The sequence below is a fragment of the Callithrix jacchus genome, chromosome 21 (assembly GCF_049354715.1).
Source record: "Callithrix jacchus isolate 240 chromosome 21, calJac240_pri, whole genome shotgun sequence".
NCBI lineage: Eukaryota > Metazoa > Chordata > Mammalia > Primates > Cebidae > Callithrix > Callithrix jacchus.
Genome location: NC_133522.1, coordinates 48007631 through 48149904, shown reverse-complemented (window position 1 = coordinate 48149904; position 142274 = coordinate 48007631). Strand labels below are relative to the sequence as shown.

General features: G+C 51.6%; 2 protein-coding genes and 2 long non-coding RNA genes across 6 annotated transcripts; 3 read left to right on the top strand and 1 right to left on the bottom strand.

The window, feature by feature from the left end:
- The first annotated feature begins 20774 nt into the window (after positions 1-20774).
- On the top strand, positions 20775-24571 carry TFF3 (trefoil factor 3). The gene is given in 4 exon segments (XM_008986733.5): positions 20775-20879; positions 20882-21046; positions 22996-23142; positions 24358-24571. Coding segments are annotated over 4 exon segments (390 nt in total). The 5' UTR covers positions 20775-20815; the 3' UTR covers positions 24372-24571.
- An 11853-nt stretch (positions 24572-36424) lies between these two features.
- Positions 36425-118809, bottom strand: ABCG1 (ATP binding cassette subfamily G member 1). 2 transcript variants are annotated; one of them, XM_035283233.3, is made up of 15 exons: positions 118672-118809; positions 111837-112080; positions 65165-65282; positions 62855-62987; positions 59248-59298; positions 53945-54090; positions 52401-52524; positions 51277-51391; positions 49258-49442; positions 49022-49123; positions 46774-46942; positions 45809-45909; positions 44411-44569; positions 42361-42479; positions 36425-40921 (listed from the first exon to the last, which is right to left on the bottom strand). In XM_035283233.3, the coding sequence occupies exons 1-15, from the start codon at positions 118711-118713 to the stop codon at positions 40693-40695; spliced, it is 2037 nt and encodes a 678-aa protein (XP_035139124.1). In that variant the 5' UTR covers positions 118714-118809; the 3' UTR covers positions 36425-40692. The 2 variants fall into 2 exon arrangements, with proteins under 2 accessions (XP_035139124.1, XP_035139125.1); XM_035283234.3 differs by having other exon boundaries at positions 49294-49442.
- On the top strand, positions 62921-65714 carry LOC118149953 (uncharacterized). Of its 2 annotated transcripts, XR_008478356.1 has the most exons (4): positions 62921-63055; positions 63377-64084; positions 64983-65130; positions 65339-65714. It is a non-coding gene; the product is annotated as an uncharacterized LOC118149953 (long non-coding RNA). The 2 variants fall into 2 exon arrangements; XR_004737728.3 differs by having other exon boundaries at positions 62987-64084.
- LOC103789673 (uncharacterized) lies at positions 117709-126735 on the top strand. The gene is made up of 3 exons (XR_004737726.3): positions 117709-117838; positions 124628-124718; positions 124932-126735. It is a non-coding gene; the product is annotated as an uncharacterized LOC103789673 (long non-coding RNA).
- The last annotated feature ends 15539 nt before the right edge of the window (positions 126736-142274 follow it).

The window sequence follows — 142274 nt, the reverse complement described above, 5'->3', positions numbered from 1 at the left end:
TGTCAGGCAATGGCCCACTCCCGTCACCCCAGAAAATCCAAGGCCTCTGCCTTCCAGGGTGGGTAGGGCCAGTGCCACTGGCTTCCCATTGGAAGATAGGAATATGAGGAAGTGCTTCCTCAAGGGACGGATGTGGCCTTACATCAGGTCTCCGGATGCCCGCTTTGGGGAGGAGGCCGCATACGGCCTTGGGTCTCAGCTCTGTCCCTGCCTTGCTTACAACATCATGTGCTCAATGAACATTGGCCCTTGTTGGCAACGTGGGGTCTCAAAAACACTCAAGATCATCAGGTGACAGAGACGAGGTCTGGTGTTTGTGAATTTATTCTTCCCAGAGCGCTGTGTCCTCTCTCGTTTGTCCTCCCAGTACACTTAGTTTATGGGTTCCGGGGTTCCTGGCCACAGGCAGGCGGGCGGATTCCTGGAAAGGGTGTTTGGCGTGCTCTCCAGGGACCTGTGGATTACCTGTGCCTCCGGGTGGAGAGTGTGGAGGTTCTGCTCCTGGAGCTGGCGCCGGGGCCTTCTTGTGTGCCAGGTTAGGTAAAACCTAGTTTTGTGTCTTTTCAGGCAGTTTCTGGTCTGCGGACCTTTGATCTCAAGCAGAGTTGTCTGCAGGCCGCCTGGCATGAGGCTCTGGGCACAGGGACATCTTGATTATGTGGCACTTGTGTTTCCCAAGGTGTGTTTCTCAGGAACTTTCTTCTCATGCTGGCACTGCAATCCACGTCCTTCTTTAGAAATTCTCTGATGCATGAAGGCCCCATTTTCTGAGCCAGTGCCTGTATTGCCCTCTTGATCCTCGAGCATGGATTCTAAAGCAACTTCCATTGTGTTTGCCTGGGCCTGGGCTTGGGGGTCCGTGGGCCATTCTGATCTATGTCCAGTATTACCGCTCCCGTCCGATTCAGCACCACGAGTAAGCTAATCAACCACGTGATACCTCAAGATCATTCAGAGTGTGCCACCCCCTTCCTCCTCCTTTGAGGGGTCCCCCAGGGACCCTGGAGCAACAGCTGGTGACATTTGAACCCACCCCTTGAGCAAAACAAAGCTTTTTCTTTTACCCTCTTTTCCATTTTCTCCCCCATCACCACCCCTACCCTTCCTCCTATGATATCTAGCTGCTTCTTGTCTCCTCTGCTTGTTCCTGGTTCCCTTCCCCTCTGTTCCCTCTCCCTGCAAAAGCTCCCACAATCCCCACCCAGTGCAAGCAGGGACCTCACGGATAGCAGAGCAGGTGAGGCTCGGCAGGAGGGCCCAGTGGCCATCAACCTAACCAGGACAGCCACTGTGGCCCTCGAGTTGGCTGCCCGCTCTCCCTGCTCCCTGGGCTCCCCAGGTCCCTGCCTGGCTGATCCAGGTAACAGAGATGCCTTGAGGTGCAATTCTAGGAGACGGGGTTGGTCAGCCCGTTGGGGGTGGGAACAACAAGAGCTGTCACCGTGTGTGCGGGTTGATGTCCCAGGCAGGTCACCGTGGAGAGGTTTTTTAAAATCTTGCAGATTCTCAGGCTTTCTCTTTGTAAAATATGAGTAATGATTACATCCCTAACAGGATTCTGGTGAGAAATAAAAATACTGTTTGTGGCCGGGTATGGTGGCTCAGGCCTGTAATCCCAGCACTTGGGAAGCCAAAGGAGGAGGATCCCTTGAGCCCAGGAGTTTGGGACCAGCCTGGGCAACATGCTGAGACCCCATCTCTACAAAAAATACAAAAAGTAGCTGGCCATGGAGGTACACACCTTTAGTCCCAGCTACTCAGGAGGCTGAGGTGGGAGGATTGCTTGAACCCAGGGAAGTCAAGGGTGCAGTGAGTCATGATCGCGTCACTGCACTCCACTCTGTCACACTGCCTGGGAGACAGCGAGATCCTCGTTCTAATAATGTTGAAAACAGATGCTCAGAGCTGCAAAGAAAAATCAGCACTGAGACAAAGGACCTTTCAGCAATGCAATATTTACTTCCCGGGCTGCAGGAAGGGCACCCTCGCTAGCCATCTTGCCACGAGAGTACAATGAACAAAGGAAAACACACAAATCTATTTCTTACAAATTTGGGGCCATCCTCACTGCTGTGTCTGATCTCCGTTGGCTGGAGCCAGACCTCACAATCTAAACTAAACCCAGACTGGCTAACAACTTAACACTTTTCTAAGCAGGTAACAGCAATGGAGAGCTGGGACATGCCTGTGAGCACGTCCAGCACAGATATCTTGGTTAAAGTACAAGGACACGGAACGTACTACGTGCCTGTAAGCACGGCGTGTCTAACAGCTACGTAGGATAGGGCTTCACAGAGTCATTAGCACACTTACTCTTTAACAAGAAAGGAAACTTTAAAGAGGAAGTTTTCTACTTCCCACAAGTAGTAATAATAAATGTTTTCGAGCTGCCTGGTGCACACAGCAGGCTCCTGCTACGTGGAGCTCCTACCAGAGGCCGCCAGTGGCCTCGAGGTTTGTCCTGTGGTCTGCTATAAGAAAGCCTCTTCCACGTACCACGCAGGGCAACTGGCTTGGCCTCCAGAATGCGGGTAGACCTGGAGAATACACACTTTTTCTTTATATAGTCACTATACCTAGTGCTTACCCATACACAGTCATGCACGCATGACGTTTTGATCAACAGTGGACCTCAAATACGACTGTGATCCCATAGAGTAATAATGAAGCTGAAAAATCTCCATCACCTGGTGACATCAGGGCCACTGTAACGTCATAGCACAGCGTGTTACTCAGGTGTTTCTGGGAAGGCTGGAATCAACACACTTACTGCACTGCTTGTCGTATGAAAGTACAGCACAGAAAATCATGCACACCACATAATACTCCATATGATAATACACGCAGCGTGACTGGCTTATGTACGAACTATACTTTTTATTGTTATTTTGGAATGTATTCCTTCTACTTACATAAAAAAAGTTAACTGTGAACAGCCTCAGGTGGGCCCTTCAGGAGGTGTCCAGAAGCAGGCATTGGTGTCACAGGAGGTGACAGCTCCCTGCGTTTTCCTGGCCCTGAGGACCTGCCAGGGGGACAAGGTGTGGAGGCGGACGATGGTGGCACTGAGAAGCCTGACCCTGCGAAGGCCGAGGCTACTGTGTGCGTCTCAGCTTTTAACAAAAAGTCTAAAAAGCAAAAAAAAAAAAAAAATAGTAAAAAGCTTATAGAATAAGGATGTAAAGAAAGAATATTTTTATACAGCTGTACAATGCTTTTGTGTTTTGTTATTAAAAAGAGTCAAAATTTTTAAAAATTAAAAAAATTATAAAGTAAAAACTTGACAGTAAGTTAAGGTTAATTTTATTATTGAAGAAAGAAGAGTATTTTTCTAAATGTCATGTGAGTTTATAAAGTCTGTATTATGACAGCCGTGTCCTGGGCCTCCGCATTCACTCCTCGCTCCCTCCCCGACTGGCCCAGCCCTGCAGGCTCCATTCACGGTAAATGGACGTTATGACGCCTACACAGCATCCCGTTCTTTATCTTTCATGCCATATTTTGACTGTAACTTTTCTTTTTTCTTTTTCTTTTTGAGACGGAGTCTCACCCCGTCACCCAGGCTGGAGTGCAATGGTGTGATCTCGGCTCATCGCAACCTCTGCTTCCTGGGTTCAGGCAATTCTCCTGCCTCAGCCTCCTGAGTAGCTGGGATTACAGGCACGCGCCACCAGGCCCAGCTAATTTTTTGTATTTTTAGTAGAGATGGGGTTTCACCATGTTGACCAAGATGGTCTCGATCTTTTGACCTCGTGATCCACCCGCCTCAGCCTCCCAAAGTGCTGGGATTACAGGCACACGCCACCATGCCCAGCGAATTTTTGTACTTGCAGTAGAGACGGGGTTTCACCCTGTTGGTCAGGCTGGTCTCAAACTCCTGACCCTGTGATCCACCCGCCTCGGCCTCCCAAAGTGCTGGGATTACAGGCACGCCCCACCATGCCCAGCTAATTTTTGTACTTGCAGTAGAGACGGGGTTTCACCCTGTTGGTCAGGCTGGTCTCAAACTCCTGACCCTGTGATCCACCCGCCTCGGCCTCCCAAAGTGCTGGGATGACAGGTGTGCGCCCCTGTGCACGGTACACAAGTGCTTACCCCTGTGTTACAGTGGCTCCAGTGTTCAGTACAGTCACTGGCTGCACGGGTGTGCAGCCGGGCTGTGCGGCAGGTGCTGCCCTCTGGCGGTAGGTTAAGTGTACTCCATGGCGTTCACACCATGACAAAACCCCCTCACGCTATGTTTCTCATAACATATCCCTGTCGTGAAGCGCCACGTGGCTGTATGGGTACAGCACTTTAGTGCTGATTTCCAGTGGGCATCTATACAGTACCTTCTGGCATTCATGCAGTTAAGCTCTGTGAAGTCGCTGCCAGCACTGACTTAGTGGAACCCTTGCTCCTGGGGAGGCACAGGATCAGGTTCCTGAGAGCCCCTGGAAGCATTTCACCAACCAGCCATACGTAGCCGGGCTCAAGTGTGTTTCGTAGACACCTTCTGGAGCATGGAACTCTGCGGTTGCACCTCTCCCAGAAAGCCCTGGGGGTCTGCCCTGAACAGTGAAATAGGCAGGGGTGGTGCCTTCCCTCTTGCTGCATTTGGCCCGGTGGACCACGGCAAGGATGCCTGAGCCTTGCGTCCCCTGGGTGTGGAGCAGGCAGCTGTCTCTTTCTTGTGGAAGCAGGTGCACTCTGCAGCCCACGAGGCCACTGCTTCAGGGCCAGGCGTGCAGGAATACGCAACATGTGGCTTCTGGATCTACAGCCACTCTGCACAACTGGGAGGGAGCAACCCCACCTTCCTCCAGCTGGTGGAGGGGCCAGGCCACAGGGAGGTCAGCCTGGCCCACTGCGCCCTCTCAGTCACTGGAAGAGGCCCCAGGGCCTCCAGGCAGGCTGGGCCAGGGCTGGTTTCCCTGTGTAGGACCACAGCCCCCTGACAGCCTTTGTCTCCTCGGACGCCTCATCTGTCCCTCCCCGCTGACTCAGGCCTTCTCTGCAACAGACCTTTCCCCCACCTCAGCCCCCTCCGAGGTCTGTGTAGAGTAGTGGGGGCCAGGTGAGGTGGCTCACGTCTGTAACCCCAGCACTTTGGGAGGCCAAGGCGGGTGGATCACAGGGTCAGGAGTTCAAGACAAGCCTGACCAATACAGTGAAACCCCGTCTTTACTAAAAATACAAAAATTAGCTGGGTGTGGTGGTAGGTGCCCGTAATCCCAGATACTCGGGAGGGTGAGGCAGAGACTTGCTTGAACCCTGGAGGCAGAGGTTGCAGTGAGCTGAGATTGCACCACTGCACTCCAGCCTGGGCAACAGAGTGAGACTCCACCTCCAAAAAAAAAAAAAGAGTGGTGGGAGGTTTCCTGGGAGCTTCCTTGGCTTCCAGAGAAACCAAGTGGACCCAGGAGGGAGGAGTTGCCCCACTCCTTGCTGAAGAGCCCTGATGTCAGCTCCCGCCAGGCCTCCAGCAACGGGGACACGGACGTGCTGACACCATGGCGGGGCTGGCCGCCAGCTTTCCACAGGGCCCAGTGGCTGCAGCCTCTGTGTTTATTTTCCGTGATCCGAAGACTGCTCAGCACTTAATATGGCACAACTGGAAACGTGGCTCACAGGAAGGAAGGGCCGGCTGTTCAACCTTCGGAGCGCACAGGGCTCATGAATTCAGGGTGTTTCTCAGCGAAGGACCTTGCTGGTAAATGATGCTCCACAGCGCCCTCTGCTGTCCATGCAAGGGACATGGCGAAGAGCGTTCAGCTTCGGCGCTGGACAACGTGCAGCTTCCTGCAGTCCAGAGACAGACCTCGGTGCCTGTCACTCGTTGAAAACTGCCCTGTCATTTAATCAATTCGCTGTCTTCACACTAGCAATGCTGACGATGACAATGCATGTGCCTTGAGATTTTTAAAAAATTAGTTTCGCGGAGGTATAATTCACATACAATAAGACTCACCCATCGTAAATGAAACAGTTCACTGAGTTTTGGCAAATGCAAATGTATACAATTGTGTAAAAACTACCACAAGCAAGATATAGAACGTTCATCACCCCCTCCCCTCCCCAGAAAATCCCCTGGTGCCTTTTGCTGTCAATAACCTCTCCCTAGTGCCAGGAAACCAAGAATCTGCATTCTTTCACTTTAGTTCCTTTTCATCTAGAATTTCAAGTAAGTTTAATCACACGGTGCAGTCTTTGGAGTCTGTTTTCTTTCATTCAGCACACAACTTTCTTTGAGATTCATCCAGGTTGATGCACGGAAGGGAGGTTTATTCCTTTTCATTGCTTAGTAGTATTCCACAGCAGGACACGTTGCAATTTGCTTACCCATTCACCAGGTGATGAAATCTACATTATTCCCAGCTTTTACTATTTTGGATAACGTTACTATGAAAAAATACGCACAGCTGTGTGAAGGGATCTGGGTAAATGCTTGGGGAAACACCTTTTTTCTTGGATGTGTAGGTATGAGCGGATTTCTGGATAGTACCATATTATGTTTAATTTTATAAGAAGCTGGGCCAGGCACGGGGCTCACGCCTGTCATCCCAGCACTTTGGGAGGCCGAGGCAGGCAGATCACAAGGAAAGGAATTCAAGACCAGCCTGACCAACGTAGTGAAAACCCATCTCTACTAAAAATACAAAAATTAGCGGGTCGTGGTGGCACATGCTTGTAATCCCAGCTACTCAGGAGGTGGAGGCAGGAGAATCCCTTGAACCCAGGAGGTAGAGGTTGCAGTGAGCTGAGATCATGCCACTGCACCCCAGCCTGGGCAACAGAGTAACACTCTGTCTCAAAAAAAAAAAAAAATTCTGAAAAACTGTTTTCCAAAGTTTTCAACCATTTTGCCTCCCCAGCAACGACGGACGAGATCTCCAAACGCTTACAACATCCGTGGTTTACTAGCCTTTCACACTTGGGCATTTTGCTGTGTGGAGCGTGGCATCCCGTTTTCATTTTAATTTACATTTTACTAATAACTAAGGATGTTGAGCATCTTTTCATGGGCTTGTTTTTCACACATCTTCTCAGGTAAAATATCTGTCTAAATCTTTAACACGTTTTAAGTCAGGTGTTTTTTTCTTCCTAGTAATGAGTTGTGAAATTCTTTATATATTCTGCATATAAGCCTTTTATTAGTTATATCTTATACAAATATTTTCTCCTAGTCTGTGACTTACCTTTTGGTTCATTTTCTTAAGAATATTTTTCAAAGAGCAAACATTTTAATTTTGATGAAACTCAATTTTTTTTGATTCACACTTTATGTGTCCTGCCTAAACATCTTTGCCTAATTAAAGGCTACAGACAGTTTCTATTATATTCTTTTCCAGGAGTTTTATAACTTTAGCGTTTATACTTTTGTCTATGACATATTTTGAGTTAACATTTTTGTATAAACGTGTGCATTTTCCTTTGTTTTTAAGTCTCTGAAACCATTTTTGCAGCATTTGGGACCATTAGTTACTTGAAGCTTGGCTAGAATTTCCCTGTGAAATGATCTGGACAGGGAGATTTTTATGGCTTTTTTTCTGTGAACCCGGAAAGAACCAATCCTTCAACGTGGATCCCAGGCAGCCGACTGGGGCTAACAGAACAGCCAAGAGGCCACTTGCTGACAAGACACACGTGTACCCTGCACCCCGGGAACCCACACGTTTGCTTCACTCGGGGACATTCGCGGCTGTTTCTGTTCACGCCTGTATCAACCGCGGCTGGAAAGCCTCACCTGGGCCCATGGAGCTCACCAGGAGAAGGTGTCTCACATCGACCAATCAGAGCTAAACAAGCATCAGCCAATCACAGCTAGCAAGTTTGCATCCCTCATTTGCATAGCAGACCCGCGTGAGAACCTAGGGGGAACTTTCTCTTTAAAAGACAGCTCCTGACTTTTTAACGATCGCCATTCTGACTGGTGGGAGATGGTATCTCACTGTGGTTTTGATTTGCATTTCTCTAATGACCAGTAACCATGAGCTTTTTTTCATATGTTTGTTGGCTGCTTAAATGTCTCCTTTTGAGAAGTGGCTGTTCATAGCCTTTGCCCACTTTTTGATGGGGTTGTTTTTTTTTTCTTGTAAATTTGCTTTAAGTTCTTTGTAGAGTCTGGATATTAGTCCTTTGTCAGATGGATAGATTGCAAAAATTTTCTCCCATTCTGTAGGTTGCCTGTTCACTCTGATGATAGTTTCTTCTGCTGTGCAGAAGCTCTTAAGCTTCATTAGATCCCATTTGCCTATTTTGGCTTTTGTTGCCGTTGCTTTTGGTGTTTTGGTCATGAAGTCCTTGCCCATGCCTATGTCCTGAATGACAATGAGAACACATGGATACAGGGAGGGGAACATCACACACCAGGGTCTGTTCGGGGGTGGAGTGCTAGGGGAGGGATAGCATTAGGAGAAATATCTAATGTAGACATAAGACCTAACACCATAAAAACTGTAGAAGAAAACCTAGGCAAAACCATTTGGGACAAAGATAGATGATAGACTAGACAAGGAAAATGTGGCACATATATACTGTGGAATACTATGCAGCCATAAAAAACGATGAGTTTGTGTCCTTTGTAGGGACATGGATGAACCTGGAAACCATCATTCTCAGCAAACTGACACAAGAACAGAAAATCAAACACCAAATGTTCTCACTCATAGGCAGGTGTTGAACAATGAGAACACTTGGACACAAAGTGGGGGCATCACACACTGGGGTCCATTGGGGGTGCTACAGGAGGGATAGTGGGAGGGAGGGTGGAGGAGGGATAACGTGGGGAGAAATGTCAGATATAGGTGATGGGGGGATGGTGGCAAAAAGCCACCTTGCCATGAATGTACCTATGCAACAATCTTCCATGATCTGCACATGTAGTCCAGAATCTACAGTACAAAAAAAATTAGTTGCATAAAGTGATTTAGGGTAGCCTCTTACCATTTTTAAAGTTTCTTCTGTTTCAAAAGTTATTTCCTTCATTGTCAATTCTTACGTTGCATATTTGGGGATTCTTTTGATTGGGTTAGCCAGCGGTTTGCATATCTTGTTTATTTTTTAAAAAAGAACTGAGATTGAATTTGTGACTCAATTCCACCCTTTTGCTCTTCTCTACTTCATCGATTTCTTTCTCTTTGCTTTCTTTCAGTCTTTTCTCAACAAGCTGTTCTTTTCCTAGTTTTCTGAATTGGGAATTCAATTTATGGATTAATGACATGTGTTTGAAGCTACATACTTTTCTCTAATTACCATTTAAAATATTTCCCATAGATTCAGAAATGTTTTTATCATGATTTCTAAAATATTCTGTAATTCTAATTAGTAATTTGCATTTTAGCCATTTCCATGTGCGAGAATGTTGTTAATTTATTTTCTAGTTTTGTTGCACTTGATCATAGAGTGATTATAACATTTTTACTTTTCTTTTTCTGAGACAGAGTCTTGCTCTGTTACCCAGGCTGGAGTGCAGTGGCGTGATCTTGGCTCACTGCGACCTCTTCCTCCCAGGTTCAAATGATTCTCATGCCTCAGTCTTCCAAATAGCTGGGATTAAAGGTGTGCACCACCATACCTGGCTAAATTTTTTTGTGTATTTTTAGTAGAGACAGGTTTTGCCATGTTTCCCAGGCTGGTCTCGAACTCCTGGCCTCAAGTTATCATCCCACCTTGGCCTCCAAAAGTGCTGGAATTACAGGCATGAGCCACTGTACCCAGCCAATACTTTTACTTCATGGAACTTATTGCTTTCTTGTGTATAAATGTACCATTAAATTTTGTGAATATTTCATGTGCTCTTGAGAAGAAGTTGTATCAGAATTGGGAATTGAATTTTGACATATGCGTATGTATACATACACACACACAGAGTGTACATGTCCATTCGAAGATCTGCCTTATTGATTATATTCCTTAAATTCTATTTTTTTACTTATTCTGTCTTTGTTCACTTGTCTTACCCCAGAATGATGGTCTCATGACCAGTTATGGGTTCTGTCTATTTCTGCTTGCATCTCACTCTTTCTGGCTTGTAAAATAAATATCCTTTTCCTATCTCTTTCATGGTACAAAAATATTTATAACTGTTATCATTCCATTGTGAGCTGTGGCCTGCCAAGTGTCCAGCTTCATCGTGTTTAGTGGATGCTGGCCCAAATTCTACGTTGTCTGATGTTGAGGTTCCAGCCCTTGCTCACAGCTCAGAGTCCCTGAGTTACATCAGTTTCCATCACCAAGTGCTCCAAAGCTCTGTGGTTTTAGCAATATATTGATTAATTTTTCATCAGAATAGCTGTTAACTAACAGCAGAAAGGAAAAGAAATACATTTAAGAAATATAAGGGGCTGGACGTGGTGTCTCGCACCTGTAATCCTTGCACTTAGGGAGGCTATGGTGGGTGGATCACTTGAGGTCTGGAGTTTGAAACCAGCCTGGCCAACATGGGAAAATCCCGTCTCTACTAAAAATACAAAAATTAGCCCGGTGTGGAGGCTGAGGCAGAAGAATTACTTGAACACGGGAGGCAGAGGTTGTAGTGAACTGAGACTGTGCCATTGGATTCCAGCCTCAGGGACAAGGGTGAAACTCCGTCTCAAAAAGAGAAAAAAAAAAAAAAAAAACAGAAAAAGGAAATGTAAGGTGCTAATGAGGAAGGGAAATAATAAAACTGACATTAAGGCCAATTCATCTTACACTTTTCAGTAAGTAAGTTATCTGACGGATTGGCTTAAAGTCTTATAGAGCACATCAAAGTTTCTCTAGAAATTAAAAATAAGGTTAAAAAGAAAAAAAATGACCATGATCTGAATTATTGTATTTTTGATGAAACACTTATCTAAAATAGAATAGTTTCATATCAGTATCTTATGCCAGACAAGGTTACTGCGAATAACTTTTTGTAATTCCAAACAAGACAGGTAAGATGAGTTTCTTTGTCCCCGTGAAATGTGTTTACAAGTCAAAAAGGGTTGGGGGCCAGACACGGTGGCTCATGCCTGTGATCTCAGCACTGTGGGAGTCCAAGGTGGGCGAATCACTTAAGGTCGTGAGTTCGAGACCAGTGTGGCCAACATGGTGAAACCCCATCTCTACTAAAAACACAAAAATTAGCTGGCATGGAGGTGCCGTGTAATCCCAGCTACTCAGGAGGCTGAGGCAGGAGAGTCTCTTGAAACCTTGAGGTGGAGATTGCACTCCAGCCTGGGAGATAGAACGAGGCTCTATCTCAAAAAAAAGGAAGGGGAGTTGGGAAAGGCGACCCCAGGGCTTGCTTCTGCATTTCTTGTCGCTCACAATAACCCCCGAGCTTCGTATTAGTTCCGGATTTCTCTGAACTCACCTGCTTTATGGCTGTGTTCTTCTGCAAACTGTACCTTGGCACATTGAGTGTATTGAATTATGACCAAATGACTGTCATTATGGCAAGTAAACAAGGCCTGCCTCCCTTCCTGCCTTTGCTTTACCCAGAATCTATAAAAGCATGATTACCAGCAGGCATTCAGCCTCCTCTGCTGGAGGTTTTTAATCATTCAACCACCAGAGCCATGCAATTTGCTGGAAAACAGACGACTGGTCTCAGGGGTCAGCATTGCACTACAAGCCTCCAAACCTGTGGGCTTCAGGCCAGGTCAAGATAGTTTACTCTCCTCATTTCCCCATCCCACTTTCACACACACCCTACTGCAATCAATGATTTCTATCTTCCCACAGCTGGGGTAGCAGGGAGCTGAGCTGAGAGTGGGAGCCACTCCCACCCAAGCAGAGGAGGCTCAGGAGAAGAGCTGGAAGGGATGGTAAAGGCAAGGATCTGCTCCAGGAATGAACAGTCGCTCTGGGCATGAAACCCCTAGTGGGAGACAGCCCAGGAGGCTGGCTGGTGAGTGGGATCAAGTCAAACTGAACAGAATCATGAACTGACTGAGCCTGTCTACAGAGTTCACATCTCAAGAAGGTCACAACCACAATAAAATAGTCATTGTGTGTTGACCTGACTCCGCTCCCAGCCGGTGGACCTTGCTTCACCCTTCAGGTTGTTCTGCTACCACTGCCTAACCCTCACACCTACCTCGGGAGGGTGGCCAAGGAAGGCATCATTATTACCCAGCAGGAAACTATGGCTGGATGTCCAATGACACCCACGAAACTTGAATTCACTTTTCTGTCTCTAGACCCTATGGGGCATCACCTGTCAGTCTTCCTGCACCTCAGCAGAGATGAAAGTGAAGGAGATCAGAATTGCTACCCCCAACATATGTCACTTTGGAATAAGGATTGTTTTGAGATGAAGGCAATGAAGAAGGATCAAATGCAGAAAGAGTACTTTGCCCTCCCCAATCTGCTTCAGAGCAGGACACAAATTTCCCTCTGTTAAGGTGTTTCTACCTCTCTCCCCTACCAGGAGACTGAAAGTTGGCACTGAGATGGGTCTGCACAAATGATCTTTACTAAAATAGCTCGTATCTTCCATTAGTTTCCCTCAGATATTTACCTTCCCACAATTTCTCACCTCTAGAAGTCCAAATTTGTTTCCCTTCACCTTATCACTTCTTCATAATTTATTACCTTTTGTTAAAGTGGTATATAAGCCCCTAGGTCTAACCACTTCTTGGGATCTTCACTTATTTTCTATGAAGGTCTCTATGCACATAAAAATTAAAGTATCAGCATCAAATCAATTTGGTTTTCTTTTTCTCCTGTTAATCTTCCTTTTTAATAAGTTTAATTTGCAGGCCCCAGCTGAAGAACCTAAGAGGGTAGAGGAAAGTGAAGAGCCCAGGTCATGGCTACTGCGCCTTGGGTTCTTGAGCAGCTGCCATCTGGAAGCCAAGTACTCTTCTGCCCAGGGCTGTCCAGGGCATCATCCACCACTTCTACTCTGAGTCTCAGGACTGCCTGGCCTGTCCCGGGCATCATCCACCACTTCTACTCTGAGTCTCAGGACTGCCTGGCCTGTCCAGGGCATCATCCACCACTTCTACTCTGAGTCTCAGGACTGCCTGGCCTGTCCAGGGCATCATCCACCACTTCTACTCTGAGTCTCAGGACTGCCTGGCCTGTCCAGGGCATCATCCACCACTTCTACTCTGAGTCTCAGGACTGCCTGGCCTGTCCAGGGCATCATCCACCACTTCTACTCTGAGTCTCAGGACTGCCTGGCCTGTCCAGGGCATCATCCACCACTGCTACTCTGAGTCTCAGGACTGTCTGGCCTGTCCTGCTGCCCTGGAGAAAGGCATTTTCCTGTCGCGGCTCCATTGATTATCTTCTTCCTCACCTCTCAAGGACGCATTTGCATTGACTCGGTCAGATCGCCTCTGCCTGGCAGAGCCCCGTTCAGTCTCCTTTCCCTTTGAGACTGTCTCTGTTAGGAGCAGTTGTGCTAACTTTGAGGCCTAAACACCACATACTTTTTCCTCCTGGTTGACTGTATGTGTATCTGTGAATTGATTTTTGAAATGACCATATTTACTCCTCTGAATATGTTGAGCTGCTTGAGGACGTGCCACGTCACCATGATGCCGCATGGACTTCATGAAGCTGGGGGCTGAGTTAGAGTTTATGATGCCTCCATGGCTGCAGCTCTCTTATCAGTAGTGGCCGTAATCTCCTTTGTGATCTCCCACAGCCCCTGGACTGAAGGCTGCACACACCATGAATGTTAAATAAATATTGACCGGTTGTTTTTTGTTCAATAATATTTCTGTCTATAGGAACTCAACAAATCTTAACTCTTTGGTAAAACTGCTAAAGACATTGAAAAACAAGGTATCATATGAGTGCTGCGGAAGTTAATGAGTACTGTGTTCATGAGAGTTGGTATTTAGCTTCTTGCCATCTGATATGCAAAACGGGGCTATCGAGAGTCTTGAGAACATGGGCTGCCTCTGTAATGAAGAGCCACGGGGAAGCACTGGCAATGAAGGTGGGCTCTGGCCTGACAATGCTGCCATACTTTGCGATCTCACACGTTGCTTTCAGTTCCTGGATGGATTAAACAGTTAATGAGGTGAATACACTACAGCAGGGAAAAAGCATCCTTTCAAAACGGAGCTGATGGTGAGCAAGAAGAGTCAAGGGAGAGGCATCCCTGCTTCAAACCCAAGAAATGTCCACAGGGCACCTTTAGCACAAACCACTCAGACTCCTGTGGACACCAGCCCTGGAAAGGTAGCGGACTGTGAGGGGCTCCTCCTCCACACGGAGAAATCGCCCCTTTCCCTGCACAGGGCGGGAACCCCAGGGTGAGGCTCCAGAGGTCATGTGTGGTTCTGTCTGGGCCATCTCATAGTCACCCTGCGGTTCTGATAGTGCCACCTATTTTTGTTTTGATAAACAACGTGTTTCTTAAGGATGGGCCCTGCTTTCAATTTCTTTTGAATTCCCTAAAAACTACTCTCTACCCATGTGGGCTAACAGTTGCAGAGAATGTGGTGGGATTAGGCACCCGCTATTGTTGCATCTTATGAGGTGTAAGGTACTTTCGATTCTGATCATTCTATTTCTACATTCCCATGAAAAATCTAAGAGACCATTTCTTCTCCTCTAGTGGTGAGCAGCGAATAATGACCCTTCTTCTCTCTGAACAATATAATGGTCATTTCTCCCAGTTTTGGACACGGAGACACAGTCAAGCAATCCCAGCACAAGTGTGGCATATTGTCACACTCTGACATATGTGGCGGTGCACAGAGGGGGAAGGCTCATACAGCCACGTATGTCAGAGCATGATGGTATGCCACACTTGTGCTGGGATCCCCTGTGTCTGTTTCCAGAGTTGGGAGAGTGCCTGATCCTCCCTCTGTCCCAGTCCCACCATGTTCGAGCCTCAGGAAATGACTGCAGCCAAGTGGGGGGCTTGTGAAATGCCCCCTTGGCAAGTGGTCCGGGTCCCAGCTCACCAGGGACACCCCCTATCCCCACCTGTTGTCCTGGCATCATGATTCACAGTACCCCCACCAGTCTATCTGAAAAGTGTCCTGGCTTTGACACCTTATCACAGGCCCGCCTCTCTGTCGGGCTCTGCCCTGGGCATGAGCTGCCACGTGCCTTGCCCTGCACTGGGCAGAGCCCAGCCTAAGCCACACCAGGAAGTGGGAGTCCTGTAGCCCTCCCCAGCAAGTATTGTCTTAGCCTTCCTGGAGACAAGGAAATTGTAATAAGACTCCACTGGGGATGATGCTGGTGACAGGGGAGTGTGGAGAGGGTTCCAATGTGCATCTCTGGTGATTGATAATAACCAGTGACTTGTGGAGACCAGCAATGGGATGGGTGCCACGGAGGACAAAGGCCGAGGCCCGGATAGGTGTGGGGTCAAAGGCATCCAGGCGGCTGAGTGGACCCAAGGTCCTGGCTGGGGGCACTGAGAACCCAGGCAGAGCTTGTACAGCATCTTGGGCAGCCAGGCCAGGGCAGGAAAGAAGAGAGCACCATGAGACAAGCCCCTGGGATCTTTCAATGTGTCCTTCCTCTCCCCTGCCCTCACACCAGAAAGCACAGGTTAAACAGAGCCTGCCGCCAGGCGCCCCTCTTGTGTGAGTGTCCTGTCCTGGGCAGTCATAACCAGCACCACAAGCTGGGTGTTTTGAACAACAGACGTTTATTGTCTCCCAGCTCTGGAGGCCAGAAGTCCAAGGTCAGGTGTCGCAGGGCCACCTCCCGCCGAGGGCTCTGGGAAGGGTCCTGCCTGCCTCTTCTGGCTCCCGGGGGTGCCGCACCCCTGGTGTCCTTGGCTTGCAGGCACGTCATAGGCACGTCACTCTGGTCCTGCTGTGGTCGCCATCACTGCGTGGCCTCCTGCTGCATCTGCACCGCTGTATGTGTCTTCGTGTTTCTTCTCTTCTTATAATCACACCAGTCAGATTGGAGTTGGGCTCACCCTCCTGCAGCTAGCCCAGGCCGGACGGAGAGCAGACCCATCTAGAACAAGGGGTCCAGTCTTTTGGTGTCCCTGGGTCACACCAGAAGAACTGTCTTGGACCACACATCCAACACACTAATACTAGTGATAGATGATGAGCCAAAAAAAAAAAATTACAAAAAAATCTCATAACATTTTAAGAAAGGTTATGGATTTGTGCTGGGCCGCATTCAAAGCCTCCCTGGGCCGAATACGGCCGGCAGACCTCACGTCGAACAAGCTTGATCTAGACCTTATCTTAGCTTAATTACACCTGCAGAAACCTTACTTCCAAAAAAGGTTACATTCCGAGGTTCCAGGAAGGGCATGAATTTTGGGGAGGACGCCCTTCAACTCGGTGTGCTTGGAGATCACTTGGTGGCAAAGGCTTGGCTCACTGGTAAGAAGTCTGAAGGCCGCTAGCGGCTGCGGCTTCCCAGCCTGGTGGTGGGAGGACCTGGCTCCCCAGGGGTCTCCTGTGCTGTCCAGGCTGCTGAACCTGGCTGCCTGCACCAATGCTCTCAGGGACTGTCTGTGAGAGCTGCGTGCTATCAGCCTAGGTCTGGTACAAGAGGGGCTCCCAGCCATCTGCCCAGAACTGGCTCAGTGCAGGGATGCAGGCTGGAGTGCGTCGCACGGAGGGTGAGGTGACCCCGTGCCTCCACTGTCCCCTGACGCGCCTGGCGAGGGCCTTGCACCCTCCTCCCCGGCTCTGCATCCTGGTAGAGCAGGTCTGGCTGCTCGGGAAGGGCCTGTCTGGGTCCAGCAGGTGGGGCTGTGGGTGAGGAGGTTCCCCTGTCCAAGGTGGTGAGCTGCCTTATTTCTGTTCCCATCGGTCCACGCCTTTCTGGGAACTTTTCCTGTCCCTTGCACATGGGACTGATGCAATGGTCCCAAACTCATAGACCCTCTGGGTCTAGAGGCTCCGTGGCTCCTTCTCAAGACGAGTGGCTGCAGTGTAAACAAGTGCACCAGGGAAGCTGGAGCCACGACTGCCCCCACCCCGAGCCGACTGGGCCGCCCTGTGTGCCCACTTTCCTGCTCCACACTTGGAGACCGCGTCTGCGCTGCCCCGGCCCCCCGCCCCCCATTCGTCCTCAACGGACTGTGTGTCCTTGAATCGGCACTGCATTCGCCTCCCCAAAGCACCTACATTCAGGTGGTGATGACTCAGGAGGGGTGTGCAAGCCTCTCTCGGGGAGGCAGGAGGAAGTTCTGTGCAGAGGGAGGGAGGTGGCGCCGCGGCAGCTGCAGACCGAGAGACAGCTGGGCAGCAGGGTGCTCCCGGGAGGCGTCGGCCTGGGGCCACCCAGGGTGCTGACTTCTTACCTCCTTCCTCCATCGGACTTTCTGCTGCTTCAGTCACCCAGTAACAGCACCAGAAAACTGAGCAGTCAGGCAGTGACCCTGTGACCTATACGTGCCACATCCACGCTGAGTTTTCTGCAGGGCGGTGAGTTACCGGTGCCAAGAAGGCAGTGTTATGGCCCTACCTGCCCCTCTGCACTCTGGGAGGCTAAGGTGGGTGGATCACTTGAGGTTAGAAGTTCCAGACCAGCCTTGCCAACACAGTGAAACATTGGCTCTACTAAAAGTACAAACATTAGCCGGGCATGATGGCGTGCACCTGTAATCCCAGCACTTTGAGAGGCCAAGGAGGGTGGGTCACTTAAAGTCAGGAGTTTGAGACCAGCCTGGCCAAATGGCGAAACCCCGTCTCTACTAAAAATACAAAACTTAGCCAGGCATGGTAAGGGGTGCCTGTGATCCCAGCTACTCGGGAGGCTGAGGCAGGAGGATCGCTTGAGCCTGGGTGGTGTAGGTTGTAGTGAGCTGAGGGTCATCCCTCATGACCTAGTCAGATTTCATCCCACGCTGCCAACTCTAATCACACTGCACCACAATTCAGGCTCTGAGGTCGGGGTCCTGCCTAACGTTCTGGGGTTCCTGCATCTGCAGGCTGAGTGCCTAGCCTGGGACCCATGCTCAGCCTGTGCTTGTTACATGTATGTGACAATGCCAGCGTGTCTGGGAGGTGAAAGGTTGCAGCCCCGGCTTGGGGGACCAGACTGCCCTCTTCTTGGATCCATCCGGGAGCCCCTGCCCTTCCCTTGGACACCAGCACAAAGCCAGGCTGGGAGGGATTCGCAGGGCTCCCCAGACATCCCACACCACACATGGCTGAGGAGGCTCCTGCAGGCATTGGGACGCCACCCCCAAGGAGGAAGGGGAGAGGCTGCTTCAGAGCCAGTCTTGCTCACCCCCAGGTCTTAGGCTGTGCAGGGCAGCCACCTGTCTGGGTGGGGCCCGACACCCAGCCCCGCAAGACCTACAATTCTGACAATGTTCTGCTCTGTCTCTGGAACTGGAACTTCCCCAGGGGAACAGGGTGGCTGGGGAAGGCTGGGGAAATGCAGGCTCTGGAAGGAAGGGTGGGCTCTCCCGTGCCATCCTCTGTTCCTGTACAGAGCCCAGGGCTTCTGGGGAGGGGGCTCCTAGAACAGAGAGAGGGGACACACATGGGCCTACCTACCCCCCTCTCCAGAGCCCCAGCCTGAATCCCCTTCTCAGAGAAGCCTGTGTCTCCACCTGGCGGGACCCGGCTTACCGTAGCTGCTGCTCCCACCAGCCCAGGGACCAGGAATCTGCTCCTCTGGCTTGTGGCTGATCCGGCACACCTGGAAGGCAGTCAGTGTGTGTCCCAGGAGCCTGGCTGGGTTGTGCAGCACCACTTCATGCTGTCCTGTAGGGTGAGCACCCTGTGACAGGTAGGTAAACTGAGGTACAGATGGGCCGGGTTTGCCCAAGGTTGAGCAGTGCAGGAGAACTCAGACCCAGTCTCAGCCTCACCATCTTAACTCTGATATGATCCCACCCACACCCTGCGGGGGGGCTCTTCAAGGACAAGAATGTGTCACCTTTGTTATTCCTTCCCCAGCCCTAAACCCAGGGTGTGGGCAGTAGGGGCTCAGTCAACGTTCTCTGCGTTAAACGGAAGGGAACAGCAGCATGGTCCTCAGTGCTGGCCACACAGAAGAATCGCAGGCACTGGGCCTCTCCCACTCCAGGCAACGTTGAGTGAGGCAGGTGGAGACCACAGCACCTGCAGAAGCTCCTCAGGCAGGTCCTTTGCCCCCGGATTATGAGGGCCGGAGGGGCTGCAGTCTGTTCCTGGGGTGTCTGCACCCTCCTGGAACTCAGCCCCGCACTAGACCTGGCCTGGCCTCCAGGTGTGATGAACAGTGGGAAGGCAGGAAGGTCTCAGATCCCCTGGGAATTTCCCCTGCGATGATCTTTGAAAAGCAACTGAAACCTCTGAAAATCCTGTTGTGTGTTGATGAACCTGGGTCCACCCTCCCGGAAAAAGGGAGTGCTGTGAAAACAGCGCGGGCTGTCCTCTTTCCCTCTTCCCTTCACTGGCCTCAGCGGGAAGGGCGCACCAGAGGCGAGGGGCCTTCAAATCTACCCACAACAGGCTTGCGAGCATGAGGGCAGGGCCCGGAGTCACAGGGCAGGGCACATACTGGCACTCAGCACGTGCTCCACTGGGCTCCCATGGGGCACTCAGGGAAGAACAGTTCATGGGCATACCCTCGGTGGTTCAGGTCGCCCTGTGCACCCCGGGGACCCCAGCTGGAGGCGAAGTCTGAGCAGCCAGGCGCTCCCATTTCTCAGGGTGATAACGTCCACCCCGGGGATGGTCAGACAGAAGCTCCTGGAGGGGTCAGTGGGCGTCATCAAAATGCCTCCCTGGAGGAGAAACACGGAGAACACGAAATCCAGGAGCCCATTTTCCTGGAATGAGATTAATCTCTTGTCCACCACCAGCCAGTCCACTGCAGGAGCCTGGGGGCCTGGGGGGTGCTGTGGACACAAAGGGCAGAGGTCTAGGGTTCTGGGAGTGGGTTGAATGCCAGCTCTACCAGGGACACTGGAGAAACCTCTGACAGGCACCTAAAATGCTGAGTCTTAGTTTCTTTCTCTTGAAAATGGATGTAACCATCCCTGTCTCATCTGATATGCTGTTAGAAAACAATTCCCAAGAGTTTTTAAAACAGCAAGCTGGGCAAAGGTGTACAGTCAGTTTCCATCTGTGCTAAAAAATGCATCCAGGTGCCGTGGCTCACCCCTGTAATCCCAACATTTTGGGAGGCGGAGGCAGTCAGATCACTTGAGTCCAGGGGTTTGAGACCAGTCTGGCCAACATGGTGTAACCTTGTCTCTAAAAAAATTCAGACAATTAGCTGGACGTGTGTCTGCTGCTCCAGCCACTCAGGAGGCTGAGGTGGGAGTGGGAGGATCACTTGAGCCCCGCAGGGTTGGGGATCACAGTGAGCTGAGATAGCACCACTGCACTCCAGCCTGGGCAATAGAGTGAGACCTTGTTTTGTTTTGTTTTGTTTTTTAAGTGCTTAGATTCAGAGAGAAAATTTCTGGAAGGATACCTAAGAAAGTTCAAAAGAGACGCCTCTGGATAGGAGAGGCTCTTTTGCATTATTTGATTTTAAAAACCAATTGTGTGTACCATGTTTTGATTAACATATTTTCAATCAATTCATTTCATCCATTTATTAAAATGTAATTAATAATTTTGGGGGGGAAAGCAAAAAAGGAAGAAAAGGAATCTCTGTATTTCAGGAGTTGTGAGAGAGGGCCCTGACTCAGGCTGCCTGTCTCTGAGGCTGATCTGGGATGGGCAGCCTGGGGCTCCCTTGTCAAGGGACCGGGGTGTTCTGAGGGCTCCTGGCTGGGAGGCTGAGATGGACACTGCACCTGTCCTGCTGCCCCCGGCTAGGAAGGCAATTGAAACAGGTCCACTCTCCAGCAGAGGACGTAACCAGAGCTGGGATCCGCCCTCGGGCTTGCTGCCAAAACAGTGGGGCTGAACAGACCTCTCCCCTTTGGGAGAGAAGAACTGTCTGTGAGCTTGACAAAGGCATGCGGGAGAGAACAGGGGCGGCCAGAGCCAGGAGGGAGAGCCCTCCCCAGGCAAACAAGCCGCAGCACTGTGCAAACACTGGGGCATAAATGAGGCCTCCCGGACCATGAAGCGTGTCCCGAGCTGCGTCCCGGAGCCCACTGAGGTCATGATGGCCAGAGCGCTCTGCCTGCTGGGGCTGGTCCTGGCCTTGCTGTTCTCCAGCTCCACCGAGGAGTACGTGGGCTTGTGTGAGTATCGTTCCAACTGCCTGGTGGCAGGTGGGCATGAAGGGAAGGGACCTGGGATAAGGGAGGATTCTGAGTTAATTTAATAATGGCCTTCTGGCTGGGTGCAGTGGCTCACACCTGTAATCTCAGCACTTTGGGAGGCCAAGACGGGTCAGGAGTTCAAGACCAGCCTGGCCAAGGTGCTGAAACCCCATCTCTACTAAAAATGCAAAATTATCTGGGCTCGATGGCACGTGCCTCTAATCCCAGCTACTTGGGAGGCTGAGGCAGGAGAATCACCTGAACCCGGAAGGCGGAGGTTGCAGTGAGCCAAGATAGTGACACTGCCCTCCAGCCTGGGTGGCAAAGCAAGACGCTGTCCCAAAAATAAATAAATAAATAAATAAATAAATGACCAGCTGTCACATACATACTTTTTCCTGCACTAGCCCTGTGAAGTGGGTTCTTATTGTCCCCATTTCACAGAAAAGGAAACTGAGGCTCAGAGAAAATTAACAACTTATCTAAGGCAGCCCTGTCCGGTCGGTGTTACATCAGGGTTTTCGTCCAAGCTCATTCTCCATGACCCCACAGCTGTCTTGGCCGGAGACGTCCGAATTACAATACAGGTCTTTATGCACTTTTTCCACATTTACAAAGCAGAAAGCAAAGACACGGGAGAGAAGCTATGACTTCAGAACACTGACACATGCAGGGCAGTGTCCGTTCAGCCTCTGACAGCAACCCTGCACTGGGGGTGTGGCTGCCCCATTCACCCGAGTCTGAAGGAATTAGGGTGCAGCTTTTACCCCGCTGTCTTCTGAGCAGGGCCAAAGGCCGAGGGTCCCGCGTGTGCGGCCTCTTAGAGTCACCTGGAGAGCTCTAGAAGCCCCGATGCTGGGGGCACAGCAGTTACATCGGGCTCTCCAGGCCAGAGCCGGGCCTCAGCTGCTTTGTTTTGACACAATCTTGCTCTGTCACTTAGGCCAGCGTGCAGTGGCCCAATCTCGGCTCACTGCAACCTCTGCCTCCCGGGCTCAAGCAATTCCTCTGCCTCCGCTTCGAGTAGCTGGGATTACAGGCATGCGCCACTATACCCAGCTAATTTTTTGTATTTTTACTAGAGATAGAGTTTCGCTATGTTGGCCTAGCTGGTTTCAAACTCCTGGCCTCAAGTGCTACTCCTGCCTTGGCCTCCCAAAGTTCTGGGACTACAGCTGTAAGTTACTGCACCTGGCCAATGTCACTCATTTTTAGAGCCCTGCAGCTGATTCCAGTGAGAGCAAAGTTTGGACACCACTGTGCTAGGAAAACAAATTTCGGACTGGGAGCAATAGAAGGGAAGTTAAGAGACTGCACACGATTTCCATTTTCCTGAGGAAATACCCAGTTCATTAAGGAAAGGTAGAAAATTTCTGCTGCATACACAGATGTAGAGGCTTGCCTGAAAAATGAAAATGCTGGGGGCTGAAAGATGTCCAGGGAGGGTGGGACAGACTCAACAATTCGGATTGCGGAGATGCAGAAATGAATGAAAAGTGGGTGGCATGCGTTGCCGTGATCTCCGTGAAGTGGGTGCCTCCCGTTATGCTTTTCATTTAAGACAAAGGGGCAAGTTTTTGTTGGTCAAACAATGAAGGGGAACTTTGTGTCCGGGTTCAAGGGGCCCTGGATTCCCCAGGGGTTCTTGCCAGCTGGAGGGGACCCAGGTCTGTGTGTGACTTCCTGAGACGGTGAAAAGAGCACGCCAAGGAGAGAGACGCTCAGAATGGCAGAGTCCCCGTTCAGCATTGAACAGACTGGTTCTCTTTAAACATTCACAGGGAAAGCCCATCTTTCCAGGGCCAGGGTTTCAGCAGCGGGTGAACCCAGGAGGGGGGAGTGGGAGGATGCAAAGTTGCAAAGTAAAGCAAACCCCCCACCGCAGCCCACTGAGGGCTCCGCAGCTGACAGGGCTTTGTCTGGGACAGCTGCAAACCAGTGCGCCGTGCCTGCCAAGGACAGGGTGGACTGCGGCTATCCCCAGATCACCCCGGAGCAATGCAACAGCCGGGGCTGCTGCTTCGACGCCAGCATCTTCGAAGTGCCTTGGTGCTTCAAGCCCCTGCAGGAAACAGGTAAGCCCGAGGGGCAGCATCGTGGTGTGGGCCTGGCCCCACAAGGCAGAGGGTCTCAGGGCCGCCCTGTCCTTTCTGTGCTGGAGGTGGAGGTGGGAGGTCCCTGGGAAGCCACACGCCCACACCAAATCCTCTCAGCAGAGGCTTCAAGCCCAGGGCAGCCGTGGCCAGGGGCTGAACTCTTTTGTCCCCTTGGGGTAAAACATGAAAACAATTGTTTCAAAAAGGTGTTCAAAGCTACGGCATGATATAGAGGAAACCAATTTCACAACCATTCTTGAGAGAAGTAGAAACGCACAGGTGTGCAAAGCTGGGCCGACTTTCAGGCTGCTTTTCCAGACCAACCACGCAGAGTCTTGTATTTGAGGCAGGCCCTCCACAGATGGCACATGGTGCCAGCCTTGGGCGTCAGGCCTTGGTGCCCCACCCCACTTCCCCACTCTACCCCGCCACAAGGGGCATCTCCTCCCCCTCTCTCTCTGCCATGGTGGAGGGCAGACACAGGGCAACCACGGTGGGGGTTCCCTCCCCGGGGCGGAGGGCCTGCGTGCTGTGCGGGTAACAGATGGCCCTGCACCCGAGTTTGCCGCCCTGGCTCCACCAGGCTCAGCTGCCCCACATTGTGGGTGGGGTGATCGGCTATAAGCCATCTGCTGTGTCCAAGTGCCAGCTCAGCTCCCACAAAGGGTGCACCTGTTTCAGGTGCCTTCCTGGAACCAGCGTCCAGAGGGGCCTCTCTTGCCCTTTGTCCCAGGGTGAAAATGAGGGAGGCTGAATCCTGCTGATCCAGGCTCCCTGATCAATGATAGGCCCCTGCCCTGCCTGGAGCCTCCCTCCACCCTCCCCAGCAAGTCCAGGGCGGGGGTGGGGGTCCAGAGAAGGGCAGGAGAGAGAAGGGTCTATTGACTATCCACTGCTGGTCCTATTCCTTCGGCTCCTCGTCCTGGGACTACACCCTCCCCTCCCAGCACCAGCCACAGCCCTGCCAAGGCAGGGCCTTGTTATCTGCCTGACCCCAGGGTCCCTCATTTAGCAACCCGAGGTGGGATTTGTGGCATTCCCCCACGTGGTGGGGACTCAACAGTTCCCCAGTGACTTGGGGGAGGAGGCAGGACTAGGCGCTGACCTTGGATCCTGCCTTGACCTTGGGAAACTGGGCAGCGTGGGTGGAGCATGTCCAGGCCTGCTCACCACAGGCCTTTGCTCTGTTTGCAGAATGCACGTTCTGAGACACCTGCAGCTGCTCCTGGCCAGGGGATGTGAAGCTCCGAGGCCCTGCGCACGGCCCGGATTGCTGCCGGGCTGCTCATCTCTGCTTTTCTTTCCCTTTGCTCCCAACAAGCACTTCTGCTGAGAGCTCACGTCTGGGCCTGACGTCTTAATGAATAAAGATCCCATGCGCCGCACGAGGACGGTGCTTCATGCCTGAGCCTTTCCACGGTTGTGCTTTATTTCTGCTGCGTCGTGGAAGAGGGTGGGAGGGGTTCGGGGAGGGTCTGCCCAGGCCTCAAGGGCAGGAAGAGACTCCCTAAGGAGCAGCAGCGCGTGGAAGGATGTTGTGGACCCCAGAGGAGCACCCACGTCACAGGAAAGCCCGCGAGCATCGTCAGCGCCGCTTCCGCTAGAAAGCAGAAAAAACTCATTTCAAATAGAGGTTTTCAAGAATCACCCATGTCTTTCTTGGTGAAGACATCCAGCCGATAGAAGAACCGTCTTCCAAAGTGGCCCTTTATTTCGTAACCGCTCCACACTCGTGCTGTTCCCGGGCTCCTGTTTCTTTGCACAGTCAATGTCACTATGAACAAACTGGCACTTTTTGTGTTTGTTTCCTAATTAAGTTTAAACATCGGTGACACATTGGGTGGCCTTCTTTTAAAAAATGGATTAAAAAAAAATGCCGAGCACAGAGGCTCAGGCCTATAATCCCAGCACTTTGGGAGGCCGAGGCGGGTGAATCACGAGGTCAAGAGATCAACATGGTGAAACCCCGTCTCTACTAAAAATACAAAAATGAGCTGGGCATGGTGGTGCGTGCCTGTAATCCCAGCTCCTCGAGAGACTGAGGCAGGAGAATTGCTTAAACCCAGGAGGCAGAGGTTGCAGTGAGCTGAGATTGCGCCATTGCACTCCAGCCTGGGTAACAAGAGTGAAACTCCGTCTCAAAAAAAAAAAAAAAAAAATGGATGCAGCTATAGGAATGAATGAACTGGTGTCACCAGGGATTCCATCTCACGTCCTCATGAAGCCTCTCCCCCTCTGGAGCTGGGTGTGGGTCTCTCCCTCCCGCACGTTCCGGGACACAGCAGCTCTCCACTCCCCTCCAGACAGTTCTGGATGCACAAAGGCCAGTGAATGCTGCCTGGCCGGGCCTCCTGTGCTTCTCCCACCGCCCGATGGTCTCAGGGCCAGATCCACAACTCCCCTGCAGTGCAGTCACGACGGTGGGTCCTTGTTCCGAGCTATTTCTCCCCATTCGAAAAGAGACAACTGCTCCTTTAAAACAGCAACCTTTGTTTTTGAGCTTGAACTGGGGGCCTGGTCCCCTAGAACTCACCACATTCCTAGACGTGAGGTAGTATTGCCCTTGCCTTATGGAAATAAGATATGGAAAGAGACTTTTTTGAAGTTGCTTGTCCAAAAGCCCCTACTGAGAGGGGCAATGTCAACATGCCCTGGTCTCTGAATCTGAAGCCCAGGGTGTCCCTTCTAATGCCCTGAAGCATCGGCTGCCAGGAATGGAAGTGAAACTTCCAGGACTGTCCCAGACCTCAGCCTACTCCAGATGTGGTTCCCTGTTCCTGGGCTCTGCTGCTCTGGTCTGCACATCCTCCTAGGTGGGACTCTGCCTCCGCTTCCCTCACAGACCCTGCCCAGCCTTTGAGGGTTGGAGGGATGGCAAGGTTGGCCCCAGGCCCTGGCCTCAGCCTCAGGCCACCCCTCTGCAGACTGGATGACCAGCTCTGTTTCCCTCCTACCCTGCCGGTGCCCTCTCCCCCGGGGGTCCGGCTCTGCTGCCTCCTTGCCTGGGACCTCATTCATGGGCACCGTCCACCTGCATTTCCAAAGAATTCCTTGCTCCGACCCACCCCACCCTTCCCAGCATTGCCTTCTGCTGTCACTGCAGACACCTCCCACACTGCGGTCCCCCAGCCCAGACTCCTTCCCGCTGTGCCCATGAGATGGAGCACAGAACCTGAGCCAGGTGGAACCCCTCCTTCACCCACCACAGAGCTGTTGTCTGTCTCCAGCCCGAGCCTGTGCCTTCCTCAGACAGGACAATGCTTCATGCACATTCCAGAAGCTTCACCATTGACTCCTGCTGCCCCGGGTGGGGTGGATCGAGGTGGTGGGCCTGGGGATCCCCAGGCAGGGTCGGAGGGCTCTCAGAACTCCGGGTGGGGTTTATGCTATGAGAAAGAGTGCAGCGCCACTGACGGCACCCGCCTGGGGGCTGTGACATTCTCATAAGAGATCCCAGACACCAACGTGGGACCAAGACCCAAAGCAGCCCACCCACCCACCAGCCTGAGGAACTTGGTCCAACCCACAAAGTGACCAAACATCGCCCTCTGCTGGCTGCTGGAGTCATAGCAGCTCGCAAGCGATCACAGCTGTGCCATGGTACTACTACTAGATACAAATTAAGACACCCTCACCCCTGTAATTCCAGGACTTGGGGAGGCTGCGGAGGGTGGGTCACGTGAGGTCAGGAGTTCAAGACCAGCCTGGCCAACATGGTGAAACCCCGTCTCTACTAGGGCATGGTGGTGGGTGCATGTAATCCCAGCTACTCAGGAGGCTGAGGCAGGAGAATTGCTGGAACCCGGGACATGGAGGCTGCAGTGAGCTGAGATCACACCATTGCACTCCAGCCTGGGTGACAGAGTGAGACTCATCTCAGAAAAAAAAAAAAAAAATTCCCAACTCTAGAATTACCCTGGGCTCCCCGTTGGTGAGGAGGATCTGGGCCCCAGGACATGTGATCTAAGCCAAGGGTTCCCCGTGGAGGCTTCTGCCATGGGGATGTGTGAGAATCGGTGGGTGCATTTATGAATCATGTGAACGGGGGCATTGAGCCAGACACGGCAGGACTCTGTGATGTCCCCAGGCGTCCTGAACAGACCACTGCCTCCACACGACGGACGTGCTAGCGTCCTGCTGGACACTCATGGTGGCTGCAAACCTATTCGTGATGATTGAAGCCCAGAGACTACTTCCGTGTTACATCTTAACACCGTTGTTTTGGTGGCGATTTTTTGTTTCAAATGGCTTGAACATACCTAAATTTTCCAGGAGTGCAGGGCGTGTAAATCAAGAAAACCTGCCTTTGCTTGGCTTGCAGTTTTAGCCAAGTGGTTCATTTCAAACATGTCAATGCCTGGGGCTGCCTGCGTTCGTGGAGGCCCATCCAGGGGGATTCAAGCCCTGGCTCCTTCCCCCGTCCTCCGGTGTAGACATGAAGAGCATGGCACATGGAGCAGTGTTGTATTGAACATTACTCTCCCCTACATTTCTCATGTTTTCATAGGGCCTCGTGCGTATTTAATTTCCAGCACTGGGCGTCAGTTGACAAGAGCTGTCCAGAGCCCAAGTGGCCTCTATGCCACCCACTGGGTTTCCCACCTCCTGGTCTGGGCACATCTGAAACTGGCATCCATCAGTGGCTCAGGGTGAATTCAAATAATGAATTGTGACCCATAGGACCCAGGAACTATTTTTATGTCAATTACCTTCATCACTGACTTGGAAATGGTCCATGTTTCCAGAACCTTCCGGAATGAACACTCTGATTGCCAGAAGCCAGAATGTGGCTGGGCTTCCTTGGGGCTGGCGTGGGCTGCTGGAGGAAAGCAGTGGGGAAAACACTAGGCGTCTTCCTGCACTGCGGTCATAATGCCTCATGATGGCTTTCCCAGGCATGCGTGTGCCTTCCCCCTCCTCTCGAGTTGGTGGCGAAAGGTGTGGCCGCGGCATTTCTCATTTTCCTCGGCGCGTCCAGGGTCAGCTGGAAAGCTCTATATTGTTCCACAATACGTTGGATATTCACTTGTATTCGTCACTGTATTCCGAGGATTCCTGAATTTGCAATGGTGAGGATTTTTGCTTCAAGCTCAGACACCCATGAGGGCTTCCATACGTCACAGACATACTGGGGAAGCCCTTAGGGAGGAAGAACAGGCTGAAAAGTTGCAGGCCTTGCAGTGAGTCTGATGCCTCTGAACCAAGTGGCGGAAGGACTGAGGAGGAAGAGCCTCCAGCAGGCCGATGGGGAGTCCCCAAAGCAGAGCACCCCTCAAGGGATCCTGTGTCTGGTGGGAATGCCCTGGTTGGGGGCAGCCCTGGAGAAGTTGACCTGGCGTGGATGCCTTGGTGGACACTGAGGGGGAGCCCGGGGCTGTTGGTGACGTAGGTCCCTGAAGCAGGTCACCTCTGAGGGACGGCTGAGTGGTAGGTGCAACTCAGGCAGCCAAGAAGCCGCCCTGTTCACTAGGTGTTTGCACTGAGGCCCTGCAAGTCCCTGGGCTGTGACACCGCTGTGGAGGCTGGAAATTCTCCCCTCAGTCCTCATTCTTGGGAGTTCAAGAGGCACTGTCATGCATTAGAAAGAGTTAAGAGACCCCCAGGGCTTCAAAGTTTCTATCAGCAAAATGGGACAATTGCAGTGACTGCATCGGAGGCTGCAGATGGCTGCGGGAGCAGGTGCAGGCTGAAGAAACTCACTCCCTGTGAGGCCAGAGCCGCGCCGCTGGGTGACCTGGGTTCCCCAGTGCATTTGGAGCCCACACTCCCTCTCTTCCTCAGGTTTTACTTTGTTCTCAAAACAGAAGTGTGTTTTCGCTGAAAGAAGCCAATCACAAAAAGCCGCGTATTGTGTGATTCCATTTATATGAAATGTGGGCCATAGGGAAACCCACGGAGACAGAAAGTGTTTCAGTGGCTGTAGGGGAGCTGGGGATGGGGAGTGGCTGCTCATGGGTGAGCGGTTTCCTTTTGGGGTGCTGTGCGATACTAGATGCTAAAAGCAACCACGTCGTACACTTCACTAAAAACAAAACTGACACCCAGTGAGATACGCACTTTTCAAAGTGAATTCTATGGCATGGGACTACCATCTCCATTACACACACATCTGTCCGTGTGCTGATGCTTCTGTTGAGTTGCCCATTTAGACGAGGCCTGACTTTCTGCCCTGAGAATTGCGAGTTGATTTCCAAGGGTATGCGAGCACCACGGTGTGACTGGCACATCTGGTCTTCGATGCCATGGTCCTGCCAGGTGGCTGCCAGGCGGCCTTGTCCCCTTCCAGGTGTCTCCTGGGCTCAAGGGTTTCCAGACAACACTCGGCACAGGATTCATTCGCTGCTTCTCTCTGTGCAGCTGTCTGTGCCCTGTTGGCCCGGGCGTGGCAGCCTTTCCCTGGGGTTTTATAGGGCGCAGCCGACTTCCTCTGCTCCTCCATGCCATGGACCTGTCTCCCTGGCCTCACCAACCAGAGGAATTGTCTCAGTCCTGGGGTGTGGCGAGATCCCATTTCCTCCTGACACCTGCTCTTAACTGTGCCAACCTGGCTCTTTACAGATGGGGACAATGGGAAAAATGAGGTCCCAGAGCTCCTAAGGTCACAGAGCTTATAGGTTGCCCAGCTGTGGTTCCTACTTGACCATCCAGCCCCCTGGCTGTGGTTTCATTAATATCTGCAGAGCAGCAGGAGGCAGAGATCAACAGTGGCTCACACGGGGAAAGGGCAGAGAAGGGCAATGAAATAGTGGGGCAGGGCCTGGGGGATCTGCTGATTCTTCAGGAAGAGTGCCCTGCCACAGGCTACCCGCATCTGACATCACCATCTGTCCGTAGGATGAGGTTGTTAGCAAGGGACACCTACTTCGATGGTATCTTCCCAATAGCCACGGGGTGGTGTCAGGAAGCCGGGCTCCCTCATGCGGTGGTGCAGCCAATTTGGCAACAGCGCTGTGGACTCCTTGTCCAAGTGGCTGCAGCTTTGGGAGAGCTCATGGCACCTGTCGTCCCCAAGAGTCACCTCTTTCAGGTATAACCCGGAGGCCTGAGGGCTGGAGGCAGAATGTCTGTGCTGAGTGGGACGGCCTGGGCACTGTAAGAGTTGGGGGCGCTCCGTGGGATTGCAAGCCCCAAGATTTTTACATGTTGGATATCCTTCTGCTTGGGTTCCCAGAAAGGCTTCTACAGCTTGAATGGTGGGTCGTAAGGATGTGAGTAGAAGGATGTTTTCCGAATTTTCAGATTTGTGAAGGCAGGGCCTTTTGCAGAAACAATCTCAGGGTCCATTGGAGAACCCTGGCTGCACAGATTCTGGAGTGCTCTGGGTGTGGGGTGCTGCTCACTGTATGGGAGGGATCTAGAGTGTACTGACGAGGGGGTACCATGCGCTTCATGGATTCTGGAGGGCTCTGACGAGGGGGTGCTGTGTGGATCCTAGAGCGCTCCGGATGTGGGGTGCTGCTCTCTGCATGGACTCTGGAGCACTCCAACAAGAGGATGCCCCACGGCCAATAAGCAGGCATGGGGAGCACTGTGCTCCTGGTCTGCAGGCCTGCAGCGATTCTGAGCCAGGGAAGGAGAGCCACATGGAGTGTGGGCAGTGCCTAGCCCTTTCCCAGTGGTTGAGGGGATGGGTCAACAAACTTGTTATCTGGTTGTCAACTTGGTGACCTCATGGGGTGGGTGGGGGAGAGGTTTGGGCTTGGTGGATGGGTTTGGGGCATGGGATGTCATCTAAGGATGGGGAACCAGGGCAGGAGGGAGGGGAGTGCGGGAGACCGTGAGTACAGAGGCAGCTGTTGTCTCCATTGGATCACAGTGCCTGGGGGAGGGCCGAGTCTGCATGCCAGGTCACCAGTTGTGCTATCCCATTCCTACCCACACATGCATACCTTCCTCCTTGCCTCCAAGTAGGGCCCAGTAGGACCATATCCCAGGTGATGGTCCCAGATGACACTTGGGCTTAGGCCCCAGCGCTGACTCACAGGGGCCCCTGACAGCATAAGGACCTCAAGGCCAATCCCTGGAGATGTTGGCACATCATCTCACCCCTCAGCCAAGTGTCTGGGAGAAGTTTCCACTGGTCATGAGGGTCAGACCTGCCATACCACTTCCTACACAAAGCAATTCTCCTCCTGTGTGGTCTCAATTCCTAAATGCCTCTTGCTGAGGAAGAGGCGCCACAGAGTGGCCAGGAGCCCTGGCTCCCTGGCTAGATGACCAGGGTCTCACTTCTGCGTGAGACGCCATTGACCAGCCCTGCCACCCACCAGCTCTGCCACCCACCAGCTATGTGGCCTTGGCAAGCTGTGTAATCTCTCTGAGTCTCGTCTTTTTTAATCTGAAAAATGGAGCGAGTTGTGGCCCTCCAGCTCTGATGATGATGATCACGTGGGATTGCACAGGAAAAGGTGGGGATGCCACACAGTGTTCCATGGGGTCTGGAGCTGCAGGCATCCTTACTGTCACTCTAGTTTGTCTTCCTCCCAGAGTCCATCATGACACGGAAGAGGGAACTGCTCCATCCGGAGCAAGGGTAGCGGGGGAAAGTGCTAGACGCTCTACCCGACCTGACTCCCCCAGCAGGTCTGAGAGCTGGGGCTGTTGAAAGCAAAAGGGAAAGAGAAGCAGAAATCTGAAAATAACGATGCTTTATTTGATTGATGTCACATCATCATAAATGGCATCTAATTTCAGAAAACCAAGTTCAAGTCTGCAAAAAACGCATCAACAAATCTAAGGAGATGGGTCTGCAGACGTAGACGTGGGCTCCGTGGTCTGCAAGGTGGACTCAGGATAGGTCTGCAGACGTAGACGTGGGCTCTGTGGTCTGCAAGGTGGAGTCAGGATAGGTCTGCAGAAGTAGACGTGGGCTCCGTGGTCTGCAAGGTGGACTCAGGATAGGTCTGCAGACGTAGATGTGGGCTCCGTGGTCTGCAAGGTGGACTCAGGATAGGTCTGCAGAAATAGACATGGGCTCCGTGTCTGTGGTCTGTAAGGTGGAGTCAGGATAGGTCTGCAGAAATAGACAGGGGCTCCGTGGTCTGTAAGGTGGAGTCAGGATAGGTCTGCAGAAATAGACATGGGCTCCGTGGTCTGTAAGGTGGAGTCAGGATAGGTCTGTAGAAATAGACATGGGCTCCGTGGTCTGCAAGGTGGACTCAGGATAGGTCTGCAGAAATAGACGCGGGCTCCGTGTCTGTGGTCTGTAAGGTGGAGTCAGGATAGGTCTGCAGAAATAGACAGGGGCTCCGTGGTCTGTAAGGTGGAGTCAGGATAGGTCTGCAGAAATAGACATGGGCTCCGTGGTCTGTAAGGTGGAGTCAGGATAGGTCTGTAGAAATAGACATGGGCTCCGTGGTCCGCAAGGTGGACTCAGGATAGGTCTGCAGAAATAGACGCGGGCTCCATGGTCCACAAGGTGGAGTCAGGATAGGTCTGCAGAAATAGACATGGGCTCCGTGGTCTGTAAGGTGGAGTCAGGATAGGTCTGTAGAAATAGACATGGGCTCCGTGGTCTGCAAGGTGGACTCAGGATAGGTCTGCAGAAATAGACGCGGGCTCCATGGTCCGCAAGGTGGAGTCAGGATAGGTCTGCAGAAATAGACATGGGCTCCGTGGTCCGTAAGGTGAAGTCAGGATAGGTCTGCAGAAATAGACGCGGGCTCCGTGGTCCGTAAGGTGGAGTCAGGATAGGTCTGCAGAAATAGACGCGGGCTCCGTGGTCCGTAAGGTGGAGTCAGGATAGGTCTGCAGAAATAGATGCGGGCTCCGTGGTCTGTAAGGTGGAGTCAGGATAGGTCTGCAGAAATAGATGCGGGCTCCGTGGTCTGTAAGGTGGAGTCAGGATAGGTCTGCAGAAATAGATGCGGGCTCCGTGGTCTGTAAGGTGGAGTCAGGATAGGTCTGCAGAAATAGATGCGGGCTCCGTGGTCTGTAAGGTGGAGTCAGGAAGCTCACGTCCTAGGGTCTGTTCAGGTTCAACGTTCCAGCAGCGTGAAACAACCAAGGAAACAGGCACCCCGAAGAGCTGACGTTATTTTTGAATATATATATATGTATATACATGTACACATGTAAATATGCTGCATTCACCTGTAACAGTGCGAACCTCTCACAGCGTGCAAAGCAACAGTGCTTCCTAGAGTCAGGTAACTAAATCGGCGTAAAGTTACCCACACAGCGTTATAAAAACAGGTAATGTCATTACATAGCAGATATACAGATATATGTGCGTGTTTCCACGCTCATTAGAGTTACTTGCATTGACTTTTGCTTTGGAAGAAATAACAAAGGAAATTTTTTAGATAGTTCTACATGAAATAAAAGGCAACAATTCGAGACAGATTCAACTAGGAACAGGTTTTGCCTCAATATGTCTACAGAGGAAAAAATACAAATCTATAAAAACAAAGGCAAAGGGGTCAGCTACACATATGAACTTATTAAACAAACACGTTAGACTGAAAAACGGATCCCCATTCACACCGTCTGGGAGAGGATAAGGCTGTAAAGATCGAAAGCCCCATGTCTGTGGGTGTGGGCGGTCGGTTTTATTAGCAATTTGAACGACAGGATGTTTTGCTACTATTTTTAGTCGGCCAAGGACCGAATAGTGAGACATTGACTATTAAGCTTGGGAAGCTGGTAGGTCGTGGAAAAGAGACCCCCCAAGATGTACAAAGACAGATACATAAAAATGCAAAGGTGCAAAAATGAAATTGCTGCCATGGTTATGATCATATTTTCAGACAAAGCAGATTGTGGTTCCATTCAGATCAGGCGGCGTCCAGGGATCGGCAGGAGTCCATGAACCCAGGGCTATCAGCCCCAAACCCACGTACTGCATGACTTCCTAACCGGCCCCTCCGAGGCCGAGTTTCAGCCAGCGGGAGGGGGCACGCTAGGGCCCCCTAAGATGGGAGATTGTTTTGGTGACTTCCCCAGAAACGGACACGTCTGTTGGTCTTCGGCTACAGCACACTCCCATTTGGCAAACTGTTTTCCTAGACAGGTGCAATGAGCAGTGAGGAGCCAACTCCCAGTGCCGGCTCTCAGGGCTAAGAATCCTCCTTCAAGGGACACTTGTCTGGGAGACATAGAGGACTGGCCCCCACACAGGCCACTAGCGAGGCACGCCAGCCAGGCCTCAGCATCTCTCCCTGCTCACCTGCCCTCATGGTGATGAGCCACATGGGCCAGAGGTAACAGCAGGTGGTTTACACATTTCCAGAGATCTGATCTCGTAACTCAGGGACCAGAAAATAAAAAGCATTTCTTACTGTGTGCGTATCAGGCAGGGCCATGTTGAAAGTCATGTGCAAAGTTTAGGCCACAGACGCCCCAAGTGATCAGCCAGATTCTCTTGTGTTTGCTCAGTGCAGACTCCCAGGGGATGGTGCTGCTCTATTGAGAGAAAACAGCTCAATGTGATAATGCTGAGTTGAGCGTAGGCGTGTGGCTTGGGCTCATGCCTTTCTGGAGATCTCGGGGCTGGAACACTGTGCCCCAAACCACGAACCCCAGTGAAACAAACACATATGTGCCCGTGGCTGTGTCCTCAACTGGGCCGGGAAAGGCAAGTGCCCCCGGGGATGGTTTTCTGGAAAAGGGGAGTGATGTGGGCAAGCTTAGCCCACAGATGAAGAAGAGCCCCTCAGAGCTGCCTCTGCCCGCACTGTCCGGCATGCCCTCAAAACGCAGAGTCCTCACCCAGCCGGCACCCCCCACCTGTGTTTGCAACAAATCAAGGTGCTTTTGGGCTTCTGTTCCTTTCTCGTCAGCTCTACAAAGGCCATTCTCCGTGGAAAAGGCCCCAAATGGTACCTCTATACACAGCAACCCCTTGCCAGGCTGGAATACAGTAGGCAGTGGCAGGGACTGTTTTCTCCTTTTGATGCCGGGGAGACTATTTCTGAGAACAGGGAAGCCTCAGGGTCCTAAGCCCAGCCTCTGCCGACATGTGTGTGGTTCGCATCAACCCCAGGCAAAGCAGGGCCTCTGGGTGAGCCTCAGACACACCGGGCAGCCACATGTCTGTGTGAGGGTGATTCCAGGTTGGCCTGTTCAGAGATAAGAAACTGGGCTGGGCTAAACCTTCTGTTTCCTCAAATCTGGAAAACGGAAACGGGCAGGATGTAGGATGGTTACTGGGCACTTTAGGCCAGCGCGGCAGAAGGATGGGAAGGACGTGCCTGAGTGCTCGTCACCACATTTCCTTCCTGCCCAGGACGCACAGACTTTCAGGACAGCCTGAACTGAGCTTGTAAGTGAAAATTGGGCTGCCATGGGGTGCAGGGTCTCCTACTTCTCCCCTGCTCTGGTCCCAGGGATGTTCCCAGAAAAGGTCAGCCCCTCATGTGAACATCAGAAACCCCTGCCTTTGCAGGGGATGATTCTCCTGGAAGAATGTCCCTGATGGGACAGGCCAAGCACAGTGGCCCGGAAGGACCATTACCTTAATGTTAGCTGGACCCAGCCTGGCCAGGCAGAGGTTTCAGAGGGGAAGCAAGGTGGGGGTCAGGAAGTCATGTGCACGGCTGGAGGAGTGAAGGGGCCACTGCGTGTCGATTCTGTGACCTCACCCAGCCCGGCTCTCTGCTCAGCATCCCAGAGGTGGGAGGGAAGCTGGACTTGAAAGCCCGGCTCTAAGCCATTGCTGTCCCAGGAAGTCCTCGCTTCTGGTCACTGCCTGGCCAGAGCCTGGGGAGCTATGGGCTAATGCAGCACCTAACACCGAGCTCCTTCTACGCCCTGCTCACCTCAACTTTGGAACCAAAACCTCAAGAGGGGCTGCTTTCCCCACTAGCCACTGCCTCTACAGAGCTGAGCCTGGGAAATGGGTTTCTAGCAAGGCAGAGAAAGGAAGAAGCGACGTCACCTGGCCTCAGCTACCAACCCAGAGCCCAGGTTGAGGGAGCAAGGGTGGGGGGAACCAAAGGTAAGGTGTGGCCCAGTGCCCCTGCTGGCCCTGCCGTGAGCCTCCTCCAGGCACGTTTTAAGGTCATGGCCAACATCACATGGCAGGAGGATATGGTGAGGATTCTGGGAGAACAGGAAACAAAACTTTAAGACAATTCAGCATAAAACATGAATGTTACTGAGAAACAGCTCATCTACAGCCAGGTCCTAGACCAGAACATGAGTGACAAATCTGTGCTCTTCCTGGGGGGTCAACAAATGTGCTCCAGACACAGCCTAAAAATCCATGCACTCAGGAAAATGCAAGCCAGTCCCTTGAAGCATCTGACACTGAACACAGATAAAAAGTTTATACAAAATATTTTATTAGCAGTCTTCATTCCTTAGAAGCATCTAACTTTAGACTTATACACTCTGCTCCTCCCCACCTGCCCAGTTGGGTTTCTCTAACTTCTGTTGCATTCTAATTCGGCTGGCATTTGACTACACTTTTCCCATCTGCACAGACCTGGAATGAGAGAGGTTTTTCTTTTTCTTCTTGCAATAAGGACTGATTGAGGATTCGGAGGCTGGTATTCTATGGAGATGAAGGAAACATGATAGAATAATACTATCAGACACATGCCTGGAGCCACGTCTGCATACCTGCATGTACGTGTGTGTGCATGTGTGTGCACACATGCTTGCATGTAGGTAGATGCATACACACCACACACACACACGCACACACACTCCTCTGAAGCCCAAGCTAGTCCACAGGACTATTACACTAGGAAGCAAGAAGCAGGCGAGGACAGAGGACAGCCCCTCTCTCCAGAGAGGTGCCTGTCTCGGGCACTCTGATGCAAGGCCAATGACAGGTGTTAGGCTTGGGCTGCCCTCTCATCTCAGCCACCTATTTGTAGACACAATGAATCACTGAACAAACAGCCACTAAGCTAGTATTGCACTTTCTGCCTTACAAAGTATCTCAGGTACATTCATACGCCATGAACAGGAGGCAGTAACAAAACAGTGACTTTGGGGTCCCACCAGGCTGTAATTCCCACTGTGCTCCTTCCTGACTCTGGGGCCCTGGGGACGTCACGAAGCCTTTCCCCACCTCAGCGTTCCACGTCTGCACCATGAGCAGGTCTAAGCCAAGTGGCCACACGGTTCCCTCCCACCACAACAGAGGGCAAGCCCACGTTGGAGTCCCCACCCCGCAACCTCCAGGACCTGGGACAGCACCAGGCGAGAGGGGTGGGTCAGTAAGGGTTTGAGGAGTGGGCAGGAGACAGAGGGGTTCTGAGGGCACCCAGCCCAGCGCCTGGACAGCCATTGGAAAGGTGCTCAGTGCACCAGGCCTCATGCCTTCCCTTCTTGCTCAAACAAGCAAGCCTGGTTTCTGCCCCATGGGTGTGGTCTGTCCCTGATTGTCAGGCTGGGAGAATGACTGTTTGTAGGTTTCTACGATGAGTTTTCACCTCAAATCTCCATGTCCCATTTCCTGGTCCTGGAGGCACCTCCCCCAGGTGATGTAATCCAACTCTAGCATCGACTGGGTAAAACTTGGCAGTTACTCCCCTTCCTGGGGACAGCTTCCCACTTCACCCACGCGGGGACTTTCGGCAAATTCAATCTCCAGTTGATGTTCAGCCAGAGAAGAGAGGCACAAAATACTCTGGATGGGGACAAAGGCGAAAGGCCCCAGCAGTTTCACTCCAACACCCATGTTCACCTGTACTAACCACAGGGGTGGCTGCGGATCTTTGTCCAAAGTTTAATCCTTCCCTCCAATTGAAGAAACTCAATCAGAGATGAAAACAGTATCTGGGTCACTGCATTCAGAAATGACCGAAACAAATTAGATTTGGGGAGTTGGCCTGGGTTTAAGCTCCAACGTGTGAAAGACAGCACATCACCGTGTGCCTCTTAACCACGGCCAGTTAGGGAAGTAAATCAGTGAGTAGCCTGCTGTTATCTTAGGTCCCTGGAGTAAGGCATTTTACCAAACTACCTTAACACAAAAGCAGAGGGGAAATATCTGGAAAGCCAAACATAGCATCTGAGCCAATGCTGCCAAGGTATGAGGAAAATGCCCAGTCAGGGACCCCTGCTGAACCTGGAAGAGGGATGCCGGCTGCGCTTGAGACGGACACACCCTCTCGTTTCCTGGCTGTGGGTTTTCTTCCAGTCTACAGGAGATGGCTGAGCAAAGGCATCCTGGGACACTGACTGCAGAATCCTTACCTACTCCAGTTGAGGTGAGCAAGGCGCAGAAGGAGCTCGTTAGGTGCTCCCCGGGCTCCAGCCAGGCAGCTCCATTCCTTCAAAAAGTAACCCCCCGTGATCTCACATATCCATTCCCTTCCTGCAGCCTAACAGTGCTCATGGTTCCCAAGGTCTTCCCCCTTGGAAGTACCCCGATCAAACTCCTATGAAAGTAATTCCGTCAGAGGGCTCAGGTGCTCTTGGAAAGCAGATTTTAAATCTAGAAGCATCTCACTCTTTCCTGCTGAAATTGATGAGGCACAGCAAGTGGCCTCAGCAAAGGAGACCAAGCTGCTTCTGGAGCAGGGCTGTGGGCCGTGCACAGTTCCTGACAGACACACCCCTATTAGGGCCATGAACCCACAACACAAATCCACAACGGGAAAGGCTCACCCGGAGGGTATGGGCACTTTCCACACTGACCTCAGTCGATGTGGTTCTCAGCCATGAGCAAGGACTTTCGGCCTTTTCTGATTCTGTATTTCACCAGGCTGTTCCTATGTAGGTCTTCCCTATGAACAACATCTTACAAGATCTATTTTGAAATTAAATGAGGACTTTTCATAAAGGCTAAGTTGGACTCTGGTTATAAACTAAATCTGGAAGGCAATGCCATATTTGTATAGAACAAGCACACTTAAAATTACACTTTAATATCTACCTCAATTGTGTTTACTAAAAAAGATCTAGGAGTAAATAAGGAATCTCTAAGAATTTACATACTAAGTCCATGTGTAAATAACATTCAGACCCCTTTCGTTCTTTCAAAGCGGGGAATGAGCTTCAAGGACGTCACCGAGGAATCCCACCACCTTTGGGCTGGCAATGGCCTTGAGTACGATGTAGCACAACTGTTTACAGATGAGGAAATGTGGCTCAGAGAGGTTCACTGATTTGCCCACAAAAACAGTCTTTCAGTTGGAAGTCCTGATTCAATAATGATCTTCTGGAAGGAGAAAACAATGCGCTTTCTGAAAGATGGATGTCTTTGGCTGGAATGGCCTTCTCTGCGTGAGGTCAAACGGCCTCCAAGAGCTGACAAGTGCACAGGCAGCCTCGTTATCGATTCAAAGCCACCTGAGCTCCAGGTAGGCACTGTGCCTGCCCGAGCAGGATCCCACTTATGCAACTCAGTCACAGGAAAGAACAGTTTCCAATGTGCAAAGTTTACACAAGCTGAACACTGAGGTGGTGATGTGGCTGTGAGGTCACAAAAGCCAGAGATGAAATCCCCCACCACTCCAAATGCATTGTATGATGCTGAAGTCTGCTAACCTCGCCCTAAGCCCTTGGATTCTGACGCCATCTGGTTGCCCTCCTCCCCTCTTGCGCACTTGGCCCATCAGTCACTGCCGGCTGCTCCTGCAGAGCCAACCCTCAAAGGTCGCACCTGAAATCTCCCTAAGCCCCGTTCTTCCAGGTTCAGCGGAGGTAGTTGATGTGATATAGGAGGAAAGGAAAACTGTTGTTTTTTTTTTTTTAAATCAACCAAGGCAAAATTAAGGTACTCAGAAAGCTAGGAAGAAACAAACAATATATTTTGCTTGAAATGAGAAGCACGTGGAAAATAAAAGACTTTGAAAGAGTCGGCCAATGTCTTCCTACAACTTTTTATACAGCTTTTAAAAAATTCTGCATGGCTCAGTGTAGATGGCGTCCACATCTCCCCTCCACCTGGAACCTGTATGCAATCCTTCACAAGTGCTGTCTGTGTATGAGACCAGCTAGGTGATTCCGTTAAACCCGTTTCCTCTCTAAACAGAATACGCAATTTTCCCTGAATCATTCTTCAACAAGGACTAAAAAGGTACAATTTCTTAAAGTGAATTCACTGTATCAACTTTTGGCTTCCAAAAATGACTTCTCATTGGAAAAGAGACACCTTAGAAAGATGAAACTATGAAAAACAACAGTCATAACATGGAATCGCTCCGTGCTTGGACCCTCTGCCCCGAGGCCTCTGACTGCACAGTCATCAGCTGAGAGGGTGCTTGTGGTTCCCCACCCAGGACCCAGGGTCCTGGTGCCAAGGAGGAACAGGGCTGACCGAGGAAGTCTTTCGTCACCAGCTGTGTTGCAGTTTTAAATTCTGCCCCGTTGTGGAATTTAAAATCCTGTACGTAAGAGAAAAAAACACCAACCTTCCTACATCTTCCTAGTTAAAGCTAGAAAGGGGAGTGGAGAGAAGACCCAACCGAGCTGGGCGGAGCCGCTGAAAACCCACAAACCCAACGCGGTTCTAGGGGTTGGATCAGAAGAGTCTCTGCATTGTTGGTCGGGCACAGGCTTGCCTCCTCGATTCTGGACGTGCCCTTGGCCACAGTGTCTAATCTTCCTCTTTACTGGCATTTGGGTGTTTTACCTCTCTGCCCGGATCTTGTACCTGAGCACAAAATAGGCAATGAGGCGCAGTGAGAAGAAGAAAATCCCGAGCACAATGAAGTCCAGGTACAGCTTGGCATTCTCCACGTCCAGCTCCCTCAGGATGGCCTCCGACTTCTGGAAGTGGCACGTCTCGTCGATGTCACAGTGCAGATCTTCTCGGTCTAAGCCATATATGGAGAGGATGACACCTTCAAACCCATACCTAGGAGAAAAGGTCGGGCATGAGGGAGGACGCTCTCCCAGCCAGCCACACCATTGGCTGAAGGTCAAGGTTGTTCACCCTCCCTGCGCTTCCCAGCCCGCCTTTCCCTCCTTCCCAAAGAGCCAGCTTCCCCAGAATACTTCCTCCCCTCCCACCACCTTCTTAAGATAAACACACAACAGCTCTACTATGGTTTTTCTTCCAATTTTGTTTTCTCCAGGGGCCCCAGCAAAAAACCAAGTAGAATGAACAGGAGACATTCATTCACTGGTGAAATGCACTGAAAAATCTTTTGTCTACTTCCGAGGTTACATACTTTCTAATGGTCAGCTAGAACCTTGGGCAGGCCAACTTGCAAGGACTTGAGAGCATTTCTATGAAACATTCCTGCCCCTCTCTCCCTGTTCCAGCCTGCCCTGTCAGAACAAAAGCACTACTTTGGAGAAGAAAGACGTTGGTTTCTGATTTCCTGGTGTTGGAGCACACGCAGGTTGTTGAAACTCTGTACAAGTGCTTCGTTTTGATTCTGTTTTCCTCAACAATATACCTGGGTCTGAACTGCCATTCTAGAAAAGAAGAGCTCGTTCCCAACTTTGGATCTTTGTGTCATGTGGAACTTCTGCAGCTCGGAAGATGGGTGCTGCCCATGGTGGGGACAGTGTGCCAACACCCGGCTCTGCAGAGGGCATGAAACCCTGTAGCCAAGGACCCGAGGCACTGGGCATTCTCATTCAAAGATACTAGAATGTTTAGGATGTTTAAAAATTGCTTTTTTTTTTTTTAGATGAAATCACCTCTGTTGCCCAGGCTGGAGTGCAGTGGCACCATCTCAGCTCACTGAAACCTCCACCTCCTGGGTTCAAGGGATCCTCCTACCTCAGCCTCCTGAGTAGCTGGAATTAGTCATGGGCCACCATGCTCAGCTAATTGTTTTGTGTTTTTAGTGGAGACGAGGTTTCGCCATATTGGCCAGGCCGGTCTGGAACTCCTGACCTCAAGTGATCTGCCCACCTTGGCCTCCCAAAGTGCTGGGATTATAGGCGTGAGCCACCGCACCCAGCCCCCACCAGGTTTCCTATAAAGGTTTTACAGTCAGCACGTGTTAGGAGCACTGTTCACTTCGGAGAGGAAGAATGTCCTAAACCATGGAAGCATTTCCACTGAAGGCTGCTCTCCAAACGTCTGGAACATGAGGGCCTGCCATGGCTCTCAGGGTGTGAAGCGCTGGTTTCCGTGGCCTCCTTGATTAGTGTGTGTGTCTGTTGGTGAGGGTGGGAGCAGGTGGAACTAAGAGGAAGATGGAAGGCATGGATCCTCAGATGTGTGATTCATACTTGGCCAGATGTCCAGAGGGGCTTTTGTGAGCTCCTCGCACCATTGGAGACAGTTCTTCCCCATCACCCTTGGTCCCCATGCCACACGTGCCCTGCGCCCACTACCTGACATAGGAGATGTAGGACATCCACTGCAGGTATGTGGGGATGGTGTCGAAGCTCACGAAGAACCCTGAGAACAGGAGCACCGGGATGGCCGTCACCGGGCCCACGAAGGTGGCCACCTGGAGTTGGGGGACACAGGACAGCTGTAGCAGAACCCACAGGCTGGCCTCCTGCAGACGGGGGCTTGCCCACCCCAGCTTCCCCCAGGCAGGGCCAGGGCACCTTCTGGGCACGGTAATGAGGGTGCTGTATGGGGCAGAGGGTGCAGCATCCCTGAGGGGTGGGGTCACCATCTCTGAGGTCCCCCAGCTGCCCTGCTGTGACACAGGAGCCCCAGAGCCTCCTGCAGCCCAGGGTGAGCCGGGACCTGGTGGATGTCCCTAGGGCCAGAGAGATGGGGGCACACCCTCCTCAAGGGGCTGCCATCTGCTCCTCCACAGCTGTCTGTGGGGGGCTAAGGACCATGCCTGGCCCATGGCAGGTGTGTGGCAGGCATCCCCGAAGTCGGGGCCCAGTGGAAGGACTATAGCCTCTGCACGTGGGATGGGCGCCTACCTGTCAGCACCACCGGGAGAGTGGCCCAGAGATGAAACCAACAGCTGCGACTCAGGGTTCAGAGTGAGCACAGGTCCAGCCAGGGGCTGTGAGGGTGTGGGGGATAGGAGGGTGTGTGTGTGTGTGTGTGTGTAGTGTGTGTGGTGTGTATGGTTTCTGTAACGTGTGGTATGTGATGTGTTGTGTATGTAGTTTGCGTATAGTATGCAACGTTTGTAGTGTATAGAATATGCATGTGCAGTGAGTGGTGTGTATGTAGAGCATGTAGTGTGTACTGTGTGTGTGCATGTGCAGTGTCTGGAGTGTGGTATGTGGTCCGTATTATGTGTTGTGTTTAAGTAGTATTTGTGTGTGGTGTGTGTATGTAGTGTATAGTGTGGTGTGTCTACAGTGTGTGTGTGGTATGTAATGTGTGGTTTGTAGTGTGGTTTGTGTGTAGTGTGTATGTGTGTGCAGTGTGTGGGGTATGGTATGTGGTATGTACTGTGTGCGCATGTAGCATTTGTGTGTGTGTAGTGTGTTGTGTGTAGTGTATACAGTACAGTGTGTGTGTACAGTGTGGTGTCTGTAGTGTATGGTGTATGTCGTGTGTAGGTGGTGTGTCTGCAGTGTGTGGTGTGTAGTGTGGGCAGTGTGTCTGCAGTGTGTGGTATGGTATGTGTGTAGTGTAGGGTGTGTGTGTGTACTGTGGTGTGTGTACTGTAGTGTGTAGGTGGTGTGTCTGCAGTGTGTGGTGTGTAGTGTGGTGTGTGTTTAGTGTGTGTGTGCATGTGCTGTATGCAGCTGTGCAGACAGGGGCATCCCAACCCTGCTCGGATCAGTGACCCCCATGGAGCCTGAGCGCCTTGGGCAGGAGGCCTGTGAGTGGCTAAGCAGGTGCTCCGGGGCTGGCTTTGGGGCATGTGAGTTGCCGTGGCTGGTGTGCGCCTGGCACCTTCCTGCAGTGTCATCTTTGGTCCCATGGCAGCCTTGTGAGATGGCTATCCTCACCCAGGGTGAGGGCACTGGGGCCCTAGGGGCCAGAAATCCAGCTCATGGTGGCCTGGAGGTAACCAGGAATAAACTGCACCCCGCTGGGAGCCTCAGGTGTTCCCAATCCACCCAGGAGTGCTGCTTTTGTCTGGAAGGACAGGCTCAGCCAGAGCGCCCTGAAGCCACAGAGGTGGAAAACCTGCAGGTGCATGTGGGTGGCAGGTCGGGGGACAGGGTGGGCAGTGGGAGAAGGAAGGGGCAGGGGGAGAGGCCAAGGAGACCCTGCAGAGGCAGCGATGCAGCTGTTGAGAGCTTGTGGCAGGCGGTCAGCACAGGTGAGAGCACCTGCTGCGCGCACCGCGGAAGCCCCCGGATCCTGACCACCCGACAATGCGGGCCCTTCCCACGGGACTGACCCCATCTAGGAGGTCAGGGCGGAGGTAGGGGAGGTGTGGCAGGGCCCCCTAGCTCAGGCCAAGGTGGCGCAGGGAAGCCCAGCCCTCAGCGTCCCCCGGGCTGGCACCTGCAGGGACGTGGAAGCAGCTCCGATCAGCAGGCCCAGGGACTGCGCCACCAGGGAAGTCATGGTGCCCAGCGCGGCAAACAGCACGAAGCGCACGGCGTCGGACGGCTGCGAGGTCATCCAGTACACGATGCTGCAGTAGGCCACCGGGAACATGATCTGGAAGCAAGGACCCGTCAGCCGCCCGCTCCGCCGCTTCCCACGCCCACGGGCCAACACCGCAGCTCCCGGGCAGCCAATCCTCCCGCAGCTCCTGCCAGGGCTCGGGAAGTCCGGTCCTTCCCCCCTGATCCCGCCAGGGCTCCGGAAGTCCGGTCCTTCCCTGGAGCTCCACTGGAGCTCCGGAAGTCAGGCTCTTCCCCCAGCTCCCGCCAGAGCTCCGGAAGTCAGCCTCTTCCCCCCAGCTCCCGCCAGAGCTCCGGAAGTCAGCCTCTTCCCCCCAGCTCCCGCCAGAGCTCCGGAAGTCAGCCTCTTTCCCCCCAGCTCCCGCCAGAGCTCCGGAAGTCAGCCTCTTCCCCCCTGATCCCGCCAGAGCTCCGGAAGTCAGGCTCTTCCCCCCCAGCTCCCGCCAGAGCTCCGGAAGTCAGCCTCTTCCCCCCAGCTCCCGCCAGAGCTCCGGAAGTCAGGCTCTTCCCCCAGCTCCTGCCAGAGCTCCAGAAGTCAGGTCCTTCCCCACAGCTCCCGCCAGAGCTCCGGAAGTCAGGCTCTTCCCCCAGCTCCCGCCAGAGCTCCGGAAGTCAGCCTCTTCCCCCCAGCTCCCGCCAGAGCTCCGGAAGTCAGCCTCTTCCCCCCAGCTCCCGCCAGAGCTCCGGAAGTCAAGCCTCTTCCCTCCAGCTCCCGCCAGAGCTCCAGAAGTCAGGTCCTTCCCCCCAGCTCCCGCCAGAGCTCCGGAAGTCAGGCTCTTCCCCTAGCTCCCACCAGAGCTCCAGAAGTCAGGCTCTTCCCCCAGCTCCTGCCAGAGCTCCGAAAGTCAGGTCCTTTCCCGCAGCTCCACTGGAGCTCCGGAAGTCAGGCTCTTCCCCCTCAGCTCCCGCCAGAGCTCCGGAAGTCAAGATCTTCCCCCCAGCTCCCGCCAGAGCTCCGGAAGTCAGGCTCTTCCCCCCAGCTCCCGCCAGAGCTCCGGAAGTCCGGTCCTTCCCCCCAGCTCCCGCCAGAGCTCCGGAAGTCAAGATCTTCCCCCCAGCTCCCACCAGAGCTCCGGAAGTCCGGTCCTTCCCCCCTGCTCCCGCCAGAGCTCCGGAAGTCAGGCTCTTCCCCCCAGCTCCCGCCAGAGCTCCGGAAGTCGGGTCCTTCCCCACGCTACCCTGCATCCTCGGCAGGCTCTCCTACTCGATATAAAGAGTGTGCAGGAGAACTCCTGCCGCCGTTTCCAATTCCAGCCCCCCTGGGCTAACACACCTGAAAGGGCACGTCCGCCATGGTCTTGGCTAGGTAATAGGCCTTCAGGCTGTACCAGTAGTTCAGGTGTTCCCGAAGAAAGACTCCCATCTCCAGAGGAACTAGGAGATAGAAAAGCGAAAAAGAAGGGTCAGCGGCCAGGCGCGGCGAGCCTGTTCAACATCCCAACAGGCGATCTTGAGCCGGGCAGCTCCTAACCCAGTTCTGGCCGCAGCGCCGAGAGACTGAACAAACAGGGCACATGTTTTACTATCCTGGAAAACTCGCCACCTGTGCGTATAACCTGAAGAATCATCAAGTGGAGAATCAGTGGGGAGCAGGTCTGTGAATACAAAGCGCCATCTTAGTGATGAATGTGAGGATTCACGCCTGGCCTGACTCTTCCTGAGTCTGCCTCTTCTGAAACTGCATCAGTGTGGTCCCTTCCCGTGAGCAAGGCTGCAAGCTGCTCTTAGAAATCAGGGGCAGCTCGGGGAGGAGGTACCTAGGCAGGAGCTGTTTATGCTCAAGTCCTGGAGAAGCAGCAGCTGTGTTTGCTCTCAGCCCAGAGTGATCAAGGGCAACCTCCTTGTGAACAAACTGGAGTTGTGTGGAGATCCATCTAGGAGAGCTCATCTGCTCCCGAAGAGGGCTGTGCAGAGCTGTCGTAACAACTGGACTAGGTAATACTTAAGCAGTAGAGTTGGGGGTTCCTGATTAGCGAACCTTTGAGAAATCTCCCTCCCATCAGCCTTCTACCCTGCTTAAAACTCTTCCACTAGGGATTCATTCCTTTGGCTTAAATACTGTATTTTCTTATCTAACAGCGAATACAATACAACTTGCATCTGCCAACACAGAAGATGATATTTTAAAAAAAAGAAAACATCGTGTTAAGAAAACTCATCTGTTACTCAAGGCAAGACCTCAGGCCCCCATGGGTGGGTAGGAATTGAAAATAAGGAAGTCTGCAGTCCGTCACTCACAAGTCAGGACGGTGGGCATGAGGGCCGCGAACATGAGGAACAGCATGGAGAAGAAGAGGAAGCCCGAGTTACTCAAGACCTTCTTGGCTTCGTTCCCGATCCCCAAGTACAGCAGGCCAATGAGGAGGCCGATCCCGATGTGCGAGGTGATGCGCAGGTGCGTCAGAACCTGGGGACAGAGCCGCGTCTTACCCGGTGCATGCACAGCAGCCCTCAGCTCCGAGGGTAACCCGGCTGTGGCTTTGGAAGCGTGTGACCCTGAACTCTGGACAGTGGGTCTCAGGCTTCATCATCCCCTCTCCACCAGAAAAACAAGCCAAACCCTAAGACAACTCACATTCATGCACATGCTCACACACATTAATACACGCATGTTCACACACATACGCACACATGTGGGGCTTTTGTTGTGTTAAAACAGACACAACTACTATTGTTTGTTAAAGATTCAAAATGGAGAACAGGTCTACCCTGAGAAAAGAGGAAAGGTAAAAGCAATGGAGAGGGAAAAGTGTCTGTATCAGAGGCTCCAAGTGCTCTGCTATGGGCTGCAGTGAACCCCTCTGTCTTTCAAATTAGGTCCCAGAAGCCTCGCCAGTCGTTCAGCCCCTCCTAAGCAGGTGGCCAGATAGTCCACTTCCCTGGTGGACATTATGGTTCCCACGTATTCACCACCTCCTTCCCTATAAGGAATTGCCACCTCCCAACCCAATCCTCATGATTCACAGTGCTTTCCTGAAGGAGAAATGGACTTGCCCAGTGCCCTGGTTTCAGGCTTGGCCATGTGACTGGTTTAGGCCAATGGCGTGTGAGTACACATGATGATCTGCCACCTCCAATTGGAAGTCTCAAGGACTGTCATTTGCTTTCTCTCTTGCACTTTTCCTTTGGCCTGTTCCAGAGAGGCATGCCCAGATAGGAGCTGTCCCCAGGTGAGAAGACTTATGGGACAGAGACACAACACAACCCACTGTTGCCACCCCTCACATAAGCAGGACACAAATATTGATTGGGGGGACACGGACATTTTGGGAGTGTTTGTTACTGCAGCAGTATAGTCAACACTGACTATTGCAAATGGAAGAAAAGTAATTTGAAAGTTTAGTGATATGGCTCGGGTCTGTGTCCCCACACAAATCTCACATTAAATTGTAATCCCCAGTGTTGGAATTGAGACCTGACTGGATCATGGGGCAGACGGACTTCTCCTTCAGTCCTGTGCTTGTGACAGTGAGTGAGTGAGTGCGACATTTGGATTTTTTTTTTTTTTTGAGGCAGAGTTTTGCTCTTATTACCCAGGCTGGAGTGCAATGGCACAATCTCAGCTCACTGCAACCTCCGCCTCCTGGGTTCAAGCAAATCTCCTGCCTCAGCCTCCCAAGTAGCTGGGATTACAGGCACGCACCACCATGCCCAGCTAATTTTTGTGTTTTTTAGTAGAGACGGGGTTTCACCATATTGACCAAGATGGTCTCAATCTCTTGACCTCATGATCCACCTGCCCTGGCCTCCCAAAGTGCTGGGATTACAGGCGTGAGCCACCGTGCCCAGCCCAAGAGATCTGGATATTTGTGTGTAGTACTCCATCCACCTTCTTCTGCTCTGCCATGTAAGATCTGCCTACCTCCCCTTCACCTTCCACCATGATTGAAAGTTTCCTGAGGCCTCCCCAGCCATGCTTCCTATGTAGCCTGTAGAACAATGAGCTGATTCAACCTCTTTTCTTTATAAATTCCCCAGGCTCAGGCATTTCCCTCCCTCCCTTCCTTCCTTCCCTCCTTCCTTCCTTCCTTCCTTCCTTCCTTATTGCTTCCTTCTTTCTTTCTTTCTTTTCTTTTCTTTCTTTTTTTGAAACAGGAGTCTTGCTCTGTTGCCCAGGTTGGAGTGCAATGGTGAGATCTAGGCTCACTGCAACCTCCACCCCCTGGGTTCAAGGACTTCTCCTGCCTCAGCCTTCCTAGTAGCTGGGATTATAGGTGTGCGCTACCATACCCCCTAATTATTATATTTTTAGGAGAGATGGGGTTTTGCCATGTTGGCTAGGCTGGTCTCAAACTCCTGACCTCAGGTGATCCACCCACCTTGGCCTCCCAAAGTGTTGGCATTAGAGGCATAAGCCACCACGCCCAGCCTCGGGAATTTCTTTATAGCAGCGTGAGAATAAATGAACACATTCCATCAGGGCGAGTCCATGAGAAAATGACCCACGGCCTCCCTAGCCATGGGAGAAGATGTGAGGCAGCCTTACCGAGTCCCTCATGATGCTGAGGAAGGTCCTCTTGAAGAGGATACAGAACTGCGTCAGGCAGCTGGCAGAGAAGCTGTGGCAGCCTTCCATGGACGAGGAGTCCTGTGGACACATCCAAGAGGGGACTGGTGAAAACCAGCCTGGAGCCACGGCTCCTTCTCACTCGGAAAGAGCTATCACGCAGCGATATACAGCGCCACATGCAGCCTCCCCAGGGGCTTCGGGATTTGCATTACCTTTCTCAACCCCTTCAATCGTTTTGTCTGCTTTACCTCTTCAGAGGGCCGGTGCCAAAGAAAAGGGTTCACCTCGGCATCACCCCCAAGGTCTCTCTTATGGTCAGAGTCACACATGCCCTCCCGAACTGCTCTCACCAGGCGACCGTTCTGATCACCATACTCGCCAGATGCAACCTCCATAACTGTAGGAGACACAGAAGTGGGGTCAGCCCAGGCTCCAGGAAAGATGCCCCAATCACACAAATGTGAAAGTCGTTTCTCAAGTGGGAATGTTTCAAAGTGATTCCATAGGTGCTGCATGGCGGTGCTGACGGCATGGCGTCAGAATCACTTATCAACCAGCATTCGGCTCTCAAACTCCCAGCCAGGCCGTTCATCACGTCAGGAGACTGGAAACACACACATAGTGCTGTCGGGTGCATGTACTGATGGCTCATCCAGTGGTACTTAAATTCCTGCTCTGTGCCAGCCTCCGAGGTAGAGCTGGGGAGGGGAGCAGGAAGCCGGAGGCAGGACTCCTCCCTGAGGAGCCTGTGGTTTGGCAGGGTGTGATGAGAGCTGCAGCAGTTCTACAAGACCGCAGAGAAGGACATGCCCACTGCCACACATGTGGCTGGTGCCCTGGGGACCTCGACCTACACCTCTTAGAGCCAAGTGAGTACCTCCTGCACTGGCCCTCCCAACTCTGCACCTGCTCCTGCTGTCCCTGCCGCATCCCAATCTTCACCTCATCCCCCTGCCTGCCGACTCGCTCCCCCAAGGCCTCCTCCCACCTCGATGTCCTCTGCAGCCTGCGGCTCCTTCCATACTCCCATGGCAAGTGGTCTCATCCCTCTGCCTGCCTGTTTCCTCCCAAGCCCTCTGCCCTCTCCTGCCTCTGTGATGCCTTGCCCCCAACTCCAGTAATATCCTTGCTAAGGCCCAAAGCTCCCAATGCCCTTGCTTTTTCTGTACTTCCCTCTGGCAGAGCCAGCTACCTGCTTCCTCCCAGCTGGTATGGGGCCACCACACCTCCTAGATCAAGCCACAAACCAGAACCCATTGGCTCCACCAGAAAGTTATTCTCTAGGGCTCCAAACAAGCGCACAGCACTGCCAGGCAACGTTTCCACGCATCCAGGCCCCTGTGGTCACCCGCACCGCTACAGTGGGCCACACTTCCCTCACTCCACCACCCACTCTCTGGTCAGAGGACACTGAGGAAGTGGAAGCCCCAGAAGGGAACATCCTCATCTCTCCAGGACCTCTCCGCACCCCCATGTGCCATGTCTTTCCTCTCCTTCCTGCCCACCCTTCCCTCCAGGTTCTCACTTCCATGCAGACTTCAGACCTCACCTCCCCTGCTGCAGTCAGTAGCATCCATTACTGACCTGTTACTGATCTGTTACCCTCCCTTGTGAGTGAGCGTGAAACCAGAATCGCAGCCTCCCGGGGCTCCCGTCTCCCCTCAAACCACACTCCGTGCACCCTGTGCCCTCTCTCCTCGCCATCACAGCCTACCCCTTGTGAGCGAGAGGTACTTCTGGTGAACAGTCTCATGGAACACAATTTGGGAAATAACATAGAAAATAGAGTCCTGGGAATTATATAAATCAAATATTTTAAAGAAAAATGACAGATTAAGGCTGATGGCTGGAAGGTGGAGGAGGAGAGAAGTCCACCTGGACCATCATCATGAAACCTTATTCGGGAAAGTGTCTCTGCAGAGGTACTTAGGATCTGGAGATGAATGATCCTGGACTTAGGGCCTAAATCCAAAGACTGCTGTCGTCCGGAGAGGAGGCGATCAGTACACAGAGACAGGAGGGGGCGGAGACGGGCTGGCCAGATGCTTTTACCTAGTGTCTCCAGGAAAGGAAACTTATTTTGTTCTTTAAAAATTTTATCACTGGGTGACACTTGAGCCATTTGTGGCATATTCAAGTGATTTCCGAGTTGGGGGCGTCGGCTAAAAGTGAAACCCACAGAGGAGGAAAATCCCCTTCCCGTCCCCGACTCTGCTTAGGGCTCCGCTTACCAAAATCTGCTGGGTTGTGGTAGGTTGGACAGTTCAGACCCAAATCCCTCAAATATGGCACAAGATTGGAGACTTTTCCCCGGTACACACATTGTCCTTGACTCAGGACGTAAAGCTGGAAAAAAGTAAGAAGAGAAAGGGGTCAAGCCTTGCCCTCCTAGGAAAGCACCAGGAGCTCCCAATCAGTCAATCTATCAATCAGCCAATCAGTCAGCCCAACAACCAGCTGCTTCCTCTCCTGAGCGCTTGCTATTATCCCCCAAGGGCCCTGTTAAAATTTGAAGGGAAAGCCGTGATAAGTCACGGGAGACAGAATACCGCGTGGCCAGGAATGACGTTATTATATTGCTTGCTTTTTCTTTTTCATGCTAACCACGTGCTCAGAAAAAATTTTGGAGCTACACACGTTTTGTCCCTTTGTGACTGCTTTTGTTCAGACCAATATCAAAACATGATTTTTTTTTTTTTTTTGATGCAGGGTCTTGCTCTGTTGACCAGGCTGGGGTGTAGCGGCACGATCTTGGCTCAGTGCAACTTCTTCCTCCCGGGCTCAGGTGATCCTCCCACCTCAGCCTCCCAAGTAGCTGGGACTATAGGAGTACCCACACCTGGATACTTTTTGCACTTTTTTTTCTTTTGTAGAGACAGGGTTTCGCCACATTTCTCAGACTGTTCTTCAACTCCTGAGCTCAAGTGATCCACCCACCTTGACCTCCCAAAGTGCTGTGATTACAGGGAAGAGCCACTGTGCCTGGCCAAACCCTAAGATTTATAAACCACATGATATTGTGCAAATGCTGTAACCTGTCAATCATTCTGGAAAACAACTGTCACCCCACCCCCATTTTAACAGGGGAGGTGATGAAGCCTTACAATGCTGGTGACACCCAGAATCCCACGACCCACCACCGGGGCCAAGAGAGGACTCTGCTCAGCCCCTTCAGCTCCCCAGCCCCCTTCCCTGCCTGTGGGTCCAGAAGTCTCACAAAACCTAGCACCTAAACACTCTCAAAAATGAAGACACCCTACAAGGTAACAGAAGGCTGTTGGTGCCCAGGGTTCAGGGTCACCAGGCCAACCTGAGTGCAGTGGTAATCTGGCGGGGAGGCCCGGGGCCCACGTACCTGGTCAAACAGCTCGAAGAGCTTGGCACTGGGCTGGTGGATGGTGCAGATGATGGACCGCCCCCCCTGAGCCAGGCCTTTCATCAGTGAGACCACCTGGAAGCAGGAGGCGCTGTCCAGGCCGCTGCAAGTCAAGGGGGCACTGTGAGATGCCCGTGGGCGGCAGGAACAAACCACTGGCCATATCCCAGGGGCCCAGGGAGTCCCTATCCCAGAGGGCTTGGCATCAGGGGCCCGGAGCTGCAGCTACCCTCTCCCAGACTGCTTTTCTGTTTGGCTGCTCAGGGGGGAGCACACAGTGGGGCTTATCATGCTGCATTTTATTCCTGGCAAGAACAGAGGAGCCCCAGGGAGCCTTGCTGCCAGAGTCCAGGACAGAGGTGGGGGGTCCCCACTCATCTGGGCAGGAGGGGACTTCACCACTGTCCAGGCAGGCAGCTGGGCCTCCAGTGGTCTAGTGATCTGCAGTCACCACCCCCACTTCTCATCTTCCCCCTAGGGGGCTGGCGATGGGGTGTCACCCCATAGAAGGGGGCCTTGGTGCAGCCCAAGTGGGCTTTACTCTGGCAGGTGTTTCACTGTCCAGCAAGGTCCTGGGGACCTCTTGTCTCTTCTCCCTTCCTGGCCCCTCAGACCTATTCCTGTTCCCATCCCCTCAACTCTGAAGTGACAGGTCAGGGGAGACAAGTATGTGCTGGGAAGTCCCCCGGTGCCCACACATTCCTGCAAGATGCTACTTAAGGCTTCATTGTGGCCTCTCTTTTCCTGAACTGTCTTATAGACTGGGACTGTGCAGGCCCAAGAGAAACAAACACATGACCCCTCCCCGCAGAAGGCTGCTGACACACTGCTGTCAGATCTAGCTGGACTTTGGAGAGGTGAGTGCTTGGCAGAAGTGAGACCACATAAAGTCTGGCTGAAGTCATTTCAGGAGCAGCCTGGTTCCCATCCTGGGACAACTGAATAGGACACGCGCCGGAGTCAGGTGAGCTCGACCCATGGCCAGGGGCACCAGAGCCAAGACTCCAGAGCAGCGACTTCCCAAGGGAGCCCCAAACATAAAGGGCATCACCCAGGAAAGGGATCAGGGCACCCGTAGCTATAGAGGGCTGGTGAGCACCCGAGGGAGGGTTCTGTCCTGCGGGCATCTCTGAGCCTCTGATGTGGTAAAGTGTGAGGCGTTTCCAGAACACATCTGAAGACAGAACACATCTGTCCCATGACGCTGGCCTTCGGAGTGACTGAGCCATGGGGAACTTGCATCATGGAAGAGACAAGCATCATGAAAGGGAGATGGTTTCCCCCAAAACCATATCTCCAGGCTCAACACATGCCTTGCCGGCCTCAGCAGAGGGACGTCTCTGAGCAGAGGCGGGAAGGGGTATAAGTCAGCCCCTCTGCCCAGCAGTCCCAGATGGAAGGAGGAGCCACTGGGCGAGCAGAGCTCACCTCACCCCTCTGAGGCTGCATCAGGATGTCAGGGTCACCTGAACAAAGGGGCTTCTTCCTGCTCCTGGACACCAGCCCAGACGCTCCTGACTTACCTGGTGGGCTCATCGAAGAACATGACTGGTGGGTTGTTCACCAGCTCCAGTGCGATGGCCAGGCGCTTTCGCTGGCCACCCGACAGGCTCCCCGTTCGCGTGTTGGCGCAAGACAGCAGGCCCAGTGCTGTCAGTATCTCCTTGACCTGGGGGCGGCAGAACCAGAGACATTGGATTATTTGAGCTGCCAGCCAAAGCTCACCACCTCCCATGGCCCACGAGGGAGACCTGCTGGCTGCCCTCAGCCTGCTGGACACACTGTGCCTGGTCCACATGGAGGTTGCCCAAGTCGAGCCCTCCCCAGGCTGCCTGGTGCCAAGTGGGGCAGGTGCCATTTCCACATCAGCAGTCCTGATGAGGGACAGAGGTTGCCCAGAGGCTGTGCAGCAGTGCTGGGGTCAGACCTGAGGGCTTTCGTCCTCATCAGCCATATGGCCTCTGGCAGGTGCTCAGGGCACCTTCCTCACTGCTAAGCCTAGCCCAGTGCCCTGTACAGAGAAGGTGTTCAGTAAACAGTTGAACTGATGGATGAATGGACACATGAGAGGATGCACAATTTCTGGTGGTTTCTGCCCAGATTGAAGGGGAGGGTCACTGTGACCGTTACTTGAAAAAGTGAATGCAGAGAGCGCAGAGCAGCACGGAACCCTCGAAGGCTCTTCCCAGAGCTCTTGTCATTGCTGAGGTGGGCGTTAAGGGCAGGGACACAGTCATAAGCACCAGGGCTCTCAGGAAGGGGGACAGCGTCACTTTTGTTCTTGTAAATAGGTTTGACTTGAAAGCAAGGTCTCCAAGGTGCCAGGAAGGCAATGGAACAGATCTGCAGTGCCCCTCAAAGCAGTTATGACCCATGGTAGCCACCCCTCGGCCCAGGCTCCAGGAAGCAGGCTGCACGCTAAGATACAAGCAGGGCACTGTGCACGGAGCCCTCCCTGTGTGCTCCGGATTATTGATCCTGTACTGACTCAGGGAACACAGAGGTCAGCAGATTTCTGTGTCGGCTTGGTACTGCTTTCGCCCCCGAGTCTTCTCAGAAGCAGGCCTGGGTCAGCCACTGCCATCCTTGCCTCCCTACCCTGGGGGCAGCCGGCCTGGGCCTCCCTCCAGCATTCACCCAGCTAGCCTCCCCACCCCGGTGGGGCAAAGCCAGCGGACCCTGGTCCAGCGGCTCCTCTAGGGAGATGAAGTCATCGGAGGGAGCAGGAACACACAAGGAAGAAAATTTCCACTCTGGGCTTTTGAATTATTTATGCACGGTCAGTACAAAGTGCAGCTTTGGTGACAGAAGGAAGCGGGGCACGGCTGCTGGACCGGCCAGGGCAGGTGGCAGTGCAGGGTCAGCTGACCTGGGCTCCAGCCCTGTCCTGAGCTCTTGCTGATGCTCTTGCCCCAGCTCTGGTGCCTCCACTGGACTACTGGCTCTGAGGGCCACCAAACCAGAAACAGCTTCCAGGAGGCTGTCTGGAAAGGCTGGCAGGTGGGGGGCATGCAAGGTGGGCAGGGCCCTCTTCTGCTGGTGTCCCAGGATGAGGCCTCGGGGTCTTCTGGAACCACTGGCCACAGCTGGGGCTTCCAGGCTTACCGTGGGGCCCCACACATGCGCCACATCTTCTTCTCTCCCTCCCCTCTGACAGAGGGGATGCTGGAAACGGAGGCCTCTGTGGATGCCTTTCCCTCTGCACCCTTGCCCATGAGCTGGGCCCACCCCACTTTCTCCAGAGTCCTCTCAGGAGGGACGCCACCCAGGTGGGTCTATTTTAAAGACTAGTCAGAAAGAACAAACAATGATCTCAGTTGTTTATACATTTTCCCTAAACAAGAAACTTGCAAGCCTGGTGTAGCTCCAGCCCCCTGGGGCCTCCCAGCAGGTGCTCCAGGGAAGGTCTCAGCAGCCCATGCTGCCCCTGGGGGCCTCACTCTTGAGGAAGTGGCCTTGCTGGAGGGCTCTGGGGAACTGAGGCTGCTTTGCTGGGAATCAAGAAAGGCCGTGCACAACTCATTCCACCGACTACTAGAACGTTCCATTCCATTGTGTTTCCATGAGACAGAGAGAGAACCTGGACCCAGGTGCACCTCAGGGGTTAGAGGGAAGTGAGTGAAGCCGTGACATGGCTGCGTGTCCTCCTGACGGCTGAGGAACAGAAGTGCGGGTCCCAGCTGCGTCTGCTAGTGAGAACATGTGGTGGACGCAGTGTGGCCCCTCCGTCCTGTGTGGAGGGCTCTCTGCACTGTTCAATCCAGCCTCAGAGGAATCAGGACGGTGCCAGGGGCTCACTCCTCGGGGGTGATTCAGCCACATGAGCTGATATTTTTGCCCTTGTAAACCCAGCAGAAAGCAGCTGGAGGCTGTCTTCGGGGCTGTCTTAGGCAGGGCCCAGGTGCCATGAGGACACACACCCTTGGGTGCCGCCTGCCCTCAGGCCCCACGTAGCTGCTCCCAGGAGGCGCTTCCATTCCCTGCCGAGGTGCTGGCTTGTTCTGGGTCTTCTCGCTCCGGCAGGTGAAGGGCCTGGCTTGCTGTGGCCTCGGCACAGAGCCTGCTGAGGAGCACTCACTGTGCACCCAGGGAGAGTCTTTCCCGAGCTCTTCCAGAAAAGGCTGGTGGCTGTCACCTCGAGCTGCAGGGAATTGATCCCACAGTCCCTCCATAGGGATCACATGGGCTCCATCGACCTCAGAGACCTTAAAGAAACATCCAGTTCAGGCTGGCACTGGCCTGAAAAGCAAGTGGGGCCTGGCTTCCTGTCCCCATGTTATAGGGCAAAGCTCGGCTCGTGCATGGCAGGCAGTAGCCCAAGGCCACCAGTGGGTTCCAGGAGGGGTCCCCTGTGTGCTTAGCTCCACCTCACTCCAGGACCTCTCCGTGTTAGCAGGGCTCTCCACCCTCTGCCTCCACACCTGCTCCCCCCGAATCCGGTGATCCCCAAGACCCTCTCCCTCATCTGCTCTGTCCTCAGACCTTTGGTTTGGATCAGAGAGACAGAATTCCCTCTCTCCAGTGCCTCATGCTCCAGAGCGCTCGGCCCCTCTTCCACAACGACCATCAGTGGCTGATTCCACCATCTCTCCTTGGAGCCCCCACAGCTGCCCCTCAGCTTGCAGGCCAGCGTCTGGAGGGGTCTTTGGGACCTTGAAGGAGGGCAAAGAGATTGGACTGTGCTTCCGACACCCCTTGAAAGCAGGGAGGTTGGGGGATGGGAAGGAGGGCCCTGAGAGGTGGTCCCAGGGGCACTGTGGTCCTCTGGGCTTCAAAAGGAGCAGCTTCTTGAGTCTCCGGGTGGAAAAGCCTCTGCTCTGTGGGGGCCCTGCACACTCTTGCCAATCTCTCCTCTTGTCCTGCAGCTGATGGCAAGGAGGACCCAGGGGTGGGAGGCGGCAAAGCTGACCTCAGACAGGGAGAGTGGAGGTCACCCTGGCTCAAGCCCGGGGCCCCCGTTCTGTTGATTTCTGTGCATCTCCCACGGGAGACTTTGCCGAGACTCAGCTCTGACAGCTGGCTTTCTGTGTGTTCTTCCGTGTGCCTTCGGTGTGGAGAATGAAGGCTGTGATTTAGCGCCCCACACCAGGCACTTCCACAACAGAAATTCCTGTCTCAATTCCGGAGGCCACAGTCTGGGGTGGAGGGCAGCAGGGCTGGTTCCTAAGGCCCCTCTCCTGGGCTGGCAGATGCCGCCTCCTCCTGTGTCCTCATGGGATCATCCCTTGGGCTGTGTCTGGGTCCTCTTCTCCTCTCACAGGGACACAGTCAGACTGGACTGGGCCCCCCATATGAATCCACTTTAACTTCATCACCTCTATTAAGACCCTATCTTCAAATACAGCCAATTCTGGGTTTCGGGGCATAGGCTGTAACATACCATCTTTTTTGGGGTACTCAGGCCATAACACTCATCTTCCATAACTTGGTATCATCAACACTCTTGGGCTTGGAGGTGATGTGTGTGTGTGTGTGTGTGTTGAGGGGGGCGCAGATGTCTATGTTACGTTGTTTAGAAAACCCTGTCCAGAGAGGGTTCTCGCCTTTCAACCTAGACAATAAAGTCACAAGGCTGGGTCTTCTGTCCTCATGAAGGGCCAGAAACACATGATTTCCACGTTTTCTCTCTTTTGGGTTCCGTTAATCCATTTTCTTTTCAATCTCAGAATACAAGAATTCCACACAAAACATTTTCTGTAGCAATGAAGCATTATTTTACTTCTCTCAGACACTGGGCTCTTTCTACCTACACTGGGCATTTGAGCCCCGGACCGCGATGACATGGGCTGAGTCCTGAGTTTCAAAGGGTGCAGTTGCCGGGCAGAGGCGGGGAGAAGGAGTGTTAAGGTGCCGGGCAGAGGCAGGGAGAGGGAGCATTAAGGTTGTCCGACTCTTTCCTCCATAGCAGAGTGGTTCACATTTACTTAATATTAGCGGTTACGCACCACAGCAGAGGGGGAAATGATGAAAACAGAATTGCTGGGTGTTTCTCTATCCCATCAATCACTCCATTTTAAACCAGGACACAAGGGGCCAGGTCGAGCCATTGGCACTAACCCAGCAAACCTCACTCTCAGTGGCTGGACTGCGGTCATGTAAGGGTGTTAGGAGAGAAAGATAATGTTACAGAAGAGGGGTTCCCCAGACCCCATCTCATGCTGAAAATCCCACCAGCACTCGCCAGAGTGGAAAGGACAGTGGGCTTCCCAGGGAGGGTGTGTGAGCCCAGGCTGGTGGGCTCCTTCCTGTGTGGCTTTCTGCTGCTCCCCCTGGCTCTACCCACCTGCACCTGTCCCTGCTTCTGAATTTGTGAAGAAAAAAAAAAATTGGCTATGGGGATTAGAAAGTCTTCATCATCCTGAAAATGTCTTTATTTTCTTTTTTAAAAGGCTGGTTAATAACACGTAAGAACTAAAGTTCTTCTTGCAAGTGCGGGTGGGTGGAGGGTGGTTATTTTTAAATGAATGACTAACCATCTTCATTGTTTTTGTCTTATAAAACATTGAATACAGATCATATTAAACACTGAAAGGTGCAGCACTCGTGGTCTAACCCTGAAGCTGGCATCTTCTGGCCCCATGAGTGCCAAGGCTGCCGCCCCTCACGTTACATTGTGACTCCTACATCTGAGAATCAAATCCATGATGTGTGCACCAGATCCATCTCTCCTGGCGTCTGGCTGCAGCAGGCCACAGCACTCCCTGAAATGTCACCTGTCCCACACACGGAAGGCAAGGCAAAAACAAATCAACAAACAAAAGCCAGTGCCAGAAACCCGGCAGGCACGCTTTCCGCATGCCCTCCATGTACTTTCCGGACCACTTACCATCTCCCTTCTGCCTTCATCCTTCTCCTGAAGCTTCAGATGTGCCGACACCTGCGGGGGACAAGGACAGCAGTGTAGAAGCAGAACAGATGGCCATCAGCAGGGTGAGCTTCATGGCCGCACTGCAGACTGTGGTGCAGCTAGCCACAGTGCCACTGGCCACGGTGCAGCTAGCCACAGTGCTGCTAACCATGATGCTACTACCCATGGTACAGCTAGACACGGTGCCACTAGCCATAGTGCAGCTGGACACAGTGCCGGTAGCCACAGTGCAGCGAGACACGGTGCCACTAGCCATGGTGCAGCTGGACACAGTGCCGCTAGCCTGCTAGCCACGATGCCGCCAGCCACAGTGCAGCTAGACACGGTGCCACTAGCCATGGTGCAGCTGGACACAGTGCAGCTGGATACAGTGCCACTAGCCCACTAGCCACGATGCCACTAGCCACAGTGCTGCTGTCCATGATGCCACTAGCCACGGTGCAGCTAGCCACAGTGCAGCCCACTGATCGCCATGGAAAACCCAAGGAGTTCTTGGCTTCCCATGCCCCCTGCTTTAATAGTGGTAGGGTGGCAGGAGAGCAGTCCGTGTGTGATGCTTCCAGCTATCTCAGTGGGATTCTCTGCTGTACCCAGGAGAGAAGTCAGATATGGGCAATTTAGAGGTAGGGGCTTGGCGATCCACCTGGGCAGAACCAGCGGTCTGAGTTAGGCGTTCCATAAACCATATGTTAAACTGCTGAGGTTTGAACTTATCCACAGGGAGAGTCTTTATGCCGCAGGAATTTACAAGGGCGACACGCAAGGATGCCGCATTTTTTTGTGTTTTTTGAGATCGCGTTTGCTAGCACAGCGCTGGCTCCTGGCCCTGCCTGGGAAAACCCAGAGCAGAGATCACCATGCCCAGGATCGGCCTGGCTTCCACCCTCCTGCCTACAGTGGCTTTGGGCAAACACGCAGCCTCCGTCTCCTCACCAGCATAACAGTGAGGTTAAGCTCTGTCCACCTCATTAGCTAGAGAAGTTGCTGTGAGGACCAGAGGAGAGAGTGGGGTGCAGGGGGGAGTGGCAAAGAGGTCCTAGGTCCCAGAGTTGGACAGAGTCAGACGCATGCTCCTGGGCAGAGCCAGCTGCCTGCATGCAACACTGCCTATCATTTCTCAGTCTGCCTGGCAGCTGTGAGGGTGAAGGGCACAAAAATGCACAACTGGGTCTGATGTGGGATCAGAACTCCCCAACAGGTGGCCGGTATCTCCTGCGTGTGGGAAAGGACCTTGAATGATAACCCACACCATCGTCGCAGACTATTTCTCGAAGGCCTCGTGAAATTCTCAGAATCAAAATCGAATTGAATTTGATTCTGAAAATAGATTATTTCACAGCAGGTCCAGTGGCGAGGTTGGAGAGGACAGAGAAGACAGCAGGGGTCACTAGTCACATCTGCGGAGAAAGCAGCCACTGGGTCTCGAGCACGTGGCCTTGGGGTTCACTCAAGAACTCACTGAGAAGCCAAACTCACACTACCAAAGAGGCAGGAGCAATTCGGGAATCAGCAGGGTGTGTGTGAAGCTCGAGTTTACGGCATACACAGAACAGTGACCAGCAGGTAAAGAGAACTTCACGGCTGCTTTGCACCTTATGTTTGCCCCCTCCTCAGAGGTCCTCGTGCCCCATCTGAACGTCCATTTGGAGGCCAGATCAACAGTCAGGGTACCATGGGGCACACAGCGCCTAGGTAGGCTCGGCCCAGGGAATGGCATCCGCTTACCCACAGAACATGCAGGACCAGGGGACATGAGTGGGAATAGCCCTGCAGGTTCCTCTCTTTCTGTTTCCCCACAAAGAAGGTTAGATAGCAGATCACGTGTTTGCAAATGTAACCTGCTTCTCTTTGCTGAGCTAAGAACCCCTTGGCATTGCCCTTCACATGACACGCTAGGCAGCTGCCACTCTCGGTCACCACAGGGAGGGAGCTTTGCCCAACCCCAGTCAGAAAGGCCAGGTAGGATCTCTCCAGGCAGAAAACCAAGGTGAACCCTCATCTATGACCAAAGCACAGAGCAGACCGAACTGAGGGTGTCCCCTAGGGTGCCAGGAGAGACGTGAAGCCTGGAGACTCTTTTTTTGCAGCGAATAAAGAGGAAGCAGAAAAATAAACAGCCCTCCACACAAAGCCAGCCATGACTGGCAACCGGAGCTGCATGCTGATTTTCAGTCTCCTCTTGATGGGAGGATTCTCATGGCCACCTCTGAGTTGAGCCTTTAAAAAGTAAACAAAAAATGGCCCCCGCTGGGCACAGTGGCTCACACCTGCAATCTCAGCACTTTGGGAAGTCGATGCAGGCAGATCATGAGATCAAGAGTTCAAGACCAGCCTAGTCAACACAGTGAAACTCGTCTCTACTAAAAATACAAAAATTAGCAGGGCACGAAGGTGGGCACCTGTAGTCCCAGCTACTTGGGAGGCCGAAGCAGAAGAATTGCTTGAACCTAGGAGGCAGAGGTAGCAGTGAGCCAACATTGTGCCACTGCATTCCAACCAGGGTGACAGAGTGAGACTCTGTCTTAAAAAAAAAAGGCCCTGGAAGCCCAGAGGCATGGCACTGGGCTGGGTCATGGTCTGCCCAAGGAACACAACCAGCTGTTTCAGAAAGCCAGGCATAGGACACCTCCTGGACCCTTCTGTGGCCCCAAGAGGGGGAGGTATTTTTAAACCTCCCCAAATGCTGGACTTGTCCACAGGGAAGGTAAGTGAAGACACTATGGGAAGGCTTACTAGGAGTGAAAAGAAACAGTCACCAAGTTGAATGGATTAGGCACCAACTGTATACCAGAATTCCACCCCCCCCTCCCTGCATCTTCCCTTTCAGTGTTTACACCGACCCTGTGCGGTCCTGCAGATGAGGACACTGAGGCTGTAAGGGGGAAGCAGGTGCGTGGCAAGGAGGTCGAGCTGCCAGTCACAGGCGCACCTTTGGAGGAGACAGCTCTGGCCACACATGGCCATCGGCAGCCGGGCGGCCCTGGGCTCCTTGCGTTACTGGGGGAAGCTCCATTTCTCATCCACTTTCTTGGGATGACCTATCTGGTGTGTGTAGAGCTATGTGCTTGGGGCCAGGGATCCAGGAGATGCTCGGCCATTGCTGGTTTCATTTTCCCACCTGGCAGGCAGCTGACTCAGAGGAATAGACCCTTGGGGTTGACTAAGACACCAGGTGAGTGGGTGCTTGGGCCAAAGACACAGAATGACTCAAGGATGGCTGATGGGAAGGAGAATCCCAAGCATTGGCCTGCAGGGGAAATGGGATGTCCGCTGCCCTGGTTGGATCACCCAAGTCAGCTGGGTTACTAACCTTCTCAGAAGCTTGACCCCAACCCTGCCAAACAAGGCCCATTAAACTCAAGGTCTTGGGGGTTTGGGGATGAAGCTGCTGTCCCAACAGCAAGCCTGGAGTTAGAACTCTGCTAGAGGGAGGTGCTGACTGCGCGCAGGCTGCCTGGCAGAGCCTTCCGGTCTCTCGCAGCTGGGCTCGTGGCCAGTACTGTGTGGTGTGGGAGCTGGGGGGCAGCGGGGTGGCAGGGGTGGGCGGGGCAGCATGGGAGCTCACCATCATAGCCTCCTGCACGGTGAGGTGCGGCAGCAGCATGTCGTCCTGCATGATGTAGCAGGACACCTTCCGGAAGCAGCGCAGATCCCGGGGCAGCCCATTGATGAGGACGGCTCCCTTCATGCCCGTTTCCCTGTAGAGCCAAGGACAAGGGAAGCCATCAGCTGCTGGCTCCTGCTGCTCCTGCGCCTCCTGGCCCAGGTGAGGGGAGCCAGAGAGCGGGCTCACCTCCCAGCTGAACCACGGGCCACAGGGACCCCAAGGGGCAGAAAGAGACTGGACCTAGCTAGCACTGCTGCCATTGGGAGGAAGAAATTCCACAGAGAAAGTGCCTGGGGGGAAGAGGAAGGCGCACACAGGCCTCCATGGGAAGGTGTATCTATACTCAGGGTGACAGCAGCTCTGTCTTGACCTCCCAAAGACACGCAGGCATAGTCCTATACGCAGTCACAAGGTGGGGATGTACAGCCCCTGGATTTGTGGGGGTTTGTAAGACTGGCTTCTCAATAATTCTGTGTGTAGCTCAGGCTGCGCCCGCTGCCCGAAGACCAGACTTCTGCAGATGTCAGGCCTGGGAAGGAGCACCAGCAGAGAGGGGCTTGGAGCCTGGGGCCAGAACCCGCTTAGCCGAGTGAATGGCCCTTCTCCAGCAGGGAGAACTCTCTCTGGTGAGCAGGCTGAGTCCCCAGGTGCTCCTGTGAGGCAGGCACGGCCTCACCAGGCACAGTCATTCACCGGCTGGTTCATCTGCTCACTGCAGACCTACTGTGCACCTCTGCCCCTTGCCATTCCTCCGGGTGCATGAGTGCCGCCCAGGAGCTGGTGTGTGACACAGGTAGTCTATGCTCTATGCCTCTAAGATCCAGTTTCTCTAGCCCTACCTCCTAGATGTGATAGAGAATCAAACTGAGGAGCCTCTATGGAGACTAATGAAAGCATGCCTAGTTTCCAACTCCACTCAGCTTGTCACTATGACTGGGGGCCTGTGGCCACGTCCCTTCACTCCTCCAGGCACCGGCAGGGATCAGCTGGCTTCCCCTGGATCCCCAGGCCTGAAGGCCCCTCCTGAGTTGCCTCTGAAGCTCCAGGATGCCAAGCACCCATCAGGCTGCCAGGAGCTGTGGGCGCATTGATGAGCTCAGAAGCAGCCGCCCTGAAGGATACCCAGTCCCCTCTGGCCCTGCATCCCTCTGGGAACTCAACTTTAGCCTTCAGATGTGACTCTCGCAGGTAGAGAATTGCCATAAGTGAGATGTTTTTCAAATCCTAATTTCTGGCATTAAGGTTGAATTCAGAAACTCTAAGGAAAAGGTGGTATTTACCATTTTTTCAGTAAATGAAATTATTATTATTTGCTGAAGTTAGTAAATAAAACCCAGCAGACATGAAAATAACCGACTTTAACAGAGCATTTTAAAAACGCTTCTGAAGATTCTAATCCAAGTTTTCTAATCATTCCCAAACGGATGACACTGGGCACAATGGTCACCAAACTTCTTTGTTTTTTGTTGTTGGTGGTGGTGGTTTGTTTTTAGATGGAGTTTCACTCTTGTAGCCCAGGCTGGAGTGCACTGGCACAATCTCGGCTCACTGCAGCCTCTGCCTCCTGGGTTCAAGCGATTCTTCTGCCTCAGCCTTCCGAGTAGCTGGGATTACAGGCACCTGCCACCATGTCCAGCTAATTTTTTCTGTATTTTTAGTAGAGATGGGGTTTCACCATATTGGTCAGGCTGGTCTCAAACCCCTGACCTCAGGTGATCCGCCTGCCTCAGCCTCCCAAAGTGCTGGGATTACAGGAGTGAGCCACTGCGCCCAGCCCAAACTTCTAGACAACTCTGACCATCACAAGCCCCAGCCAAACAGTTTTCATTCTCTTCTGAAAATGCCCTGTCTCTCTTCGGCTTGCATTCACTCCTGTTCTCTCCGAGTTCTCCAGCCACCCCTCTCCCTGACCTTGACCTTCCTACCTCTTCCTGTCCGTGTGGCCGGGCTGAACCGAGTGGCTGCTGTGGCCACTCTGCCCAGGGACCCCTCTCTGAGCATGGCTCTCCGCTCAGCACATGGCCCTTCGCGAGTGCAGCCTCTCAGTGTCATTCTCTCTCCTGGACCCGGTTTCCTTCCGTTCCAGAGCTTCCTGACCCAAAACGCACCCTGTGCTCCGCTGGAGCCTGTGTGTACAGAGCTTTAAGAAGCTACCACTGTAGACCACAGCCTGCTCCAGGTGATGGGGCTGATGGAAGGAGCCCCACCATTTCCATTGCTGGCCCGACACCCAGGTGAGAACTTTGCGCCCCGGGCAGGGATGCTCACCTGTATCCGGCCAGGATGTTCATCAGCGTGGATTTCCCTGCCCCGGAAGGACCCATAATGGCCACCAGCTCACCACTGTTGAACTTGCCAGAAATTCCTTTCAGAAGGGTCTTGTATCCTGCAAGAAGCAGATCACATGCATGTTCATTTCATTTTGTTTGATCTCCGATGCAGTAAATATGCAAATGTTGAAGCACACGTGACTGAGGCCGAAGTAGCCTTCGACGTCCCGGAGCAGAAAAGGCTGCATTCCAGGGAAGAACGTACACTTCGTGTCTTTTTAACTCCCTGGTCTACGTCTTCAATTGCACTTCACGGGTTATAGTAATGATAATCATTGCCAGCATGTGTGTAATGCTTTAGGCTTACAAAGCACCTCCCCACTCATTGTCTAGTGTATGAGGAATCCAGCATTCCCATCTCAGAGTGAGGAAGCGATGGCCAGTGGGCCGGGGTGACCTGCCCAGGTTCTCAGCCCAGAGCTGCCCCGTTACCAGTTTGCTCCCACACCGATATGGTACGTGTGTCTGTATTAATTAATAATTCACTTATTGCATCTACAAATTATTTATGCTTTATATATTTATATAAGTATACATTATGTATATATGATTTATTTATAATCAACATATAATTAAATAATCAATATATTATTAATCTCAATTAATAATTAAGAAAGTTTGTCATTTTGCAGCCACACCAAATTGCTTTGGAATTTCTGCCAAGTCTCCATCTGAGAGCTTTATAAACGGGGAGAAGCTACACATCCCAAGCAAAGCCACATTAATGTTTTCTCAAATAGACTGTTTAAATGTGCTGTAAATAATGAAACAGAAGCAGCTGGGTGCATAGATAATGCATCCCAACCCAGCACTTCTTAGTGCAGTATCAGATCAGAATGCACCCTTACATAATCAAGAATCGTGTGAATGCAATTTTGGCTCCCACACATTTCAAAATACCTAAAGAGACAGGGACCCATGGGGTCCTTGGCCCAGTCCCTTGTTTTCTCCCAGTCACCAACGGGGCACCCAAACCTGTGTGTTTGTGAGAGTCTGGCCCAGGGGAGTTTGCTCCCTGCTGTCTTCCTGTCTTTCATAGATAGGACACCGGAAAATGCCAACCTGTCACCAGGCGCCACCTTAATTTGGATGTGGAGTCCCTAAGGCCTTGTTTAGGGGAGCGAGAGAGCTGCAGAACCAGCCAGGAAGCTTGCTGTGCTGGCACTGAGAATCATTACAGAGAGGGCGGCTGTCGCCCCAGGGAGGGCCAGGAGAGCCATCCCGGCGGGGGAAAAGCACAGGAAGAAAGGGCCGGGGCCGGAGAGCAGCTCAGAACTGCAGATGAACCAGCTGGTACCACAGGGCTGTGGATGACATTGTTTACAAACACGCAGCACTTGAGACCTGAACAAGTGAGCAGGGCCGGAGGAGGGCCGGGGGCCCCAAGAACAGCTCTTCTGCTGAGCCACGGGTGACCCTTGGTGGACAGGCAGATGGAAGAGCTGGGACCACAGAGACCCTTCCTCCACAGGAGCAAGCTCCCCAGCCACAGAGTGCTGCAGCACTTTGGGGACCCGGGCCCCTGATATCACCAAGAAAGCACTACATGCTGGGTACCTGCTAATGAGTGTCTCTCGTCTATTCAGGGCAGAAGTGGAGCTGCTCCCCAGCAGACCTCCCTCAGGCTGTGTCCTCTCAGTTATGAGCCTCCTGAAGGCGCCCGGTCATGGTGCTCACCGGCAGCCATCCACTGCCCGTGGTCATGACACCCACGAGGGCACTTCATGCCTTGGGCTCTGAGAAGCCTCTCTCCCTCTATCCCTCTGCCCACCTCTCCTGCTGGGCACAGCCTCTGGGCTCTCACCTTTGACAGTGCCTGGGGCTGACCCCCAGTGCTGGGGTCCACTGGTGGGGTCCAGACCACCACCCTGGCTGGAGGAAGCCTACACAGGCTGTGATGACCCCCAGGACCCCAGGAACAGGACAGGGCGGGGAGGCTGGGAGCATTCAGCCCTCTCATGGGAAAGGTAGGACAGGTGGTCTCAGGTTGGCCTTGCTGTTGAGAGCCACCAAACTGGAATTGCGAGAATATGCACCAGACAAAGAGGGCATGCGACTGGGCTGCAGGGTCCCCTCCACCGGGCCTCATGGGTCCAGCCATGGACACAGGACCCAGTTTGAGGCTGTACTACTCTAACATTACAAACCTGGTTTCCTTTCTTTTTTCTTTTTTTTAAAAAGACATGCATTTGGGATTTAAGGATCTTCAAAGTGGCTCTGGAAACAAAGTCCAGTAGACATTAGTCTGCCCTGCTATGGGACAGCTGGGTGCGACAGCGACCTTGTGCAGGCCTAAAAGTGAGTCCCGGGCTGAGGGGAGCAGGAAGCACAGTCAGAGCCTTCCCGTCATTGTTGGGTTTCCTGAGTACCCAGGGTGCACGCATGCACACACACACACAAACACAAACACACACACACAGACGCACACACACAGATGCACATACACAAACACACACACACCCCTCTGCATTTATGTAAGGAAATCATTCTCCTGCACAGCCCTGCACTTGCTTCCCCTTACAGAAATAGAAAAGGAAGATGGGACCATCCCACCCCCTCGCCCGCCCTACTTTCCTGCCCCTGAGTTCTGTGCAGCCTGCTTGCTGGCATCCTGGACATGCACCAGCCTCCCTGTCCTTGTGGGCTCTCGTTTTCCCGCCCCTGAGTTCTGTGCAGCCTGCTTGCTGGCACCCTGGACATGTGCCCACCTCCCTGTCCTTGTGGACTCTCGTTCACAGGGGGCACTGTCTTACACTGTTTTTCTGGCTGGGATCGTGAGCGCCCAGGATAACAAGCACAGAAACTGCCAGAGCCAGGGCCACTGAAGCCCTATCAGCCCCGTGCAGGGTGCCCAGTTTCAACATTTGAAACAGCCAGATGCTAGCCCAGACCAGAGCTTAGACAGGACCCAGACCAGACCAGACAGAACTCAGATCAGACCCAGAGAGAATCCAGACAGAACCCAGACCAGGCATATATGGAACTCAGACCAGATTCGGACCAGACCCAGACCAGGCCTAGACGGAACCCAGACTAAGCCCACACAGAACTCAGACCAGGCCCACACAGAACCCAAACCAGAACAACAAATCCCAGAAAGAACCCAGACCAGACCCAGACAGAACCCAGATTAGACCCAGACGGAACCCGGCCAGCCTCTGTGAGCCTGGGTGGGAGGAGGGGTCGGCTGCCCACTGATGTTTAACCAGTGCCTGTGTCCCGGTCTTCCCTGCGCTAACCCCAACGTCTTATCAATTGCTATGCTGTTTCTGAGCAGTGCCTGCTAAGAAGAAATCATGCAACTGAATCTCTTTTTTAGGGACATAAATTCATAGTCAATTAATCGAAGCAAAAAAGCCATAAGTTCAACCAGAACCAGCTGGGAAATGGAAAGAAATGGGAGGCGAGGGCCATGGAGAGCCAGAGGAGAGAATGGGGTCTGACAGGACCCGGCACCAGACACCTGCTTGGCAACTGATTCCCTCAGTGACACCGGCAGGCTACGTTTCTTCTTGGGTCCTGATGTCAACATTTGTAAAAACAGGGAACAGGAGAAGATGATTTCTAGTGTCCTCGACCCTAGAAAGGAAGAAAGTGCTCTATGAGCCTGTGAAATTCCTCTCTCCCTAACACAAAATGTGGGAGCTTAGCGAAGGGCACAACCAGCCTTGTGCCCAGGGCCATGGCTATCCCCAGAGGACAGCGATGGAAGGATGACAGAAGAGTGATCCCAATGGGTGGGGATGGACTGTCCTGAAGCCGCACACCTACATAACCAGAGAGGAACACAGGGGACATTCCAAAGAGAGCCCACAGAGTCTACTCTGGCCCTTTTACGGTTCATTTTCTAAGATGGTGCATACTTGGGAGAGACGGGGCAAGAGCGTGGTGGTCCTTCAGGGCTACTGACTATAAAAGAAGCAGTGGCAGCACCTTGATCCCAAACCCTTCCCATCAGACTCACCTTGGCTGAATTTCATGCTGCAATTCACAACAAATGCACTGTCACAGCAAAACCAACAGCGACCCCGCTGATGGAGGCGGAAAGATGGTGTGACGCTGTCCCGCTTGGGAATAAGGCCTTAACGAGTGAGCACCACCAAGCTGGCTCTGGTCCCGAGGAGCTGGCCAAAGGGCCCAAGCGCTGAGCCCCCGAAGCCCCTCACATAGAGACTCCAGAAGAAGGTGGCTCCGAGGAGCCCACTCAGACCTGACTAGTCAAGGGGAGTGGTGTGGGCCCAGACTGACCGGGGAGCCTAGCACCCTGACACCCACTGCCTGCCACCACGGGCAAATCCATGTGAGCCCATGGCCTCAGGGCCAGAGATGGAGTCCTGGTGTTGTCAAGGCTTCCCAAGACCCAACCCTCCCCGTGCACGTGCCCCCAGGCAAGACCCTGAGAGAGCTCCCCAGAGCACACCAACCAGCACCCCAAACAGCACTCCTCTGTCCCACCTCTCCAGGTTCTCCCCCTCCCCATGTGGCCATCTCTCCCCCACCTCCTTCCCTCTCTCCTCTGTCTCCTTCTCTCCTCTCTCCCTCTCCTCCCTCCCTCCCTTTCTCTCTCTTTCTCTCTACCTTCTCTCTCGCGCTCTTCCCCTTTTCTTTGCCAGTGTCCTCTGAGAAGTAGGAACATCACCTTTCCATCTGTAAACATTTCGCCCTGGTCCAGTGCAGATACTCAGGTGCTGCTGAATGGATGGATGGATGGATGGACGGATGGATGGATAGATGGATGGATGAATGAATGGATAAGCAGATGAGTGGATGGATGGATGAGTGGATGGATGGATGGATGGATGAACAGATGAATGGATGGATGAATGAATGGATAGGCAGATGAGTGGATGGATGGATGAGTGGATGAATGGATGGACAGATAAACAGGTGAATGGATGGATGAATAGATGAATGAATGGATGGATAAATTGATGGATGGATGAATGGATGGATGGATGGACAGATGAGTGGATGGATGGATACATGGATGGACAGATGAATGGATGGATGAATGAATGGATAGGCAGATGAGTGGATGGATGGATGAGTGGATGGATGGATGGATGGATGGATGAACAGATGAATGGATGGATGAATGAATGGATAGGCAGATGAGTGGATGGATGAATGAGTGGATGAATGGATGGACAGATGAACAGGTGAATGGATGGATGAATAGATGAATGAATGGATGGATAAATTGATGGATGGATGAATGGATGGATGGATGGACAGATGAATGGATGGATGGATGGATGGACAGATGAATGGATGGATGGATGAGTAGATGAATGGATGGATAGATGAACAGATGAATGGATAGATGAATAGATGAATGAATGGATGGATAAGTTGATGGATGGATGGATTGATGGATGGATGGACAGACAGATGGGTAGATGGACAGATGTTTAAAAAGCATTCAGATGAAGCATTTAGTAATGTTTAAAATTAAGTGAATACTGAAGAGTTTCCTGAGTTATGCCCTCCCTCAGAATGAGCCACATTAGAGATGCAGAGACAGCCCCTGCAGATGTCCTGAATTCCAGTGATCACAAGCATAAGGAGACAAGGTTGGAACGAGGCTGCTCTTCCTAAAGGCCAGCCGGCCATCCCCAAGCCAGACACCCCAGATGAGCCGGGCATCTGACAGCCAGCACATGATGCACATCTTCTTCTGCTTCTGGCTCTGTCACTGCCCCAGAGGCCCTGAGAATGTCAGCTGCACGAGGACATGAGCAAGACCAGCTTCTTGACCATCATGCCCCACGATCCTGGAACAGAGCCTACGCGACAGTTACTGGAGGGAAATGTTTGTGGCGCTCATGAGACAGGAAGGGCTCTTGGCACAAGTGAACCCAGAGCAGCACCCCGTCTAAGGCAATGCTGTGGCCTTGTCATCTCTTCCCATGCCTCCCTCTTACCTGGACAGACCCCTTTGGGACCAGAGCCATCAGGGAATGCCTAGAAGCCACTGCAGGCCCAGAGCCTGGCCCCTTCCAAAGGTCTAACGGCAGAATGGCCTTACTCCAGGCATTTTTACAGGGTCGCTGGCTCCCTCTGGCTTGTGTTACATGAGCACAAATCCCTCCCCAAGCGGACGTGACAGAAGCTGCCGGGAAACCCGGAGACAACGGCAATGGAAAGGCACCTGTGGTATTCACTTCCGAGTAATTACGTTTTGCTGTAAATGTTGCTGAAGTGTAGAAAACGCAGAAAAGTGCATAGCCCATAAATGCACAGCTTCCTACGCTTTTCCAGACGGAACACACTGGGGTCCCAGCCCCAGATCAAAACCCGGACGTGGCCCACTCCTAGGAGTCCCTCACGCCTCTTCCTGTCACTTCAGGGATAACCACTGTTACATCTACAGTAAACCCCCAAAGGTGCTGATTTTCTAACAGAGAAATACAACGTTTCCAAAACAAACAATAAAAAAGCCAGTTTCCTCCCTTGGAAATCAAGGCAACATCACTTTGCCTGTGGAAAAATCAAGGGACCTTTCTTAGATGGGAGATTGTGCCCCAGTGATCCCATGAGTCCTGTCTGCTGCTGTGGCCGGCTACACCACTTGCCAGACAGTCCCTGAGAAAAGGTGATTTGGGCCTAGAAGGAATTTCCAGAAACCGTCAAGAAGCAGAAGGCACTGAATGCTTACATTTCCTATGTCAGCTCACGGGCCTTCACCAAGAGAATCAATACCTGTCAACACCTACGAAGAGTCAGGGGACATGGGAGCATCGTTTGGGGTGGGAGCAGTTTTCCTCGCTCTGTAGAAATGTGCCCTTGAAGAAGAAGCTCAGGCAGGCCAGCCCAGGCCCGGGCAAAGGCCATGAGCCACAGAACGGGCCTCACCAGGCTGGCACCCACTGGGGTGGGCATGGCGCCAGCCTGCTCCTGTCACCGTTTCTGCCTCCCAGCCAGTGAGTGCTGCGTCCTTCTCCACCTTTTGTAGACAACATACAAGGGCTTGGAGAGGGTTAATGACCTGCCCAAGGCTACATAGCAGGTCAGCAGAAGATCCAAGATTCCAACCCCTTCTGCCAAACCTGGAGGTGGCTCTTACACCCGGGGCCATGAGTGCCTCTGCCAGGCCCTACAGAGGGGTTCCGGGAGGGGTTCCTCCCTCCCTCCTCCAAGCGGGCACAGACCTGAATCAATATGGTCAGCTCAATCCAGAATTGTGCATTTAGTCTGATATCTCATGAAATATTGAACAGAGGATGAGAAGGCATTTCAGGCCTCTCCGCTCATAAAGAAGAATCCCCGTGGGTCACCTAAGGCTGAGAATACCACCCAGGTGTGGGCAGGGCAGCTCACAGCACTGACGCAGTGAGACTCTCTGAAAGCTATGGCCGTAAGAATTCCTGTGTCCATTCCAAGAGATCTTCACTTTTGCAATTGACCTTTATCTTTCCATTTATTTTTCATTCCACAAAACATCCTCAGAAGAAAGAAGAATTCTTGCCAGGGTGTGGGAAAGTCTCCCGTCCTTTAGGGAGGACTCAAGCCTGTTTACAGTAAGAACTCCCGAAGCCTCTGCTAGGAAGCACACGTCCCCAGGCAAATGCACACTCCCTAACGCTCCCTGTGAGGAAATCCTCTCCTGCCCCCTGCCCTGCAGCCAAGGGATCTGGTCCTGGTTACCTGCAGAAAATCACAAGCGACTGGCTCACTCAGGTTTCATCGAACCAGTTGAGGTTTGGAAAGGGGCTGGCTGCTTCTCGAGAGATCCTGGGGAAGATCAGTCACTGGGTTTTGTTTCCCAGCAGCACCAACAAAGGTGTGTTGTCCACCTGTGCTGGGCGGGGCTGGGGCCAGGTGAAGCGGGCACCCACAGAGAATCAGGGCCCTGATTTGTGCTCGTCCAAATGTCAAATGCCACTCTGATAGCTCGGTGTTCTGACCTCTCCAGGAGTTAAGTGCGCCATGAACATAACTGTGGATAAGCAGCAGGACAGGAGGCCATCCCGTGTCCGTGGAGCTCCACGAGCAGAGGTCGTGGTGGGTTTTGCTGTCCTTGTATTGTTCGCTCACCTGCTAGCTTCCCGAGGGGGCCGGGCCAGACAGGACAGGCAATGCGTCTCCTCACAAGTGGGCAGTCCTGATATACAGAGGAATGCTCGGGGTTTCAGTGGAGGGACGGGGCGGGGAGCTGGCCCAGCTTCCCCCAGGTGTCTGTGGATTCTTCGACCAGGCCAGGGAGTCTTCGATGAAGTTTCCTATCCTACCTGTCTGTATTCTCAGCCGGAGTCATTCTCTCACATGGAATAAGACCCTGTGCAGACAGTACCGTTCTCACTGGGTCTCCCTTCACCCCACATCCAGGCGGTCAGCTTTCCAACCAGAAACATCAAAACATAGTCACCCTGGCCTGAGCACAGCAGGGTATCTGAAATCCCCTCACAAATGCCTCTGTTTAGTAAACATGCAGCCAGCGGGACTCCGGAGCTGCCCAGGGGTGGGGGTGCCTTACTCTCCCTCCAACAGTCCCCCACTTCTGCCCCCATACTGGAAAAAGAGAGAGGGAAGAAAATGGGAAAAATGGGAGAGAGGGAGGCGCACAGCTGTGGGGCTGTGGGGAAAAGCGGGCAGCTTCTGGGGGACGGGGGAGGGTTTGCTTTCTGGGTCCTTGTTCAGTTTCTGGGATGCCTCTGTTTTCTTTCCTTCCTACTGAGGGATATTTTCCTCTCCTTGGCTCCTTGGCAGGCGCTGGATGGGGCTGAGTTCAGGGACTGAGAAGGGAAGGAAGACATCCATCCTCCATCCTGTTCCAGCATCACCTCTAATGCCACTAGTTGGTGTGCGGTTTGGTGGAGGGTCACTGGGGAGCTTGGGCCCTCCCATGCGTCTCCTCTCCTCCTTAACCAACATGGTTTTGGATACTCTGGTGAGCGCTTTTGAAAATCTTTTCAACTACAATAAACCCAAATCAAATCCTGCAAAAGGAAGCAGAGGAGGAAGAAGACTCTGCCACTCTCGGGCGTCCTGGCTCATGTTTCACAGATGATGCGCCCCTGGCAGGGACAGCAGCGCCATGGGTCTCAGCATCTCAGGCCCCTAGAGAGGGGCCGTGGCCCCAGTCCGGCCACCATCCAGCTCTGGGGTATATACTGGGTCCTAGAAATGCTGGGTGCCCAATGCCACCTGCAGGGTTAAGTGAGCATCGACTGAATGGTTTTAGAAGCAACACACCTTCCTCTGTGGGGTCGTCAGGCAAACCCCAACCATGGGCCCTTCCTGCCCCCCGAGCCACTGACAAGACTGTGCCACTGATAGAGACCACCCCCAGGCGATGGGGCCCTCACTGCACTTTCACTGACCGCGTGTAGGATGCTGCGCTGCCCTGAAGCCAGCAGGGAAGGGGAAGGCCAAGGTAACACCACGGTCCAACCCACAGCTGCTGAGCTTCTGGGCACTCAAGCCGGCCCTTCCTTCTCCCGCAGCGCCCTATCCCACTGGCCTCTCTCACCCCTGCTCTCTTCCTTCCTTCCATCCTAAGGGGGGAGGCAATGCGCTAATGAGAAGACACATTGGTCGACTCTGCCTCTTCCTAAACTGTGACCTGTGGCAAGTGGCAAATCTGTGAGCTGCCTGGCCTCGGGTCAACACCCATCGCCGAGTAACCGCATGGATTAAGTGCGTGTGCAAGTGCCCAGTGGTTTGCAAATACGTGGCTCTAGCAATCCTGCCAGTTTCTATCAAAGAAGTGGCACTTAGGAAACAAGGTCATGGCCAGCTCCTCAAAAGCAATGCCACTTGATTTGCCTCCACAGTCTGAGGGCCCACGTGACACTCCGGCCAGGGAGCTCAGTCAATGCACCTTGAGTGGACAGCTGAATGGGGGCTGATGACAAGGCTTGAGCCCTCTAGGCCAGACGTTAGCACCCTTTTCCCCTAATGAGCTGAATCACAAATATTTGAGGTTTTGCAGGACACACAGTCTGTCACAACCAGTAAGTGAGCTCTCCAGTTTAGCGGAAGCTAAAGCAGCCACCTGTATGTGCGGCTCTGTGGCCACTGAAACGAAACCACTTACAAACTCAGGCAGAGCACGGGTCTGCTCTCCAGGCTGTGCCTTGCTGACTCTGCTCCAGAACTTTGGAGTTGTGCCCAGCACCAGCGACACCTGGGAACACAATGTCATCTTTCTCACACCAAGTCCTGTCTCCCAGGCAGGGACATTTGCAAGGTGGAAATCCAGCTAAGGCTGGGGATGCACCCTGTGTTCTTGGGGGAAGACAGGGTATGAGAACAGGATAATGGAGGCAGCTCTGAGAGAAAAGCAAGCTTGGATCACCACCAGGAACAAGGGAAAGGGTTGACTATGCCCTCGAAGAGCTCTGAATTCTGTGGTTCTCCAGAATTTGGGAGTGAATGACTCAAACTCCCCTCTCATGAGAAGGGTGATTTGTCAGCTGATAAGGAAATCTCTGGAGCGCTCTCTCCTGGGTGCTGCTAGGCACCCACTGTGCCTTCCTAATTAGGGATCAAAGCTGCTGCTAGGGACACCACCCAGAGCTGCAGCCTTCAGAGTCATCTGCAGGAGGCAGCCCTCATCCTGAGTCTTAGAGCAGCTGCCAGCAGGTGCCCTGATCCCCTGACAGCCAGAAGAAGGCTGACCTTGCTTGTTCTCTAGTAGATTGCTCTAGAAGAGGATTAATGGAGGGAGGGATGGGGAGGCTGACAGAGTGGATGGAGATATGGGTGTTTCCAAAACTCAACTGAGTACACTGGGAACATGTTCAAGGCAACCCCCAAATGCAAATCCCAGGGTGAGTTTCAGGAGTGCAGCATTGGAGACTCGGGGTGTGGTGAACTCTGGATGGAGAGAGGGATGCATTGAGTGATGGAGGGAGGGATGGAAGAAGATATGAAAGGAGGGATGGGGGGATGTGGAGGAAGGGATGGAGGGAGAGATGGAAAGGATGGAGGGAGGGATGGAGGGAGAGATGGGAAGAAGGATGAAGGGAGGGATGGAGGGAGAGATGGAAAGGATGGAGGGAGGGATGGAGGGAGAGATGGAAAGAAGGATGGAGGGAGGGATGAATGGAGAGATGGAAAGAAGGATGGAGGGAGGGATGGAAGGAGAGATGGAGAGAAGGATGGAGGGAGGGATGGAGGCAGAGATGGAAAGAAGGATGGAGAAAGGGATGGAAGGAGAGATGGAGAGAAGGATGGAGGGAGGGATGGAGAGAGAGATGGAAGGAATATGAAGGAAGACAGAGGAAGATATGAAGGGAGGAAGGAGAGAATAATAGATGGAGAGACAGAATGAGGAATGGATGGTAGGATGGATGGAGTGGATGAAGGGAAGGGTGGAGGGATGGGTAGAGGGAAGGATTAATGGAAGGAAAGATGGAGGGATAGGTGGTAGGATGGATGGAGTGGATGAAGGGAAGGGTTGAGGGATGGGTGGAGGGAAGGATTAATGGAGGGATGGATGTAGAGATGGGTGGAAGGATGGACGGAGTGGATGAAGGGAAGGGTGGAGGGAAGGATTAATGGAAGGAAAGATGGAGAGATGGGTGGAAGGATGGATGGAGGGGATGAAGGGAAGGGTGGAGGGATGGATGGAGAGGCTGATAGAGTGGATGAAGAGATGGGTGGGAGGATGAATGGAATGGATGAAGGGAGGGGTGGAGGAATGGGTGGAGGGAAGGAATAATGGAGGGATAGATGGAGTGATGGGTGGAAGGATGGATGGAGTGGATGAAGGGAAGGGTGGAGGAATGGGTGGAGGGAAGGAATAATGGAGGGATAGATGGAGTGATGGGTGGAAGGATGGATGGAGGGGATGAAGGGAAGGGTGGAGGGATGGATGGAGAGGCTGATAGAGTGGATGAAGAGATGGGTGGGAGGATGGATGGAATGGATGAAGGGAGGGGTGGAGGAATGGGTGGAGGGAAGGATTAATGGAGGGATAGATGGAGAGATGGGTGGAAGGATGAATGGAGGGGATGAAGGGATGAGTGGAGGAATGGGTGGAGGAACTCACGGTCTACCTCACTGCGTTGGGCCAAAGCAGGCCCTCTCCAAGTCCCTGGAACCTGTGTGTGAAAGGAACTTAGCAGATGGAATTAAGTTAAGAATCTTGAGATGGGGAGATGGTCCTGGACTATCCAGCAGGTCTGATATAATCACAGAGATCTTCGTAAGGGAAAGAGGGAGGGAGGAGGGCCAGAGGTGGTAGTTAAGAGACATGGCAATGGAAGCAGACGTCAGAGACAGATGGAGAGAGATCTGAAGACGGTGCACTGCTGGCTTTGAAGGCAGAGGAGGTCACGAGCTAGGAATGCGAGCAGCCTCTAAGCAGCTGGAAAAGTCAAGGAAACAGATTCTTCCTTGAAGCCTCCAGAAGGAACACAGCCCGTCTAATGCCTTGATTTTAGACTTCCAACCTCCAGAATTGTGTCGACCTAAACAACAAGCAGAGGCTAAGGGAAAATCATATTCATTTGCTATTAAGCGTTGCAGTAGGAATACAGTGAGCATATTCAGAGAAAGGAAGAAAGATGAGGGGCGCTAAAGGAAAAGTCAGGAGGAAATGATAGAATTCTTTCAGATCTCTGGCCTTGGCTGTAAGGGTTGATAACAAGAATGCTGTCCGTCCAAGTTTGGACAAGCAGTTGCCGGGCAGATGTCCCTGCAGAGGGGTGTGTGCGTGTGTGTGTGTGTGGACGCTTGTGATAGGCTTTGGGCAAGGTTGTGGTTTTTGCGGACTCTTTTGTGATAGTTCTTGTTATCAGGCATACATGTGTGAGAATCCTCCCTTCTTGGCCTTCCCAGTCTTGTTTGTCGAGATTTTGACAGAAGTGACTCCATTTTGATTCTGACGACTTTCACATAAGATAACAAATTTGTGTTGTGTTAACTCACCAAGTTTGTAGTCATTTGTTAAAGCAGCAACAAGAAATTGACACTCACCCTCAGCCTGCCCACACCTGCTCATGCCTGCCCGGCCTCCCGGCGACTCTCTGGAGGACCTACTTCCCTTGAAAGATAACTTCCCTTCCTCCTATGCAGACATCAGATAAAAATCACAGCCAGCAAACCTATGCGCGTAGGCAGATGGATGGAATATCCCATTACTCTGAGAAGGATGCCGTGTGCTGTTCTAGAAGAGATGGGGCTGCCATTCTGCAGTGCCAGGAGTTTTCAATCCAGCGTCTTTTTCAACTTCCACGGTAGCACAATGGACACAAGGCCTGATTAGAACAGGCCCCAGTGTAGACTTTTCATTCGGTGGCTAAAGGGGCAGATTAAGCAGATCTACGCTCAGAACTGTAAGAAGTCAAATGATTGGCCTTGGAGTTTCTGTGGGAGCCTCGGGAAGGAGCAGGATGGTAGAAGGAGCCCAGGGCTGCCTGGGGCAGTGGGCGGGGAGGGAGTTCCAAGGCGGCCCAAGTCCTCTGTCCATCCTTGCTCATGACTAGACAGTGGCCACAATGGGCTGTCTACCCATCTCAACCTCAGTTTCCCCATCATAAAACAAGTCACCTCTCCAAAGCTTTTTCTGGAACTAGACTCTATTAGGCATGAGTCACAGGTGGCTGGAATTTCTCTCAACAACCAAACGGTAGCTGAAGTTAGTGCTTGAGATCCTACTGAAATGTCTAAGGCAAGCGTGTCCAACCCACGGCCCACAGGCCTCGTGCAGCCCAGGATGGCTCTGAATGTGGCCGAACACAAATCTGTAAACTTCCTTAAAACATTCTAAGATTTTTTTGCAAATTTATTTTAGCTAACCAGCTATCATTAGTGTCAGTGTACTTTCTGTTCGACCCAAGACAATTCTTCTTATTTCAATGTGGCCCAGAGAAAATGAAAGATTGGACCCTCCTGGTCTAAGGGGTCATGCACAGGGGGCAGAGATGGGGAATTAATTCCCTGGCCACGCTCCTTGTGTGGGGAGATGGTTATTTTATTGAGATGAGACTGAAGTTTACTACCATGCAGAGCATGGTGCAGAATTTCCCCTCAACTTGAAGCATGTTCTTTCATTTCAAGTAGACGATTTTCAGTTGGTTCCCAACCATAACCAGTAAGAAGAGACATAGGTGCCCCCAAGCAAATTATAAAGCGCCAGGTAACAAACACAGACCATTGACTGTTTTTAAATGAATGCACGTTTTAAATTTTTTAATGATGAAATTTTGCACAGAATGTTCACAGATTTCTTGAGCCAGGTGAGACTCCACCAAAGCCAGCTGCATTGTCCCCAGTCCCATGAACATCAATGACCAAAGCCAGCTGCATTGTCCCCAGTCCCACGAACATCAGTGACCAAAGCCAGCTGCATAGTCCCCAGTCCCACGAACATCAGTGACCAAAGCCAGCTGCATTGTCCCCAGTCCCACGAACATCAGTGACCAAAGCCAGCTGCATTGTCCCCAGTCCCACGAACATCAGCGACCAACCCAGAACTATGTTTTCTTGACAGTTCATTTTCTTTGCTGCAAGGTAGAAATGCTGCCAGACATTCCTGTCCTCCTGATGAGGGTCAGTGCAAATATCATGGGATGTGAAATTTACAGCAATCAGAAGATGGATCTGGTTAGCACAGAGATATGGAAACCAGGAACGGGCCTGGTGCTATGGCTCACACTTGTAATGCCAGCACTTTGGGAGGCTGAAGCTGGTGGACCACCTGAGATCAGGAGTTCAAGACCATTCCGGCCAATGTGGAGAAACCTGGTCTCTACTAAAAATACAAAGATTAGCCAGGTTTGGTGGCATGCATCTGTCATCCCAGCTACTGGAAAGGCTGAGGCAGGAGAATCGCTTGAACCTGGGAGTGGGGCATTGCAGTGAGCCGAGATTCTGCCACTGCACTCCAGCCTGGGGGCCAAGAGTGAGACTCTGTCTCAAAAAAAAACAGGAGCAGCCCATCAATGGAGTGAAGAGAGGGAAGGTGGAGGTGGAGGAGGAGGTGAAGAGAAGGCATCTGCATTCTGGAGGGGATGCCTCAGTGGTTCCAGGGAGAACAAGTCATGTCTATGTTTACCTTGCCACCAGGCATGTGATTATTTTCTGTGCATGCCAGTGCTGACTGGCTGAAATCAGGTACTGCAGGGAGCCCGGGACATGCTCCATCTTCTCGAAGCCTCACTCTGTTCCTGCCTCACGGTGCAGGGAGACCTCCTGGGACTGTGTTTGCATTTCAGGGGCCAGCTTAAGCACATTTTCAAGTATGATGTTCTTCTTTGCCACACTTTTCAATACGTTCTGATTTCTGGAATATTTCATCCCCTGTGGAAGGCGGTAAGCATCGTGGGAATGTGGCAAAAGTGAGGAGGTGGGCTGCAGTCTGGACCTCTCAGCTCGGTCCTTCCCCAGGGTCACTGCCACACCCTACACAGCCGTCTCAGCAGCATGCTTCAGGACAAGAATGCTTCAGGTGGAGGGGGTGTCCCCAGCATGTCCACTCCCACTGCCAAATGAGCTCCAAGTACACGTCCCACTAAGGCTGTTTGTACTCACCAGTCCTGTATCTCTATTACAGCACCAGGCAACTGGAAGAGTGACTCAGACCAGATGCTGCGGAGGCTGCGGGTGCCACAGATACTCTACACAGCCTCCAGCCCAGCGGGGTTCTCAAAAAGTTGTCTGCACATTGCTTGACCAAAATCTCCTAGGGAGCTTTGATGGAACTGACCTGGGGCATCACTCAGGTGACTCCAGTGGACCCTGAACTTTCCAAATCCCGGCTCTGGAGTTCTGCCTCTAATTAGCTGTGGGACCTCGGGCGAGTTCTTTGAGTTTTTAAAATTTGTTTTCTTCGTCTGGTAATGGGCATGAAATGAGTACTGAACCTTAACGGTGTCTGTGAAGATGGAACAAGAGAATGTGTTTGAAATGCCTCATACTGAGCCCAGCATGGAGAAAGTGTTGCCGGAATTGCAGGTAGAAACGAAACATCACAACGGAAGGCATCCTGGACGATGCGGGCAATGTGAGAATGCTGGCAAGAGGTCTCTTTTCGTTTCAGAGATGACAGCTGTGTGGACGTACCCGTGTGAATTAAGAATCCTGACTGGTCCTGGCGCCTGGCAGGGCACGAGCTCCCACCATGAAGACTAGACTTAAGGTCTAACATTGCAGACCTGGTTCCTTAAGCTCGTGGGTGTTTCTGAAGAGCCAGAGCCTGTTCCTGGAATGCTCCCAGATCCCTGAATGCAAAGAAGATGTCGGTCTCTGGGAGGAGCAGATAGGGCTGCCTGGTTAGAACCGTGTCCCCAGCAGCCCGAGAGCTGACCTGTGCCTGTTATAACTGTGAGAACTGCTGTCTCTTCATGGGTTGGTGTCCCAAAGAATGCAGACGGGATATTTATGGTGACATTATTTCTCATCACCCGGGGCATGCAGGTGACCTGGGGCCACACCCATCTGTAGCCAGTACACCCAGCCAGGGTGTGGAACCCTCACGGCCTCTGGATACTCTGGTGGGAAGGTGTGACTAGGGGCCAGGTGCAGACACCACGGTCTGGCCAAGAGGTGGGTGGTACAGACAGACCAGCCTTTCCTGACCATGCCCCAGAGCCCCATCAGAGAGGGCCCACCCTCAGCAGACTGGACAGCAGCTGGAAGACCGCTCCCCAGCAGGAGGGCAGACAGGTACGTGTCCTGCCTGTTACGCTGCTGGCGTCTTTCCTGTTTGGGAAACCACTGAGGGGCCCTTTCAGGGTTAAGCCCTGTGCCTGTGTAGTTAATCTGCCTGAATGATTGCATCGCAGCAGCCCTAAGAGAGAGGTGTATCCCACCCAGGTTTCACGGGACAGGGAGAGGCTTGGGAAGGCCATGGGGCTCACCCAGAGTGCCTCGGAAAGAAGGTGTGCACACCTGGATCCAAGCCAAGGCACCCGACTCCCAGGGACTCCCACCAATGGCTGCTACTGCTCTAGGGCCCCTGGCTCCAGCTGGTTCACCTTGGGGACACAAAGAGATGGGCTAGAAAACATAGTGCACATTTGTCCAATAACAAAAGTTCCCAAAGACGACACTACCAACCACAGCCCCATTCTCTGCAGAACTCATCAGTTAAGAAGGTGACGGTTCAGGGTGCTCAGGGTGCTGCTCCCCAGAAGCCTGAGAGGCCGAAGCAGGAGAACTGATCAGATGTTCATTGAACGTAGGGTCACACCCTCCCTAAACAGACGAGGGGCTTGAGCATGGATTAAAGGGAAAGTCAACACAAATAAAACCAGCAGAAGCAATGAGGGTGACCTCTGAGAGCTGCTCTATGATTTCCGTGAAAACATCCCAGCCCCAAGAGGGGAAGAGAAAAGCTCACAGTGGAAATTCTACCCAGCATTTCAGCCTCCTGGTGCACTCCTGCCTATTACAACTGAAGGGGCCCTCAGACAATATGTCTGCTCTGTACACTCAGTGTGCACACACACACCACGATAAACACCCACAGCATGCACACACTGTGTGCACACAGGCACATGCACACACACACACAGACATGTGTGCACTCACACACCCCATGTGCTCAGACACACATCACATACACTCACATGCACCCATACACACACATGCTCATCACGTATGCACAATCACGTGTGCACAGACAAACCATGTCCACACTATCACATACGGGCACAGACACAGCATGTACACACATCCCGTGTGCACACACATGCCCCCTGCATACCGCGCCCCCACAGGCTGACTACCTTATCAGATCACTAGCAATGGGGGCCCTGTCCCAGCTCAGGTACTGAAATATAACTGGAAATCATTTACATCTGCCTGTCAGGCATGAAGCATTTTCCATTCCTGCAGTATTTTTATACTTCTAAAAGCAGAACTGGTCTTTCTCCAGGCTTCCAAACCTGGCTGGAACAATTAAGAAAAAAAAAATCCTTCCCATTATTTAAATTATGCCAACAGCACCAATAAGGTTGCCAAACGATCTCTAAGTCTCACATCAACCTCAATCTGAAAACTACACAGCAGGACCCAGTTTCTCCCTCCAAAGCCGTGATTTTTCTCTGGATGCCAACATTGACAGGATGAGCCCAGCTGCGCTGTGCTCCCTCCCCTCCCCCTCGCTCCTCATTCATCTCAGCCCAGAGCTGAAAGGGGCTGCTGGTCAGAACAGGCTGTCTCCTTCTCCCAGACCCTTCTTCCTCCCTCCCCAAGAGCAAGCTCAAGGGAAAGGATAGAAATCCATATTCCATGACACCCAGTGATATTTCCTATCAGCCCTGCCTGTTTCTTCCCCCAATGCCCAAGGGCCTTCTCATCACCCGCCTCCATTTTCATTATGTTGGCAAAGCCACGCGCCAATCCATCCTCTTTCTTCTTGCTTTTTGTACCTTCTAAAATAGGAAGGGGGTTTGTGCCAACAAGAACAGGAAGAAGGTCTGGGAAGCTGGGCTTAATAAGATCAAACGGGTCTGAAAACACACGTGAGGGTTCTAAGTCACAGGGAGCAAGAACTGCTCCGAAGATGAAGACAGTATCATTTACCACCTCGTGTCCGAAGATCAGGCCGCCCCTCCCTAACACCCTGCAGTGAGTGCCGGGCAGGAGGTCACTCTGGCGCCAGAAGAACAGCTGATTTAATTTGTCAGACTATGAAAACCTGCTGCTGGGTTTCAAACAGATGCGTGCTCTGAGGACAGCTGGACGACAGGCAGAGCTGCAAGCATCGGTGTGGACTCAGTGGCTTTAACGTGGTCACCTGACCACAGCCAAGGACCATTGTCTTCATCCTTTCTTCCTCAGAGCCTCCCCATGAAGCGCCATCCTGGTTCGGGGGTCTCCCTCATGCCAGCATTCCCTGTCTGTCCTTCTGTCCATTTCTCCATCCCTCCGCTGCCCCCAATCCCTTTCCTTCACCAGCCTCCTCATCTCGAGTCTCAACTCTGCCCCTAACTTTAAGCAACAGCAGCTGTGTCCTTCCTGCCTGCTCGGATCGGATATTTTGAACTGTGCTACGCACAGGCCAGCATCCCACAAGGGAAGGGGAGTAGTTACATCAATAAATACGGTGCAAAGTAGTGCTCAGTCTCCCTCAGACACCCCAGGGAGGCACATAAGACTCCCTCTCTTCCTTCTAACCCCAACAGTAACAGCTGGCAGGTCCAATGACCTCTCTCAAAGCCCAGTTACCATGCAGACAAGGGGCGTAGTGGCATGGTGAAGCCAGGGGTCCCTCAGTGGAGTCCTTCATATGCAGTTTCCCTTTGAGTTCCCTGGGAACCAAAGTGTCACGGGGGTCACACCAGGCCTTTCAAGCCCCCCTCTCTCTCCGAGGGGCTGCTTGCCTGGAGGGCCAATGGCATCATGATGGCCACTGCTGGGTGGCTGTGGCCAAATGAAGGTGTTTTCCTCTACCAAGACTCAAAGGGGCTCTTGACAGAGGACTCAGGAGAGAAACAGAACCCACGTGATGGAATGCACATTCTTCTTTATCTTGCTGAATTGTACCAAGTGGGGTCCCCGCTTCCCCCCAGCCCACATGATGGTTGGGGAGATCCTCCCCCACACCGGTGCCAGCTCATCTCTGGTCTGGTGCTCTAAGCTGCTCTTGGCATCTGCCTTAGCTGAAGCTGTTGCTGAGCTGTTTTTTATGTTCCTGCCCTTTACCCCAGCTCTGCCAACTGGCATCTCCAGCTGAAAGGACCCTCCCTTGATGCAGGGCCAGGCAGGTGCAATCCCTGGGAACAGCCTTTGTCCCACCAGCTGATCCAAGGCCAACATCTGGATCTTAGTCACCTCACCCACTGCATCCTGAAGCCCCAAACTGGTACATCCCTGCATGCTAATGTGGCATCCAGGCATGCCGGGGCTGAGAAGGTGGGCCACTCCTGCCAGGTGCTCTGCAGAACACACAGGCGGCAGCTCTGGCATGAAACGTCTTGCCCCTCAGTCCTCAAGCAGCAGCTTCCCCAGGCACCAGAACCTCACTCACCCCAACACCACCTGGCCTGGGACGACATCAGGGAGGAGGGCTTTGCAAACAAGGGTTACAATCCAAGTGGGGAACCCTCAAAATGCCAAACCCAAGAGGGGGTTGCTTGGGAAGTAGCAGGGAAGGCCAGGCCATGGGAGGGTGACCCCACCTGCAGTCACCAGACTGGGAAGGAGCCCCTTGTCCTTCCACGCACCTGTTCTGTGATGAAAGGCTTCTTTGGGACACATCTCCAATCTGAATGACATCACAGTCACCTCCACTGAAGAAAAATCATAGTCTAATGCCAGCCAGAAGCCAGAGACCCTCCAAAGCAGCCACGGCTGAGACTCAAACAGGACAACAAAAGAATTGTCCCTGACCTGCCCCAGCTGCCTGGCGGCCCTGGCTTGTGTTTCTTCTCACCCTCGGGCAGCCCAGCCCCGCGCGCTGGCTCGCACTTGGCCCATCCACACACGGACATTGAGGAGCTGGGTTCTGCTTAATGAAAGCCATGATCCGTGCTCTAATATATCAAATTACTGCCCTCACAAACAAATTCAAACTCTGAAATAAAAAGCAAAAACAAGCAGAAATCCAGCACGCTCACAATGGCAGGTGCAGGGGGATTTGGAATGCTTCCAGAAGCAGGAGTTGGCTGACAACCACCGGGTCTTATCGCCCTCCCTGAACGTTTACATTAATGAGATTTCTGAGGAGAACGGCAGCCAACGGCTCCTTCTCGTCCAGGCGACGGCACAGAGCTGGAGATGCTCTCATTAAACTCTTGCCCCCATGCATGGGCACATCCAAGGGGCATTGCGGGGACAGCTTCCGAAGCAGTGGTTCCGTTTCCACAGCTGGGATTTCCAGCAACTCATTGGCATGGCCAGGGTGGCTGCCAAGCGGAGGGCTGCCTCTGAACCCGGCTTCCTGAGATTCCCTGATCTTTCCAGAGTAGACAGACACCGAGAGGATGTCGTGTGCAAGCCTTGGGCCTTGGCTCTGCACTTGTCTTGTAAAACACAGCAGGCACTTTGGGCCCGCGAATGACTTGGGAGGCCCTCCCATGCCCAGGGCCAGTGCTGGTGTGGCCTGCCTGGGAACAGCAGGGGCTCCAGTGGGATTCCAAGGGTCTCCCAGCTCTCTCTGGCTAGGCCCCCACTGTCTCCCTCCAGGACTGACTCTATGCCTAGGCCTGGGGTTCAAGGCCTTCTTTCTGTAACTGGGCCCTTCCAGACCCGTCTTCCATTTCCTCCACCTTGCCTCTACTTCCCCTACTCCAGGCTGGCCTGGTCAGGGTCTCCAAATACATGTTGGCCGCTGCCGTTCATCCCACTGAGAATCACCACCCTGTCCTCATCCCAACCTCGTCCTGTCCACTCATCAAGCCAGTTCTGTGGCCTCAAGAAGCAAGTGAACTTCACAGGGTGGCTGGTCACAGCTCAAATCCCACATCGAGCCCTTACTCATCTTTGGACTTAAGGCAACTTAGTGTATCTCGCTGAGCCGCTGCTATCTCATCCGTAAGTTGGGGTAACAATATGTACCTCCCTCCACCTGGCGCTGCTGGGGAGACAAAATGAGATTAGGACTGTGACGCGTTTTCCACCTGGTTGGGCCTCCATGAATACAGGTCCTCCCTTTCCCAGCCAAACCTAAAGCACATCTTCTTCCGAGCACCAGGGCCATTCACATCTATTTCAATTTGCAGACTCATCATTTTACCATCAGGAAAGGCAGAACAGTAGGGCCTAGAGCTAAACGAGTCAGTCACGGACTGTGGGCCTCTGTTATCCAGAGGAGATAGTGACAGCCCGAGTCCTCACAGGGCTACGGTGTCTGCTGGGCACTGGGCTGCCCCTGTCAGGCAAGTTGGAGTCTGCTGGGCACTGGGCTGCCCCTCCTAGCAAGTTGGTGTCTGCTGGGTGCTGGGCTGCCCCTCCTAGCAAGTTGGTGTCTGCTGGGTGCTGGGCTGTCCCTCCTGGCAAGTTGGTGTCTGCTGGGTGCTGGGCTGCCCGTGTTCGTTTCTGCTATTGCCCTTGTGTTGTGATCCCAGCTGTTTCTGCCAGCAATGCCACTTATCGCTGCTGTTGCTTCCCTTCGCCTGGTGCGTCTCTCCTAAGCGATCTGTACCCTCCACATATCCCTTGTTGGGTTCCTGACCCAGCCCCCAAGCCAGCAGCACAGCGTGCCAGGGAGGAAAGGCATAATTGCAAGACAGACAAAGGAAGTTTGTGTTATATCCTGATCAGTGAAAATGAGACTCAGAAGTGGCCCACATGGGGAGTACCGTGGAAGAGACCCTGACCTCACTCAGGCAAGTCCTGTCCATCGGCACTCACTGTATGTGTGACCCAAAGAACTAACCTCTCAATGACCACAAGTGGCCACCAGAGGAGGCCTGCAGGGAAGTTCTTGGGCAGCCCCTGACTCATTCGCTGGGAGCCCCCAGCCCCATTTTCAGCTGGAGTGTGCTCCTCCATGTTTGGGCGCCACTGCATGCGGCTGCCTATCCCTGGGACCCTGGAGTCCTGCTCCATGCAGGATGCCCCCAGCACCCAGGGGAAACCAAAGACCACTGAGGCACCTGTCTGTGAAGGGGACATGAACTGGGTTGGATCTGGCTTCTATTCTATAATGCCTTCAAAATAAGACTGGAAGCACTGAAGTCCCCACCGTGCTGGGTCCACTCTGCTTGTCCCCGGGAACATAGCTTCGACTGGGTGTGTGTCACCCCAGGAGAAGGTCAGCACGCCCAACTAGAAACCCTCCGTTCCTCTCCCAGTCTTCATCTCTCCTCCTGTCCCCGTGTCCTCAGTGGTTTAGACTCAGAATCCTTAACCCTCTCCCTGCCCCCATATGTGTTCACACATGACTCAAGACAAACAACACACGGGGACCTTCCTTCCCCAGTGAGGACTCTTCATCTCCCTCTCACTTTTTTTTTTTTTTTTTGAAATGGAGTCTCGCTCTGTCCCCCAGGCTGGAGTGCAGTGGTGCAATCTTGGCTCACTGCAACCTCCACCTCCCAGGTTCAAGCAATTCTCCTGCCTCAGTCTCCCAAGTAGCTGGGCTACAGGGGCACACCACCACGCCCAGTTAATTTTTTAATTTTTAGTAGAGATGGGGCTTCACCATGTTGGCCAGGCTGGTCTCAAACTCCTGACCTCATGATCTGCCCGCCTCGGCCTCCCAAAGTGCTGGATTACAGGTGTGAGCCTCTGCGCCCGGCCTCCCTCTCACTGCTTTACAGCTCCACACCTTCCTTTTCTTCTTTGATTTCACACTGCCTTACTTTTACAAAATGGTGATGCTGACGATGACTGCCTGATGCTTATACAGATCTCCTATGCCTCAGGCACGGTTCCGAGCTTTCCCGCACATTCACTCACTCCATTCTCACCGTGTAACTCACTCACTTCCCACCAGAACCCTGCGAGGTCTGTATTTCAATACGCCGATTTATAAAATCTGTAAGATGAGAAAACTGAGGCCCCAGAGACCTGAAATAACCTTCCCCAAGAACCACAGCCAGTAAGCAGAAGCGAAACTGAGCAGACACAGAACCTAAACTGAGCGGTCTGGCTCCAGAGTCCACAGACAACATGACACTCACTCTCTGTGCAGATGACTTGTGAGATCCGAGGAAGAAAAAGAAGTGAACCTGTATGTGCCACCAGCCAGCCCGGGGCCACCTCAGCCATGCTCCCCAGGCCACGCCCCTCCCTGACCCCAGTCCCCCACCTTCACCAGATGTCGCCACTCTCCTGAATGGCATTACCCCCTTGTTTTTCTTTATCTTGTGCCACATTCATATTCATCCTTGAACAATTTCGATGACTCTGGAATGCTTGGAAGTTTGGACACAGCAAAAAATGTTTGGAAAAACCAAAGTTGACTGCCTCGTGGGGCCACAGAACTGTGCGTATTCGAGGAATTGCTTCTTCTCACTCCATGGTGTTTTGTCCCTGAGATCTGTTCTTGTGGATGCCTGTAGCTGTGCTCCACGTCTCTTCTGGGCTCTGTAACATTTCACTGTGGGACCCCTCACAGTTTGTTTATTCATTCTTCTTCTTCCTTTGCTTTTTCTTTTGGAGACAGGGTCTTGCTCTGTCACCCAGGCCAGAGTGCTGTGGTGCAGTCATGGCTCACTGCAACCTCAGTCTCCCTAGTCCAAAAACATCTCCCCTCAGCCTCCAGAGTAGCTGGAACTATAGGTGTGCACCACCACACCCATCTGGGTTTTTTTTTTTTTTTTTATGTTTTTTATTTTGTAGAGGCGGGCTTTCACTATGTTGCCCAGGCTGGTCTTGAACTCCTGGGCTCAAACAATTCACCCACCTTGGCCTCCCAAAGTTCTGGGATTTGGGGCATGAACCACCACATCTGCCCAGCTTATTCACTCTTCTTTCAATGAGCATTTGGGTCTTATCCAGTCTTCTTGTTGTTATAAACAGTGCTGCTGAGAGCACTGCATTCAGGTCAAAATGAAAATGCTGGACCACAGAGGGCACATCTTCAACTCGGCTTCATGAAGCTAAATGACATCTCCAGTAGCTGCCCCTGCACCCGCCACAGGTGGTGTCTCACAGTTTTCCTTGCTCCGCCTCCTCTCTGTGCTTCCTACCACTTTTCTTTTTCAAAATGTTGCTCTCTCATGCCTTTCTCTGCTTCCTTTACTTTTGTATAATATTAGTGGCCTCGGGCAGCCATGCGAAAATACCACACAATGTGCTGTTCCCAGTTCTGGGGCAGAGCACTTCCTCCGGAGGCTCCAGGGGAGGGTCCTCCTTGCCTCTCCCAGCTCTTGCTGGCCCCAGACGTCTGCCAGCTGTGGCTGCGCACTCCAATGGCTGCCTCCAGCTTCATGGGCTGTCTTCTCCAGGCATCTCTGTCTCTCCTCCCCTGCATCTCTGTCTCTCCTCCCCTGCGTCTCTGTCTCTCCTCCCCTGCGTCTCTGTCTCTCCTCCCCTGCGTCTCTGTCTCTCCTCCCCTGTGTCTCTGTCTCTCCTCCCCTGTGTCTCTGTCTCTCCTTCCCTGCGTCTCTGTCTCTCCTCCCCTGCGTCTCTGTCTCTCCTTCCCTGTGTCTCTGTCTCTCCTCCCCTGCATCTCTGTGGCTTTTTCTCCTCCCCTGCGTCTCTGTCTCTCCTTCTCTGTGTCTCTGTCTCTCCTCCCCTGCATCTCTGTGGCTTTTTCTCCTCGCCTGCATCTCTGTCTCTCCTCCCCTGCATCTCTGTGTCTCTCCTCCCCTGCGTCTCTCTCCTCCCCTGCGTCTCTGTCTCTCCCCTCCTGCGTCTCTGTCTCTCCCCTCCTGCGCCTCTGTCTCTCCCCTCCTGCGCCTCTGTCTCTCCCCTCCTGCGTCTCTGTCTCTCCCCTCCTGCATCTCTGTCTCTCCTCCCCTGCGTCTCCGTCTCTCCTCCCCTGTGCCTCTGTGGCTTTTTCTCCTCCCCTGCGTCTCTGTCTCTTCCCTCCTGCGTCTCTGTCTCTCCTCCCCTGCGTCTCCGTCTCTCCTCCCCTGTGTCTCTGTGGCTTTTTCTCCTCCCCTGCGTCTCTGTCTCTCCTCCCCTGCGTCTCTGTCTCTTCCCTCCTGCGTCTCTGTCTCTCCTCCCCTGCGTCTCCGTCTCTCCTCCCCTGTGTCTCTGTGGCTTTTTCTCCCCCCCCTTCTCTTGTAAGAACATGTCCTTGGATTTTGGCCCCATCTGGAGTTCCTTAACTTAATGACATCTATCTGCAAACACCCATGTTCCCAATAAGGTCACATTTACAGCTGACAGGGACACCTACGTACCATTTTGGAGGGTCGCCATCAACCCACTACATCGCAGTCACCATTCTAGCCCAAGATCTTCACCCAAATGCTTCCAGAAAGTCCATTTCCAACATTGCCCATCACCATACTCTCCTGTTACCAAAATTCTAAACACCACATCCACTCAGGTCTCTACCGGCCACCTTTGTGCCCCGGCTCGGCCCCTCCTGTGGCCTTTCCCAAAGCCCGTGATTCCTCCAAAGATCTCAGCTCTCCTCCACTTCCGATAACCCTTCTCCAGGCATTGTTCACTGTCTTAGAGAATCCCTGCTCAATAGCAAGGGCTCCCTGTGTCCCTGTCAATTATAAACACTTGAGGGACAGGCTTTCTTTACTTTTTCCTGCCCAAAACTGAGCAAAAATACTTTGCTTAGAACAGATAATAAAAGTTTGTTGAATGAAGAAAGGATGCTTTTCCCCACAATGAAAGTAGAAAAAGAATCTCAACTATTTTCACCCTGAAAATTATTCAGTTGGAGAAAGACACAAACCCACCGAGAAACAGGAGGAGGACAAGCCAGACATTGCTCCTGGGGGATGTATAATAGTTCACATAATCTCACCTTACACAGTCACATCTGACTTAAGTAAAACAAACTTGCTTTAGAACAGTTTTTAAATCATAGTCAAATTGTAAGTCCTGTGGCATCATTTTAATTGGAGGATTTTTTGCTGTTTGCTTTTTTTTTTTTTTTGAGACGGAGTCTTGCTCTGTCGCCCAGACTGGAGTGCAAAGCCACCATCTTGGCTCACATGTTAAAGCCATTCTCCTGCCTCAGCCTCTCGAGGAGCTGGGACTACAGGTATGCGTCACCACACCTGGCTAATTTTTGTGTTTTTAATAGAGGTGGGGTTTCACCATGTTGGCCAGGCTGGTCTCAAACTCCTGACTGCAGGTGATCCGCCTACCTCCGACTCCCAAAGTGCTGGAGCCACCTCACCAGGCCTCTTTTTTTTTTTTTTTTTTTTTGCCTTTTAAAAACTTATCCCCATCTGGTTACCTGAGACTTTTTAATGAATGATGGAATCAAACCTTCTTGCTCAGAACAAAATAAACACAGGCATATAAGATTCAAATTTAGATGTGACAGAACCAGAATTTAATCTCAAAAACTGGTTTATTTTAAACCAAACATCTTAGCCTGGGCCTTGGGTTTCTAATCTATCAAATGAGGAGAATGGACTAGATGAATCTTAAAGGTCTTTTTCTAACTTAAAAAAAAAGTGCTCTCATTAAAATATAACCATACATGTATGCCTTTATGTACAGAAGCATAAATCCATACACATTCATACATCTGCACATACGCCATTGTATGTTGAAGTTACATTTGTTTCTTTCTGAAAGGTAAAATCATAAAGAAACTGGTGAGGAAAAGCTGGAACTGAGAATCTCTTTCTCTCGGCCATCTGAGTAAAGCGGCACTATTCATTACTTTTGCACAGGGACTGAGATTATTTTATGAAAATATTTATTAACAGGTAAATTATTAGAACAGCTTTACGGTTTTGCCAGTTTCTTAAAGAGGTGACAGAGATCTCCGTCGTCATTCCTTTCCAAAGCTACCCTGTACCCGGTGACAACTATCATTTCTCTTGAGAAATGACTGTTTATCTACAGCCTCTATAAAAATTGGTGCATTTACTCTTTGAAGTGTGTGGATGGTGAATTCAGTCACTGCCATTCTGCGAATCCAAAGGCTGGCATCTGTAGCTTAAAGGAGTACCCAGATGTCAGTGCGGATGGGTGAAGAAGGGACCTCCCTCCCCATTCTCATCAGCTGGCTCTTGCCACCTGCCCAGAGCCACCACTCCCTCCCTCGCCATGTCCCCCACCTGCCCCCACCTCTCTAGGATGCTCCTGGGGCTGCTGTTCTTGATGGAGTGCCAGGCCATTCCGAGGGAGAAGGGACCGGCCATGGGGTCTTGTGCTGCCAAGTCAGCACTTTCCGCTGCCTGGTGCCCGGTCCCCTCCTCACTGGAGTTGCACCAAGAGGCTTAGATGTGCAGACGATTTTCAGAAAGGGTGAATCTCAGGAACAGATAAGGAACTACTGCCCCAACTCTCCTGGTGTCATCTCGGCTGTGAGCTGCCCTCTCTTCTTTGTCTCCAATGTGGCTCCCCTTTGCAGATTCAGCCTCTGGGCCATCCCTGCCTCCCTCACACACATGGGAACCAGCTCGGTCTCATCTCTCCTGTGCTCTCTGTCCTGCTTCTTTCTGTCATGGTTGGCCAGGGAGGCCATCTCATCTGAGCCAGATTGCAGGATGTGTGGCCGCACCCACCCTCCAAGAATGCTTCACTGAGGTTAAGACATGGTTTTTGGGGTTCAGTTGGGCTTAAGATGCTGTTTTTAAGTTTCATAATCCTTGTACCTGGGCTGAATGCCTAAAGCTAATTGGAGAAGAATGCAATTTTCTGGTTCCATAATAATCTTTGTAAGCACCACGGCCACCCAGTAGATTCCTTATAATCAGACCTATATGCGAGCCAGTGGAGAGGCTCAACTCTCCAAGTAAATCCTGTTCTCTTTGGACGTCTGTGGCTTTTCAGACATCCTCGGATTCAGAAGTTTATACCACCCTATCCACTCCCTGGTACAAAGCATGGGGTGTCTAGATTCACTGGCGGAGCCACCCCCCGCCCCCCCAATGCAGCCCCAGGGAACACAAGGTCTGGCAAACACCACTCTTGACTCCACACGCTCCACTCTCACTGCAGCCCTGAGCTTGTGAAGTGCGTGGGGGCAGAGCTGGGAAAGGACTGGGGAAGGAGGTCCTCCCTGGGGGTCACTCTCAGCAGGTGGTGGATTCCCACACGGAGTTCTCACTCATGGTTTCCACTCACCCACCTCCATGGATGGCTCCAGCTAAGTCAGCAGCCCTCTCTGAAGCTCAAGTTCCATCAGCAGCTGGGGATTTCATCTGCTTGTACTTCTTTCATTTGTGAGTGTGCTTCCCCCACAGCGAAGGCCACTTTCAGCTCTAACTGGGTGTTTCCCAAGCTTTTTGTGGCTGGGAAATGGATGTCATGTAAACAGCCCCGTCCCTGAGTAGCAGTGGCAAGAAGGCTTCACACCACCCAGCTCATTCTCAGACCACCACGGCCATGTCGCTGTTCCAGGTATAATTTTTAAAATTCATGAATTGTGATCCTTGCAACTCAAAGTCTGCCATCATCTTAGATGAGGAAAAGTTCAATTTCTTCACCCAGAAAAAAAGCCTGGGGATTGCAAAGTAAGACAAGACCGTAAATTCAACTTCAGGAAATCAGTGCAGAAGAGAAGAAGCTTTTGAGGTCTTTTACTTTCATCAGTTTATTGGCAAGGCAACGGCTGTGCTAACCGTGCAGTCATCTGGTCCCTTGAGCTGGCACAGAGGACTGTGGAAATGCCCAACCTTCTTCTGCTAGGACCGAGTGCTACTAAATACTGAATGGCTCAGGCAGGCTCTCGCTAGACCCTTGCACTGGGAGGGGACAAGGGAAGTTCAGGGTCTGGATGCCCCTTTCAACCCCCTGTGAGCCCCCATGTCCACTCCTAGGATGCCCTGTGCACCCCCAGCGAACCTCACATTCCAGCCTCTGCAAATAATTTTGTCACTTACAGTGGTGTTTGAAGAAGAGAGCAATTTAAAACAAAACTTGTTTTGAGCCAAAGGTAAAGAGGGTTCACAGAAGAGGAAAGAAAATGACCAGGTTAGACAGAACCGCGCTTCTCTCCGCTTCTCTCCACCACCACTGTCCTCAGGAATCCTGCAATAGACGTGCCTCCACTCTCACGCCATCCTCTGCTTCGGCCCCTCAGCAACTACCGTCTTTCCCGATTTAACAGAGGAACTGCCTGGCAATACCTCAGATGACGCCGGAGATCATGACAGTCTCACCGCGGAGATCATGACAGTCTCACCGCGGAGATCATGACAGTCTCACCGCGGAGATCATGACAGTCTCACCGCGGAGATCATGACAGTCTCACCGCGGAGATCATGACAGTCTCACCGCGGAGATCATGACAGTCTCACCGCGGAGATCATGACAGTCTCACCGCGGAGATCATGACAGTCTCACCGCGGAGATCATGACAGTCTCACCGCGGAGATCATGACAGTCTCACCGCGGAGATCATGACAGTCTCACCGCGGAGATCATGACAGTCTCACCGCGGAGATCATGACAGTCTCACCGCGGAGATCATGACAGTCTCACCGCGGAGATCATGACAGTCTCACCGCGGAGATCATGACAGTCTCACCGCGGAGATCATGACAGTCTTACTGCGGAGATCATGACAGTCTTACTGCGGAGATCATGACAGTCTTACTGCGGATTGAACAGGTTTCACAAATAAGCAGAAAGAAACCTAATCATCCTTATCCCCCCCAGGCGATAGTGCAAACCAGCACACACAGACACACACACACTGTATCAAAACACAGTTCTGTGCATCAGATTAAGATAAAAACAAAATCTACACCCTCTTAAATAATAATATAAATTGCTGAGTCCAGGTGATTCTGCCCTGCTCCCTGGCATACAGCAGTGCACTGCCCCCGAGGAGGTACCCTGGAGGACATAAGCTTTTACTCCCATCCCTGCAGAGGGAAGGGGCCAACAGGCTCCCCAAATTCACAGTGCAATTTGTGAGGCACCACCTGGCCCTGCTGTCCCCCAAGGCAGCCATCTGCATCTCTGTCTGACCATCCAGGTTCACAAGGAAAGCTGACGTTGAAGCCCTGGTTGCTGGGAGACGCAGAGGTTGCCTACCTTGGGAGAGCAGCCCCTAGCTCCTGCCTCCAGTGCAAACGTGGGTGACACCACCTCCGGTTCCAGCTTTTCCAAGGCCCAGGGTGGCTTTTACGTGGCCATCAACTCCTCTTTACTCTAACTCAGCAGTTCTCCAAGTGGGATCCCCGGACCAGCAGTAGCAGCATTGCCCCTTACTTATGAGACATGGAACCCTGCCCGCCCCACAGCTGCTCACTCAGACTCCCCAGGTGCGGCCCAGCCACCTGCATTTTCTCAGCCTCCCAAAGTGCTGAGATTACTGCCCTGTGGAATTTTGAACTCCCCACAGAAACACACTCTGATGCATCTTCCCCTTTCGGTTTAGGGGAAGCTCATGGATGTCATGGGGAAAAGCATCTCCTGTGCACTTGGTTTTTATGATAAACGGATTCTGAAAGCTGGTGGCCCAGCCACGGTCATCACCATCAGAATCCTAAGAGGCAGTCACGTCTGAAAGTGGCCAGTGCTCTCACTATGTGCTTGTGAAAGTCAGCAGGATAAGATTCCCAGAGACCAACTATCAGGCCAGAGTGCCCATTCTGGACTTCAAGCCTCCTGAATTCCTTCAGAGGGTCTGCCCATGCCCTGAATTCCCTCCTAACTGCCCACCTGTGCCCTCAGTCCCCTGGGTGGTGGGGGAACACACACTTGGTGGGTGTGAGCGAGTGTGGCCTATGCTGGTCACGCCATTTACTCTCCCAGAAGATGGACGGGGGGCTTATCTGGTCCAGGCCATGAGACCCGGCTGGTAGCCTCTGCCATTAAACAACCTCCCAAGCTCATCAGACTTTTCAACGATGTGGCTTCATTCTCATTAAAAACAACTTTTTGGCTGGGCACGGTGACTCACGCCTATAATCCCAGCACTTTGGGAGGCTGAGGCAGGCAGATCACCTGAGGTCAGGAGTTTGAGACCAGCCTAGCCAACATGGCAAAACCCCGTCTCTACTAAAACCACCAAAATTAGCTAAGTGTGGTTGGCACCTGTAGTCCCAGCTCTGCGGGAGGCTGAGGCAGGAGAATCACTTGAACCCAGGAGGAGGAGGTTGCAGTGAGCTGAGAACACACCACTGCACTCCAGCCTGGGTGACAAAGCAAGACTCCATCTCAAAAAACAAACAAACAGGTTTTTAAGGCATAAGTGCGAAGGCAGTAAACATTTTAATGTTTCAGGTTCACTGAAAATGACCATGGCCTTAGGCAGTCACTGGCTGTTTCATATGATCTTGAAGAGCAGACAGGAGAAGCTAGGGGTCAGTTGGGCTAGGCTTGGCCCTGGGGTCCACCTGTTGGCAGCAGGAACTTGAACTCGTCGCCCATCTTTCTCCAGGCCACAGTTTCCTTACTGATAACATGGAAGCAGGGCCTCCTGTGGCCATTGGAGACCCAGCGTGGCAGGCACCATGGCCTGGTATAACACTGTGTGACCTGGAGGCTGCAGCTGCCCTCATTCTGCCACCTGCCCTCCTCTCCTGCCACCTGCCCTCCTCTCCTGCCTGTCCCAAGATGAGCATGCACAGCGTTCTCCAGTGCCCTGCAGAAGGCACCATGGGCTCCCACAGCTGCAGCCCAGGGGATGAAATGACGTCATGCTCCCTTACTGGGGCTCAGTTTGAGTGGCGATATACTGGAAGCCTGATGATCAGTCATCAGACACCCAAAAATGACCGAAGAAGAACACTCTGAAGCTTAGGCCCTGTGCCCAGCTCGCCGATTCTGAAGAGGCCACGTAACAAAGGCTCATCACTCGAGTGGCGTGAACATCTACCACATAGAGTTGAACAGCAGCCATCGTATTAGCCAGGGCCAGGCCCTGGAAGGCCTTCTGCCCCAACTGGAAGCCAGCTCTAGGAGCATGGGTCACCCAAAGACACACAAAGGCAAGCTGTAGCCCAGCTGGGGGAACAGTGTGGGACTCTGGAGGAAGTTGACTGGGTCACCTCTTGGGTTTGCTGCTTACAGCCCTATGACCTCGGACAAGCTCCTTGTACCTCCCCTTCCCCAGCCCCTCTCAAAGGGCAGCAATGAGGCTCACGGGAGCACACAGGTGTGTGGTTCTGAGCACACCGCCTGGCGCCTAGGAAACGCTAAGTCAACATTGGCCACTGACGATGTCCCAGCTCTTTCCCTTTCATTTCTAAAGCCTAAGGTATGAAGCCACACTTATGTTTAGAATGAGAACTAAAAGGCTGTAATCCACCTTGGTGATTCTAAGCTATTATGATTTTCTTACATCACATATCAGAATGGTGGCCATGGTTTATTAAGTGCTGCATGCTGGTCACAGTGCTTCATAAGCATCGAGCTATTTGATCTAATAAGTTGGGTATTTTTTTAATTAATATTTCCTTTTTATAGGAGGGGTAACTAAGTCATCTGGTTGCCCCGCTAGTAAGTGGTGGAGCCGGTTCCGAACCCACCCAGACTCTCTTCCCGTGCAGCCCACGTTCCTAAGCTCTATCCCACAATGCCTCCTCCTTGCCTGACGGCATCTTGCTACAAAGCGCCACACCTGGAATCATTTTATTAAAAGAAATAGAGAGAGAGAAAATTTTAATTAAGCTCCACATATCGTTCAATTCATCTTAACCTCCTTCTTGTTACGTATTAATTTAGAATTACCGCAAAGGAGAGTAAGTGCATTTTCAGTAAAGCTACAACCTTAAAGGATTTACATTAAATATTTGCAAATCCAAGAACAACATTCACGCCCTGCTGATGGGTTTGAGACGGTGGCTCCCACCAACTCCAACCCCAGCGCTGCTGTCACCTCTCTCTGCCACGAGCTGCCAGCCAGACCTGTGGGCACCACATCCTCAACTTTCAGTCATGACCATCTAGCCACAAGACTGAAACACACAGGAGCTGATAACATGTCACATCCTCCCAAGATAACCTGCATCAACCTCGCCCGTGAGCCAAATTCTGAAGCATAACTTTGCTTGCCGAGCCTTGTTTCAATGGTGGAAATTTCCATCCCGTAACTCACAAATGTGGACGCTGAAATATAAATAGTTCAAAGATGCAAAGCTTGCCATCCAGCGATCTGAAAGTACTTGAGAGATCTCTCAGAAACAAGACTGTTACCTGTCCTGTACACGCAAGTCTCAAGATAGAGGCATTTAACGTGTCTGAAATTAGTCCTAATACGAGCCACGAGTAAGAAACCAGGGGGAAGTCTCATGGGCTTGACACAGCAAGGGAAGATCAAAACATACAAACCGTAGGAAAATCATCTCAGAGGACAACTCCATGGAGCATGCAGCCCGTCTTGGGGAAAGCTAAGAGCTCAGGGCATTGAGTTTCAAAATCCCCATTTTGTGTAAGAGAGGGCATTCTCTGCTGCCTGGGCAAAGGCCCCGACTGCTTCTGGCCGCAGCATCTTCCTCCCTCAAAGAGAATGGGGAGAAAACCTGCCCGCAGGGTTGCTAGGAAGACAGCATCAGTTACTGCTCACAGATTGATGAATACCGAGCTAATACTATTATTATTAGAAGGAGGAATATTTGCTTCATGAAACCAAGAACACAAAAATCAATGTTTAGCAAAATTTGACCTGTAACATTAAAATGCCTTGAGCACTATTGTATGCCAGCCCCCACTGTAGTGATGACCTCTGCTATTCCTCACTCTGACCCTCTGAGTTTGGCACTCGGCTCAGCCCTGCTCTGCAGATGAAAAAACTGAGGCCCAGAGTCAGTTTAAGAAGAGATGGAGCTGGCATTCAAGGGCAGGCTGCTTGACCTGGAATCCAGGCTGTTACCATCCCTACCATCCCCCACCCCCCACCCCGACCCATCCACCTTGCTGTAAGTGAGGCCAAAGAAACAGTCCTCAGAAACTACCTGCAGGAAGCTTAGCCAGAGGTGGCTCATGGGTTTGACACAGCAGGGCAAGATCGAAACAGCCCAGTATCTCAAGCCTCTTGTTTTCCTCTCTACTTCTCCTATACCAAGCTATCTTTTCAGGTAAAAGTATATGCTCCTTTACTGTGATTTAGCTTTTTGTGATTCCATTCATTCATTTGCTCTGAGCCAGGTGCTGACTGCGCAGCTGGGGTGCAGGGGTCACTTTGGAAGCTCGGAGAGAAGCACAAAATCCCATGCTGAGCGCCACATCCCATGATCGCAGGGGAAGAGGAGGACGAAGGTAACCAGGAAAGACTCGGGCAAATGAGGGAAGGCTTCCCCTAGCCTGGGAGATGAGGTGGGTTCTTGGCAGAGGGTGTGGCCCAAAGAAAACACAAATGCTAGAATGACACGCAGTTCAGCCTGGCTAGCCCGTGGGGAGTGGCTGCAGAGAAGCAAGGCTGGGAGAGGAAAAGGGCTCCAAGAGCTCTTTTGGCCAGGCTAAGCTCTTTGGGGAAACTCATATTCCAGAGACGTAGCCAACTCGGAGATTGCAGTATAGGTCTCAAGTAGCACAGAATGTCCCTTGGAAGAGAAAAGGTGACAAGATGGTGCTACCCACCTTCCTCTCTAAACCAGATGAAATTCAGAGAAAGGCTGCTGGGTTTGGGCCAGGGCACATGGCACATTTATGACAGCTGAAGGGGAGGAGGCCTAGAAGCACAAGGCTGGGTGGCCTCCTGCTCACACCATTCAGGATGCAGCTATTTTCTGGACAAACTCATTTGCAGGTCTTCAGAAACAGGAAACCCGCAGCTTCTGCTGTCACTCTCAATGTGAGCTCTGATAAATACAAAACTTAGTGAAAAGGCCCTTCCCTTTCCTACCAGACTCGTATACAGACTACCCTCTCGTGCTAGCAACACACGTCCTTACTGTTTTCAGTACGGTAACACCACAGTTGTCATGAATGTCTCCTTCCTTCTTGTAGCAAAGCTTTTCATCCACCGCCACCTCTGGCTTCCTGTGCCCGCCCCCCCACACACACTGGCTTAGTGGGTTTACACTTGGAAACTGTCATTTCTATGTGGGCTTACAGAAATGCCAGCTCCACAGTCACAAAATCAAATAAGCAAGCAGGTAATGAAAACCCAAGACTGTGAGGAAAAGCAAGCCCTTGGGTCTCCGCATTCGGTCAGGAGCCCAAGAGGTTGAGCGAAGCGTCTGAAAGTGTTTAACATTTCACAACACACCTAAATTACGCCCAAAGGAACTAGTCCCACTGGGTGTCTAGAGAAGGCCCTGGTCACCAGAGAGCAAAGCGTGTCACCTCCGACTCCACAGACGCGGCCCCAGGCCTTCCAGATTCTCAGAGTACAGCTGGTGGAAATGATGTTTATCACATCTGTGGGTTCGCACACACAACTGTAATCGATGCCCTGGAAAACACTCCTGAAGGTTCAGCTGTCATCTGTCCTTGCCGCCAACCTGCACAGGGTGGAAGTGACTCGGCAGCTGCCGGGAAGTGTGACCTTGCAGCATGATCTCCAGATTCCCGCGGGCTCAGCGGAGCGAACGCTGCAGATTCCCAAGGGCAATTCCAAGGTTCCAAACCCCACCCTGGCCATTTTTCAGCGCTGACCACGGAGAAGCCTCAGACCTGCTTGACCGAACCCCAGGAGGCCCTGCCTCCCTTACAGCTTCACCACACGCGGTCAACTAAAAACAAAACCAGGACGTTTTATAAGGAATCAAAAATCGACTGTCTCCTAGGAAAACTGTGCCAACTGAAGTAAAGACCTGTAAACCAAAAAAAAAAAAAAAAAAAAAAAAAAAAATTCAGAGGCCCCCTGCAACCATGAAGATGAACTCCCTCATGGCCAGAGCACTCTAAAATGTAGCCTGAAAGACTAATTCAGGCCATGACCGGAAGTGGGGGTCCGTGGGGCATGCCTTATCCTATCCGCTAGCAGTAAGGGCAACATAGACCTTAAGTCTGATAGGAAGCATTTACAGTCTGTTCTCTCTCAAACTTGCTACCTGGAGACCTCATTGGCATGATACAACCTAGGTCTCCACTGCCCCTTACCCTAACCCTGACATCCCTTTCTATCTATAATAACTCAACCAATTAGAAAAAAATTTAAATTTACCTATAACCTGGAAGTCCCCCTTTGGGCTGTCCTGCCTTTCTGGACGGAACTGATGTACATCTTAAAGTATGGATCACTGTCTCATGTCTCCCTAAAAGTATGAAACCAAGCTGTCCCCGCCCCTTTGGGCACGTGTTATCAGGATCTCCCGAGGCTGTGTCACGGACCATGGTCACTCAGGATAAATCCCTTTAAATGTTTTAGTTTGACTCTTTTCGTGGACAGACTTGTCCGATTTAAATATGGGTCTGGAAAATTCCCGCAGTCCCCGAAGCTCCTGAAGCCCAGAGCCCACACACCCGCGGGCGTGCCACACCAGCACTGGCACGCCATGTCCAATCCCGGGGTCTCCCATTCACTGCTCAAGCCTAAAGGGAGCACAGGCCGCCCCGGGGGAGCAACACCACCACCCTCGGGTCCACGCTGGCGACTCTTCCTACTGCCAGGGCTCTCAGGCTTCCTGGCCTGGTGTTCCTGGACCTGGGGAGGAGAGCACCGGCACGTGCGGGGCGCTGGGATTTGCACGGCCCGGGTGATCCCCTCTGCATAGGGCGGCACCTGTCCTAGGGAGGCGGCGACCCCAGCTCGCGGCTGCAGCTGCCTCCTCCCGGTCGGCAACAGCGCCTGGCGCCGGCAGCCAATCGCGCTGCTCCCCGCTGCAGCTCAGCGGTGGAGGTTACTAGCGAGCGTTGACCGGGAGTAACCCCGGCGCGAAGGCGGCGGCGGCGGACAGGCGAGCACTGCGCACGCGCGGCGGTGCGCACCTGCCCCGCCCACACCTGCGCGCGCGCGAAGGGGTCCGGGTAGCGCTGTTTCCTCTAGGGCGTTCAGCGTGGGCAAGGGCGCGAACGTCACCCTGCGTCCAGGGGCCTGCAGAGTCAGCGCCTGGACCAGCCAGAGAAAGGAGGGGCTTTTACTCCGTATGGAGAGCCCGCGTTAGAGCTGACACTCGGTGGGCAGAACCCGGGCTTCCCGGAGCCTGCACATCACCACCCGCCAGGATGAATCCCGCCCTGGGAGGGAACGTCTGGGTGGAGGCCAGGTGGCCTGATAACTCCAGGGTCAGGGCCGGCAGAGGTGCCCAGCGCAGCCCGCAGCCAGGTATGGGGAGCTCCGGACAAAGGACAGAGGCCAAAGATGCCCCCATACCTGCACCCATGAAGAATTCCCCGGAATGCGTTCCTCAGAGGAGAGGGCTTTTGTCAGCAGGGTTTGGGGGTTATGTCTTGGGTAAGGAAAACTCAACAAAGGCCATTTTACCTGGGTTTGAGCGATTACAAAGAGATGAGTTCTCAGTGGCCCTTATAGAGGCAGGGATTTGGGACTCCAGGTGTTCAGTTCAGTCCTGGACCTGCCTCTACCTGCCAGGGGTCCCGGGCAGACCTTCTTCCTCCTTCCACCCTCCTTGCCACCTGGAGAAGATGGCCACACTGATGTGTGTCCCCATGCTGCTCCCCTAAGGCTTAATGAGGCAAAGTGCCAACTAAAGCAAACAGCATTTGCTCAGTAAACACGTTATTTTTAATTTTTTTTTTTAAATCCACTTCTCCCAAAACAGTGGGAGGAGAGAAATAACAACTGAGAAATCCCATAAAACTCCTGCCAAAAGGTTTACTTTCAAGATAGGCAATTGAGATATAAGAGAGAGGGACTTTTTTGGTTGGAAGGCACCAAGTTGCCTTATAACAGTAAAAGGAACAGAAAGAACGTGACTCAGGTTCTGCCCTTCAAGTGAGTTCCACCCGTATCAGTTTACGGACAGCAAGAAGCTTCCTGCAGGGGCGCCAGCCCACTGCCCTGCCCCCTACGGCTGCCGCTATGATGCTCACCTCCCAAGCGGGACTCTGACCTCATTTCCTGCTAGGGCCGTGCGCTTCTTATTTCCTCCTCTCAAGGCAGGCCTGGATCGTAACGCATTTGGTTATTGTTCTGTACTTGGCTGGGCTTTTCCCCTTGATTTGTGAGCTCATTTCAAGACCAAGATTACTTGGTCTGCAGAGTTTCAAAAAGCCGAACCTGGATCCACAAATGAACATTGCCCAAATACAGATTTCAGCTCAACAGACAGAAGCATTTTCTAAGAACCAGAGTTGTGCAAACATAGCCTGACTGCCTGGGAGGTGTCAGTTCCTGGTTGCTGAAAGTACTCAGACAGAAGCTGGCTGTCCCTTGTCAGGAATGGTGCAAGAAGGCTCCCTCCACGGGGCAGGAGGGCAGGCTACTGCAACACCATGACTCCTCTTGGCTCCAAGATTTGGACTGTAAATATAGGTCTCGGCTGGATGTAATCGTAGCCCTGAAGTCGCCCTGGCATGTCTTACTTTTGACACCAAATGCCATTTACCCCACAGAGCATGGAGGTGACAAACAGCACACATCTGTCAAAGTGGGACGTGAAACTCTTGGCTGCAGGTCAGACTGGATCCCTGGAGGCCCACCCACCACCACCCATGACTGAAAACCCATCTTGATGTCTTCTCTCACAGCATGAGCAAAAACAGTCAGCACTGGGTACATTTTATTTGAGAGCAAGCTTTCCTATGCAGGTGCTGGAACTTCGTCAACATGATTTTGATGGAGAATGTACCTCCATAACAAATTCCTAGTTTTATAATTTAGTCCTTCAATATATTTAATCTGACCCACATGGTTTTCTTTGTTCATAAGCTAATCTGTTGATTCTAGAACTGAACTCCCCGAAAGAGCAGGTGTATTGTTACTCAACATTTTTTCCTGCCAATTTATAAACAAAAGAAACGGTGTCATGTTCATCAAAATATCACCTTTGGTTATTTCTTGGACTAGTGGATTAGGTTCTGGTTTATAGGGAGGGCCTGCATTTGAGAATGTGAACGTGTCAAGATACAAGCCTATTTGAGGAGGTAGAGGAAAGCAGGGGCGCACCCACCACACAGGTGAAAATGACCGTGGTAAGAACGTCCTCCAACAGTTAAACAGTGACACCAACCCCCATGGAGCAAAGCACAGTCCTACAGAGTCGAACTGAAGGGGACAGATGGTTCGAGAACAGGAGTACTCTCTGGGAAAATGACAAAGTATTAACACGTCCAAATAAAAAACCTGCCAGTCTGAGGGTGGCAAAGAAAAAGAAGACCCCAAGGCCAATGTTGGCAGAGCCGTCTGAGCCTTGTCCCGGGAGGCTGCTGCAGCTAACGCCGCCATGCCTAGGAGTCATGTACCCAGATCCCAGGTCCCTGCTGGTGAGGGTTTGGCTTCCCATGCAACATGCTCACAGGAATGTGCTGGCTGGAGGGGGGCATCTAGAGCCCTTGCATGCAAAGGCTGTCCAAGAACGTAACAAGCCCCTTTGGTCTTGCACATAGCTGCTAAACAATCATCTCACATGAACTTGCTGCGAGAGTCTGTCCATTCTCAACATTTTTTTAAAGTCTCTTTGGTGCCCTATGAGGCAGAGGAGTCAGAACTGTACCAGAAGGCCTCATCAAAGAAGTGCTGCCCCTCCGGGCCTGAGTGGCCGCCCACCCACCTGCTCCTGGGGGCCACTGAGAACCTAGGAACTGACCCCAGCTGGGAAGAGAAGGGTTCTCCAGTTCTCTGAATTCCTCAAGGCAGACTCGGGCCTTCAGCTCCTCTTTGTAAATGTCCCAGCCTCAAGCATGCCATCCCTGCAAGTGGCCTGGGGCCACCACACTGCACCAGGAATCAGCTATAGCCTCCAACAAAGGCAAAGGACTAAAAGAAATGTCCTGTGGGTCCACAAGAAAGCCAACCTTAGCATAATAGCCTCGAAGAAGCACAAAAGTCATTCATTCATGCTAGGGGACAACCAGTACCCCTTCAGCCTGAGCACCTGGCCCTCTGAAAGCCCGTAGCGACAGAGTCTCCACACTCTGCCTTTAACTGGGCTGCCTCCCCTCCCTGTTCTAGCAGGTTGGATCAAGTCACCAGCACTTGGTTGGAATCCAGTCTTCCCTTAATGGAATTCCTGAAAGGATTTACTGATGGTGCCTTCCACGCACTTTAGCTGGCCTGTCATTACAGGCCTTGTGAAATGGCTATAGAAATTAAGAGAAAGCAACCCTAAATTTGAGAAAGGTGTCTAAAATATTTGTATAGCTTAGAAGCAAACCAATACAGATAATCTGACTTGGTGCTGCCCAGAATGTTTAACCTCTTCCTGGTTTTTGGCACGGATGAGGCTGGAGGGTTGGCTTTCAGGCAGGAGGCGATGTTGCATTCCATCAGAGCGTCACCGTGTGGAGGCCACAGCCTGACTGTACATTGGAGAGAAAATGCTCTAAAGCCCCAGATAGGACATTTGTTCTCAACATTTGTTCTTTACCTCCAGGTAATCTTGGGGGGTGAGTCTAATTTCTGAGAATTGCTTCAGCTGTTGGAGAGGAAGCACGTCACTCACATCAGCCTCCTTCCTGGTGAGGAAACAGGAGCCAGAGCCTCTCCAGAGGGACAGGAAATCCGTGTAAATGACCAACGGCCGCTGACATCCAAGCAGGCCGATTAACAGGAAAATACATTAGCTTACAGCCAAGGCCACCCCAAACCATTTCATAACACAGGGCTAGGAGCAGCTGTGCCTTGGTGGTCCAGTCTTGTGCCCACGTCAGGGCTGAGCACTTGCTAAGCTCCTTTTCGGCTTGAAATCCCACAGACCTGGTTCTGAGTCCTCCCTACTCCCATGACCCTGGTCGCACCTCTGAACCTTACGTCACAGTTTTCCACATGGAGAGTGCACAGATCCCTCCTGAACTGGGCCCATGAGCCAGTGGATTGAAGAATGGCTCTCAGTCAGTCAACCACGCATGGAAACCCCCAGGATCTCCTAAGGGATGGGCAGTGGATGAGAACCCAAGCATTCCATGTGTTCACTGTGGTCAATCACATCCTACTAAAATGAGACCCTTGTGTAAATGTGCTCTGAAAGCAGCTTACAATAAAATCTGCTCATCCCCATCATCTTTACCTAAGAAAAATTTTAGGGTGGGTGCGATGGCTCATGTCTGTAATCCCAGCCCTTTGGGAGGCCGAGGCAGGAGGATTACAAAGTCAGGAGTTTGAGACCGGCCTGGCCAACATAGCGAAACCCTGTCTCTACTAAAAATACAAAAATTAGCTGGGCATGATGTTGGGTGCCTGTAATCCCAGCTACTTGGGAGGCTGAGGTAGGAGAATCGCTTGAACCTGGGAGGCAGAGGTTGCAGTGAGCCGAGACCATGCCATATCACTGCAGCCTGGGCTACAGAGTGATACTCTGTCACCAAAAAAAAAAAAATTATTCTGTGAGTTTACTCTTAACCACTCTCCTAAATGTTCTCATCACAGTGTCTACCCTGCAGGAAGCAAAGGCCCTTTCTAAAGAGTCACACCTAACGGTGAGAAGGAGCAACTAAACCAAGCCACTCTGATCCGTCCCCAACATGGTTTGCGTGACGGCACCAAAGCTGATATTGTTCCGAGCCACTTGTCCCATCAGCACAAGCTACGTGAATGAATTCCTTGAGGGACAGTCATTACTGTATCCGAAGCCGAGGAAGTTATCCTTGAGGTGCACTTCTCTCTCCTGAGAATAGTTCCTCTCACAATTATGTTCTCTGCTAGAAATCTATTATATGATGTAGTTTTTCCCCCAAAGACATCATTAATCATATGGTGAAAATGTAACTACAATTGAAAATACAAGATGTTTTGTTAAACGCCATATTCAATGGTTAGTAATCGTCAAGGTCAAAACTTTTAAAGAATCAGTGCCTGGCATCTCCTTCTTAAAAATACCACCATTGTTTCCCACATCACCTTCCTTCAAGGACTGTAAAGTCCTCTTTAAAATCATTACATAGGAGTTCATAAAGTTATTCTGGTCTCAATGCCCAGCTTTGCTATGGCACTCTATGTTGAGTTCGTATCACAGCACCATGTTTTGGGAGAAACTGTGTGAGAAAGAGTCTTTCCTGCAATCAGCTAGAGTGTTCCGGCGTCTTTGTAACGGGAAGGAACTCGGACTGCCGGTCAGAACAGCTGGGGCCCAGCCCAGGTTCTGCCTTTGAGCAAATCATCTCTGTGCTTGAGCTCCTGTTTCCTTTGCCCCACTGTGAAGCACGGGGCCTGGCAAGTTCAAACTCCTTCACCTCTTACCTTCGGACGTCCAGCCTCAGTGTGATCATTACAATTCACTCAATGCATCAAACTGAATTTTTTAAAGTTGGAAACAATGGACTTGATACAGACAGCAAAATGAATACACTGAGAGCAGTCAGAGAAGTAGCCCCTGCCCCAACGTCACACAGAGATGATGCCAAAGACAAACTCTGTCACCGTGAGAGGCGAGAAATACAGGGTGTGGCTGGGCTCTGGCTTCTCAGCCTGACCTAATCACGACTGGGGACTGAGCCTACCACCAGCAATCGGAGGGGCAAAAACAGGAGAGGAGGGAAACCCATGCATGGGAGGGGCAAAAGAGGCCAACTTGGAGGAGCAGCAGACACAGAGGTGGACCAGGAGGGTGGCGACCTGTGTGGGCCAGGTCCAGTGGGGGGCAGCTTCTCCTGCAGCCCCAATGCATGATCCACATTTAGCGTGCCCTTTTATTGATTGTCCTGGCTTTTAGTTGGGGAACCCAAGTTTGCAGCCAACTGGACGCAGCACCCAAGAGCAGGCTGGTGATGGGAGAACAGTGGGCACAGAGAGGGCTTTGGCATCAAGCTCTCTTCGGCAGGAAAAACTCTTCAGCAGCAGCAACCAAACCACCAACAGCAGGGAACCCTGTGGGCACCAGAGCCTCCAGGAAGAGCTCTGCTTCCCTTCTGGCTGTGTGGACCCAGCGCCCCATAAGGCCCTGCGCTAGGCAAGGCATGGCCGCTGTGTTGGAGTGCACAGAGCTAGAAATTGCTGCCTTCATCCTAGGCCTATGCCTCTAGAGCCCAGGAGCATGGGCAAGTCCCTTAATCACTTTTGCCTCCATTTCCTTTCTAGTCTGTGTGCTGGAATGATAAACTATCTAGACTGAATTGCAGGCACCAGGAACAAAGGAGAGGATGGGGTGCGCAGGGGAGGAGGAGCAGGGAGAGGGAAGACAGACGCAGGTGCTGCTATCGCTAGGAGGGCAGTGAGGAGGAAGCCAGACAGCAAAACTACCCTTGGCCCCGGTAGAAACAAGCAGCTGGAACACACCAGACACATCCTGTCTGTCAACCTCTCTGGCTCCACCCATTTCTGACTCATGGGCAGGTCCCTGGGGGCCCATTTTGGGCTCCTCCCCTGCCTGGGCCCACAAGGTTACTGTAGGGCAAGTCTTTATCTGGTGGCCACCCACCCAGGCTTCTAAGAAAGGACAGTTTGGGCTCCTCCCCAGCTAAGAGCCATTACTTGCTGGCTAACTGTGACGATTCATGTGATCGGTTTAAACACTTAGAGAATATAAGGGTGACAAGTCACATACTGGGTGGTGTGGTTTGGCTCTGTGTCCCCACCCAAATCTCATCTTGAATTATAATCCCCACATGTCAAGGGAGGGAGTGGGTGGCAGGTGACTGGATCATGGGGGCGGTTTCCCCACGCTGTTCTCATGATAGTGAGGGAGTTCTCATGAGACCTAATGGTCTAAAAATGTGTGGGTTCTCTCTCTCTCTCTGTCTCTGTCTCCTCTCTGTCTCTGTCTCTCTGTCTCTCTGTTTCTCTGTCTCTCTTTGTCTCTCTGTCTCTGTCTCTCTCTGTCTCTCTGTCTCTGTCTCTCTGTCTCTCTGTCTGTCTCTCTCTGTCTCTGTCTCTCTCTCTGTGTCTGTCTCTCTCTGTCTCTCTCTCCTCTCTCTCTCTCTCTCTCTCTCTCTCTGTCTTTCTCTGTCTGTCTCTCTCTGTTTGTCTCTCTCTCCTGCCACCATGTAAGATGTGCCTGGCTTCCCCTTCCCCTTCCTCCATGATTGTAAGTTTCCTGAGGCCTCCCCGCCATGCTTCCTGCCCAGCCATGCAGAACTGTCAGTCAATTAAACCTCTTTTCTTTAAAAAGTACCCAGTCTCGCTGGGCACGGTGGCTCACGCCTGTAATTCCAGCACTTTGGGAGGCCGAGGCGGGTGGATCACAAGGTCAAGAGATCCAGACCATCCTGGTTAACATGGTGACACCCCGTCTCTACTAAATACAAAAAATTAGCTGGGCATGGTGGCGCGTGCCTGTAATCCCAGCTACTCCGGAGGCTGAGGCAGGAGAATTGCCTGAACCCAGGAGGCGGAGGTTGCAGTGAGCTGAGATCGTGCCATTGCACTCCAGCCTGGGTAACAAGAGCGAAACTCCGTCTCAAAAAAAAAAACTAAATAAATAAATAAAGTACCCAGTCTCAGGTGGTTGTTTATAGCAGTGTGAAAACAGATTAGTACACTGGGTAGGGGAATGATACTCTTCACTTGCAAACACTGGCTACACCTGTGTGCCAGGCTTATGCCAACACATTTCAAACCCAGATGCCACCAGTTTTCAGATGCCTACATTTCTGCCTTACAACCCATCTTAATTTTACAAGACACCCTCCCCAGCATTTTCCACTATCATAACATGTCCAAGGCAACATATAACAGACTGAAGTCGCTCCATGTTGCTCAGGGCTTTGCCAGTTTGCCTTTATAGACAAATGAGGCCACAAAACATGGCACGGTGGCCTGGTTTCTTGATACATTTGTCTGTGAAATCTTTCTGTAAGTTGAGAAGGAGACGGCTATAACCCTATGCTGAAATGTCAATAGGATCAAAGGAGCCCACATCTGAGCCCTTCACAGAGCTGCTTTCTTAACAAAACAGGCTGCTGTGCTCTGAAAATGCAGGTGTCGCATCACAGTGCTGTACCGTTGTCTGCTGGGAAGGTAAAGAATCTGTTTCTGGTTGTGCAAACACAAACATACAGTTTTCCAGCCCCCAGCTGGTCCACCAACAGGGACCGCTCTGTCGAGGCTCTGAAATTGTGATTACAACGAAGACCGGACTGCCCATGCCAAGGGCCTCAAAGACTTAGCTTCAAGAAGGTAGAAAAACAAAATATAACAGGGAAAAGAAGAAAGACAACTGAAAATTTAAAACATGAGTCTTGGTTTCACTTTGAAGAGTCAAAGTGAAAGAAGATTTGAATCCAGTTTTAAGTTCAAAGCCCTAAAAAAATTAGAATATTCCAAGGGTACCTGAGTCATTTGTATTATTCCAAAGTCCTCATGGATTTTCAAGTTGCTTTCCCTGATTCGCAGAAACTAGGGACCACAGTTTATTGACAAAGTCTGACATGTCCTCTCCCTATCAGCTTCCCCCACCCACCTGTCTGAACCACTTAGGAGCAGACGAGGAGTACATGGAGCAGAAGGAGACGAAGGATAAATTCCACAAGAAGAAACAGATCGGGTTGGAAACAAAACACACCAACCCAGGGTGGCATTAACCCTACAAACATCCAAACTCTAGAGCCAGAAAAGTTGCTGAGAAAACTCAAACCACTGCTCATCAATTCCCTGTAACACGCAATCAGCTGGTGGCAAACTCCTGCATTTGGTGGCGTTTCAGAGACCTCCTGAGCTCCATGCTCTCTGTTTTTTCTACTTTAATTGATACACCTCATTTTACAACAGTTTAATTTTCTTTCTAGCCCACCGTGACCACCCACAAAAGAATCCTTTCAAGATGGGTCTCTGAAGAGGTCAGTATAGGTCACTGGCCACTTTTTAAAAGTTTTTAACGCTCGGGAGGGGGCATCTGTCTCCCATTTTGCTCTGGGTGGTTGGAAAACAGTTCCAACTTGAAAGATGGACATGAATTAAAGCCACAAAAGAGGACTCTCTGAGCACGTGCCAGGAACAAGCACACTTGAACACCGGTCAGTCTTTGTGAAATTCTCCATAGTGACGTCGTTGAATTTCAGAGCGACTGTGAACTCTGAGATCACCAAATCCAACCTCTTCATTTTATAGGTGAGGTAAACTCAGGCAGAAAGCAACGGAATAAACTGACCGCAGCAGGACGGTGCTGGGACGAGAAGCTCAGCCTCCCAACCTCCAAACCCTGATTCTGCCCCAACAATCTGTTGCCTCCTTCAGAGGCTCCACCCAGCTTGATACACAAAGCAGCCACCCTCCCTACCTTTCTTCCTCCACCAGGGTCCTTCAGGAACCGAGTAGGAAAGGTCCCTGAATTCAATGTTCACAGCCGCCCTCCGAGGCAAGGAGGAGAAGCGCTGGGCTTCTGTGAGGTTGTTGTCCACCTTCTTCAGATGCCCATTCAGCAGGTCCGTCTCGGCGGCCTCCATGCTGCCGGACACCACCTCGTCCACCGAGACACACACCGACTTGGGCTCCGTCATCTCTGCAGAGTAACTGCTGGCATTCTAGAAAAACCAAAGGAAGCATCGAGACATGTTATAACCTGCATCAAGAGAAAGAACATGGAGAGATTCGCCATCAGGCTCGGGGTCACTGGTTATTAATAGCAACACTTCTTTCACTGCAAGAGTGCCTTTGGCCCCGGGAGAAACGTGCCTACCTAGAGGAATTTATCATCTCTGTCACACTTCTATGAAAAAATGCTGCTGGGCACGGTAGCTCACGACCGTAATCCCAGCACTTCGGGAGGCCGAGGCGGCGGGTGAATCACCTGAGCTCAGGTGGAGAAACACAGTCTCTACCAAAAAAAAAAAAAATCAGCTGGATGTAGTGGCGCGTGCCTGTAGTCCCAGGTACTCGGGAGGCTGAGGCAGGAGAATTGCTTGAACCCAGCAGGCAGAGGTTGCGGTGAGCCGAGACTGCACCACTTCACTCTAGCCTGGGTGACGGAGTGAGACTCCATCTCAAAAAAAACCACTTAACGGAGTGTTACGCTACAATCTTACTCTGGAATCATAAAATCTAATCACAAAACTATAATAAATGAATCATCACTTGCCTCAAAGAACAATACACTGGCCACCACAAGCGATGGTCTGTTCACGGTCCCCTCACTTTAAACACCTCAATAAAGGCACACCAGGTGCCTAAGAAATAAATAACCGAAGTTTTATTTGCACAGAGCTGTTTTGTGCCTGTCTTGTGCACTCTCATAAAAGAAGATCTCAGAAGTGATGACGTCACTGAGGAGCTGAGTTTTGTGGGTGTTGGACTTTGTGTCTTGCATTTAAAATTTCCAAATCACTTACAACTCTACTCTCTTGCTACATCTCCATAATAGCACTGTAGAGTTGAAATGGTTAATATTTTTTAATCTGTGAAACAAACAAGGAAACTGAGACACAGACAATTTAAGGAACCTGTTCGGATTCCCACAATCGAGTGAGTAGCAGAAGTGATCCCAGAATTTGAGTCATCAAAAAACAGGTAGGTGTTCATCTCACTGCATCAGGAGGGTGCCCAATCTTTTGCAGCCAGCATTGGCTTTTAAAGCTGCCACTGGGAGTCAAATGAGCTGTAACCAATTGCCAAGAACCCAGAAGTATCTATGCAAAGAAAGGAATATCCTTTTTTAATGGCCTGGCAACCGTGAGCAAATCAATACGCTTCAGGTACCTCCAAAACACAGAAGAAGCCTTGGGGAGCAAATTGCTGTGATTTTTCTCACTGCCTTCCAAATCGAGAGAGAACATTCCACAGTGCCAAAAGCACACACACCCCTCCCAGGCATCTCCTACCTCTGAGGACCTTCACAAAATCAAAACTTAGCTTCTGAGCTAGAATGTTGTGCGCACAAAACTGCAGGTGCTGAGTGAAACTCTGACAAAGCTGAGCTTGGTCTGCTGGCATGCAGGATACCTTGGACACCAGCATATGTGGGTTCCCGCATTCCAGAGCAGAGCTGGGAGGGTCTGTGCATGTCTGACAAGGGGACTCCTCACTCTTAGGGCTCTGGAGCAATGACAAGATGCAGACCCTGAGGGAGTGACCCTGAAGCCTCCTCCCAGCTGGTCCTGTTGCCCCTTCGGCAGGGCCTCTTGAAGGAGCTGTTGCCCCATACCCTTCAGCCTGCCCTCTGGGGCCCCATCCTGCTGCCCCGTGCCCCTCAGCCTGCCCCCTGGGGCCCCATCCTGCTGCCCCGTGCCCCTCAGCCTGCCCTCTGGGGCCCCATGCTGCTGCCCCATGCCCTTCAGCCTGCCTTCTGGGGCCCTATCCTGCTGCCCCAGGTGTTTAGAGCTCACTTGGGTTCCAAATGAGCCCCAAAAGCACCAAATCTGGGCTTTGGAGGGGGGTGTCAAGAAAGCTGAGGAACAACGTGCCCTCCAGGCCTGGTCCCAGTGTCCATTTCTGTTCTCACCTCGCCACACAAGTGAAGACACAGCACGTGCTGGGTCCTACCCATCCTGCTGGCAGACTCGGGCTCTATCATGGGACCCCCGATGGCTGTGTATGCAGCTGGGGGCAAGGCATCGGGGGATTGAGCAACTCCTCCCCCATCATGGGCCCCCTCTACCTCCACCCCAGGAGCCCAGCTGCCACGTACCATCCGCACCCTCTCTCCAGGCACCCACTGCAGGTATGGGGCCCCTGCTGAAGGCCAGGGACCGGCGCTTCTTTCTTGTGGCTGAAGCCCACACTAATACGGGGTGAACAACCCCCACACCACCCCTACGTTATCATGAGGGCCCGACCTTCTCTGCTAGACTCTCTATCTGCTCACTCACTCACTCTCACTCATTCATTGGACAAACTGAGCACCAGATAAGGCCCTGGGGTCAGCAGTCAGCCCCACAGACAGGGGCCCTGACCTAGCAAGCTCAAGTTCAAGATCTGGCCCCAGGCAAGAAAACAGGCAACTAATTACACTAGGCCAAGGCAGGAGCCCGGCAGAAAGCCTCTGGATTGCTGAGAGGCTCCGCTGCGCTTCTGTGATGCCTTGGTTTTATCTTCTTCTGGGCAGTCGCCTTGAGGACCCTCGGTCAGTGCATTTTCCCTGTATGTGCCTGTGATTGGCTTCTTTCATTTTGAGGAAGACCAACTAATCACAATAGGTCAAGGCAAAAGCCAGGCTGAGAGAGAATGTGGGTAACTCAGAAGGGATTTCTAATGCAACTCAGACCCTGAGACGGGGAGACGCAGGACGAAGTCTTTCTGCAGAAATAGAATCTTAGCTAAGTTTAACAAGGTGAGAGGGAGGGGTGCTGGCTCCTGGTGGCCTCTGCTAGGGGACAGCATATACAAAGTCCCAGCAGCATGAGAGAGTGGGGTATTCAGAGACCTGTGAGAAACAGGGGCTGGAGTGTGGATTTGGGCAGGAGGTCAGGGGGCTTTAGAGTAAGATGAGAGCAGAGGGGCAAATAATGTGCCTGTGGGGAAGGGCTTGCCGACTTGAGTAAGGGTTTTGCATTTTATCTGGAGCTCTTTGGGGAGTCCTGAAGGAATGACAGGATCAGAACTGCAGAAGTGTCTCCTGCTGTGAACCAGGTGGGGTGTTGCTGGCCTGGATCCGCTGAGCGTGGTGGGGCTGAAGGCAAGGGGACAGGCCAGGAGGACAAAGCTCGGTGGCTAAACTGATTTGGGAGTAAGAAAAAGATAAGCCAGAGTCAAGTACTTGTCATTTCAAGTATTAATTAATGATGGCTTGTGCATGCTAGGTAAGTGATTAGAAACAATAGTGGCTATGGACCCAGCAGTTACCAGGTGCCTATTAAACTCTAGCCTGTATAGATAGATCATGCCTCTTATTGCCTCCACAACTCTAACAGGCACAGGGGCGCTGGGGGGCAGGACAACCATCTCCAGTTCAGAGGAGGCATAGAAAGCACAGAGACATTGTCGGGTTTGCCCAAGACCCACGATCAGGGTGTGGCCAGGCCGGACCCTGCTATGAGAGGCTTCCAAGTCTGAGGCCACAAGCCTCTGTAGCAGCCCTTGATTGTTGCTTAGCCTTCCGTGGGTGAGTTGTGGGTGTTTCGGTGTCTTCCCAGCCCTTGTCCATTATAGGAAAATCCACACGGAAGAAATCATGCAGCCCCAGCCCAAATAAACCAACACCAAAGCAATGCATACAGTTGACCACCTTTCCTCCATGATGTCCAACAGCCTCACCCAATTAATAAAATCATGGAAACTGTGTGATGCGAGGCAGTGGCCTGTCAGTCCAAAATAGACCAGCTCTCTGGAAACACATCCTCGGATGAGAGCTGCCGGCAATGTAGGTTACAGCGAGCTTCTCCTTAGCCTCCTGAGCTCATTAAAATTAAAGCAAATGCCTCTTCTCTCATTTTCCCCGTTCACTCTTCTGTTTCCCTATCCTACTGAAGCATTGTCTTCCACCTTCCCCCACCCCCGCACAGGGCCACATAGGATTCGTGCGGCACAATCCACTGTAAGTCATAGTAAGTTCATTCATAGATGTGGAATGCCAGAGAGACCCTGTTTGGATCATTCCTGGCTGCTGTTCATGGGAATATTTTCCTGGGCTCTGAGCAGAGTGGCCTGTGATTGCAATTTGAATCCTGGGCAGATAGAGATGCCTATTTAGCTGGGGAGGGTCTCTAACCGTCAGTAAGCCACCCCCAGGGCATGGTGAGCTGCATTCACTCCATTTCCACCAGGGACACAGAAACTTTTTCTCCCAGCCTCATGAGGCAGTCAGGAACAGGAAGAGGAGCCGGTCAGCAGCACACAGCATGCAGCTCTCTATCGTCTCTCTTTGGTTCACTGCTGCCAGCCTGGGTACCCACCTAAGCATCCTAAGCACATAAGAGGAAGATGCACTGACCAAGAGTCCTCAAGGCGACTGTCCAGAGGAGAATAAACAAGGAATCTCACCCTGAGCTGAGCCAGAGCCTGTTCTGTGCTGGAGGGGTTCCTCGGAATCCCAGAACAGCTCCAAACACTACCCTCTCACTGGAAACACTTGCCACCCCTTGTGTGCCCCCTGACCCTACCATGTTCAGTCCTAGGCACCTCCTTTGACACAACTCGGAGGGCCCACACCAGGATGGACCCCAGAGCAGGAGGGGAAGGAAAAGCAAAGCTTCAGAAGCTGCGTATCTCTGAAGAGCTGTTTATGACTTGAACATAATTTATTTTATTTTAAATTTATTTGTCTTTTAAACCTACAGCCTCCAGAATGCCCAGGTGGTCTCTCATTCAAGGACCAGCTGGGGCTTAACTCTGCTCAGCTTCTAAGATCGGACTAGTGCTTTCAGGGTGGGACAGCTGTGCATGGTTAGAAATGTTGAAACTTTTTTAAAGTACCAAGTTTTCAGGGAGGAAAAATGAGCCCTGCCACTAGAGTTTACACATAACAAAACAGTTGAGCTCTGGGGGCTGTATCAAATCATAATATACCATTAAAAAAAACGTGGTATTAAAAATCTGTATCTGAAAATATCGGATTCTTTATTTTTCCATATGTACAAGCCACCTTTGCAGCTCTAAGAGGATTTCAAGAATCACCTAGCAACTAATACAAGATCTGTAACTTTTTCTACCTACAACTAACATCAGTAATCTTAATTTTCCATTGCCAGCCTCACTTAGGAATCCGAATAGACGAACATGTGCAAAAGGCAGCATTTCCAACGGTGGCCCAAAGAGTCAACCAGAGAAAAGCAAGTGTCACCGGGAGGGAAATGGCTTTTCCGTTTTGTTCACTGCCTCTTCTATGGAGAAGCCACCAGGGAAGGCAGGGCAGCCCAGAGAGCGGAGGCAGCCTGCGGGTCTCCCGCCCCGGCTCTCCCCTCCTCCACCCACCGCCTGGCCGGGTCTGCGGCCCCATTCTATCCTCTACACAAAATCATTATATAATGAGCTGGCGAGGCTCCGTATGTTCTACAGTAACCTGTTTGGAAGCATAGGATGCAGTTGTCACCGCGGAGCATGCGCAGAAACCTGGCTACGTTTTTTTTTCTCTCTCTCTCTCTCGAGCTCAAGGCAAGAGGTAACTGTCGGTCAGATCCTGCTGAGCCCTGCTGACTCCAAACACAGGATGCTAAAAATGAAATAAGGGGAGGGGCGGGGCGAGCCCCGCGGCGTGCCGTGCACTGTGGGCTTGCAGCCTCGGGGAAGGGACTATCCGGGTAGTAACTACACAGATACACGGCGTGGAATACGGAAGACTTTCCGTTTGTTGTTTAGCTGCCTCTGCGATGTTGGAGTGCTGGGCGTGGGCATGAAGGGCCCTAGGATAAGGTGAGGTGGGTGGCTGGGGGCCCGATGGTTGGTTCGTTGTTTATTCCTAATGCCAGAAAACCAGCAACGGGAGACTCCTGAACACCCCTGGGAACAGCACTTGCAGTCACCGTGTCCAGCAGTGAACTCGCCGGCACCCCGACATCCCTCTCCGGAGCCGGGGGGGAAGTGAGATGCGCGTCCTTGTGGCCACCGCGTCTCTCTCTCCGGCGCGCACGGAAAGGCGGCCGGCAGGAATCCGGGCTCGCCCCTCTCGGTGTCCCCCGGCCTTCGCCGCCCCGTCCCCGAGTGCAGGCGGGAGAGGCGTCCTCGGGAGTGCAGGCGCGGGCTCCGGCTCTCCGGGGGCAGCTCCCTCTTTTGTTCCCCTAGACCTTGCCTGGCGTTCCTGGGGATGGCGCGAGAACTCCCCGCTCCCCAAGCCCACAGCCGCGCGCGCGGGTCTCCCCCTCTGCCCTCCGGCCCAAGCTGCGCCCCCTCCCCAGTCTCCAGTGCGCTCTGGGCCCCTAGGGCCGCACGCCCCCCGCCCGGAGCCCATCGGTTCAAGGCCATTGATCCACTTGTAGGGCTGCTCGCTGCCCCTCGCCCCACTCCCGGCCCCACCACCTTGTCCGCGTTCCCGGCCAGTGCGAGGGGCATCCCGAGGCTCCAGGTGGCCCGGGCGGAGAGGCGGGAGAAGCGATTGGAGCCGGGCGCCTCGATGGGGTGCCCTGGGTCAGCGCCCAGAGGACGCGCTCCAGGGAAGGGTGTCAGGTCGAGCGTGCGGGGCTTTGTGTGTTTCCTGCTCTCCTTGAAAATAAAACCGAGCCCGGCTGGCGAAGGATGCGTTCACTCACCATGGCGGTGCCGACCGAGAAAGCGGCCATCAGACAGGCCATGCCCCGGGGGCGGCGGCGGGGACGGGGCTTGGGCTGCGGGGCCGAGGCTGCGCTGGCTCCCGGCTCGGCCGTTGCGCTGGGTGCGGGCTGCGCTCCGGCTCAGGCGGGGATCCGGCTCCGGCTCTGGCTCCGGCTCCGGCGCTCCCGGCCCCGCCCCGCGCGCGCAATTGGCCGGCACCGAGGGGGCGGGCGGGCCGGCAGGTGCGCGTGCTCTTGTTTTGCTCCTGCGGGGGGCGGCGGACCAGGCGCCCTGAAGCGCGGGTTCCGGGAGCCGCCCGGGCTGAGGCCTTGCAGGCGCCGTGGGAGCCCCCTGCCACCCCGGAACCCCTGGGTCTCGAACTCACGGGGGCTGGACCAGCACAGCCCGCGTGAGGCTGCGGGGACACCCGACAGGCATCGGGGTTCCCAGACTGGGAAATCCACTGCCTCCAAGCCTACAAGCGACTGTGTGATGGGGCCAGAGAGGGGGCGTCCAGGGAGGAAGGGTGAGGGGCAGGGGGCTTCTTCTTGCTGCTGCTGCTTCCCCGCAGTCCCCGTTGCTGGACAGCTCTCAGCCAGGTAGAAGCTTGAGGAGTAAAGAAGATCTCACCACTCCAACACCCGCAACAGCACTGGTGTGGGGCGACCCCCGGCAGTGAGGCAACGTGTGCACTCACACGCGTGACATTGCTGTGTGTCAGCCATGCTAAGTGCTGAGTTACAGAGCGGTGCTGAGGGAAGATGCCCAGGCCTCTGCCCTGTGCTCACCCCCAAACAAAAAAGAAAAGCCTCATTTTCTGCAGAGGTGTTTCCAGAGCACGGTTCAAAACCTGGCCATAGGTGTGTTCATGGAACTGCGGCCCCAGGCTGGAATATCAGATGGTCCAGCATCTCTAAAGCCCTTATTATATATAAGTGGGGCCATTTCCTGGTGTCCATGGTGACAAGTCATTCTTTACTCTGTCTCGGGCCCTAATGCTTTTGTGCAGTTGTTTGCACGTTGGGACGAAAAACAGGAATGCATTTCATTTCCAGCACACCTGGGTCCCCAGCTTCCAACCACACCTCAGGGGAGCAGGCCTCTGTCTTTCTCCTCACCTAGAAAGGAGGCATGGCTTTTTACGTCAGGCAGGTGGACCTCACACCCACCGGTCAGATGACCATAACCAAATTCTCCCCCTCGAATCAGAGAGAAAGGAGACATGGTTATGAGTTTAAGGGGGAGAAGGCCCTGCCTTTGTCTGAATGGTGTTGTCTTAAGAGTCGATTCGTTACCTCGATTTTATACTTGGCTGAGATGAAGGAATCTGACTGCTATGTTTGCCAGGTGCTACTGCCTGGGTGCCAGGCCACGGAGGCTGCATGGTGCCTTAAACATAAACCGCAGAGGGGGGCCAGCAAAGCCTGACCTCCCTGTGTATGTTGGGAAGGGAATTCAGATCCACAAACCTGGGGAGCATCTGTGCTGAAATGCAGAAGGAAGATGCCTCACGGCTGGATGTGGGGACTGGTCCAGCCGTGGACCAGTGGGTCCCTGGGACCCACCTTGCTCCAGGAACAGACAGGGCCTAGAGCAGGAGAGGAGGCACGGACACAGCCAGGGAGGAACTGTCCACACGGCCAGGGCAAGTGAGAGACGTCTGGGTGCCTGCAGCGATGTGTACCTACTTTCTGTCCAATGTCCATCCTCCTCACTTCCAGGAATGCGCCCAGGATTTCCTTCTAGACATCCCCCCTCCTCCACCTGCCCCCAGTTCTCGGCCCCAAGACTTATGCGGGATTGATTGAGCTTCAGCTCCAGAATAGGCAATAGGCCAATGGGCTTCAGTGGGTTGATGGCCCCCATCCAGCCTGGCCGCAGTGGCTGGTCAGGAACCAGAGGTGAGAGCAGTGCTTGCTGGGCTGGTGGGAATGACCAGGGGGACGGTGTGTGGAGCGTGAGGATCAAGTCAGAGAGGGAAGATGCCATGCCAGATCCTTGTTGGCTTTGGCTGCTGGATTTTCTGTTGCAGGACAAGTGAAAGGGTCCTCACTTACCCATCTGTACAGTGGGGTCAAAAGCTCCACCGCGTGGGAAATAAGGCCTGGCAAATAAGTGCTTTCCACCAAGCCTGGCACTGAGCAGGCTTCCCACTCTAGTCCCTGTGTTACCCTCCAGCGCCCGAGCAGGGAAGAAGCCAACCAATGGCAGCATAGCACAGATCCCTGCTGTTCCTCTCAAGGCTCTTGGCTGTAAGGAACAGAAACTCCAACTGGTTGAAGCTAAGTACAGAAAGGTTCCCGCACCTGTTTCAGGCCGCCGGAACCAAGGACCTGTATCACTCTGTCCTCAGCCCTGGTCTCTTGCTCTCTCCACGGCCCCGCTGAACATGAAGGGGAGAAAGGGGCACCCTGGGGACTTGGCCTCTGGCATGAGGATCATGTACTTGGTGCTTGTGAGGGTGCCTGCAGGGGAGTCACGTGTCCAGGTGGCCCATTGCCCTTGGTGAGTTTCTGCAACCAGCTGGGCCGTGAGGGTGAGACTGGCTTGGTGGCTGGAATTGCCGCATCTTCTGCAGGACCCCGACAATAGGTCTCTGAATCCCTGGTTCGCCTGAAGGTCTCTCCATGTCCCCACTGGGGCCGAGGCCAGCCTGCGTACAGCCTGCCAGTGTGCACACCCCCCTGTCCTGCCTGCTGTGTCTTCAGCCACTCTGTGCTTCACTGTGTAGCCAGGACATCTTGGTCACTTGACGTCTCCGTTTCAGGAAGGAAAGCAAAAAACAAAGAAGGCTGTCTCTCTGCCCCTTTGCCCAGCTCCTCCCTGCACCATGCCCACCACTGTCTGATGGCAATATGAAGTATGACATATTGCAATATGAAGTATAAAAGAAATCATGGGATTTCTTTCCCCAGAGCCTGGAAACCGGGTAAGAGAAAGGGGAGGAGGATGCAGAGAGGTGTTTGTTTGCTTGCCTGCTTTTCACAACCCAAATCTCTGACTCTGAGATAAAAATTCCCAGCCAGTTGAGAACAGAAGAGGCTGCCTCAAGTATCAGTAGGAAAGAGGCTTATGGCTGTCCTGGCTGACAGGGTTGCGAGGGAGGGAGACACAAGGATGAACACCACACCAGTGGCATCCCAGGCGCAGGACGACACAGCAGGTGCTCACTATCGGGAGGCATCCCTGTAGGGAACTTGCCCTGGGCTGACCCTTCTGGCCAGCCTGGCCCCTGCTCTGTTGGCTTCTCTGACCAAGGGAGGGAGAGAGCGTATGTGTGTCTTAGTTCATTCTGGCTGTTGTAACAAATTATCTTAGACAGGGAAATCTGTAATCTACAGAAATGTATTGTTCACAGTCCTGGAAGCTGAAAGATCCAAGGTCAAACGAACTCCAGCACCTCTGATGTCAGGTGAGGGCCTGTTCCTCATAGATGATGCCTCTGTGTCCTCACATGATGGAAGAGGAAGAAATGGTCCCCACAACCCGTCTTATGAGAGCTCCATCCTATTCATGAGGCAAAGCCTTCATGACCTAATCACCTCCCAAAGGCCAAACCTCTTAGTACTTTCAGAGTATTACTCATACTGGGCATTAGGTCCCAACAAACAAATTTAGGGGGAACCCCAACATTCAGACCATAGCATTCCTCCCCCAGCCCTCTAAAATTCACATTCTCCTCACATGCCAGATGTGTTCATTCCATCTCGGTAGTGCCCCAAATCTTAAATCATTCCCAGCACCAAATCAAGAGTCAAAAGTCAAGAGTCCCACCTGCACATCATTAAAATCAGATGTGAATGGGACTCAAGGTACACATCCTCTTGGGGCAAATTCCTTCAGCTCTGAACTTGTGAAGTCGAACAAGTTATGTGCTTCCAAAATGCAAGGATGGGGCACACACAGGACAGACATTTCCATCCCGAAAGAGAAAAACAGGAAAGAAGAAAGGGGTAACAGGTCTCAAGTCAGCCCAGAACCCAACGGGGCAAAAAGTATTATACTTCTTTGACTCACGTTTCCACCTTCCTGACACTCTAAGGAGGGGCTTGGGCCCATAAGGGTCCGGGTGGCACCTACCTCATGGATTTGCTGGGCACAGCCCACACTGCAGCTCTCATGGGCTGGAGTCCCCCGCCTGTGGCTCTCTCAGGCTGGAGGTGCACGGCAGTGGCTCTGCTTGTCTGAGATCTTCAGGTGACCCTGCCCCCACAGCTCCAATGGGCATTGTCCTGGTGAGGAGGGTGGTCTCTGCAGTGGCCTTGCCCCTGTGGCAGTTCTCTGCCTGGGCCCTAAAGCTCTCCAAAGCTTCCTCTAAAATCCAGATGGATTAGCCATGCCTGCACAGCTCCTGCCCTCTGCACACCCATGGAGATGGCCCTGCACAGATGCCGAAGGATTGACCATGCCCTCTGAGGGGACACATGCAGCCCGCACCACAGCTGGGGCAACTGATGAGCACAGCACCAGAATGTGGGAGCTGAGGCTTGAGGCAGTGCTGGACAGCAGTGCTGAGGTCCTGCAGGCACCCAAGGCCCCCCTACAGGCATCGTTCTGTCCCCCAGAACTCGGTCGGCACTCTGGGCCGAGGGGAGGGCAGCACTAATAACCTTGGAAGTGCCCTCAGGATGATGCCCTCGTGTCTTCATGCACAGCACCTGGCTTCTGCCCGTCCATGCTAATCTCTGCCGGAAACACTAGTCTGGCTACACCGTCAATCTCCCAAACATGCTTTTTTCTTCTTTACAGTTTGTCCAGGCTGAGGATATGCTAAGTCTATAAGGTCTGCTTCCCTCTGAGTATAAACTCTGTCTTTGATCTCTTGCCTTCTCACATGTTACTCTGAGCAGCGGAGAGAAGTTATGCAGTGTCCTCAACACATGGTTTAGAGTGTTTCTTTCACCAAATATTCGAGTTCATCCCTTGCCACTCTGACTTTCACAGAACACGAGGACACAAACAATTCAGCCAAGTCCTTTGCCATCTGTCACAAGGATGGCCTTTCCTCCCATTTCCAGTAACATGTTCCTCATTTCTGTCTGACACCTCAACAGAGTGGCCTTTACCATCCATATTTCCATCAGCATTCTGATCATGGCCACTTACAAAATCTCGGAGGCTCTGTCTCCTTTTCCTCTGAGGCCTTACCAGGACCACTCTTTATGTCCATTCCTGGCAGTCCAGGCTTTCTTAGCCTGCTCCTCTAAACGCTTCCAGCCTCTGCCCATCACCCAGTTCCAGAGCCACTTCCATACTTGCAGCTGTTTGTTTCTGCAGTGCTCTGCTTCTTGGTGCCGATTTCTGTCTCAGTCCACTTGGACTCCTATAACAAAATATCTTAGACTGGGTAACTTACAAACAACAGAAATTTATTGTTCACAGTTCTAGGGGCTGGGAAGTCCAAACTCAAGGCACCAGAAAATTCAGTGTCTGGAGGCCTGTTTCTCATAGAGGTGCCTTCTGTGCCCTCCATGGCAGAAAGGAAAGGGGCTCCCTTCTGCCTGTTTCAAACCATTTAATGAGGGCATTAATCCCATTCATCATGGCCTAATCACCTCCCACTCTTTATGCTGTCACGATGGGTGTTAGGTTCTAACATGAGTTTGGGGAGGGTACCGACATTTGGATCACAGCAGGGAGAAAGGAAGGAAGGAAGGAAATAAGAGAGGTAGAGACGGGGAAAGAAAGGAAAGAGGAAAGGGGAAGCCAAGTGGACAAGGGGGGGAGAACAGGTGCAGAGGAAAGCCGTGCCTTAGCCCTTGGAGGGGAAGTCTGGGAAAGGGGGTCAGACGCAGAGACCACGTCATCACGGAGGGCAGCGGGATGAGGCTGGTTGGATACACCATATAGGAACTCTGTGTGTTGGTTCATTTTAAAGAAATGGGAATGCTTCATCTCCACTGTTTGTGTCCTATTGTGCTGGCCCTCTTGACTTCAATGGTGTTCTGTCTCCAGTATCCAGATGCACCCTTTTGATTCCCGTGGTGAGCCAGCCCTGTTCCAGAGAGGACCCCTTCTTCCCCAAACACACACAGCCTGCCGGGAGGTCAGTGCAAAGGAGGGGCCATGGGATCAGGGAAGCCAAAGAGGAGAGGGAGGTGCAGGGTAGAGGGAGGGGGACAGCAGAGGCCTGGTGGCCACTATGGCAGGCAGATGATGAGGGAGGGTTTCAGAGGAGACACCACAAGTGGGTACTTCATAGATTAAGTTAGGACAAGATGAGTATTACAGACAGACTCTCTTTGTTTTCTCCCATTAGCATGGAACCAAGAGGGGCTGGGAAAGATCCGGGAAACCATTGCTTCAAGCAAAAAAAGAGTCAATACCATCTGGCCACAGGATGACCTTCAAAGTTGAAAATCAGGGCAGTCTCAAGACAGACACCGGAAAACGACGGGAGACCTCCTTCTCACAAATAATTCTAAGCTTCCCATCACTCCCAAAACAGTTCCCTGCTAGGAAGTAACTGGAGCCACTGTGCACCCCATCTTTCTTCCAAGGAACCTTCCGCCCCTGACTCCCTGTAGTCAACTGTAGAAGACAACCCCCACCCAGAGCCAGCCAGAACATCCCATCCCTCTGGCCACTACTGATGTTCTGGAAAAGACACACAAACCCAGGGGGACCATCAGAGTTCTCGCAGGGAACTGTGAGACCTGGACCGTAAGAGGCAGAGCTTTCTTTCCCTGTTCTGCTGGTGTTGACAAGTTCTAAGGAGAGTGTTTGTCTGGCTAGGAAGATGGAGGCAGTGACAAAGCACTTTCATTGCTGGAACCCCTCCATCCTGCACTCCTAAGTTCATGCCCATTATCCATCCTTGGCCCTTCCCAAGTGGCTGGGTAACCACTTTTAACCTTTAAACAAGCTCGTTCTTCTCAGTGCCCCGTGACCTCACCCGTTAGGTGGGCTGATGATCAATCCTGGTCACCTCGTGAGATGGTTTCAAGGATTCGAGGGAGGGGTCAGCACTTGAAACTATGCCTGGCACATAGTGTGCATCTTATAAATGCTGGCGCTCATTATTATTACTCTCTGTTATGGAATCCTCTGCTCTACCTTCTGACCTTGAACTAGTGTGAATTAGATTTCAGTCACTTGCAGCTAAATAGTTTTGATTAGAATCATCAGTTTGACAAGGAAGCTAAAAGTCAGAGGCCCAAAGCCAGTTTATGAGAAAATCCTTACAAGTAGTTTCTAGATTGACCCTCTAACCCTTAGCGTCTTCCTCACCCAGTGCATGCATTATCTCCCCAAAGAGATGATAAATGATAAATCCCAGATCTCACTGATGTTTCTTTGCTCAGATGGAACCTAGCTGGACTGGGTGCTTAATAAAAACCATGAGTTAGTTATGTTTGGACAACCTCGAGAGCCTTAGAAAAGACTGCAATGTGCATAACTGCATTTTGCCTCAGAACGCCCTGTCGCATAGGAGAGCAGGTACCATCAATGGACCCTCATGGGTTTTACACTTTCACACCAGGTGTCGGGCAGCCCACATTTTGTTATTTCTATCAGTCAGATCTGTGCCTGGTCCTTCAGAGGCAGCTCCTCCTAACCATGCCCAGGTCAGGCCTAGATCAACTCTCTATGGCTCCAAAGGCCACAGCTCAAGTCTTCAGTGGACTCAGCGCCCTGATCACCTGAGCAGAAGCCCTCTTGCCTCCCTGAGACCTCTGAGCTCTCCTGGTGCCTGCAGACTCCACAGCTCCCCTCTTCAGGCTCTGTGACATTTCTCCTGACCCTCCTGCCTCCCTCCCCTAGGGCCCCAGCTCTGCATTCCTCCCCTCCAGGAGGGCTTGCTGACTGAAGTCACCTTGTGGAGCCTAAGCTTTCTAAAGCAAAAGTTTGATTAGAGAGATTATCTTCCTCGTGCCTGGAAACTTCTGCCTAAGGCCCTGCAACTCCCTAAAGGATTTAGGAGAAAAACAACTCATTTTAAAAAGAAAAAAAGAAAAAACAGACATGACTCCTTTTTAAAGGGAGGGAAACTTTCTAGAGCAGGGAAAATTCATGTCAGAAATTATCTCAGTAAATTATCCTGCCACATGAAAATAAGAAAATGGAGATTCCATGAGATTTGTAACCTGCTTAGGGCCAGAAAGCCCAGACAAAGACCCAGGTCTCCCGGCACCTGGATAAGTGTCTTTTTCACGTTTTCACTTCTGTCAAGTATCTACTGGGTGAAGAGGGCAAACCTATTTCAAACGGGCAAATTTCTACAGGGAGACCAATTTCAATCTGTTGAAGGTCATAGGACAGGCTTGTGGGAAGATGGAATAGACATGCTTTTCCCTACTCCTTCCTCTGAGCACAATTAAAAACCTAGGATATTATACAAAACAAACAAAAGGAGACCCTAGAAGATGGGGAAAGGAAGGCAAAGCATCCAAGGATCTTGGGGATCCAAGCAGCCACACTGTGGTGAGGTCCCCGGGATTTTGTTTTGCATCTTATATCCCAGACTTTGAGTTGAAGAAGCTGAGATCCTGGAAATGCCAATGAGCACAGATAAAAAAAAAAAAAGTTCCAACAAAAGCCTGCTCTCTCCAGCCAAAAGAACAGGAAAGGGGCAACCTAGGAGGATATAAAAATATTCAACAATGACTTCTCTGCTTCAATCAAACATTCCAGAATAAGCTGTGGTCAAATATCCACCCATGCCAGCAAATAAATGAGGAACGAGCTTAGATTTCCACCCTGCTCAGGCTGTAATTAGGCACATAAATCAACCCCTAGTCCTCTAGCCATACTGTATACATCAGAGAAGGCCAATTAGGAAGTCTGGACTTCTGCTCCCACTGGGCAATAACGAGAAGCTCCTTCTCCACCTTGCTGGGGTGGTGACAGGAGACCCAGTAGAGTCAGGACTTTCACCACCACCCAGGGTAACAAGGATACTCCCCACCTTGTGATGTCATGAAGAACATGTGGGGAATAGTAGTGAGGTCTTCTACCTCCCCCAGCTAGGGAGGTATCAGTGGAGGCCAAATGGGAAGCCAGAACTTCGACCCCCACCAAGCAGTAATGAGGAGCCCCTCTTTTCAGGGTCAACAAAGGCTGAGCAGGAAACCTGGATTTCTACCCTTGTCTGGCAGTAAGGTGGTAGTGCCATGCCCCCTCCCCTGCCAGAGTGATGTCAGAGAAGACAATTAATGGATGGATGCCAGTCAGTGCATGCCAACACAAAGATGGCATGAATATTAGAATTATCTGACAAAAGTTAACAAGCAGCCATCATAAAAATGCTACAGTAAGCAATTCTGAGCACACTTGAAAAAAATGGGTACAGTGGCTCACACCTGTAATTTCAGCACTTCAGGAGGCCGAGGCGGGTGGATCTCTTGAGATCGGGAGTTCAAGACCAGCCTAGCTAACATGGTGAAACCCCGTCTCTACCAAAAATACAAAAATTAGCCAGGCATGGTGGCAGGTACCTGTAATTCCAGCTACTTGGGAGGCTGAGATAGGAGAATCACTTGAATCCAGGAGCTGGAGGTTACAGTGAGCCAAGATTGCACCATTGTACTCCAGCCTGGGGGACAAGAGGGAGACTTCTTCACACACACACACACACACACACACACACACACAAAAGAAAATAGAAAGTCTTAGCAAAAAATAGAAGATATAAAGAGCAAAATGGAAATTTTAGAATTGAAAAATTAAATAACCAATACTAAAAACTCAGAAGATGGGCTTAATAACAGAACAGAGGGGACAGAAGAAAGAACAAACTGGGAAATAGAACAATAGAAATCACCAAATCTGAACAACAGAGATAGACAAGTTGAACAAAAAATGAACAGAGCTTGAGGGGCCTGTAGGACTATGCACAAAGATCCAACAGAAGCCCAGAAGTGGGGCTGAGGGGTTGAAAAGGAATCAAAAAAATAACAGCTGAAAACTTCTCAAACCTGGCAAAAGATATAAACCTACAGATTCAAGAAACTTAGCAAACTCCAAACAGAATAAACCCAAATAAACTACATCAAAACGTATCACAGCCAAATTTCTGAAAACTGAAGACAAAGAAGAGATTTTAAAGACAATGAGAGAGAAACAATACCTTACATATAGAGGAAAAAGCAATTCAAATGACAGCATATTTCTCATTGAAAACAATAGAAGCCAGAAAGAATTAGCACAACATTTTTAATTTCCTGAAACGGGGGGAAAAAAACACTGGCCACCCAGAATTCTATGTTCAGCAAAAATATCCAGGACTAAAGGGGAAATCAAGACATTCTCAGATAAAGGAAAACTAAGAAAATGTGTCACTAGTAGACATAACCTAAAAGATTGATGAAAGGAAGTTATTTAAACATAAATAAAATAGTAAAAGAATGAAACTTTGAACATCAAGAAGGGCAGCACTTTGAGAGGCTGAAGCAGGAGGATTGCTTGAGCACAGGAGTTTGAGATCAGCCTGGGCAATGCAGTGAGGCCCCATGTTTACAAATACTTTAAAAAGTAGCCAGATGTGGTGGCACGTGCCTGTAGTACCAGGATATAGAAGAACTCAATGACATTATTAATCAACAGGATCTGATCAATACTTATAAAACACTCCACCCAACAACAGAAGAATGCACATTCAAGCATCCATAAAACAGATACCAAGTTAGACCATATTCTGGGCCACAAGCAAACCTCAACAAACTTAAAAGAATTGAAATTATACAGATTGTGTTTATTTATTTATTTAAAGACATAGTCTCCTTCTGTCACCCAGGCTAGAGTGCAGGGGTTTGATTTCAGCTCACTGCAACCTCCGCCTCCTAGGCGCAAGGTTTTCTCAAGTCTCAGCCTCCTGCGTAGCTGGGATTACAGGTGCGCACCCACCACGCCTGGCTAATTATCATATTCATTGTAGAGATGGGGTTTCGCCATGCCAGTCTCTAACTCCTGACTTCAAGTGATCCTCCTGCCTCAGCCTCCCAAAGTGCTGGGATGCCATGCATGAGCCACCATGCTGGACACCAGATTGTGTTTTCTGATGAAAGTGGAATCAAACTAGAAATCAATAACAGGAAGAGATCTGAGAAACTTCTCAACAGTTAGAATCCAAACAACATATTTTTAAATAATTTATGAGGCAAAGAGGGAGTCTGAAGGGCAATAAAAATACATTTACCTGAAGGAAAATGAAAAGAAAAATATCAAAATTTGTGGGACACAACTAAAACAGTAAGGAGGGGGACATTTATAGCATAGAATTCATATGCATTGGAAATGAAGAAAACTCTCAAAGTGATCATTGAAACTCTTACCTCAAGAATGTAGAAAAAGGCAAGAAAAATCAGAAAAGCCAGTAGAGAAAAAACAATGAAACACAAAGTTGGTTCTTAGAAACAATGAATAATATTTTTTTATTTTTGAGATAGAGTCTCACTCTGTCACCCAGGCTGAAGTGCAGTGGCATAATCTTGGCTCACTGCAACCTCTGCCTCCCAGGTTCAAGCAATTGTTGTGCCTCAGCCTATCAAGTAGCTGGGATTATTAGCACCCACCACTGTGCCTGGCTAATTTTTCTATTTTTAGTAGAGACAGGGTTTCATCATGTTGGCCAGGCTGGTCTCAAACTCCTGACCTCAGCCTTTGTCAGGTGATCTACCCACCTCAGCCCCCCAAAGTGCTGGGATTACAGGCGTGAGCCACCATGTCTGGCCAGTCAATAAAACTGACAAACGTCTAGCAAGACCAGGAAAGAAAAAACAGAGAAGACACAAATTACTGATATTAGGGATGGAGCAAGGGACATCATACAGATCCCACAAGCATCCAAAGGACAACGTGGGAACACTACAAACAGCACTGTAATCATGTATTTGATGACATACATGAAATGAACCAGCTCCTTAAACAGCACAAACTACAACTCACTGAATATAAACAAACTATTTGAATAGTCTCATAACTATTAAGAACATTGAGTTTAGTTTTAAAAACTCAAAAAAAAAAAAAAATCCATCCAACTCTCCAGGCCCTGATGATATTGCTGGAGAATTCTAGCAAACATTTTAAATAATTAACGCCCTTCTTGCAGAATAACGGCCTGTCTTGCCAACACTCAAATGCAGGAAATACAGAGAACACCACAAAGATATTCTGCAAGAAGAGCAACCCCAAGGCACATAATCATCAGATTCAACAAGGTTGAAATAAAGGAGAAAATACTAAGGGCAGCCAGAGAGAAAGGTCGAGTTACCCACAAAGGGAAGCCCATCAGACTCACAGCAGATCTCTCGGCAGAAACACTACAAGACAGAAGAGAGTGGGGGCCAATATTCAACATCCTTAAAGAAAAGAACTTTCAACCCAGAATTTCATATCCAGCCAAACTGAGCTTCAGAAGCGAAGGAAAAATAAAATCCTTTGCGAACAAGCAAGTACTCAGAGATTTTGTCTCCACCAGGCCTGCTTTACAAGAGCTCCTAAAAGAGGCACTACACATAGAAAGGAACAACCAGTACCAGCCATTCCAAAATCACACTAAATGCTAAAGAGCTTCAACATCATGAAGAATCTACAACAACTAACGGGAAAAACGGCCACTTAGCATCAAAATGGCAGTATCAAATTCACACATAACAATATTAACCCTAAATGTAAATGGACTAAATGCACCAATCAAAAGACACAGACTGGCAAATTGGATAAAAATCCAAAACCCATCAGTGTGCTGTATCCAGGAAACCCATCTCACATGCAAGGATACACAAAGGCTCAAAATAAAGGGATGGAGGAAGATTTACCAAGCAAATGGAAAGCAAAAAAAAGCAGGAGTTGCAATACTCGTCTCTGATAAAATAGACTTTAAAGCAACAAAGATCAAAAGAGACAAAGAAGGCCATTATATAATGGTAAAAGGATCAATAAAACAAGAAGAGCTAACGATCCTAAACATATATGGACCCAATGCAGGAGCACCCAGATACATAAGGCAAGTTCTTAATGACTTACAAAGAGACTTAGACTCCCACACAATAATAGTGGGAGACTTTAACACTCCACTGTCAATGAACGTCATCCTCAGCAAACTGACACAAGAACAGAAAATGAAACACTGCATATTCTCACTCATAGGCGGGTGATGAAAAATGAGAACACATGGACACAGAAAGGGGAGTACTAAACACTGGGGTCTATTGGGGGGAAAAGGGGAGGGCCAGTGGGAGGGGGAGGTGGGGAGGGATAGCCTGGGGAGAAATGCCAAATGTGGGTGAAGGGGAGAAGGAAAGAAAAGCACACTGCCATGTGTGTTCCTACGCAACTGTTTTGCATGCTCTGCTCATGTACCCCAAAACCTAAAATCCAATAAAAAATTAAAAAAAAAAAAAAGAATTTATGTCCATAAAACACACACACACACACAAAAAATAAAAAATAATTAACTCCAATCCCAGGCAATCTCCTCCAGAAAACAGAAGAGGAAGAAACGTTTCTTGATTCGTTTTATTTAGTTAGCATACCCTGATATCAAAATCAGACAAATATAATATATTTTTTAAATACTATAGTTGATCATGGGCTGAGGCAACAGGGTTGCTTGAGCCCAGGAGTTCAAGGTGTTAGTGAATAATGGTCACGCCTGTGAATAGCCACTGCACTCCAGCCTGGGCAACACAGCAAGACTCCCACGCTGCAGACCAATGGCCCTCATGAGCATAAATGCAGAAAACCTTGACAAAATACTAGCAAATAGAATTCAGAAATATGTTTTAAAAATTATATACCACATTCAAGTGGGTTTTATTCCAGGGACATAAGGCTGGTTCAATGTTTGAAAGTCAATCAGTGTATTATACCGTACTGACAGACTAAAGAGGAAAAACTATATGATCATGCCAACTGATGCAGAAGTACCTGACAAAATTCTATACCTGTTCCTGATTAAAACACTAAAAACAACGGGAATAGAGAAGTTCCTCAACTTGATAAACAGCGTCAACAAGAAATCTACAGGTAATAATATAATTAATGGTGAACAAGTGAATGCTTTCTCCTTAATATCAAAAATAATGCAAGGATGTTGCTTTCACCACTGTTTTTCAACATAGTGCTAGAATTTCTAGCCAGTGCGGTAAAGCAAGAAAAGGGAATAAATGGCAAACTGGAAAGGGGAAAAAATTGTTTCTATTTTCAAATGACCTGATTGTCTACGTAGGAAATCCCAATCGATCTACAAAAGCACTCCTGAAACAATCAGTGAGTTCAAGCAAGGTGGCAGGATACAAGATAAACACACGTAAATACATTTTATTCCTAGGCTTTTTCAATGAACATATGGACACTGGAATTTAAAACATGATACCATTCACAACTGCTCAAACAAAATTCAATACTTAGGTGTAAATCTAACAAAACAGGTACACAGAGGGATGGCACAGGGAGGTGTGCCTGCATTCAGCAACGCTGCACCTTGAGGTCACACCCCTCCTTCAACCTGCCGGCCCCCAGTTTTCACTGCTCATCTCTCCCCAGACGGCCGTACTCCTCCACGCTTCGTGTGCTGAACTGTTGTGGAGAAAGTTCTGCAAGGAAAAGTGGGTGGATACATGCACAGAGGCACTCCCACCAACCTACGATCTTCAACCCCAGGTTCATAATGTTTCAATATGCAGGCATCCTGCTTTTCCCTCACATGAAACCCATCTGAATGTACAGATTCATTGTCGACTTCCCTCACCAGTCTCTGGGAACAGCCTGGCGAGGGAGTCAGAGGGGTCTGGAGTGGAACCTTGGCCCCCATACTCAATAGCTGACCAACCCTAGCTAAACCTGTCCCCAGGCACTGTCCAGGGGTGGGGATCCATCAGCGATAAACACTGCTGCCATGTGAAGCTGACATCACAGTGGGCAGAATCAGGTGCCCACAAGGTCAGCAGGACACTGTGCCCGGCATGGACCAGGGGAACCACAGCATCAGGGTGAGGTGGTTTGGGGAACAAGGGTAGAGTTCAAGTCCCCAGGGTGGGGCGCCTGGAGGGGTGACCCTGAAAGGCAGAAGTGCTGAAAGCTAGAGAGGCACGTCCCCATTTGCCTCAGGCTGGCCCTTCCCCAAACTACAAGGCAGGACTCCCGCAGCCCAAGCCAAACATCATCTCCAGACTACGTCAGGCCCATGGAACGAGTTGAAACAAGCCCAGTCTAGAGCTGAGTCTGAGCTTCCAAATTCTCCCCTGTCTCTTCTGACCACACTTGAGAGATGGGCTTTCTCTGTTCTGTCCACTCCTGCGTGCCCAGCATCAAGAACCGCTCCTGGCACAGAGTGGGTGATCCCTGATGTCTGCTGAGCACAGGGCTGAATCTTAGATCTCAGAAGTGAAGTTCGGGTTGGTGTAGCTCTGTGGTGGCGTGGAAGACAGTTGACAGAACGGAGCTCACTCAGATTAACTCGGGGTAGCTCACCCTGTCACCTAGGACAGGTCTTCAACCCAGGGCTGCAGACTGGTTCCCATCTGTGGCTTATTAGGAATGGAGCCACACAGCAAGAGATGAGCGACAGGCCAGGGAGGATTATGGCTTGAGCCCTGCCTCTGTCAGATCAGTGGTGCTTTAGAGTCTCATAGGCGTGCAAACCAGGTTGTGAACTGAGCCCTTGAGGGATGTAGGTTGCAGGTTGCTTATGAGACCCTAACCAGATTAACGTGGGCAGAGAGGCTGGACTGCACAGAGACCATGATAAATCACCTACTTGCAGACACATATCAAAACCTTATCAGTGAGTGGCAAGTGACAGTTAAGCTGCATCTGGTGGCAGGCTTTATAGTGGCAAGTGGGTTAGAAAAAAATGCCCAATATGCTGGGCTTAATACCTAGGTGATGGGTTGATAGGTGCAGCAAACCACCATGGCACACGTTTACCTACGTAACACACCTGCACATGTACCCTGGGACTTAAGAAATATAAAAAACAAAGAAACAAAATACAAAAGTGCACAATAGGTCCAGGCGCCATGGCTCATGCCTGTAACCAAGCACTTTGGGAGGTCGAGGCAGGTGGATCACTTGAGGTCAGGAGTTCGAGATCAGCCTGGCAAACATGGTGAAGCCCTATCTCTACTAAAAATACAAAAGTTAGCTGGGGGTTGTGGTGCATGGCTAAATCCCTGTTGCTCAGGAGGCTGAGGCAGGAGAATTGCTTGAACCTGGGAGGCGGAGGTTGCAATGAGTTGAGATCACACCACTGCACTCCAGCACAACAGAGGGAGACTCCTTCTCAAAAAAAAAAAAAAAAGCCAAGCGTAGTGACTCATGGCCCATAATCCCAGCACTTTGGGAGGTGGGTGGATCACCTGAGGTCAGGAGTTCGAGACCAGCCTGGCCAACATGGTGAAACCCCATCTTTACTAAAAATACAAAAAACTAGCCAGGCGTGGAGGCAGGTACCTGTAATCCCTGCCACTCAGGAGGCTGAGACAGGACAATCTCTTGAACCTGGGAGGTGGAGGTTGCAGTGAGCCAAGATTGCGCCACTGCACTCCAGCCTGCCGGTCAACAGAGTGAGACTCTGTCTCAAAAAAAAAGAAAGTGCACCATAAAAGTACTGCACTTGAGTCACCCAAAACCATCCCTCCACCTTGCCCCCAAACCATGGAAAAAATTGTCTTCCACAAAAAACCAGTCCTTGGTGCCAAAAAAGTTTGGGGATTCCTGATCTATGAAGACTGCAGGTAAAATGGTTGAAAATAGAAGGCCCACACTTCCAGAAGACTGTATTCATAACCAACACTTAATCAGAATTCTTCTTCACTGGCTGAGAGTAGGAGGCAGGGAAGCCATGGGATGTACCCAGAGCCTTCTCTGGAGTGATCTAGAATCCTATAGGGGCCCTGCAGAGGAGAAGCAATCCAAGCCACCAAGCCGGCCTCACCCCCATGGCCCCTGCTGGCTGCAGACACTCACCAGGGGCAAGGGGAGCCCTGCAGAGGGCCCACCTGAACGTGTGATTCCCCCACACCCACCTCACAGACACCCAGTGCAGGAGCCTCACACCAGAGGCCAAGTCCTCAGGGTGCCCCCTTCTCCCCGTCATGTTCTGGGCTCTGACTCATCCTCAGCGCATCTCCCAAATCCAGGCAGCTCACCAATATTTGTTACCTGACTGGTGTAGGTGGTAGTCACTTTACATCACAGTTTAAGTCACTTAAACTGTGATGGGAGGCGTGGCTTACATTTTTCTTAATCTACATCTAGTTAGTTAAACTTACTCCATACATTGATATTTAAAAATAATTTCTTACTAGAAAGCATGTTGCCAGTGACTTACCCACGCACATAGGTAGTCCTGCTGCTGCCCTCTGAAGTGACACATATTTATTTTGTCATTAATAAAGGGAAGAAGAAACTTTCTTAAGTGGGACAAAATTTCAGTTTTCACCACTGCAGACATGTAAGAACCCCCAAACGATAAGCAATAACTCAGTGTCTGTGTGATGCTACAGGAGGATTGTTTTCAGATGAGCATGATGCAATTCCATGTGTCGTAATATTACCTAATGTAATTGTTACTGAAAAAACAGGAAGTGAGCGGGGTTACTACAGGGCAGTTCTGTTTCCTCCCAAGCCACTGCGCACAAAACAGCACCTACTGCCTGTCCGCAGAGGGACCCAACTAGGAAAATCTACCTATGTCTCACTTTGGGTCAGATTATAAGTTTTACATTTGCGAACATAGTGGAATTTATTTTTTATAACACGTTGAAAACAGTTACGGCAAAGACTGAAATTCCTCTGGGTCTACAGAGTAACAGTTATGGGTAAATTGGATTTTTGTCCAGATTAGCTTCAATGACATCATATCACGATACCTCCAGCCAAAGTCGGGAAAAGTGAGCTGGTGAAGCCTCTGAGACCTCAGCCCTGGAAGGCAGCTTAGCAGAAACCTGATAACAAGGCAGAATGGCATGGAGGCTGTGTCAGTGCTCTGTGCTGAGAACTCTATCCACCAACTCCCTTTATGCCCATCACAGCCTCAGGAGCCAGACACGGTTATTATTCACAAGGGGAAGTAAGGCGCAGATTATTTAACTTGCCCAAGGTCACAGCAAGAAAGTGCCCAATTCCAGAGTCAAAACAGGCAAGTCTGGCTCCAGAAGCTGCCATTTTCCCTTCCTAGAAGGACTTTTTTTCTTTTTAAGTTCACAAATCTTACTGTAAAGTCTGATGAATATTACATACCTATACACCTGTGTATCTACCATCCAGATCCTGACATAGAATTGTTTAAAAATGCTCCTGCTCCCTTTCCCAACCAATTACTATCTCTAGAGGTAAATGCTATTTTGGCTTCAATTACCAAAGATTAGCTTTTTGAATTCTTGATCTTTATATAAGTGGAAGATAGTATTGCTACTTTGTGTCTGGCTTCTTTCATTCGTAAGTTTTTGATTCACGCGTGTTTTGCTTGTGTCCATAGTTTACTCTTCTATGTCACAGAGTATATTTTCATTCTCCTGTTGGTGGGCATTCGGGTTGTTTTCCGTTTGGGGTTATTATAAATAAAGTTGCCACCAGCACTCTTGTATCTGTTCCTTTGTGGACACAAATATCCACTTTTGTTGTGTGAAATCTACCAGGTAAATTGCCAGGTTATGGGATGAGAATGTGCTTAATGTTGGTGGATACTGTCAACCAGTTTTCCAAATTTTTCCTGGCTCATACTCTCACCTGCAATGCGAGAGTTGCAGAGGCTCCAGGTGCTTGCCCTCACTTTGCACTGTCACTTTCTTTAAAATGTAGCCACTCTGATTGGAACGTGGTGACCGTATGATTAAGGTTTTCATTTGCGGTCCTGTACTGATTAATTTCTTAAGTTGTATTGCTTTGCTTTTAATATTGGTTTGTGGAATTGCTTGATATTTCTGGATAGGTGCCCTCTGTCGCATAGATGGATTTTGAATATGTTTTCTCAGTCTGTAGTTTGCCATTTACGAATTTTTTTTTTTTTGAGATAGAGTCCACTCTGTCACTCAGGCTAGAGGGCAGTGGTGCAGTCTCGGCTCACTGCAACCTCTGCTTCCTGGGTTCAAGAGAGTCTACTGCCTCCACCTCTCAAGTAGCTGGATTACAGGCATATGCCACCATGCCTGGCTAATTTTTGCATTTTTAGTAGAGTTAGGGTTTCGCCATGTTGGCCAGGCTGGTCTTGAACTCTTGACCTCAGGTGATGCACCTGCCTTGGCCTCCCAAAGTGCTGGGGTTACAGGTGTGAGCCACTGCACCCGGCTGGCTGTTTTGCTTTGTAATGGTGTCAGTTGTCATGTTTTGATGTCAGAAGTTGAAGTTCTTAGCTTTAATGAAATCTAGATCTCGTGGGTGTGTAAGTATGTGTGCGTTTTCTTCAGGAAATCTCTGCCTCCCGGAGAATACAAAAATAGATATATATGCTTTCCTCTAGAAGCACCATTGTTTTCATTTTCAGAATGAAGTTCATGATGCATGTTGAATTAACTTCTATGCAGGCCGAAAGGTCCATTTTTCCTAAATGCTTTCTTAGCGCCTCCAGCACCAGGGATTCATCGCCCTGGATCTTGGATATAATCAATGACCGTATACGGGAGGAAGGTAAATCTCTGGACATCTGCTCTTCTCCACTGCTCTGTTTATCTGTCCTTGTACCAACACCACACCATCTTAATTACAGTAGTTTGTAATTAAGTCTTGAAATATAATCCTCTAAGCTCTCCGATTTAGTATTTGTTCAAGGTTGTGTCAGCTGTTCTGGATATTTCTGCATAAATTTTAGAATCACCTTGTCGATTGCCATCAAAAAGGGAGCGAGAGAGAAAGAAGAAAACAAGCCTGCTGGGGTTTTGACTGTGCCAAATGCATAGATTAATTTGAGGAGAAATAATATCTTCACACATTAAATGTCTTGATCCATATATACAGCATAGCTCTCCCTTTGCCTGTCTTGTAAATTTTACCCCCGCAGTGTTTTGTTTTGTTGAGACAGGGTCTCACTGCTGTTGCACAGGCTGGAGTCCAGTGACCACAGCTCACTGCAGCCTCAACCTCCTGGGCCCAGGTGATCCTCCCACCTCAGTCTCGCAAGTAGCCGGGGCCCCAGATGTGCCCCACCACACCTGGCTAATTTCTTGTATTTTTAGTAGAGACGGGGTTTTGCCATGTTGCCCAGGCTGGTCTCAAACTCCTGGGTTCAAGTTATCTGCCCGCCTCGGCCTCCCAAAGTGCTGAAATTACAGGTATGAGCCACCAGGCCCAACTCTGCAGCTTTATGAAGTTTTCAGGGTTGAGTTCTTGTTCGTCTTTAGTTATATTTTATCCTTAAGTACTTAATATTTTTTATTTTATTGTAAATGATAAACTTTAGTCTCACTGTGTACAACATATTGTTGCTAGTCTATAAAACAGTATTAGCCTTTGTATATCCAGCCTGCAGCCTTGCTACGATCACTTGTTTCTGCTCCGATCTTTATTGCCTTCTTTCTGCTCGCCTTGGGTTCGCTCCTGCTGTCCTGTTACTAGGTTCTTAGGCAGAGGTTCAGGTTATCTGTTTGAGATCTTCCTTTCAACAGGCGTTGGCGGCCCTACATCTCCCTCCAAGTACTGCTTTTGCTGCCTCCCGGACCTTTCGGTATGTTGTGTTTCTACTTATTTTCATTCATTTTAAAGTGTTTTTTGATTTCCCTTGTGATATCTTCTTTGAACTATTGTTTATTAAGAGAGAAATTAAACTGTTTAATTTCACATTTTAGTGAATTTTCTAAGATCATTTATTAATGATAACAGTCTATAGATTTGTTTAGAGATACTTGACTATGCTGTGTATAATCCTTTAAATCTCATTCATCTGACTTGGATCTGATGTCTTGAATCTGTGGGTTGCTGTCTTTCTTAAGATTTAGAAAATACTTGCCTATTCTTTATTCAAATCCTGCCTCTCCCTGCCTCCCTCCCTCCCTCTCCCTCCCCGTGCGCCCCCTTTCTCCAGGATATTTTCTATGGATCCATCTCGAAGGGTATTAATCTTGTGTTCTGCTAAACGCAGCCTGCCGTTAAAGCCATGTGCACACCCTCATGTCAGATGTGTATCTGTGCTTCCGAATGTCCACTTGACGCCTTTTCAGATTCCGATTCTGCACTGAAAGGCTCCCTCTTTGCATCCGTCGTGTCCTCTGTTTTCAGCACATTTACCAGCATTACTTTTCAGTCTTTCGTTGCTCACTTCCTTCTCTGGAGCGTGGCCCCTGAACACACAGCCGTTTCCAGAGGGGAGAAGGTGGGGCCGGCCTCCCACAGCTGCACTGCGTCTCATCCCAGCTTGCTGCTGCTGCGGTCAATTTTGTCTTCCACGTGAGCATCATGTCTTAGAGTCCCCGGCGTGCCACTCCCAGGAACCAGGCCAGGAGCAGAGTGTGGCAATCCGTCTATAAGAACAGCAGGGCAATCACCCAAACTGCAGTGAGGTCACTGGCCTGTGACCGGCTGTCAAGGGGTGTCTTTCCTTTTCCACAAACGACTTGGGAACCTGTCTTGGGCGACACTGGGTCTATACATAAAAATTGTGTTCACCATTTTCTCTTGAATCAGCCCATCCACATCCAGCAAGACACACCCATCAACCTCTGCTCTCTGGCCACCTAGCTCTGGGTGTACTTGGATCCCTCAGCACCCCCCATCAGAAGTTGTGACTTCCCCACCCCCAGCTCTTCTGAGCCCCCGAGAGGAGAGCAGGACCCGCCTCTGAGACAGCACCGTTCCTTTAGCCTGAGATCAGCACGGCTCTCTTAGCTGCCGGTGTCCTCTGCAGGTGCCTCTGTAAAGCCTGTCATCTGCCATCTACCCATGCTCCTGTGGCACCTGCCCTTAGCCAGCTCCTGTGGCTTCTCCAGCCAGGACAGCTGTGGGTGCCAACACCTCTAACAAGCATCTCAAGTGGGAAAGGCCTGAGTATGGGGCTGCCCGGGGGTGACTGGCACCGCCAGTCACAGTAACCTTTCCTAGCCTGATCCGTTGGTCTAAGCCCGCGGGGCTGCCCTCGCTGTCTGCATCACCTGCTGGAGTCTGAGGTCACACAGGCAGGATTTGTGTATGCACTCAGGCCACCAGGACATGAGGATGATGAGGGTTTTGCTTTGTTTTTTCCTGATGAGCCACAGGATAAGAAATGATTCACTTTGGGTCTGCTTGATTCACTCCTGAGAGGAGGAGGGTCATACCCTGAGGGTCTCTCTCTGTTCAAGCACGGTCCTTTCTGTGTGGTAGCCGAGTGAGATGATGGGGTGTTCCCAGCACCTGTAAGCCCAGCCACAGCATCACAGATGTGGGGAGCACAGGGATGTCCCTTTCTTCCCTTTGCTCCATTGCCTCAGGCATCGAGATGACTGCCCATGCCTCTGCAGCCCTGGACATGCCCTTCTTCTCAAACACACTTTCGGTCCCACTGCGCGGACCCGGCCCAGGGGATCTCCAGCTCCCAGAGTCCCTCTCCCAGCCCTTTCCCGATGATTTAACTCCACACCCCACTTCCTGCCTTATGGCAAGGCCCACAGCCTGGGAATCCCCCAGAGAGTCTGATGGGGTGAGAGTGGTCATCTCCCCACTCAAGAACTGTAGGGATCGCTCCTGCGAAGAGCCCTTAATAGGACCCTCGCCATCTTGAGCTTGAGCCCCTACACGTTTCTCCTCTCCTGGAGGCTGTTGAGCTAAGGGAAAGGAGGAAGTCTGGTTGCACTGATTTTATAAACATCAATCTTTGCCTCTGACATTTGCAACAGAATGGCTGAGCTCAGGCCTTGTGGTCTAACGAGACATTGTATGGTTAGACATTGTGTGCCTCCTAGTTCCTTCTCTGCACAATAACTCTATTACTTTGTTTACCTCTGCTAACTCAATCATATTGTTTGCATGATCCTGTACGAATAGGCAAGGTTAGAATGACACTTGGAAAGGTCCAGCTATACGTTGTTAACGATCTTGCTTGTTTAACCGATTTTAGAAAAACACATGTTTAGATTTAGGACCCCCTTTTTCAAACTTTATTGTCCCTTCGCTGTACACCCTACGATTAAGGGTCATACTTTCTGTACCTCCTTTCTTGTGATTTATGTTCTTGATTTTATTTCAAGATACGATGGAATGTACGTCACTCCTCAAGCACTGAAAGGTATATAACTTGTAGTTTGCACAAATAAACTTGCTGTCTTGGCACTTCTTGCTCCGGCATTCCCTGGCAGTCCTCCAGACCCCACTCTCTATCTATCTTTTCTTCCGCGCACTCCATCTTCCAGGTTAAGAACACTTGAGTGGGGCTGAGGCTCTCTGCTGGTCAGAAGACCCCCGGCAGACGTGCCGGACCCCCACAAAGCACACCTCCCAGGCAGAGAACACCTGAACCTGAACGTGCACAGGAATCACCCAGAGCTTCCCCGCCATGCTGGTCACATTCTGACTCATTGAGTCTGAGGCTGCACATGTTGAACCAGCTCCTCAGGTCTAAGTCCCCACAGCACTTCCCCATTCCTTCTTGAAAATGGCATCATTGTAACGTTGTCCCTGGCAGAGCGAGCTGACTCCCTCCCTGTCTGTCATGAACACATAACTCTCCAGCCCCACCCAGCCCAGCTAGGCC

Bases quoted from the DNA above. Each gene is read 5' to 3' on its own strand.
- ABCG1 (XM_035283233.3), bottom strand. From the start codon at position 118,713: ATGGCCTGTCTGATGGCCGCTTTCTCGGTCGGCACCGCCATG. The intron at 65,283-111,836 runs GTAGGGAGGGTG...TGCTTCTTGCAG, and splicing joins ACCCTGGTGGAGGAAGAAAG to GATACAAGACCCTTCTGAAA. The intron at 45,910-46,773 runs GTGAGTGACGGA...TCTATCTCCTAG, and splicing joins CATGCCCACCGTCCTGACTT to TTCCTCTGGAGATGGGAGTC.